We start from the raw sequence: 144,179 nt of genomic DNA on the forward strand, positions 1-144,179 counted from the left end.
TGTAAAAAAAACACAAGCAACTTGAGATTGCAAAAGCAGCTGGTGGAAAACCAGGAATTTGCAGGAGAATGACCCAGCAATTAAGATAACACTGAGAAGAGGTGGGTCTACCCAAGCAAGTTAAGCGCTCTAACGACCCAGTGATTAACACCTGATACAGACCTGATGTGATTCTCCAAAACCATGCATCTCAATGTCGGTTTCCTAAAAAAATTAATCAGACTCCCTCTCCTTCTGAAAAAACTCACCACAATTCTACATCTCAAAGCCTGCTTCCCAAAAAAAACCACTCAAATTTCATCTCCTTCTCAGAAAACTCATCAGCAGTAACTGCATAGCCTCAAGCTGAAGAAACTCTATAAAACTCAGCTCTCCAAAAGACAGTTTGTAAACTTGGGGGAATCAGTGCAACAGAGGCTGATTCAGAGTTCACCCAGCGCCGGCCCCGGGCTCGACGCTGACAGTGATTGTGGTTGCTTCCAAAATTCTGTGAAAAATGAGGTTCGCGTATTTTTCTTAAAGAATTTAAAAGTTTAATAAAAAGACAATTAGGAGATAAAAATAAAGTAAAGTATACAAATACGACCGGGTGTGTCTGCATTCAGCCGAGAGCACACCTTACTAACAAAGGATTGTCCCTTAAAAACAGAACCCTACTACATATCCATAAATTCTCATACATATTCACACATTCTTCTTAGGATCTTTGGTGTTCTTCTGTTTAGTTTTCTCTTGCCCCCTTTCCAATAGATCAATCTTCTTGGCGACATTGAGATTTACATTCCCTGATAACAGAAATGCAATAAATTCCTCCCCCAGAACTCTGGTCAGGCAGTCTATTACAGATTCCAACAGGTTGTGATGTAAGTAAAAAAACTGTAAAAGTAACAGGGGCAAAAGGAGAATGTTTCACAGTTCCAGTCATCAAAGATGTGGTGATTGAGGGAGAAACTAAAATTTGGATGGGGAATGTTTTATTAGTCCCTGGGGCAGGTAGCAACTTACTGGGGAGGGATTTACAAGTGAAGCTAGGAATAAGAGTTATACCTGAAGAAGGGAAAATGACTGCCAAAGTTCTAAAATTTAACCTAGAGGATGAAGATAAAATAAACAAGGAAGTTTGGGCTGGGGAAGGAAATAGGGGAGGACTGGATATTGACCCCATAAGGGTCACGACTGAGAGAGAAGAATGCCCCATACGTGTGCGTCAGTATCCCATATCCTTAGAAGGAAGAGAAGGTTTAAAACCAGTGATAGAAGGACTAATAAAAGATGGGACATTAGAACCTTGTATGTCCCCTCATAATACCCCTATTCTCCCAGTAAAGAAACCTGATGGGAATTACAGATTAGTACAAGATTTACTGGAAGTTAACAAAAGAACTTGGACCCGTTACCCAGTAGTTCCAAATCCTTATACTCTCCTAAGCAAAGTTCCACCCCAGCACCAGTGGTTCAGTGTGGTAGATCTTAAAGATGCTTTTTGGGCTTGTCCATTAGCTGAGGAAAGCCGAAATATCTTTGCTTTTGAATGGGAGGATCCCACTACTGGGAGAAAGCAACAACTGAGATGGACAAAATTACCACAGGGGTTTACTGAATCTCCAAACCTATTTGGGTGAGCTTTAGAAACAGTATTACAAACTTTCCCCACTCCTCCAGGAATACAAATTATCCAATATGTTGGTGATCTTTTGTTATCAGGGGAAGCTGAAGGTGAATTTAAAGAGGCTACTATAAAACTCCTGAATTTCCTTGGGGGAAAAGGACTAAGAGTATCAAAAGGTAAATTGCAATTTGTAGAATCAGAAGTAAAATACCTCAGACATTTAATAAGCAAGGGTAGCCGAAAGCTAAACCCTGAGAGGATTGCAGGAATTCTATCTCTCCCCCTCCCTCTTCAAAAAGGGAGATTAGGAAATTGCTTGGATTATTGGGGTATTGTAGATTATGGATCGAAGGCTATACACAAGCAGTAAAATTTTTATATGGGAAATTGGTAGAAGGTGAAGAAGTAAAGTGGACCCACGAAGATGATAGCAAATTAGAAGAATTAAAGTTAAAACTAGCCTCAGTATCAGCTTTAAGCTTGCCATCATTAGAAAAACCCTTTTATCTGTTCGTGAATGTGGAAAGTGGAGTAGCTCATGGAGTTTTAGCCCAGGAGTGGGGGGAAGTAAAAAAACCAGTAACATATTTGTCAAAAATGCTGGACCCAGTGAGTCATGGCTGGCCAGTATGTATTCAATCTCTAGCAGCTACTGCAATCCTAGTAGAAGAGAGCCGTAAGCTTACTTTTGGAAGCAAACTAATTGTGTACACACCTCATGCAGTCCAAAATGTGCTAAACCAGAAAGCTGAGAAATGGTTATCAGATTCTAGAATGTTAAAATATGAAGCAATCCTAATAGACAGCGATGATTTGACACTAGAAGTAAGTAAAAGTTTAAACCCAGCTCAATTTTTGTATGGAGAACCAAAAAGTGACTTAGCTCATAATTGTTTGGAAATTATCCAATATCACACTAAGGTTCGGGAAGATCTTGAAGAACAAGCTCTCTCAGAAGGGGAAATAATATATGTAGATGGATGTTCCAGGTGTTTACATGGGAAAAGGATGTCAGGTTATGCAGTAGTTGATGGGAGAAACATGCAAACTGTCGAGAAAGGAAAATTACCCTCAAATTGGTCAGCTCAAACTTGTGAATTATATGCTCTAAAAAGAGCATTAGAACATTTAGCATATAAAAAGGGAACCATCTACACTGATTCAAGGTATGCCTTTGGAGTGGTACATACTTTTGGAAAAATCTGGGAGGAAAGAGGATTACTAAATTCAAAGGGAAAAGGATTGATACATGAAGGACTCATTTTAGAAGTTTTAGAAGCATTAAAACTGCCTGAAGAGATAGCAGTAGTACATGTTAGGGGTCACCAAAAGGGAATGACCTCAGAAACAAGAGGAAATTTGGCAGATCAAGAAGCTAAAGATGCAGCAGGACATGGGATCAAAAGAGTTCTGTTAATTCTAAGTCCGGACATGGAAAAATTAAACAAGATGGGGGAAAACAGGATGAGTGTGGAAAATGGAGGTTCCCTGATGGAAGACAGTTACTTAATAAGTCACTTACTAGAAAAATACTAGAAGATATGCATCAAAAAACTCATTGGGGCACTCAAGCTTTGTGTGATCACTTTTGTGATAAATGTGGCATTGGATAAAAATTCGTGAAGGAAAATAATGAAATATATGTTATAATAATGTAAAGATATAAAATGCAGTATGATCTAAAGATTCCTTCCCGAGTCAGGCGGTAACGATCCACAGCGAAGCTTATCAGCCCGAGATAAAGAGCAGGACACAGGCAATCAAGCCAGACAATGAGAGTAGCCCGGCTGAGATATCCATCTGCTTCGCACCTGACCTGGATACTCCACCCCGGGGGTCCAACCAAAAGATGCAATCAGAAGACACCCAGAACCATTCGCATGTGAAAGGACTCTGCCCAGTTGACTATTGACTCAGCTCTATGGATCCGGGAAATCTATTCAACCGCACATTTAGACTCTTTGTTGGACTGTGCCCACTCCGGGTTTTGCCTCAGGATACGAAAATCCTTATAAAAACTCGGGACTGCAATCCCTCCTTCGTGGATTTGGGAAAATCTGTACCTCTGGGTGCAGACCCCTGTCTACCCGGTGCTGCGCTGATTTATTTTATTGTGGTTTTTTCTCTCGTTGCTTATGATTGAAATTGTTTTATAATAAATTGCTTTTTATATTAACCTTATTTTGCTAGTACGTTTATAACACTTTTTAAGGAATTATGGGTGTATTGGGATTTTTGGAGTGGCAAAACAAGTAACTGAGAGATGCATAACTTGCCAGAAAGTGAATAAAAAGGTAATGAGACAGACGACATTTGGAGGCCGTGAGTTAGCCCTCCGACCATTTCAAAGTATCCAAGTTGACTTAACTGAACTTCCCCAGGTACAAAGATGGAAATTTTTATTAGTCATAACAGATCATCTAACCCATTGGGTGGAAGCAATTCCTACTGTCAAGGCCACAGACAGTGTGGTATGTAAAACCCTTTTAGAACAAATCATTCCCAGATACGGGATGGTTAATAGAATAGACTCAGACAGAGGAACACATTTCACATCAGAAGTCTTGCAGCAAATAACTCAAGCCTTAGGAATAAAATGGGAACTACATACCCCATGGCATCCACAGAGTTCAGGTCGGGTAGAAAGGAAGAATCAAACTCTAAAGAGAACTTTAACAAAATTAATAATCGAAACACAAATGTCATGGGTAAAATGCCTACCTCTGGCTTTATTGAGGGTTCGAACACAACCTCGATCAGATTTAGGAGTGTCACCCTATGAGATGATGTTTGGGTTACCCTTTCTGACCACCCAACATGAAACTGCTACCTATGAAGTCGGGGAGACAAGTATCAAAGAATATGTGAAAACAATTGCAAAAACCCTTGAAAATTTGCGGTTAAAAGGGATCATCCCTCAAACCACACCTTTAGACTTTAAAATTCATGATATCCATCCAGGGGAATGGGTATTTGTAAAAACATGGAAAGAAGAATCCTTAACTCCACAATGGGAAGGTCCTTTTCAGGTACTGCTGACAACGGAGGCTGCAATCCGGACCAGGGAACGAGGGTGGATCCACGCCAGCAGAATCAAAGGACCTGTGAAGAGACCTGAGGAGTGGACTGTAACTTCTGAACCGGGTGACACCAAATTGACTCTAAAGCGGGGACTGGGTGGTAATGAACTGGGAAAATCCACATGATCCAAGGAATGTACAGAGAATAGCACCTACCTGAGAAGTAAAGCCAAGCTTATACCAGTGGTTTCAAGTGCTACCTGGACAAGCTTTAAAACATCTCAGATACCCACCTTGGGAAGGAATACTCCCACCTCAAACAGGGGGATCCGGACTGTTTCAAATTAAGAAATTCCCAAGTTCTGGCTCTTGCCTGTGACTTATATAAAGAGGAGGGAGAATTACAACTCCCATCAGTGCCATACCACATACCCTGTCTCAAACATCCTAGTACAAGACATGCTAGCTGAGTTAAATGTAAGTATTTAAATTGTAAGGAAAATTGGTATTGTAGTACACACAATTGTTCTCTTTGCATGAAATGTAGAGTGCTAAATCGATCCTCTCTCCAGACTGAATTAAGAACAACTGAAATAATAACTTTGCTTTGTGGATGGGAATTATTAGTGCCTGTTGAGTGGGAAATACCTGAAGAACAGTGGGAAATTACAATTAAGAAGTGCCAAAAGCTATTTGCCTGGAAACTGACAAAAAGGAGTTGATAAGGAAATAGAGGGCAAGACCGGGTTGACCACTGTAGTCGCCACCAAGAAGATACTATACACCTGCTATGGGTAGCAACCCCATAGGCATGGGAGGTGGGAATACAAGCCATACCGGACCTCTGTTACTCCTTTTTTTGTCACTCATTTTTTGTCTTTTCTCTTTTGGAATACCAGCAAACACATGCCATAAATGCTACCGAAAGCTGTATATGCAAAGACACCGAGGTTCCTTTTTTGTCACTCATACCCGTATCAACAGTCACTGTTATAACCCATCCAAACTAGGTAACTGTATGCATAATGGGAAAAAATATTGGGTTACAGAAAATTTGGGAGCAAGTGGTAATAGGTTAGGAAGTGAATGTCCAAAAGGGGAGAGATGGATTTGTTTTACATATATTATTGGGAGCAAAACCCAAGATTTAGTAAAAGAACAACTGATAAGCAAAAAGGCAAAACCAGCACAGCAATCTAATCCTGTGTCAGTTTCACTTCAAGATTTGTATACAAAACTGGAACAACAATTAAAAAAAGAAATAGATATCTCAAGACTGGGAAAAAAACAGTTTGTGGAGTTGGGAGAGAGAATCAGTAAGGAACTTAACATCACTAACTGTTGGGTATGTGGAGGGGCTTTGACATCAGAAGAATGGCCATGGAAAGGCAGCAGCTTAGGTCCAATTGAACTCCTAAAATGGAACCAGACAATTACAAAGAGAGAAAACCGTCCTGAAGGGTGGATTTTAAGCTCAACAGTGATAGGAGAAGAATGTCTCTGGCGCACAGGGAGGAATTTCCTTAATGAAGTAGGAAATACTCCCTGTAAGAGATATAAAGTTAGTAATGAAACTTCCACATGGTGGATCCCAGATGAACCAATGTCGCTCTAATTAGGAACAGCTGGGAGAGCGACATAGACTCTCATGGAGTCAGAACAGGAGAATTCCTAGTTTATTGCTTTAGACTTGTTTTATAGACTGGTTCGTGGAAAGTACAGAAAGGAAACTCTTACTGGTTAGTAAACTGCTACATCACCATCATTAGTCAGTGGTGTACACCACCTCCTGACTTTCTCCTGCAAAGAAAACAAGAGGCAGACAAACAGCACCTGCAAGGGCTGTTTTCTGTCTTTGAGGATTGTTTTCAAATCCTCCCATGAATTTCTCAGGCTAGCTTCTCAGGCAGGACTGAACCCTGCGGCCTGCAATAACCACAGGCACTCTGGTTCAGATTTAGCATCCATAAACCAACTTGGTACTGGGCTCCCAGAAAAACAAAGGAAGGAGATTGCATATATAATAATGAAACTAAACTGTTTCAATGTAAGGATAAAGGCAAGAGTCCTTACTTTAGTATACCTGAAATCGCCAAACTCTGGGAGAACTTAAATCAACAGAAAATTGATTTTTGGAAAGCACCAGATGGCTTATTTTGGATATGTGGAAAAAGAGCATACCCAAAACTCCCCCCACGATGGAAAGGGAGTTGTACTTTGGGAATTATACAGCCAGGATTTTTTCTTCTACCAGGACCAAATGGAGACAAACTAGGAGTGCCAGTATATGAGGACCTAAAAAGGAGCAAAAGGGAGGAGACTGGAGGATTTCAAAAATGGGGAGATGAAGAATGGCCCCCTGAGCGCATATTGGAAACCTATGGGCCAGCCACCTGGGCACAAGATGGGAGCTGGGGATACCGAACCCAAATTTATATGCTAAATCGCATCATAAGACTCCAGGCAGTTGTAGAAGTAATAACAAATAAAACTGCTCGGGTAATAGAATTAATATCCACTCAGCAACGTCAAGCCAGAGCTGCAATATATCAGAATAGGTTGGCTTTAGACTATTTGTTAGCTGAAGAAGGAGGTGTTTGTGGGAAATTTAATACATCAGATTGTTGTTTAAAAATAGATGACAACGGGGATGCCGTTCTGGATATAGTCAATGATATCAGAAAAATAGCACATGTACCAGTTCAAAAATGGGACCCAATACTAAAAAACAGTTGGTGGGATAATCTATTGGGAATAGAATGGTGGAAAAAGTTAGGCTTCTTCCTTTTGTGTGCTACAAGTGGCTTGATATTTCTTCCTTGTTTAATCCCCTGCTTTATTCAGCTAATCACCAGAGTAGTTCAGAGTATGCAAGTGATAACAATGCCTATAGATCCAAACTTGACTATGTGAAAAACGAAGTTCACTCCTGTAAAATTTTTAAAAAGTTTAATAAAGACAATAAGAGACATAAAGTAAAGCAAAGAGTTACGGCCGGGTGCCTTGGCATGCTGCCAAGAGCACACCTGGTATCTTAGGGATACCCCTTTTATCCCATCCTTGCTGTGAGGGGTTAATGCATATTCAAGCATGTCCCCTCCCTGGTTCCGCCTTCTTGGATCATGCTCTTGCACAGTCTCATTTTCTGCTGGTCAGCATAATTTTTTTGCTGGTCATCATTATTCTAGCTGGTCAGCATTCTTTTGGAGTCTGGTTTCCTTTTTTCTGCAGATGGTCAGTTGTTGATAAGGGTCTGGGCCCCTCATCCTTCTTCTGAGGGCAGCTGAGCTTATCTTTCCCCCCTGCCCACGTCCTGGTACCGGCTTTTTGATAACAGTTTGCTCTCCATTTCCTGCTGCTGATAATAGCCTGTTTTCCACAGCTTGATCCTCCCATTGTCTTGCCTTGTCCGGATGAAACATATCCTTACCATTCAGAATTCCTATCTAAGCCTATAACTTGCTAAGAGAGAAAAGAATATAGTGAAAGCATATAATATATATTTATCAGAATAATTGTGAAAAGCCAATATTTACAACATGAATTCACAACAACTACCTCCTTTTATTTTTTTTATAAATCATTTGGCTTGAGCAATAATTCTTGTTTCCTAGCTTCTAGCACTCGTTCATTTTTCTCACAAATCAATTTAGCTTCTTCTAGCAGATCTTTCGCATTATTTTGTTTTCTTAATATCATGATTTTTTGTGCCGTTCCAGATGTAGCCAATTTTGGGTCTGTAGGCATTGCTACTATTTGCATGCCCTGCACCACTTTGGTGATTAGTTGGATGAAACAGGGGATTAGACAAGGAAGGAATATTAAACTAGCTGTAGCGCATAGGAGGAAGAAACCTAGCTTCTTCCACCATTCTGTCCCCAACAGGTTATTCAACGAATTGGTGGTCATCATTGACTCCTATTTTTGGACTGACACATGGGCTATTTTTCTGATGTTCTTGGCGATATCTAGAACGGCATTTCCATTGTCATCAATTTGCAAACAACAATCTGATGTATTAAATTTCCCGCAAACACCCCCCTCTTCAGCCGATAGATAGTCCAAAGCCAGTCTATTCTGATATATTGCAGCTCTGGCTTGGCGTTGCTGACTATTAATTCCATAGCCCCAGCTGTTTCATTGGTTATGATTTCTACTACAGCTTGAAGTCTTATAATGCAATTTAGCATGTAAATTGGGGTTCGATATCCCCAACTTCCATCTTGTGCCCAAGTAGCTGGCCCATATGTTTCTAGTATGTGTTCAGGGGGCCATTCCTCATCTCCCCATTTTTGAGGTCCTCCAAACAATTCCCTTTTATTTCTTTTTAGGTCCTCATAAACCGGCACTCCCAATTGATCTCCATCTGGTCCTGGCAAAAGGAAGAATCCTGGTTGAATGATTCCCAGAGTACAACTCCCTTTCCATTGTGAAGGGAGCTTTGGGTATGCCCTTTTCCCACATATCCAAAATAAGCCATCTGGTGCCTTCCAATAGTCATTTTTCTGTTGATTTATATTTTCCCAAAATTTAGATATTTCTGGGATTCCAGAGTAAGGATTTTTCCCTTTACCATTACATCTGAAGAGTCTGGTTCGATTATCATACACACAATTCTTTTCTTTTACTTTTCCTTGAGTCCAATACAGAGTTGGTTCCTCTGGGATCCACCATGTAGAAGTTCCATTGCTAACCTTATACCTTTTACAGGGAGTTTTCCCTATTTCTTTAATAAATTCCTTACCAGTTCGCCATAAACATTCTTCCCCTATCACTGTTGAACTTAGAATCCATCCTTCTGGTCGAGTCCCCCCTCTTATATTGGTCCAGTTCCACTTAAGGAGTTCCACCAGGCCTATGCTACTACCTTTCCATGGCCATTCCTCCGTCATCAAGGCTCCTCCACAGACCCAGCAGTTCGTTATGTTAAGTTCTTTACTTATCCTCTCCCCTAAATCCACAAACAGGTTTTTCCCTAGTCTTGAGATATCTATTTCCCCTTTTAATTGCTGTTTGAGCCTTGCATACAGGTCCTGACGTGAGGTTAAGTTAGGTTTAGGTTTCTGTGTTGGTTTTATCTTTTTTCTTATCACTTGCTCTTTTATCAAATCTTGGGTCTTTCCCTTGACCGCCCCCGTGAAGCAAATCCATTTTTCCCCTTTTGGGCAAGTGCTTCCCAATCTAGTACCACTGACTCCTAAGTTTTCTGTGATCCAATATTTTTCCCCTTTATTTATACAGGTACTTAACTTGGATGGGTTATAGCAGTGACTATTGATATTGGTGTGGGTAATAAGAAAGAAACCCCGGTGTCTTTCCATGTAAAGTTTTCGATAGCATTTGTAACATGGCTTTGCTGGTGTCCCAAAAGGGAAAAGGATAAGTGACAGAAGAAGGAATAATAGGGGTCCAGTATGGCTTACACCCCCACCCATCCTGCCTATGAGGTTGCAGCTCACAGCAGGTGTTTTATATTCTTCTTGGTGGGGAGTTATAGAGGCCAATCTGGTCTTGCCCCCTATTTCCTTGTCACTTCCTCTTTTGTAATTTCCAAGCAAATCTCTTCTGACACCTTTTAACAGTAGTATCCCACCGTTCTTCAGGTATTTCCCACTCAACAGGCACCAGTAATTCCCATCCACAGAGCAGAGTTATTATTTCAGTTGCCTGCAATTCTGTTTGGATAGAGGATCTATTATGTGCTCGACACTCCCTACAACAAGAACGCCGATTGTGTGAGCTGCAATACCAATTTTTCCCACAAATTAAACACTTATATTTAACCCAGCTAGCATGTCCCGTATTGGGATGATTTATACAAGGTATATGGTGTGGCACTGATGGAAGTTGTGATTCTCCCCCTTCTTTATACAGATCACAGGCCAAAGCAAAAATATGAGGATTTCCTGACCGAAACAGCCCCGATCCTCCTGTTTGGAGAGGGAGTATTCCTCCCCAAGGTGGATATCGAAGGTGTCTCAGAACTTGTCCAGGCAGGACTTGAAACCACTGATACAGGCTTGGTCTCACTTCCCAATTAGGCGTGATTCTTTGCTCATCCCTTGGATCCTGTGGATTGTCCCAGTTCATTACCACCCAGCCCCCGCTTTAGAGTCAATTTGGTATCACCCGGTTCAGAAGTTATAATCCACTCCTCAGGTCTTTTCACAGGTCCCTTGATTCTACTGGCGTGGATCCAACCTCGCTCCCTGGTCCGGATTGCAGCCTCCGTTGTCAGCAGTACCTGAAAAGGACCTTCCCATTGAGGAGTTAAAGATTGTTCCTTCCATGTCTTTACCAGTACCCATTCTCCTGGATGAATATTATGAATTTTGAACTCCAAAGGAGTGGTTTGAGGGATCATTCCTTTTAGCCTTACGTTTTCAAGTGTTTTAGCAACTGTGGTGACATATTTTCTGACACTTATTTCCCCTACTTCATAAGTGGCAGTTTCATGTCGGGTGGTAAGGAAGGGTAGTCCAAACATCATTTCATAGGGTGACACTCCCAGGTCTGACCTGGGTTGTGTTCGAACCCTTAATAGAGCCAGAGGTAAACATTTTACCCAGGACATCTGGGTTTCAATCATTAATTTTGTTAAGGTCTTCTTTAAAGTTTGATTCATTCTTTCCACCCGGCCTGAACTTTGTGGGTGCCAGGGGGTATGCAATTCCCATTTTATTCCCAAGGTTTGGGTTATTTGCTGTAAGACTTTAGATGTAAAATGTGTTCCTCTATCTGAGTCTATTTTATTAATCATTCCATACCTGGGAATAATCTGTTCCAAAAGAGTTTTACACACCACATTAGCTGTGGCCCTGGCAGCGGGAATAGCTTCCACCCAGTGAGTTAAGTGGTCTACTATTACCAATAGGAACTTCCATTTTTGGACTTGGGGAATTTCAGTGAAATCCACTTGAATACTTTGAAATGGCTGTAAGGCTAATTCACGGCCACCTAATGGTGTTTTTCTCATTATTTTTCTATTTACCTTTTGGCAAGTTATGCAGTTTTCAGTTATTTGTTTTGCTACCCCAAAAATTCCAATGCATCCAAAATCCCTTAGAAAGTGATCACATAAAGCCTGAGTACCCCAATGAGTTTTCTGATGCATATCTTCTAATATTTTTCTGGTGAGTGGCTTATTAAGTAACTGTCTCCCATCAGGGAGTTTCCACTTTCCAGACTGATCCCGTTCTCCCCCTATCTTAAGCAATTCTTTTTCTTCTTTCTCACTAAATTTAGGGATTTCCAATTCTTCCCTGTCTGGGGTTAAAATTAACATTACTCGTTTGTCCCCATTTTCTGCCGCTTCTTTAGCCTCCTGGTCCGCCAAGTTATTCCCTCTTATTTCAGGTGTCATTCCCTTTTGGTGTCCTTTGATATGTACTACAGCTATCTCCTCAGGCAGTTTTAACACTTCTAAAACTTCTAAAATAAGTCCCTCATGTACTAGTCCCTTCCCTTTTGAGTTTAGTAACCCCCTTTCTTCCCAAATTTTCCCAAAGGTATGAATTACTCCAAAGGCATACTTTGAGTCAGTATAGATGGTCCCCTTTTTATGTGCTAAATGCTCCAGTGCTCTTTTTAGAGCATATAATTCACAAGATTGAGCAGACCAGTTTGAAGGTAGACTTCCTTTTTCAATGGTCTGCATATTTTCCCCATCAACTACAGCAGATCCCGACATTCTTTTTCCTTGCAAGCATCTGGATGAACCATCAACATATATTTTTTTTCCCTCCAAAAGGGCTTGTTCTGCTAAATCTTCCCGAACTTTAGTTTGGCATTGTATGATTTCCAGACAACTATGTGCCAAATCATCTTTTGGTTCCCCATACAGAAATTGGGCCGGATTGAGACTCCTGCTTGTTTCTATTGTCAAATCATTATTGTCAATTAAGATTGCTTCATATTTTAACATCCTGGAGTCTGTTAACCATTTTTCAGCTTTTTGATTTAGCACATTTCGGACAGCATGGGGTGTGCATACAATTAATTTACTTCCAAAGGTGAGCTTACGGCTTTCCTCCACCAAAATAGCAGTAGCTGCTATTGCCTGAATACATACTGGCCAGCCATGGCTCACTGGATCCAATAATTTGGATAAAAAGGCTATTGGTTTCTTCACCCCCTCCCCATTCTTGAACTAAAACCCCGTGAGCTACTCCGTTTTCCACATTAACATATAAATGAAAGGGTTTTTCTAAGGAGGGTAGGCTTAGGGCTGGTACTGAGGCTAGTTTCAATTTCAATTGTTCTAATTTATCATCATCATCTTTAGTCCATCTTATATTGTCTCCCCCTGTCAATTTCTCATACAAAAATTTTACTGCTTGTGTGTATCCTTCAATCCACAATCTACAATATCCTAACAGTCCTAGCAGTTTCCTAACCTCTTTCTTTGAAGAGGAAGGAGGAAGGGATAGGATCCCTGCAATTCTTTCAGGATTTAATTTCCTGCTACCTTTGCTTATCAGGTGACCAAGATATTTTACCTCTGATTCCACAAACTGTAACTTTCCTTTTGATACTCTGAGTCCCTTTTCCCCAAGAAAATTCAGAAGTTTTATAGTAGCTTCTCTAACTTCAGCTTCTATTTCTCCTGATATTAGGAGATCATCCACATATTGGATAATTTGTATTCCTACAGGAGTGGGGAAAGTTTGTAGTATCTCTTCTAAGGCTTGCCCGAATAGATTTGGGGACTCTGTGAATCCTTGTGGTAATTTTGTCCATCTTAATTGTTGCTTTCTCCCGGTATTTGGATCTTCCCATTCAAAGGCAAAAATATCTCGACTTTCTTCTGCCAGTGGGCAGGCCCAGAAAGCATCTTTAAGATCCACCACACTGAACCACTGATGTTGAGGTGAGACTTTACTTAAAAGAGTATAAGGATTAGGAACCACAGGGTAACGGGCTCGTGTTCTTTTATTTACCTCCCTTAAATCTTGCACTAATCTGTAATTTCCATCAGGTTTCTTTACTGGGAGTATAGGGGTGTTATGAGGAGATTTACAAGGTTCCAATGTCCCATCCTTTATCAATTCTTCTATTACTGGCTTTAAGCCTTCTCTCCCCTCCAAAGAAATAGGATACTGACGTACACGTATGGGACGTTCTTCCCTTTCAATGTGACCCTTATGGGGTCAATATTCAATCCACCCCTATTTCCTTTTCCAGCCCAAACTTCTTTGTTAATTTTCTCTTCATCTTCTTGGCCAAGTTTTAACACTTTGGCTGTCATTTTCCCTTCTACTGGGATAACCCCAATTCCTAATTGTATCTGTAAATCCCTTCCCAATAAGTTGCTGCCAGCCCCAGGAACTAGTAAAACATCTCCTATTCCTATTTTTGTTTCTCCTTCTATGACCACATTTTTAATGACAGGAACTTTAAACCCTTCCCCTTTTGCCCCTGTTACTTTTACAGTATCATTACTTATATCACATCCCTTTGGAATATTAACAACACAAGTCCTTTCTGCCCCAGTATCAACTATAAATTCTAATGTCTCCTCTTGGGGGCCCACTTTTAAAGTTATCAAAGGCTCCAGATGGTATTTGTCCCCCAAAAAATAGAGCCCGTGACTCCCCTATTCTTCCTCTGGGGGTGTCTCTTGAAATATCTTTAGATCCCTCCTTAAGTGATGGCATTCTCGTTTAAAATGCCCTTCCTTTTTGCAATAAAAACAGGTATTCCTGGGTTGTCCCAGGAATTTTGATTGTGCTGGATTTTTATTTCTTCCCTTTTCCCCACTTCTAGCCCCTGAGTGTTTAGGAGGAATTCCTGAGGGTTTTTGATTCAGAATTTTCTGGAAAGTGTTTTCCCTCATAGTGGCTATCATGATTTTTGCTTCCACTTTAGCTTTTTCTTCATCTCTCCGTACATAAACCCTTTGAGCTTCTCTTAATAAGTCATTTAAGGGTTTGTCGTGCCAGTCTTCCAATTTTTCTAGTTTTTTTCTAATATCTGGCCATGCCCGGGTGACAAAATTGACCCTTAGCAGGGCTTGTCCTGCTAGGGACTCAGGGTCTATTCCAGAGTATTGTTTCATATTTTTTCGGAGCCTTTCCAGCCATTCAGTTGGGGTTTCCTCTTTTCCCTGTTGTCCCTCAAAGGCTTTTCTAACATTTTGCCCTCGGGGCGCTCCCTCCTTTATCCCTTTTATTATCAAATTACGATAATCATTCATACTTCCCCTCCCAACTTCATCATTCTGGTTCCAATCAGGAGGTGCAGTTGGCAATTTCTGTTCTCCCGGTGGGCCTTGTTGGTTTTCTCTTTCCCATATTTTTATCCCAGCAGTTCTAATCATATCTCTTTCCTCTTGGGAAAATATTATTTTCATTATTGATTGCATTTCTTCCCAAGTGAAAATATTGGGCCCTAGGAATTGATCTAATTGTTCAGCCGTACCTATAGGGTCTTCTAATAGCCCTTTAATCTCCTTTTTGAAATTCCTAACTTCTGTAGAAGTTAAAGGAGCATTCACAAATCCCATTCCCCCCTGGACTCCTCCCATAGGTACTTCTCATAATGGGAATAAATTGATTTCTTGGTTCCACTCTCCCTGTCTATCTGTTTTTACACCCCCCTTCCCTTGTTTTGTATTAGTGTTGGTAACAGAGAGGTTATCAGGCTGCTTTTGAGCCTTAATTGCTCCCCTTGTGTTCTGATATGGTGCCCCTTCGTTAAGAAGAGATGTTATCTGGGCGGCAGGCGCTGAACTCTCCAAAGGAAAAGAGGCAGAAACAGAGTCCGGCAGGGAAGCTGGGATCCCTAGTGCAGAAGGAGTGAGGGCGGGGCCTGGCAGTGAAGCCAGGGACGCCTGTGCAGAGCTGCTGGGGTCCGGCATTGAAGCCGGAGCTGCTGCAGCCGGAGTGCTGATGTCCGGCAGTGAAGCCGGGGCCGCCAGGGCGGGTGGAGCAGAAGCCAGAGTCGGGACACGCAGCGCTCTCCCCGGTTCGAAGGGGGGGGCAGGAGTTCCAGGGATGGGTGGAATTCTCAGCATCAGCGGGGGTGGGAGGATTCCCAGCGCCATTGGAGGCGGAGGAATTCCCGGAGGCTGGGGAACCCCTGCGGCTGGCTGCAGCGGGAGGGCTCCCTGTGTTAGTGGTGGAGGTAAGACATCCAGGGGGTCCCATTTTTTTTTATTTTCTGTTTGCTCAAACTCTGGAGTTTTAGATACTTTAAAAACTCTGGCTCCCAGAGGTTCTGTGTTTCTTAACCAGCAAGAGGCATATTCTCTTTCTTCTGGATTGTATGGCTCTTTTGAATTCACAAATATATTTAGAGCCTGGCAGATCCAAGCTTCCGAGGACCAGTATTTTGGCCAGTAAATATGATCAGGTCTAATTTCCTTTTTTACCCACTCCTTCATGCAGAATTGGATCATTTTTACTTTGTCTTTCCCCTTTGTATCGGGATCTGTATCCCAATTTGCTAGTTTGACCCCGAGGGGACTATCTTGAGGTATATCCTCTGGTATTTTATTAATTCTTTTTTCTCTTAAGGCCAGCTTACTGGTTCTCTGTCCCATTTTTCCAAGTGTTCTCTGTTTCACCCTACTCCTTTTAAGTACCACTATTTAGAACACCAATTGTACTATTTTAGAATACCAATTCCACTCCTTTAAAACACCAGTTCACTTCTTTAAAATACTTATGTTAACTCCCTTAAAAAAAAACACGAGTTCACTTCTTTAAAGCACTAATCACCCTTCACAGCACCACCAACAAAACCAACAAACCCCAAATCCCTCTCTCAATGTTCTTGTTACAGTCCACCTTCCCCCCTTCAAGATACAGTTATACACGATCTCTCATTCACACATGCATTCTCATTTCTTTAATAGGCTTTTCACACTCACTTTCACTCACACCAAGACAATACAATAATAAGGTGCCTTCAATGTTGTTGGCCAACCCCCCAGATTTTCTTGGGTACTGTAACCCACACTTCCTGTGGTTTGCACCCTCAACCTGGCAATATTCCCGGGGATTTATTTTTTTTTTATCCCCTTTTTGTCCCGTCTCCTAGTACACTGAACTTAGGAGAACTCCCGACTCCTTCCTTTCCAGGGGCCCAACCCCTCCCTGAGACCCCAGTCACAGTAACCCCGGGGGGATTCTTTCACTCCTTTTTCATTCGCTTCGTCCAATTCCCGGCCTATTTTCTCGCGAAAGATAGGAACCACAGTAGTATGGACTCCGCTCTTGCTCCGCAGGTCTGGGGTAACCAGCTTGCGTCTCATTCACACACATTCATCCCCCCGTTTCCACCCCACTGATCAGTACTTACCAATTCCTGTTCAGGTCCTGAAAGATTATGGGGTTTTGAAGGAGCACTTTATTACTTTGATTTTTTTTTATTTTTCTTTGCTTTACTTGTCTCTCTCTTGTCCTCCGGGTGTTGCCCTGCTACCACCGATGACACCAGAAGAGCCAAAGCGGATTACCAAAGCTGGCAGGGAGGCGCCTTCCCTCGCCTGGAATCTCCTGGTTTCCCTGGGGCGAGGTGCTTCATCCGAGACGAGGCCCCAATTTTTGTGAAAAACGAAGTTCACTCCTGTAAAATTTTTAAAAAGTTTAATAAAGACAATAAGAGACATAAAGTAAAGCAAAGAGTTACGGCCGGGTGCCTTGGCATGCTGCCAAGAGCACACCTGGTATCTTAGGGATACCCCTTTTATCCCATCCTTGCTGTGAGGGGTTAATGCATATTCAAGCATGTCCCCTCCCTGGTTCCGCCTTCTTGGATCATGCTCTTGCACAGTCTCATTTTCTGCTGGTCAGCATAATTTTTTTGCTGGTCATCATTATTCTAGCTGGTCAGCATTCTTTTGGAGTCTGGTTCCTTTTTTCTGCAGATGGTCAGTTGTTGATAAGGGTCTGGGCCCCTCATCCTTCTTCTGAGGGCAGCTGAGCTTATCTTTCCCCCCTGCCCACGTCCTGGTACCGGCTTTTTGATAACAGTTTGCTCTCCATTTCCTGCTGCTGATAATAGCCTGTTTTCCACAGCTTGATCCTCCCATTGTCTTGCCTTGTCCAGATGAAACATATCCTTACCATTCAGAATTCCTATCTAAGCCTATAACTTGCTAAGAGAGAAAAGAATATAGTGAAAGCATATAATATATATTTATCAGAATAATTGTGAAAAGCCAATATTTACAACATGAATTCACAACAACTACATCTAAAGCGGCACAAAAAATTACGGTGTTAAAGAAACAGAACAACATAGAAGATCCTCTTGAAGAAGCAAGATTAATTTGGGAAAAAAATGAGCAAATAATAAAGGTTAGAAGACAAGAAATATTGCTCAAGCCAAATGATTCATGAAAAGAAAAAGGGGGGTTTTGTTATAGATACATTTTATATTATTGGCTTTTCGCAAATATTAAAATGAATGTTATGTGTATAAGAATGAGAAATTTTGTTGTATTAATATAGTTTTCTTTATTTCTGTTATTGATGAAATTTAGAAATAGTAGTATAATACTTATATGTTAGGTTATGGCATAGTATTAAAATAAAAACTGCCTTTGTTTGTATAACCCAAAGACTGAGGAAAAAAATAGCTGGAGACTCCTGCATTTGTAAACTATCTTATCCAGATGAAGACAGCAGTGACCAGAACTCTGGGGGGAGGAATTTATTGCATTCCTGGTATCAGAGAATGTAAATCTCAATGGCGCCAAGAAGATTGATCTATTGGGAAGGGGGCAAGAGAAAACTAAACAGAAGAACACCAAAGATCCTAAGAAGAATGTATGAATATGTATGAGAATTTATGGATATGTAGTAGAGTTCTGTTTTTAAGGGACAATCCTTTGTTAGTAAGGTGTGCTCTCTTAGCTGAATGCAGAGACACCCGGCCGTATCTGTATACTTTATTTTTTTCTCCTAATTGTTTTTTTTATTAAACTTTTAAATTCTATAAAAATTATGTGAACCTCGTTTTTCACAGGGTTATACAAACAAAAGTAGTTTTTGTTTTAATACTATGCCATAGCTTAACATATATGTATTATACCACTATTTCTAAGATTCATCAATAACAGAAATAAAGGAAACTATATTAATACAGCTAAATTTTCTAATCTTATACATATAACATTCATTATAATATTTGCGAAAAGCCAATAATATGATATACATTTATAACAAATCGATTTTGCAAATTTTATTAATAAAATTGTTATTAATAAATTTTTGCTGCATTTCATTTATAACAGCTGGCAACACTGGAGGACAAGACGGGGGAAGGTGTTGAAAAACATCCCAATCCTCACTGTTTTCCTCTTCCTCCCCTTTTTCCCCTTCTCCCTTTTTTCTTAACACATAGACTTCTCCTGTTGCTTGTTTAAACCATATCAATCCACATTCCCTTTCAATCCATCCTTTCCAATTCTCCTCTAAATACCTCCACAAAATTTGACACAAACCAACTTCATCTGTTCTGTAAGGTGGCCATATAAGCCCCGTCCTGGTTTAGGGCAAATTTGGGAGAGAACCTCCAAATGGGAGTCTCCTAGAAAAGCAAATTCAAGCAGCCCCTCCCCCCAACTACTTCGGGAAAAGAGATTTCCTTGGAGAGAAGTGGAAAAAAACTGTTTATTTAACAGAAATTTAATAATATTAACAAGAAAACCTCTTGCTGTTTCATGAGATAGCAAATCCAGAAAAATGTCCTTTTCATGTGGTGTAGCTCGGCTCGCTCAGGTTCTTATCAGTCCCTCTAGTGCTGCAAAGTGCCGAGGCACAGGCCCCGCTGGGCCACAGGAGTGAGCTCCCGGGGTTTGTCTGGGTTTTTTTCAGTCCAGAGCAGGTTTGAACAGATCCAAGAAAAAAGGAAAAAAAGGCCAGGGAACTCCTCTGCCTCAGCTAGCTAAAAACTAACTAACAGCAAAAGAGCAGCTCTGTCCCGCTGTTTGTCCGTGCTACAGACACCACAGTCCAGGAGCAGGATGCGGGGGAGTGCTTTTCCTCAACACAAACTGCATGCTTTTTCTTCCTCCCCCCCACCCCGCCCCTTCACTCTCAGAGCCAGTCTTAAAGGTGCAGAACTTAATAAGTAACATAAACAAGGCGATTTGGGATACAAGCATCATCAAGTCATGTATCGGTTTTGGAAGACAGGTGTCTGCTAGGGAGGGCAGGAGCCTCCCTTGGAATGAAAATGTAGACCCCCCTCCCTCCGAATTATAATTTTGAAATCAAGGGGCTCTCAGGCAGAGATTTGGGGATAGGAATAACAATTCTTTACTAGTATGTATAACAAGGCACACAATCAACAATAACTACAGCATTAACAACAAAACAGAACCAGGGACACCGTGACAGCCTTCTCGGCCAAGACGGGAAAGGATGGAGTAGAGGCTTTGCTTCACAAACCCCCTCGGGCAGTCAGCCCCTGTGCTCCTGCAGGGCTCTGAGGAACACTCAGCTGAAACGGCAGGAATGAGCAGAGATCCCAGTCCGGTGGCTGAGGTGTATCAGCAGCTCTGCGGCGGTGGCTGGAACTGCCCCACGTCCTGGCAGGACAGGGGGTGCAAGCCCCACCAACGAAGAGGGAAGAAGGGGAAGAAGAAGCAGCAGCTCCGTCTGGGTGATGGCAAATTCCCTTCTCTCCGCAGCAACAGCTCTCAGCAAAAGTGTCCTTCTCTGAAGCTGACGAAGCCCGCAAAAACTGTCCCCGCCCTCTCTTTTTCCTGCCCCACTTCCCCCCTGGGCCCAGCCAAACTCTTTATGTTTCTCAAGCACCCACTAAAGTACCAGCAGTCAAGTTTTCCCCGCAACTAATGGGTAAAAATTCCACAGGTGAGCCAGAACTAAAAGAAGGACACCAAACCCCAAACAAGTCACCCCAGGACAGGCGTGCCTTCAGCTCCGCTTGCTGCCCGCCTGCCCGGACAGTGGAAATATCCCAGACAAGAGCCCCCGTTTTGTCAGGAAAATCAATCCACAAACACCAGAGGTTTATGTCCAAAAAGGAGACAGAGGAGTCCTTTTACTTTATTCAAATAAAGGGAGAAGCCATGGGGCATTCTCCTGGGGTCTCTCAAATTTTTGGAGGACGCAGCCTCCTTTTTATTCCAATTTCTCAGCCGTATTTCCCTCTCTCTTTCCCCATTGGCTGAGGTACTTGAGAGGTACAGACTTCCCAGAACACCTGATACCTAAGGTTCCCCTCTAATGTATAACCCTCCCTTTTAATTTTTAATTCTTATGGAATTTATGGTGTTACCCCCATTGCTTATTTCATCTTTCAATATCCAATTTCATTTATTAACAAACCTACAGTTTATTTGTAAAGGCAAATATATTTTTTTCCATTCATCCATCAGTGGAATCTATCCCATTGTTTCTTTTATCTCTCAGTGCTAGTTTTATCTACCAGCAGACCCACAGCTTGGTTGTAAAGACAAATCCATCATTCCTCTCACTACAATTCTGCTAAAGGAAATAATTCCTAGGTTTGGGATCCCTAAAGGTCTATCCTCAGATAATGGACCCCATTTTATTTCAGAGGTAGTTCAACATATATAAAATTTTCACTGAATGTAATGGGATTTGCACACTCTCTAGAGACTGCAATCAAGTAGAAAAATACAATGAATAAGACTCTTTTGAGCTAAGAGGATAGGAATTTAGCATAAAATAAACCCTGTTGTGTTCCAGCTGGTCCTTATAGGTCAGAGGGGCTGGGTGCAGCTGGGTTTAATTTCTGATTAGAACCAATTCAGCAATATAAGTCTGGTCACGTTCAGTAAGATCCCAAACGCAAAAATAGTGTGGGTTACACTCTAAGTCTGGTCTCATTCTCGATCACAGATTCACCAGTAGTGCAGTATAGCAGTTTAACACTACAAATTTGGTTGTGTTCAATAAGAACTTCTACAATCACACATTCACAAGTAGTGTGGTCTATTGAAGCAACAGATTATAGATTCTTCTTAGATTGATGGTGTCAGGAAAATTAATCCACAAACACTAGAGATTTATGTCCAAAAAGGAGACAGAGGAGTCCTTTTACTTTATTCGAATAAAGGGAGAGGCCATGGGGCATTCCCCTGGGGTCTCTCAAATTTTTGGAGGGCGCAGCCTCCTTTTTATCCTAATTCCCGGCCGCTTGTCCCTTCTCGCTTTCCCCATAGGCTGAGGTACTTGAGAGGTACAGGCTTCCCGGAACGCCTGATACCTGCGATACCTTCCCCCCCCACCCCCAATGCATAATCCCTTCTTAACTTTTATGGAATTCATAGTGTTCTTTCAGTGCCTTTTTGATCTTCTACTGGAATCCATTCCATTGTTTCTGTTGTCTCTCACTGATAGCTAAATCTTATCAACTGACCCACAGCTTGTTTGTAAAGACAAACTCATCATTCCTCTCAATGGTGATAAATTCAGTAGATCTACCAAATATAAGTGTATAGCACTATAATCAAGTGTTCCCAGGTATACTATGACATAGTCAGATGCACAAATCTTACCAAAGAGGTGTCCCTGCTTTGAGGAGGAGAGAGGAGAAAGCCCATCAACTTGCCTGCAAGGTGGTCATATTCTCATACTTGGGAGAAGTGGTGATGAGACTGCAGTTAAATATCCTGTTACTGCCATCATAAATGAAGGACGACAGCCACTTTTTATGTAAATTTGGAATATCAAGAGTAACAAAGAGAGTCGTTACAAAAGCTGTGGATCTTGTGCAAGGGTGGAACAGAACTGTGATGCCTTAGTATCACTTTCGCTTTCACCTGGCCAATTGCAGGGATAAGAGTCATCCAGCATCTGCCCAACAACCTATCAGCCCCATCAGTAGTCTATCACATTCACATGAATCCCTTCAGCACATTTTATGGCATATCTCATGGCTGTAGGCCTTATTCCTACAGACTCTCAAGAGGCAAATCACAAAATTATGCCAGGAAACACATACTAAATGGGTAGGGGTTTTACCTATTTTATTGATGAGAATCAAGATAACTCTATGGGTTAGAGAGGGAGGAAGTCCCTTTGAAGTATTACATGGAAACCCATATCCTGTCAGGAAATCAAACTGACCAAATGCACTTAGAAGGGGAGGGAATTGTGAGAGATTATTTGCTGTCTCTTTCTCAGGCATTACCCTCCCTGCATGGGTATCTCAACCAGTGGGCTTCACTTCTGGGCTCTCCAGTGCATTATTTCAAACCTGGAGACTTGGTCTACATTCCAACTTGGAAGGTTGAGCCATAAATGGAAAAGCAGAAAGGACCCTATTGGGTACTTTTAACAATCTACACAGCAGTAAAGGTAGAAGAAATTAACTCTTGGATTCACGATTCGAGACTGAAGATAGCTCTTCTAGATCACCAGTTGATATTGACAACATTGGGGCCATTAAACAAAGAAACTACACAAGAACCTTATCTAATGAATTGTACCTGGGAATCTGAATCCCTTTAAATTAGAAACCTTGAATTAGACCGTCCTCAAGGACTATTGTTATTGTTTTGTGTATTAGTGATATTGATACTTATAGCTATAGTGCTAATCGATAAAAATATTAGTTTTCTTAAGCCTAGAAATGTTATTGATTAATCTTATAAGGAAAGTAAAATTATTACACAAAGTACAAAGTGATGATACATCCTTAGGTTTTGCTGAAGTATAGAAGTGGCTTACATCTTGGTTACCAGACTTGGGAAATTGGTTTAAGAGAATAACAGGATTAATTGTTATAGCGGTACTAACATTTGTCTGTTATAATCCATTGTTGCTCTTTTTGTTTTACTAAAATGACCGTGGAAAACAAAGAACAAAAAAGAATGATTATGACCCCAGATTTAAAAGAGAAAGAATGGGAAGTAAAATATATAAAAGCTAGGCAGGATTTTTGGGAATGACAATTAGCCAAACGTCTCACAAGAACTAAGCAAAACTTTTTAGCAGATGTTGAATGGCAAGAAAGGGAAGCAACAAAATGAAGTATGCTAAAGAAATGGCATGAAAGTGAGACTTGAAGAAAAAGAAGTATTTTTAAATAAGTCTGAAAGGGGGGATGTGTTACATACATAATATACTTTTATCTCTATAGATAACTACCTGAAACTAGGAGCCGTGACCTGAGAAGCAAGAGCAGGATTACACCATAAATGCAATCAACAAGGAAATAACACAGTAATAAGCTGCTGATAAAGCCAAAGAATTTTGTTTGAACTTTGTGATAACTGTGAAAAATGATGTTCAGTGTTCTGGTAAATTTTAAAAGGTTTAATAACAAAGACTACAGGAGACAAAGACAATAAAGCAAAGGGTTAAAATGGTTGGGTGCTTGGCTCTCTGCCAAGACCACACCTGGTGTTTTGGAAACACCCTTTATATTGCACCAACTCGATACATATTCATAAATTTTATGCATATTCAAAATTTTCTATTAACTAGTTTACATTTTCCAGGAACTTTTTAGCATGACCACTCCTTGGGTCCACCTTTTTAGACCATGCGTGTTTCTTGGCTTGTGGTTTTAATCCTCTTCCTATCACCTTTTAATTTGGGCCTTGGCTCCTTCTTTCCACAGACAGTGAGTGTTGATAATCAGCAGGGTCCCTATCATCTGTTCATTGAATGCTATCCTAACTAAGCAGACAGCTCAAACATATATATATCAACTATTACAGCAAAGCCATTTTAACATTATATATGTAGCATTCACCTTAATACTTGTGAAAAGCCAATATTATACTATGTATCTAGAACATTAACCTTTAGTCATTAACATATTAAAATTAACTTATTAAAATACCCACCCATCATCTTTATTTGTCCCTTACTCACATAAGCCCCTTCCCCAGAGCAAGCACTGTAAAATACTTGCATGCTAGATCTTTAAACAGAGATGAAGGAAGGTGTAGTCAATGGCTTTAGGTTGTTTTACATATGGGAAATGTTGATCTTTCAGTGTCAGAAGTGTATAAATACAGAGAGCTGGTGTAGAGAAACATTTTAATAGAGTAAAAGCATGATATTTTAGTAAAAGCCTGTCTGCACAAGCCAGCCTTTATTCAGACGACAATATTAAAGGCAGTGTTCTTGAAACTCTCCTGGAGCAGCAAGAATAAAGAAAAACAATAGCCTTGTATACTGGGGAAAGAATGTAAAACAATATGTATTAACCAATAGTAACTTGCTAAGCCCGCAGACCCTGTCGGACCCTATAAAAGCGTGCTAAAGATAGAAATAAATGACGTTCACCATACTTCTGTGAAGACTCGGTGGATAGTCTGAACGGTTTCTCAATAAGCTGGCATACTGAGGGTGTGCCAGCTTTGTGGATTCACCACCCATCTCTGCACTGACATGTAATAAACAAAAAACTCAACTCTGTGTCTAGATCGGCTTCTTGGACACCAGGTGAATGAACCCTACTTTAAGGACAACAAAACCACTATGAGCTGCAATGGCCACACAGACCTCTTGCTGTACCATCCTAAATGCCTTCTGACCGGCTGCCTATGGGGAAGCTTCCCCCCACAGCTGCTCCACAGCCAGCAAAGTATCCTCAGGACAGATGCTTCCAGCAGGGGGGTCACCCTAGCTGGGAACAAGGCCCAGCACAACCAACAGGGAGGTGGCAGGAAACAAGAATCCAGGTCCATTGAGGGCTTATTATGTTATAAACAAGCATTTGAACCATTCAGCTTTGTAAAAAAAAAACCAAATAAGTAAACCAACCCACAACACAGGTACTAGGCACATCTTTATTAACAAACAGGACTTTACATCTTATAATAGTAATCAACTGGTAAAATATAGTTTGTTTCCAAGTTGGTATTAAACACTCATATCAAAACAATCATGAATTTTTTTAAAAAATATTGCACTATCAGGATGAAATTTTTATCCATTACCTAGTGAGTTATAATGTACATGGTCAGTCATGTTTATCCACATTTTTAAAAAATTTACAATACAAAGACAAGATAATTCAACATACTCCAGTGGGAATATAGACCAATTGGTATATTTGCATAAGTTTCACAACCTATTGGCAGATACTAGTGTGATGCTAAAACATGATCTGCAAGATCAGTAGGAACATCTGAAGAAAGCAGTTTCAACAAGCAAGGTCTACAAAGCATAGGAAAGTTACACAACAGACAACTGTTCTGGATTCAAAGAGCTTGTCAGTCCCCCTTTCTCCCTTCCCCCCCCCCCCCCCCAACTGTATAAGCTAACCCCCACAACAAACAAACAAACCAAAAAAACCCAAACCCTGCCCTAACTCTGTTCCATCAGGAAACTTTTGCCCATCAAAACTGATTTATCATACCAATAAAATTTCCTTTAAATAAATCTATACATACTGTACACTTCTGCCAGAAACTCTCTTCAACTATCAGATACTGAGACAAAATAACCAAGGTTGCCTTAATGCATGACTGCCAAAAAGTATATAAAAATTAAAATGTATTTGTACCTTGACACCTTGCACCTGTGGTCAGCATTACAAATTTGCAAACCAGGACCAGATACCATTTATAAATATTTAGCTAAACATACACAGAGACCCTTTCAGTGATTCCAAACCAATTCCAAATGAGAAATTACTGCAATTAAAAAAAACCCCAAACCTCTGAATTTGTTATATTGTACAATATTTACCAACTTCAAAATAAAAGGGTAACAAAAATGAGTACACTGATTTATTTAGTACATCAGAATAATTTCTTACAAGGCTTAAAAAGACCCCACATAACACAAACCCCCACTTATGTAGGATTGGCAGCTGGTCTCATGTTGACATCTCAGTCTCAGAAGTTTAAACCCAAAGCATTATTTAAGAGAAAGTTTCCACTTTGAGATACAGTAATACAACCTTGCATTATGGGGACAGTCTGTGATACTTGAGGATAAAGAACTGGAGTTGTAACATGTACCTACGTATTAGGCAAATGACACCATTTTCCAGTTCAGAACACAGCTACAGCAGCTCCAGGGCTTAATCAGCTTTAAGTTTGTTCAAATTCTGTGCTATGCATATTCACAACTGGAACCAGTTGGCCTGGATTGGACTGTTCTTATAGGTGTAGCTATCATTTTTCAGCTAGACATTGACAATAACTTGCATTCATTTTCAGGGTCAAGACTTTATTGTTCATAATAATGCCTTGTTTCCAGTCTCTAACCAGGATAGCAATCTTTGAAAGGAAGTAGGTAATGAAGTTGATTTTGAAGAGAATGCTCATTGATGAATGTGGATGTTTTATGACATAGTTTATTGTGCAGTGTTTACATCTATTAGTGCTAGATGAAAATGGAACTGTGGATAATTACATTCAGTTTACAAGAGATTAAATGGTTTTTTGCAAGTATTAGCTAAGATTTTAACATTTAAGGTTCAATTTTGTTCTGAAAACATTGCGAAAACCATAACTGTGGTAGGACTTATGACACTGGTAACAGAAATCTACTGTTAAAATTTTTTTGAATCCCAAGCACAAGTAAAGGCTGGACATAGAATGGATCAAGAATTATCCCTGGGAGAATGGTTGTGGACGATAAGCTTGATATAGAATCACAGAATAGCTGGGGTCAGAAGGGACTTTAAAGATCATCTACTTCCAACCCCTCTGCCATGGGCAGGGACACCTTCCACTAGACCAGATTGCTCCAAGCCCCATCCAACCTCGCCTTGAACACTTCCAGGGATGGGGAATCCACAACCTGTGGGCAACCTGTGCCAGTGCCTCACCACCCTTATAATAAAGAATTTTTTCCTCATATCTAATCTAAACCTGCTCTCCTTCAGCTTAAGGCCATTCCCCCTCATCCTATCACTGCATACCCAGCTGGTTGAGGGAGGTGATTCTGCTCCTCCACTCTCTTCTTGTGAGATCCCACCTGGAGTCCTGCATCCAGCTCTGGGGCCTCCAACACAAGAAAATACATTGACCTTTTAGAACAAGTCCAGAAGAGGCCACAGAGGATCAGAGGGCTGAAACACCTCCCTATGAAGACAGGCTGAAAGACATAGGGCTGTTTAGCCTGGAGAAGAGAAGTCTCTGGGGTGACCTTACTGAAGCCTTCCAGTACCTAAAGGGGGCCTACAAGGTACATAGAGAGGGACTTTTCAGTGACAAGGGGGAATGGCTTTAAGCTGAAGGAGAGCAAGTTTAGATTAGGTATTAGGAAGAAGTTCCTTACTATGAGTGTGGCGAGGCCCTGACACAGGTTGCTCAGGGACGTTGTGGACACCCCATCCTTGGAAGTGTTCAAGCCATGTTGAATGGGGTTACAAGTAACCTGGTCTAGTGCAACGTGTCCCTGGAGTTAAAAGCAGATAATCTTTAAGGTCCCTCCCAACCCAAACCATTCCATGATTATATGATAAGCTGTCATGATCAGTTTTAAATGTTCAACTGAAAAGTTGGACTATTAACACCACAATTTAAATGGCAGAGTTCACTATAAAGGTGGCTTTGAAAAAAGCAAAACCTATATATGTATTTTCAACTGCAATGTGAATTCTATAAAATATATGGCAAGGTAGCATATGATATAAATAGTTGTATCAAAGTATGAACATACTTTTAAAGTGAAAATTTTAGATTCTGGAATAGCATGCAAGAGGCCATAGAGCTGTGTTATTAACTACATGCATGTGTTTATAAGGAACAGGATTCTCAGCCTGCAGCAGCAATGGGAAACTGCTGTGCTGCTACCACACTAAGATATGAGCTACTAAGTCTGCACAGATCAGGAACGTGCTGACAGTTCTCTTTCACAGAACCACATTTTGTTTCAGCCCACAGGGTGCCAAGTGTTCTCAGCATTAAGCCTCTCACCACTGCTGTAGCCTGAATTGTTCTACTTACAGCCCACAGAATTTCACCCTTAGTGCATTACAGAGCCCCTATATATATTTTCACCTGGTTGGATTTGCATGCATTTAATCAAATTTATCTGTTATTAAAAATAGTATATTATAATGCATTAAACTATTCTTTATCATTTACTGTCAAATAAGAGGGAAGAAACAGCAGTTTTAGCATATTACTGTTAGATGCTGACAAGTCTGATCAACTAAGGCACAACTATAGATGATGATCAAGTCATACTTAAGTCATTGAACTACATTTACTTACAGTGCATTAGATGTATGTATTATCAGTGAAAAAAAGCAAGAAGGCCAGCATACCTTAAATATTTGAATTCTAATCTGCAATCAGTGTAAAGTGTTATAAACACTGCCCCAAGGGCACGTGACTTCCTATACCTGTATTATGCTATTGGACAGCAGACAATCAGAATTCACTCCAGCTTCAAAATAATATACATAATGGCCTATAATCATTCCAATCACCCTGAAAATTGCATTCTGTGGCTAGTTTTTTCAGTACCTTAGTTAATTTAACTTGATTATAACTGGAAGCATCTGACTATGATTTAAGCATGCTTATTGCTGTAAAAGCAATAAGCCCACTTTCAAACTTATTGTGCAAGTATTTTAATAAGATTTGCACACATCTCAAAGAATTCGATTGTATGACTCCCTGGTCTTGGAGTTAATTCAGCCTTAGAAGAATCAATCAAAGAGGTCACTGATGGTGTAAGGGATATGTCTGCAGATTTTCCCCGTGCATCACTATCTGAATCTTTTTGACAGGATCTACAGTTGCTCACAGAACCTGATCTCTGTGGAGTTGCAGTCCCAGATTTTGCTTCAGTAATTTCATCTGAGGGACAATTGGAGAGAAGAGGAAAATTAATCATAGGAACAGAAAACTTCCCCTTTTCACACTTTCAATCTTGATTTTCTTAAATGTTGTTTAATACATAAACAGCTTTTGCAACTGTATGTAGTTGATACAAAATAAAAGCTTATGCATATAGCAACAGAATGAAATGTCCTTATGCAAATTATTCTTGTGCTTTGAACTGTGCTCCAGGACTATCTGATCTAGTTTAGACCAGCACACACCACATTTTTCATGAAGTAGCTTCAGCAGCTAATAGTTAAATAGATTTAGCTTAAACTTAAAACAGAAACATGACAGCATCATAAAGTTAAGTCAAATAAAAATTTGAACATTGTGTAGATGCTTTTTTTTATTTGCTTTCTTTCTATTTGGTTATTCAGACTGTTATTTGTATTTCCTTATAATTCATTGATGCATTAAATGCTAGCATCTACATCCTTCATTTTTGGAAACTTTTCCCTTTAATATGCATTTGGGCTGCAACAGTTTACTTCTAAGATGGAAGTATTTGTACCCCATACTGAAGGTAATTTTCTACTGAAGTTTCCCTACTCTTACTTTAAATACTCAACATTAATTTTGACTTGCACCTGTCACCAGAAATAGTTATTTCTAAGAGAACTTAGTGAACACAGAAGTGTTGCTATATTTTATATATTAGTAAAGGCCTGTCTTAAGTCGTGATATTAAAGGCTAAAGTCCTTGAAACTTTCCTGCAGAAGAGAGAGTAAAGCAAAGCAATATCCTTGTGTATAAGAGAAAAAATGTAAACCTGTGTGTGTTAGCCAATAGTAACTTGCTTAGCCCGCAGACCCTGTAAAACCCTATATAAGCGTGCTAAAGATAGAAATAAACGGCGTTCACTGTTCCTTCTGTGAAGAGTGGTGAAAAAGCTGGCGGTCTTCCAATACAGAAGAAATTGGGTTTTCGCATCAAAGCTACTTTAAACTACAGTTTGTAAGAGGGATAGAGAATGGCTAGTTGTGGTGGAAGGAAAGTCAGATCAGCTTCACTGTTGGAAGAGAGATGCCAAATCCATGCCCTTTATTGTTTAATATTATTCAATTTTTGTTAAATAAACAGTTTTTTCCACTTTTCTCCAACAAAATCTTTTTCTTGAACCAGTTGAGGGAGGGGCTGCTTGAATTTGCTTTCTGGAGGGACCCCTTTCAGAGGTTTTCTCCCAAATTTGCCCTAAACCAGGACACCTAGGCTTGTATTTCCTCAAGAGTTGAGGCCAGGACTGCAGCTGCCCCAGCTACATGGCTCTAAGCAGTCATCTCCCCTTCAACAGGAATGGCATTTGTCTTATACTACAGTAGAGGTCAGTGCAGTAAAGTGACTAATGCCCTGTATCAAATACTACTAGATCTAAGCAAGCACTTGTATGGTTAGAAGGGATGAGGTAAGAATTGCATTGCCAAGTTAGATCAGGTTAGCCTTAGTCATCCTATACTGTAATCTAGCCATATTCTAGTAAATCCTTTTTCCATTACATGTTTTCCTAGGCATATCATGTACACTATTGGCTATTAATAATTTGCTTTAGTCTACTATGCTCTTAAATGAGTATTATGGCCAGTCTATATTTGCTGCTCCATTTTCAGGAAGGTATGACTTGCACTTTGTGCTAGTTTTCACTGGAATAGTTAATTTTCTTCCTAGTAGCTAGCACGAGGCTATGGTTTGGATTTGTGCTGAAAGTGTGTGAAAACACAGAGATGTTTTTGTTATTGCTGAGCAGAGCTTGCACAGCATCAAGGCCTTTTCTGCTTCTCATACTGCCCTGCCAGTAAGTAGGCTGGGGGTGCACAAGAAGTTGGGAGGGAACACAGATGGGACAGCTGACCCCAACTGACCAAAGGGATATTCCAGACCATATGACATCATACTCAGCATATAAAGCTGAGGGAAGAAGTAGGAAGTGGGGGATGTTTGGAGTAACAGCATTTGTCTTCCCAAGTAACTGTTATACATGATGAAAATGGCTGAACACCTGCCTGCCCATGAGAAGGAGCGACCAAATTCCTTGTTTTGCTTTGCCTGCACATGTGGCTTTTGCTTTTTGTATTAAACCGTCTCTATCTCAACCCATGAGTTTTCTCAGTTTTACCCTTTTGATTCTCTCCCCCATTCTACCAGGGGAAAGTGAAGGAGCAGCTCTGTGAGGCTTAGTTCCCAGCTGGTCTTAAACCACAACAGAGTTGTATACTGTGTTACTGTCACTCTATAAAAGTTTTTTCTACAGATCTGTCCAACTGCTTTCAAGACTTCACTTACTGCAAGCGTACGCTCATCTTAAATTTTGTCTACTCCTGTCATTGGTGGGGTGGACCTGGATGACAGCTAAATCCCCAGCCAGCCCTTCATTCACTCTACCTTACCCTTAGTGCAATGGAGGAAGAGAATTGGAAAGACAAAAGCAAGAAAACTCATAGATTAAGATAAACAGCTTATTAAGATGAAGGAAGAAAGAAAAAAAAAGTGATGCAAAGGCAGCCACGTGCCACCTCCTATAAGTATACTAACATGTAGCCAGTCTCTGACCAATGACTACCTTCCCCAAACTCCCATCCACTCAGATTTTTTGCTAAGCATGACATATCACTTTGATCAAGCCAGGTCAGCAGCTCAGGTTCTGTCCCCTCAAAACTTCTTATTCACCCCCAGCCTACTCATTGGGTGCACCACAGTGAGAAAACAGACTAGATACTATGCAAGTACTGTTCAGCAATAGCCAGAACACTGTTTTAGTCACAGATCAAAACCACAGCACCATACCAGCTACAATGAAGAAAGTTAACTCCATCTCAGCCAGATACAATACAGCAATGTACAGCTAAAGAGCTAAAGTCAAATTTGCATGCCTAAATGCCAAGCTTTATCTTCACTAGGAAAATATCTTCCCATACTTACTTCAGATATAAATTAATGCTTAAATGGGGGTGAGGCCACAAAACCAGTTTAGGTTGATTCAAAACTCACCTCCAACAATCCTTTCCCTTTTGCACCAGCAATATTAGTGCTGGTGCAGACACAAAATGGAGCAGTTTGAGAGCTGATATAGCCGAAAAGTGATTATTTAAGGAATGAAACAGCTAACCATCTGATCATAGGAACATTAGACAAGGAAGGAATAAAGAAACATTAATGTAGATCTAGCTTGGCTTAAACTAATAAAGGGCAATACATCACTTATAAACAAGTAAGTTATGTTTGCCCTTAAAATTATTCCCCTTACAAGTCCATTGATTTATGTAAGTCTTTACATACCATCAATGCTACGGAAGTCCAGCAAGTATGTCCTGCTATCCACCTGGTACAACTGTAGACTCATTTTGGAATATGCACTTGTCACTGGATTCTTGCTTCGAACACGCAGATAGTATGGATTTACAACCTAGTACACAAGAGATTTGACTTAGTAACTAGAACTGTTTTAGAAGCAGTGCACATTGTTTTACTTATTTCAACTCACTGGTGTTATTAGGTGATTTCAGGTTTATCTGTCAGAGCTTTTTTTTTTTACCAACAGAAACACACCAAAAAACCCCAAACAAAACACCCTGCTCAACATATTCCCAGAGCCCCAGTAGAAAGATTAAACACATCAGCAAGATTATTCCTGTCAGCATAAATAGCTGTAGCAGTTTAGATTCACCAATTTGCGTTTCCCAGACAATGCACCAAATAATGTGGTGGTTTTAAAGCACTAGCTAAAAATCACCAGAAAACTTACTCATCTCTTGCTGGGAGATATGGATTAGGAGAAGGGCAAAACAGGCTCAAAACTTAAAAGGAATAAAGAAAGTTTATTAATAGAACTACAAGAATAGGAAACCAGAATAAAACCTCCAGAAACCCTTCCTCCCCACCACCCAACCATTCCCTTGTCCAACTGACAACATAGAGACAAAGTCCCAGTGGTACACGTCAGAGGTTTGTTAGGAAAGACAGTTTGGATCAATTCTGCTTCGTGTACAGACAAACCCATTAATGGGGTTGTCTTTGCTCAGGGACCAGGTTGCACATTTAACCATGGACAGTATTTCTCAAGTTATTCATGACTGTGAGACGTGTGCTGCAATCAAGCAGGACAAGCGGCTGATGCCCCTATGGTATGGTGGGCGGTGGTCCAAATATAAGTATGAGGAGGCCTGGCAGATTGACTACATCACACTGCCTCAAACCCGCCAAGGCAAGCGCTACCTGCTCACAATGGTAGAAGCCACCACTGGATGGTTGGAAACCTACTCTGTGCCTCACGCCACTGCCCGGAACACCATCCTGGGCCTTGAAAAGCCCAGGATTTTTTTTCCCTTCCTTTCTGTCAATTGAGTAGTTTTATTGTTTTAGGTACATTTGTATGTTGAATATAATTTTGATGAATTTTGATATAGGTATTCACAGAGTTGAAGGGGTGGAATATGATAGCTTGGCATTTGGGGAAAAAAGTAGAAACACCCACGGAAGTGAAGGCTTTGAGAGAGAGGCTGCTGGGAGTTTCTTCTCTGCTTGAGACCTGGCCAATAGCTGGCCATTTCTGTGAATTGACAGTATTGCTCACCACTGAAAAGTGAGATCAACCCTGTGAATACCACCTCTTAAACCTAAGCCTGGGAGTTTCTGGCTCTCTTTGTTTACAGCTTTGAAAGGTAACAGAACTCCGACTGGTCCCCATTCCCCAGCCCCCTACCCCCCGCCCCAGGCTCATGCGACCCCGTGGAGGCTGGGCTTGGCCTCCCCCCCACTCCTGGGTGGGGGATAGAGCCTGCGGGATTTCCCCAGCCCCAGGCTGGGGCCGGACTCTGCTGCAACCCTCCTGGGAAGCCTTCCCGTCCGGAAAACAGTCCGTGGCCTTTCCAGCAATGCTGAGCTGAAATCCAACACCATGAATACCTGTCACACAGCTTGAGCCAGATTTTAACCCTTTCACTACCCACATGCGACCTGCAGATTTAATCCTTTTTCCAGAGAGAGGGAAGCGAGAGTGATCAACATGTAAAGAGACAGTATAAACCATCAAAGTCAGTGAAAGAAGGAATCAAGCCTCAGATGGGAAGAGAATGAGGAGATGCTTTAATAAGCTGAAATACTCTTTTGGTAAGGCCATGGAGATGGACAATAATGTTCTGAAAAACTCCTTTAATTCATGAAAAGAGTATTTCGGAGGGAATGAAGTATTTCAAAGTGTACAACTGAGCAAAAGTATCCATTGATGAAGCTGAGCAGATGGTGGAGTAGTTATGATCCCATGAGATGCTGGAACAGAGAGTGAGAAGTAAGAGTTGATGAAGACCCTTGGCCCCCAGGGAGAAAAAGAGAAAACCTCTGTTCCCAGAGATGATCACAGAGACAGATGAAGATAACCTTGCCTTTGAATAACACATCCTTAAAATAACACCCCTTGAGTTCATGGCCCATGAATACACCTCAGAGTGGTGTGAAAATGGGAAGAGGGCATGATGGCAGAGTTTTCTTTCTGGGCCACTGCTATCATGGGAATGAAAACCCATGAGAAAACTGTTTTCTTGTGGAGAACTCTCCATGGAAAGACAAAAGGGAACTCCTTTCTCTACAAAGACTGATGAAAAGACTATTGTATAGTTGGTACTGTTTCAACCACCAGGTTTTGTCTCTATGTTGTCAGTTGGACAAAGGAATGGTTGGGTGGTGGGAAGGAAAGGTTTCTGGAGGTTTGATTCTGGTTTCTTATTCTTGTAGTTCTATTAATAAACTTTCTTTATTCCTTTTAAGTTTTGAGCCTGTTTTGCCCTTCTCCTAATCCATATCTCCCAGCAAGAGATGAGTAAGTTTTCTGGTGATTTTTAGCTAGTGCTTTAAAACCACCCCAATAGCCTCCCCCACCAAACCTTTCCTGCACAGCAAACACAAGTAGTCAGTACAGGCACACAAGTCAATTTTCCACAGCACAGGACAACACAGTTTCATACATCAAGGCTATGCAATTACACAACTCAAACAAAAATTTACTTTTGTCTGCTGTAAAGACCCTTTACTCTTTACCTTCCATTCATAATCCAGTTGTTTAATTGCTCGACAAACTTCAGCCATGATATCATTTGGTCTACTCTGACTCCGTATTCCCAAATGCCACTTCGCTCTTCTTACACCTTGGTGTTTTGACTTCTGTGGATTCAGCTCATCAAGAGTATGGCGGGGACGTGGTGCTTCAGCTACTAGGAATGGCACTCTTTCAGGATGAGGTCGGGACAGATTGTGATCATCAAGAAAAAAATCTGGTGGGCTTGTAGCTAAGTAGAAGTCTTTAGCCTCATTCATTATTCTTCTATTATCTATAATGAGGTGATAAGCAACCACTAAAGGGTCCTGATGATTTTGGCTGTACAGACAGCTTAACACTTCTTCTTCAGTGCATTCAAACTTCTCACACACTTCTTTTAAGGCTTCATCATCAATCATGGTAGAACTATATGATGGATCTTCAGGAAACAGGTACTTGGGAAGGTCCTGCTTAAACCATTCATGTTCTCTAGATTTAAAAATAAAATCTGAGTATATATATGCAAAGCAAGCCTTTTTATTGTTAAATTATTTTAAAAATAAAATTATTCTTAGTTTATACAAAAAATATCAAGTTATCAGTACACATCCCCTTCTGTGCAGCACAACAGTACATAATGAAAAGTAATCATCTCCTTCACAAGATTTTGCTAGACATTTTCCAAGAGACTGAAAAATGCCTCTTTCCTCTAAGGGTTTCAGCTACCTGATCACGGATAATATCTTTGTATAAGTCAACCAGCTTTTTATATAAATAGCTGTGGTTTTGGCATTGGGTTAATAGTTAGTGGCAGTAAAAAGAAAAACAATTTTAGTTTTGAGATATCTTCAACTGAAATTTGTATGCTACTCAATCAAAGCTGTCCCTCCCCAAGTACATACATAAGAATATCTATCAAATTAAAGAAATCTTGATACTGAATAGTTTTTTTTGGTAGATGTTTGAACACTGGAGTTACATGCACCCCACCCCCAACAAGCTGCCTATGAGTTTTCCATTCAGAAAACCCCCTTGCTGTCTCTTCAAGACTTAAAGAGTTGAGGGAAGGCTACAGAAGAGTTGATCTGTACCTCTTTACCAGTGTATCCATAGGCTAAGAGTGAAAAGGAAATATATAGAAGGAACCAAATACTTAGGTTGCCCAATCATATGAAAAAAATAGTTTTGTGTGCCTAAAGTAAGCTGTTTAACTAGTCAAAGGATATGGTATGATGCTAATTTTATAAGTATCCTACTCTATAGCATAAAGACTTGCTACAGATTTAAGAGCACTTATATTGATCAAGCTCTAGTCAGTATGAGCCTGAGAACATGCCTCAGCACAACTGCATTGAGCAAAATGTACTTTCATCATAAGGAAGTGTCCTGGGGTGACTTTATGATGATTGTATCCCCAATCGCCTTGTTTATGTTACATATTAAGTTCTGCACCTTTAAGACTGGCTCTGAGAGCGAAGCGGGAGGGGGAAGAAGAAGTGCACAGTTTGTGCTGAGGAAAAATACTTACTCCCCCGCATCCTGCTCCTGAACTGTGGTGTCTGCAGCATGGACAGACAGTGAGACAGAGCTTCTCTTTTGCTTTTAGTTAGTTTATAGCTAGCTGAGGCAGGGGAGTTCCCTGGATTATTTTTCCTTTTTTCTTGGATCTGTTCAAATCTGCTCTAGATTGAAAAAAACCCAGCCAAACCCTGGGAGCTCACGCCTGTGGCCCACTGGGGCCTGGGTCTCGGCACTTTCCAGCACCAGGGGGACTGATAAGAACCTGAGTGAGCCGAGCTACACCACATGAAAAGGACTTTTGTTCTGGATTTGCCACTTCATCGAACAGCGAGAGGTTTTATTGTTTAATATTATTCAATTTCTGTTAAATAAACAGTTTTTTTCTACTTTTCTCCAAGGAAATCTTTTTCCCAAACCTGTTGGGGGAGAGGCTGCTTGAATTTGCTTTTATGGGGGGACTCCCATTTGGAGGTTCTCTCCCAAATTTGCCCTAAACCAGGACAGAAAGCAATTCACTTAGAAGTAGAAAAAGTTTTTCCTATATGACTATAAAGCACAACTCTAGCTGAATAACTGAATATTTTGTTATTATTTGTTACAGTGGACCTCTTTCTTTGCATGCACATTCCACTAGAAAAAATAAGGTAGTCAATTAAACTCAAAAGTTTATCCTTTAAAATGAGATGATGTCTCATAGGTAACAGGACAAAATTGTTAGGATTCAAAAATCCATCCATGCTCTGTAGTCACCATTTTTTCAACATCTTTTTTGATATCACTTCTCTTTCAGACTTATTTAACATGACTTAGATGAATGGATAGGAACTTAGCTTAAGTTTTACAATGTTTAGTTGTAAGTGTTGGAGTCTGGGATACAGAGTGTGTGCCCTTGTTTCTGATACTTAACTCTAAGATCCAGAAAAACATTGAATTTCATATAACATGAAATGCATGAGCATGTTTTTATGGTGATACACGAAAACAACTGTTAAAGTTAGATAGAAAAAGCTAAAAGTGTAAGTGTGTAGATTAGAAAGTTTTCTTAAGTCACTGGGTGAAAAAGTTAGTTTAGAGAACAGAAGACAAGATGGAGGATTTAGGGTGTTGTCTCTTGTCCTTCTTTCTTCTTCATGTTCTTCTTCTAGAGGTTTTTGGGTAATAGTAAGTGATTGGACAGAAAACGCCACAGTGCAGCATACAGAAGATGGGTCATTAAGAAAAATAATATACATGTGTATTGTTAATTGGGTAAAAATAAGTATAAAGATAAAAGAGCGGCATTGTTTGGGGCCATTTTGTGCATTCAGACACAAAGTGAGCCACAAGGCCTTGTTGCACCATCAGAAGAAAGAAATGTACCAGATTGCAGTGATTTAAACTTGTGCAGCCAGTCTGGAGAGACCTGCCAAGTTTTGTGATGACCTTCTAATAAACAAAAGAAACAAGATTCTAACGAGCTCAGGAGTTTTCTTCAAACCAGAGAACTAAGATAAGCAGAGCTCCCCATGAGGGAGGATCCCAAAAGAATTCAGTCCAAAGGAGACTGAGAAATCTAGGAAGAGAAAGAAAAATATAGAAGAAAAGCAGCAGAATCAGAGAAAGAGAAAAAGGATTTTTTAGAGAAAAGTTACAGTCAGTGCTTTGATTTCTGCAAGTCTTCTCAGTGACTTCTATGCCTCAGTCTTCAGCAGCAAGTGCTCCAGCCACACCCCCAAGTTAAGAAAGAGACTAGGAGAATGAAGATCTTAAGCCCACTGCAGAAAAACATCAGGTTTGAGACCATGTAAGGAACCTGAATGTACCCAAGTCCATGGGTCCCAATGAGATTCATCCATGGGACCTGAGGGAGCTGGCAAAGAAAGTTGCTAAGCCACTATCCATAATTTTTGAAAAATCGTGGCAGTCAGGTGAACTTCCCAAGGACTGGAAAAAAAAAAATATAACCCCCATTTTTAAAAAGGGGAAAGCAGACGACCCAGGGTACTACAGCCCAGTCAGTCTCACCTCTGTGCCAGGCCAGATCATGGAGCAGATTCTCCTGGAAATTATGCTAAGTCACATGGAAAACAGAGGTGATTGTTAACAGCCAACATGGCTTTATAAAAGGGAAATCATGCCTGACAAATTTGGTGACCTTCTGTGACAGGACTACAGCACTGGTGGATAGGGCAGAGCAACTGACATCATCTTCCTGGACTTGTGCAAAGTGTTTGACACTGTCCCGCATGACATCCTTGTCTTCAAATTGGAGAGACATGAATTTGATGGATGGACCACTCAATGGATAGAGAACTGGCTGGCTGGTCGCATGCAAAGAGTTGATTCTGCCCCTTTATTCTTCTCTTTGAGACCCTACCTGGAGTACTGCATTCAGTTCTGGTGTCCTAAACATAAGAAGGACATGGATTTGTTGGAGCAAGTCCAGAGGAGGGAGACTAACTTGATAAGTGGAATGGAGCACCTTCCCTATGAAGACAGGCTGAGAAAGTTGGGGCTGTTCAGCCTGGAGACCTCACAGCCCTCTCCATAATCCTGTCTTGAAATCTGGAGTCCATGATGGCTATCTCTAGCTGCAAGCTTAAACTTATCAGTATTCTATGTAGCAATTGTCACTCATACACAGGTTCATGTCAGGGTTTTCAAGCTAGAATAGTGAGTGCCATCTTATACATGGAATATTCAACCTCAACAGATCATTTTGCTGGGTCTGCAGAAATATGAATAAAAGCAATAGTTATCAGGTTAAAGTAATAACTTCCCCTCAGAAATTTACAATACAAAACAGCAGTTCACATCAGCAAATATTTTTCTTGCCTAGAGAAGTCAATACAGTACAGTTTTTGCAAACCATTCTGCAGGTAAACAGGCTTGCTTTAGTAGTCTTAAATCTAGAATTTCTCAGAATTTTTATATGTAACATATATATTTGTTTTACTCTGACTACCAGTAGATACTTCATTGGCCACAGGAGATTAGAGCCAGAGTTAAAGCCAAAGAAACAAGCTGGATTTTTCATCTCAGACTATAAAACAAGGACAAGCTTTATAAATTATTTATTTGTTCTGCATATTTTCATTAAAATTACCATTCCAGCCTCCTCTGATCAGATATCAGTTAACATTTTACCTAATGTTTCTGATTGTTGCTCTCTTCATTGGATCTACTTGCAGCATGTGTTTCAGAAGACTAGATACAGATGGATTCAGGTATTGAGGGGTATAAAAGATACCATCACATATCTTCTTAAAAAGGGTTGGCACATGATCATCATCAAATGGAAGTGTTCCACATAACAAAGCATAGAGAATAACTCCACTGCTCCAAATATCTACTTCTGGACCTGCATATAATCTGGGAATAAAGTTAAATATTATCAATTTGTGCTTAATAAATTTAAATATGTTTTTTTCTACATTCTTAAATTTATCATGTTAATCAAGAGTATATGAACGTTGAACAACTAATCTGCAATTACTATACCATTCAGTGCTATGCCTTGAACTCTAGTGTCTTTACTCTTCATATATGTAACAGAAACAAGAAAAGTACTTAGTTTTCCCCTCTATTGTATAAAAATAATACACAGATACAATTTAAGATAATGGAAAACTGAAAGAAATTTGCACCTACTACCAAGAAAACCCATGTTATACATTGCTATCACTGTTTGAGTGCAATCTATGTAGTCATCTAGCCTCCATGTCTTGGAGGCTAAGAAAATTAAGTCCACATAGCAGAACTTGTCACATCTTCTTTGCTACTTCATGAATAAAACATACATTTGGCCTCCAATCAGCAAAAGATATTAGCATGGGTAACTGAGAGCAGCATATTTGACAATCACTGAGTAAATTCAGACTGAATATAAATTCTACAGCAGATATTTCACTGCTACTCAACTTCACAGTAGACTTTGCCTGTATTTCTATCTGTATCTCTACTTCCAAGATCTGAGCTGCAAATGAGATTTTTAAAGCAATTTAGGAGCACTGTACACACTGGATTTGGGACATCAGACATCACCTCCACCTTACAAAAACTATTCAAAGCTAGGTCAAAGTCTTAAATATTTATGAAAAATTATGAAGGCATTTAAGAGTTCAACCCACAATTTCTTAGTATAAAGCTTGTGAATTACACTATTTTGTAGCCTTTAGAATTAAGCAGCAAAATGACTGAAGTACATGCACACATGCATCCAGTAGAAAAGAAACTACCTTCCTGAAATTACTTCTGGTGCAGCATAGTTAGGGGAACCACAGCTTGTTCTTAAAAATTCTCCATCTGACATCATATTTGATAGACCTGTAAGTATACAAGAGTAACTACTAAAGATTCACAGAGCAAAGTGATTTCACACTGCATATACCACCTAGAAAAAAAAATCACTGGTAATTCAAATTAGAAATTTAAATAATTTATCTTAGTAAGGAGGAAAAATTGGAGAGATTGAAATTTTTATATGAGAATGACACATGATCCTGCATTTAGTTTACCAGAAACTTGAGTAATATCAATCCATTATTGCACACAACCTAGGAATGTTCAAAAACATATTAATTCCAAGACAAAAATTAATCAATTCTGGATTATACAAGCATGATAGAGAACAAAGCTGATCTAAAGGAGAGAGCAACACAGTAATATAGGATTTTGGTAACTAACAAGAAAGTGTCTTAAAAATCATATTCACTTCTAAGTGCCAAAGTGGAAGATGCTACCACAGAATTGCCTAAAATTCTTTAGGAGGTTATATAGAATAAGGGAACTGAGGAGTGCACATAGCCTTGCCACAATTTAGACTCCAACACTGCTTCAACTGGTTTCTGAAACACTACAGTTTAAAAATCAAGCTATACTAAATACTGTTAATGATTAAAGTGTACTTTAGAACTAAGCCACCCTCATTCACCAGCCTCTGGCATACCCTATGATCAGTAAAGAATTACCACTTCTTGAATAGCTGTGTAAAATATCTTCTAGTTTCTTCGTTGAGGGCTGCATAATCAAAATCAGTACAGGCCAGAGAACTCAGCCAGGAATTATGCCCTTACTGTGGGGGAAGAATATGAAAGAACACAGCTAGGCTAGTTTTCATACTTGCACCCACATACCTGAACATCATGCTTTTAAGTTATACTTAGAATACTCAGCATTACCTAGCATCTTTCAGACCTCCAAGTGTTTCACAGTGGCAAGTATTTTCTACTACACCTACAAGACTATGAATACCTTATTATGCTTATGTGGTCAGGTTTCCCAATACAGACAGTTCCAAACACTAGCTACCAGTCCTCACAGCATTTGTGTTAAACAGCTAGTATAAACAATTAAGCTTTATGATTAGTTAGGCAGCTATATAGCTAAAAGCACAGGAGTTTGCAAAACTGTTCTTATTTTACCTTTTATGCTTTAATTACATTTTTCAATCACATCTGTAGAGTTTTTAAAGTGAAATTAGAGCAGTTTCTTAGAAGTAGTGTATTTTACTAGAGCAATGTAGTTCTTAAATATGATGAACTTTTCCTGTACTGTACTTACAAGAGAGTTAAGCATCTGCATTTTATAGATAAAGAAACAGACAATAAAGAGAGTCAGTTTTGAAGTGGCAAGGCGGGGAACTAAGTGTATTTAACATTCTCAGAGAAAATATTAAGCAAGACCAAACAAGACAGTTCACAATTGCACCCAGTCACAGAAAACACCTGACTTAAAGAGAAAGCTTTAAAGGAAAATAAATTCTACACATGTGCAAGAACACCAATTTGGATTACATTCATATTTTCTTGTATTGTCTTACCATCAGGATATTCAAGTATACACATTTAACTGTTTCCCATATATCCTGGGGTAATGTTATTTTATTCCATATCTACCTGTGCCCAAAACTTGTTACTGTGTCTTTAAGAACCGACAGTGCAGACAGAATCTTGGGGGAAGGGGGGAGGGGTGTGTTTCTAGGGAGCTTTTAAAGTCTGTTGGAACGAGCGGCCCCCTTTTGCTGCACGGGTTTTGCTTTGCTGGCTGTTTGGGCTTTGCTTAAGTGGAGTATTTTTTCCGTTTTGAGTTCTCTTTTAATTTTGTTTTTCCTTGTCTCAGAGACACTGCAGTTAGCGGTTTTGAGCTGCCTTAGGGTGAATTCCGCAGCTGCCTGTCTGCAGCCAGGGCATCGCACCGACAGTAGCGGAGCGACCCCCCCCCGCTCCGGTCCAAGTCGCCGGTGGCTCGTCAGCAGTGCCCAGCCAAGGAGAAAAAACTATGGAAGTGGAGGCTTTAGCAAAAGCTGTCACGAAAGAGAGAAAGGCGGGAGCTCTGCTTCGAAGGTGATTGTTTTGGGTTTTCAACTATAGCCACTCATAAAGACTGAATTTAGCAATTAGAAACTGTTTCGATGTGAATTTTGAAAACTCTGCCGGCAGTGAGAAAAGCGAGCAAGGTCCTGGGGTCGAGCCAGGATCTAAATTAACAGGATCTAAATAACACCAGAAATATGATCAGATATAAAATAGCAGTGCTTACCAAAATCAGCTATCTTGGCATTCATGTGTGCATCAAGCAGCACATTTTCAGGCTTCAGATCTCTATGTACTACCATATGCCTGTGACAATAATCCACACCAGAAAGGATTTGCTGGAACAGACGTCTACTTTCTTTTTCATCAAGCTAAGACAAACAAAGGTTTTAAACAATTTTGAGAGAGTGTAAGGATAACTTGACTTTCCTCTATATGAATTGAAGGAAACTTTCCAATGACCAAAAGTTATCATTTATAGTTTTGATACTTTATACAGCAGATGTTATATACTCAGTAATTAGAAATATTAGCACCCAAACATTAACTTTGTCTAATTAGAATATCAATGAACTTTGATATTTAAGCATGGTATAAGATTAAATTTGAAAAAAGCTGATGAGTCTATAAGTGATAACTTTTGGATGCTGCTTATGCTCCTATTTGCAGCTAGCCCTAAACAGCAGACTTAACTGGGTATTTCCTATAAACACACCCTAATCCATGTTAAAGTTTGCTCAGTCTAACAACTAACTAAAAGTATCCTGGCTATCTAGATGGTTTGTCAAAAGTGACTTTAAGACTTTCCCAGAAACCAATCTATTAGTAGAAGAGGGTAATAAGGGCACAACAGTAGCTTTTCAATAATAGTTTATACTGAAGAAAGTTTTCTGCTACTCCAACTGGGTAACATATCCATCTAGTTTGTACACAGTAATTGTAAATTAACATATCAGTATCATTTACTCTTCTGTAGAGTGGAAAAATGCTACAAAGTCATACATAAAGATCTGAAACATGTTAATATATAACCATTTTTCTTTTCAAAGAAAGATATATTCATAAGGTATATTTTAATTGCTAACTGCAAAATTAATGCTGAATACACAAGAAACAAACCTTCATTTAACAGGAAGGTTGCAAAAGCAATAACAGAATGCAAGTCATTGATCTGTAGAGTTGGACTACTTCTTACCCTTCCATTTTTACAGATATAATCAAACAGTTCTCCTCCTGAAACATATTCCATCACCATGAAAATGTCAGTTGGTGTACTGATGACCTGGTACCTGATAAGAATAAGTATGTTAGTCTATGCACTCAGTAAAAGCAGCTAGTTACATTTAGTTAAAACCAAAGTTGTGCAAAGAGTCAGATAAAAGTATACTTAAAAAAAATTAGCAGCCCATTTACAGTTACTGGAACGAATATTTTTCAGAAGCTATTTCTTCTCCTTTCACTATGTGATACCATAATTGCCAAGACTACCAGGGAATTTGTATTTTCCATGAGGAAGATCAGTCTTTGTACTTTCAAAGGACTATTCTCAATCCAAATGTTTTCTGTGAAGCCATATACCATGTTGTCTCACAGACATTTTAATGTAATGAGGAAGGGATTCAAAAAGACTTTGCTAGTGTCTCAAAAAGCACACACCCTTCAACTTTAACAGGCAAGAAACCCTTGCCTTGTCATAAAGTATACTTCAAGACATGAAAAAATATTCATGATGACTGAGAGCAATTATCTTTTACAAAGACACTTAAATTTGTCATTAGTATTTAAGAGTATTAACACCTTGGTTATTATATTTTTATCACTATACTTTAAAGTTAGCTTTGAGGTTTTGAAAAAACTGGTTTATGGTAAAATTCTCCACTTATGAGATTGATATGTTTTCTACATATCCTTACCTAAAGGTTGTTTAATTTTTTTTATCCTTACAGCAGTCCTAAGTGACCAATTTTTAAAATAGCAAGAAAATGCACACCGATTAACCTTCAGTCAAAAAATTCAGATACTATATTAAGAAGACAGGAGGTAGCAATCGGATGAAAATTAATGTTTCAAGGTACTACACTTAAGCATACAAATATCCCAATTGTAAAAAAATAATTGAATTCACACATACACTACAGAACTAAAATGTTCTTCCAAATGCTGATTCTAAGACAAGGGGGAAGAACAGACACACTCTAGCTAACAGAGAAATTTTTCTTGACAGCAATAAATTCAGACTATCCAGGTGAATGTGTGTGTGCACATTTATGTGTGCATGTATCTATTTTAACAGTTTAGCATTGTATTGTAACATTCCAATAATCTGAATACTATTCTGAAGGAGTTATCTTCAAAGTTAACTTACCTACCATCTTATAGTCCAAGATGTTTTACCTTTACTAATTTTCTCTCAAATACCTTGGTTGAAAGTGTCATGTACTTGAACATTCTGAAGTCATCACTAAGACACTCTACAGAAATAACATTGTAATCCTTTTAATCCAAAAGCTACAGTGCAACCTCATTTCTAAGACTCCTCCTACTGTTAATGACCTTTTCCATAGTTGTGAAATTACCGAGCTCTATGTTTCAGGCATGATCATTTTCCATCCTCTAGATAGTGAGATAGTGAACAGTGCTGGAAGATAAACCTCTTAGCATCTCTGAAAACAATGAGCCATTCTGCACCTCATATTTTCAACCTCTTGGAAGATTCAATCATACTTCTCTGTAGTCAGTTAATTTTCTAGTTATGGAAAAGGATGTTGTGAAATAGTTACATACCTATAAGTATGGTTATCAAACCACACAGCATAGATGACCAGAATGCACAAAGAGGCAATTCACATAGGAAAACAAGATGCATTCTATTGCTAGAGGTCAAAAACCACAAAAGGAGATGCTCCAAAGGTTTTTATTTAAAGCATGGTATAAAAAGAAAATCTTAGTGAGGCAGCTTTGCAGCTGTATATATTGGTAAAGCATTGTATGAAAAATTTTAATAAAGCATGATGTTCCAAATTAGACATTGTCTAATTTGTAATATTCAGCTGAAATTATTTCATTACCTTTATGCCAAGTATCTTGAGCTGCTACCTAGCGTTGCAGATAGGTAAAACCTTACAAAATAAGGCCTTGTAAAATCATGGCTCACTCCTGTTACTTCAGCTAAGCAGAAAAGGACTATGGGATTGACTCATCTGAATTAGAGGTAGAAAAACAAGTTATATTGCTGTAGTTAAGGTCTGGCGGAGCGGAAGAATCCGGGATGTAACGGAAAGTTAGCAGACCCACCCCTCTCTTTAGGATAGTAAGGTTTTCTGTAATTAGCCAATAGCACCTAGGTATGACGTATGTAAATGGGACTAACACAATGACCCTAGGTTAAAAAATGTCAAATTCCCCTGCAATAAATCGCCATATTCGCCATCCATCACATTGATGCTGCGGATTGTGGTCCGCGCAGCTGAGGATTGCCACCGTGCTGGCTCGAGCCAGGGTGCCTGCCTTGCTTGAAAACCGACAAATGGTGCCAGAAACCCGGGAGGAAAAGTGGGAAGAAACGTGAGAAGAAACCCAGAAAGCAAGGATACCCTGGACCACCGAGCAGCGGCCAAGATAGCTGGACTAATCTTGGCGAGGGAAATCCTGGGCCCAGAAGGAAGATGGAATCATTGATAAAGGTCGTATCTGAATTATATAAGCAGTGGGGGATAGATTGTAAATCTAAGGATTTTATGCTTGCTGTTACACAGGTTTTACAAATTGGTGTTATAGAGCAGCCAGTGGACATTCTTCACCCTGAGGTGTGGGAGAAATGTACCAGAGCTCTGGCTAATGAAACTGTAGATTCTGGTAATATGAAACATTTTAAGTCATGGGGTAAGGTCGTTAAGGCCTTGAAAAAAGCTAGACAAAAGCAAGAGACCTGGATGGCAGCAAAAGACTGTCTCTTGGTCACCCCAAAACTAGGAGTCAGTGCTACAACACAAACTTTAGAGCCTCCAGATGAGAGCAGCTCAGCTGAGCAGAAGGGGGCACAGGAGGACGATATGCCCCCTAAAACCCCAAACCCTGAGCTGCCCTCAGAGAGGCAACAGAAAGCAAGAGATTTTTGGAAAAATCTAACAGAAGAAGCTAGAAATGTAGCAAAGACAGTAAGGGGAGAAACATCCCCCCAAAGACTTAAAGATGGCGCTGAGAAAAGACCTACAGAGCGGGAAAAATATGTCTTTAACAAAGAATAAAAGCTGGCCTTAGAGGATGAGCACGGTTGGGGGGTTGGGAGAGATAAGAAACGTGTAAAAGAAAGCGGGGGATGGGTATAGAATGATTGGAATGCAAAGGCAGAGGAAGGAGGGGGGGGCAGAGGGCAGAACAAAGCCTGGGGTGAGGGGCGGAGGGAAAGGTGGAGTGAGAGGCAGGGTGGAGGCGGAGTGGAACCAGGAGGGAGGGAATGGCCCGCCTACAGGGGTGGTAGGCGGGGCCAGAGCCCAACAAAAAGGCACAGCAAACAGGAAGTAGCCAGCCAGTTGAGCTCTGACTCTGATCGAGATACGAACGACGAAGGGTCAGAGCCAGAGTCCTCAGAAGAGGAAACAATAAAGATAAACAAGAACATCCCCCCCCACATTAAAAAAGAACTGAGAGAGGACACCCCTCTCACAGACTGGGGACAGATAAGAGCAGAATGTTCCACCTGGGTTGTCCCAGATGCATTAGTATTCCCAGTCAGGGTGTCTGAGGGTGGGGCAAAGGGTTTATTCACCAATAAATCCTAAAGAAGTTAAAACGCTTGTTAAAGCAGTTTCAGAAAAAGGGCTTAATTCAGCCATGGTCACCTCCCTTATCGATGGTCTTTTTGGAGGTGACGACCTGCTCCCTTTTGATATAAAACACACTTGCAGAATGTTTTTTGATGGAGCAGGGATGATTGTTTTTAAACAAGAATGGGAAGACAACTGTGCCAGATACCTAGCCCAAATAAATGGAGCAGACCATCCACTACACGGTTCCAGTTTGCCACGGTTAATGGGCACAGACCCAGCCATGGCTACACCTCAGGCACAAGCCCAGGGTATGTGAGCCCATGAAGTTATGACAACCACTCGTGCGGCCAGAGAAGCTATTCACTCGGCCTCTAGAGTTGCTGCTAAGCCATCACCGTGGGCTACAACAAAGCAAAAAGAAAGTGAGAGCTTTACACAATTTGTAGACAGCCTTCAGGTAGCTGTTGACTCCTCTTCTCTGCCCTCAGAGGCAAAAGGCCCAGTCATGGCAGACTGCTTACGACAGCAGTGCAATTCGACAACCAAGGAAATCCTTCGATCACTACCGGCAGGGGCAAATACCGCAGACATGATTAAACATGTCACGAGGGAGGAACAGGCAGTTCCGATTCAAACTGCAATCTGCACAGCAGTTGCTAACGTGATGGCGTGTTTCAAATGTGGTCAGGCAGGTCATGTTGCTGCAAATTGCAAAAAGGGGGGGGCTGTTGAGGGTTAGGTGTCCTTTTTTTTTGTTTTGTTGTTCTGGCCTGCCCAGGGAATTTTTACCCATTATGTGCTGGGACAACCTAACTACCGGTACTTAGGGGTGATTGACAACGGACAAAGAGTAGCCGGGCCCAGGGGAGGGGGAAGGGGGCAGAAAAGGAGGGTGGGGACAGTTTTTAGCTGGCTTTTCTTCGGCTTCGGGGAAGGGCGTTCGCGTGCTGGGTCGCGGAGCTGCTGCGGTGGAGAGAAGGGAATTTCGCCATCACCCAGACGGAGCGGTTGCTTCTTCTCCTTCTCCCCTCTTGGCTGGCGGCCTCTCACCCCCTGTCCTGCCGGGACGTGTGGCAGCCACCGCCGCGGAGCTGCTGATACACCTCAGCCACCGGCCCAGGATCTCAGCTCGTCCCTGCTGTTTCCAGCCGACTGTTCCTCGGAGCCCTGCAGGAGCACCGGGACTGACTGCCCGAGGGGTTTGTGAAAAAACAAAACCTCTCCTCCATCCCATCTCAGCTGAGAAAGCTGTCCCGGGGTCCCTGGTTCTGTGTTCTTGTTATTGCTGTAGTTATTGTTTGTTTGTTTGCCTGGTTATACTAGTAAAGAACTGTTATTCCTATCCCCAGATCTCTGCCTGAAAGCCCCTTGATTTCAAATTTATAATAATTTGGAGGGAGGGGGTCTACATTCTTTCATCCCAAGGGAGGCTCCTGCTCTCCCTAGCAGACACCTGTCTTCTAGAACCAAGACAGATTTTGGCGCCCAACGTGGGGCTCGAGAGGAAAAGGGCAAAAAAGGAATAACAGTTCTTAAATAACCTAACTTTTGTGTGCTGGATTTAGAAACCTTGTTAGGTGGAACCATGTTGTTGAGCTTACCCAGGTTCGCGGGGCGTGTGGTCACAGCTATATTTCTCCCATTTGCTGTACCTTACTTAAATATGGGTCCTATAACTAAGGCTACTGTGGCTATTATCCAGCTTGTTTTGTGGATTGATAAGGTGAGGAATTCATGGATGTTTAACGTCCTCTGGATGGCGGGCTCATGGATTCAGAGCTGTCACACACTAACTGGATGTTTTTTGGGTTACTATAATAATGGTACCTACTGGGAGAAAAAGACAGCTGGGGAAATTTTCTCCCAACCTTTCACCCAGTTCCTTGGGCCTACCCCGCCAGTTTTCGAAGGGTTAAAATCTTCTCTGAATGCTAATGACATCTTACAGTGGCTGGTGGTACTGATAGGCCTGTTCTACTTAGCCTTCAGAGACAAAGGGAAAGAGACAGGGAGTGGTGCCCCAGAGCCTGGCACAGCCCCAGAGACAGGGGGTGCTGCCCCAGAGCCTGGCACAGCCCCAGAGACAGGGGGTGCTGCCCCAGAGCCTGGCACAGCCCCAGAGACAGGGGGTGCTGCCCCAGAGCCTGGCACAGCCCCAGAGACAGGGGGTGCTGCCCCAGAGCCTGGCACAGCCCCAGAGACAGGGGGTGCTGCTCTAGAGCCTGCCCCTGCCACACAGCCCACCTCAGAAATTAACCACCCAGAGTGGGTGGGGGTTCTGGTGAAGGAGATACGTGAGATGAGCCAGAAGATAGAGTGCATTTCCTCAGCTGCTGAGTAACCCTCCCCCTGCCTCGAAGAGGGAGAGTCTGATGGTGCAGCAGTGGAACCCACAGACGTTACAACCGTCCAGGTTCCAGCTGAACCACAAGGGCAGTCACAGCCAGCAGCTGTTGCCCCTGTGGAAACGAGGAAGTCTAAGATGAAATCACAGCACCCTGTTGATAAGGATAAGAAAGGAGGGCCCTCACAACCCACAGGGGAGCCAGAAGTTGAAATCATCACTGAGTCTCTGACATATGACAGTCTCCGTAAGTTACAAAAAGACATTGTGAGGCGGGGGCGTGAGCCTTATACAACCTGGTTACTTCGGGTCTGGGACCTTATGGGTACAGGCGTGCAGCTGGATGGTGGTGAGGCAAGGAATGTGGGACCCTTGACCCAGGACTCAGGTGTGAATCAGGTATTCGTCAGGGAGCCAGGGCCCCTTTCCCTCTGGGAGCGGCTTTTGATGAGTGTAAGAGAGAGGTTTGTCCACAGAGAGAGAATGGAAGAGCACTATCATAGAAGAAAATGGAAAACCATTGAGGAAGGGATCCAACAACTGAGAGAAGTGGCGATATTAGAGGTCCTTTTTGGGAGGGGTGGACAGCATGATAATGACCCCGACAAAGTCAGGTGCACTGGGCAGATGTTGTGGAGTCTGGCAAATCTAGGGCCACGTGACTACACCACCTATATTGCACTGATTAACGCTGATAACAGCCGAGAGACGGTGGGTTCTGTTGCCACCAGGCTTAGAAATTACGACAGTATGGTCCATGGCCCGCAGCAGGCTAAGATTTCCGCTGTGATTAAGGAACTCAAAGAGGAGATGAGGGAAATGAGGGAAGAGATGAGGAAGAGCAGTTCCCATATGGCACCAGTGCGGGTCACAAGCCCAAAACTCCAAGCCCAGCATCCCCCAGTTAGAGAGAGAGGGTACACCTCACGAACTGAGCTGTGGTTCTTTCTACGTGACCATGGGGAAGACATGGGAAAGTGGGATGGGAAACCCACTTCTGCCCTGGCAGCACGAGTGCGTCAACTCAGGCAGGGAACCATTAACCAGAAAGGTTCCACTAAAGTGAAGGTAGCCTCAACCTCCCGTGACCAAACTGCCAGATATTACAGAAAAGAGGATGATCCCCTTGAAGGAACCTCTAGCATGTATGCCCAGGGAGGAGAGGATGACCAGTGCTAGAGGGGCCCTGCCTCTAGCCAGGAAGAGGCACGGGAAAACCGGGTCTTTTGGATGGTGTGGATCTGATGGCCTGGCACATCAGAGCCACAAAAATATGAAGCTTTAGTTGATACTGGCGCACAGTGTACCCTAATGCCATCAGGACATGTGGGGGCAGAACCTGTTTCCATTGCTGGGGTGACGGGGGGATCGCAGCAGTTGACTCTGTTGGAAGCTGAGGTGAGCCTGACTGGGAAGGAGTGGCAGAAACATCCCATTGTGACTGGCCCAGAGGCCCCATGTATTCTGGGCATGGACTTCCTTTGAAATGGCTATTACAAAGACCCAAAGGGACTCACTTGGGCTTTTGAAATAGCTGCTGTGGAGGCAGAGGACATTAAGCAATTGAACACCTTGCCTGGACTATCAGAGAACCAATCTGCAGTAGGACTCCTGAAGGTGGAAGAACAGCGAGTACCAATTGCCACCTCGACAGTGCACCGCCGGCAGTATAGGACAAATCGAGATGCTGTGATCCCCATCCACAAGATGATCAGAGAGCTGGAGAGCCAAGGGGTGGTCAGCAAAACCCACTCACCTTTCAACAGCCCCATCTGGCCTGTGTGCAAGTCTGACAGAGAATGGAGACTGACTGTGGACTATCGTGCATTGAATGAAGTGACTCCACCGCTGAGCGCTGCCGTGCCGGACATGCTGGAGCTCCAGTACAAGCTGGAGTCCAAGGCAGCGAAGTGGTATGCCACTATTGACATTGCTAATGCATTTCTCTCCATTCCCCTGGCAGTAGAATGCAGGCCTCAGTTTGCCTTCACGTGGAGGGGAGTGCAGTACACCTGGAACCGACTGCCCCAGGGGTGGAAGCACAGCCCCACCATCTGCCATGGACTGATCCAGGCTGCCCTGGAAAAGGGTGAGGCTCCAGAACATCTGCAGTACATTGATGACATCATTGTGTGGGGGAACACAGCAGTGGAAGTATTTGAGAAAGGGGAAGAGATCATCCAGATTCTGCTAGAAGCCGGCTTTGCCATCAAGAAGAACGAAGTCAGAGGACCTGCTCGAGAGATCCAGTTCCTGGGAGTAAAGCGGCAAGATGGATGGCGTCAGATTCCCACTGAGGTCGTCAATAAGATCACTGCAATGTCTCCACCCACCAGCAAGAAGGAAACGCAAGCTTTCCTAGGTGCCATAGGTTTTTGGAGGATGCACATTCCTGAGTACAGCCAGATCGTGAGCCCTCTCTACCTGGTTACCCAAAAAAAGAATGATTTCCACTGGGGCCCTGAACAACAACAAGCCTTTGCTCAGATCAAACAGGAGATCGCTCATGCAGTAGCTCTTGGCCCAGTCAGAACAGGACCAGACGTGAAGAATGTGCTCTACTCTGCAGCCGGGAGCCACGGTCTGTCCTGGAGCCTTTGGCAGAAAGTGCCTGGGGAGACTCGAGGCCGACCACTGGGATTCTGGAGCCGAAGCTACAGAGGGTCCGAAGCCAACTACACTCCCACAGAGAAGGAAATCTTAGCTGCCTATGAAGGAGTTCAAGCTGCCTCGGAAGTGATTGGCACAGAAGGACAACTCCTCCTGGCACCCCGAATGCCAGTGCTGGGGTGGATGTTTAAAGGAAAGGTTCCTGCTACCCACCACACCACCGATGCTACATGGAGCAAGTGGATCGCCCTCATCACGCAGCGCGCCTGTATTGGAAACCCAAATCGCCCTGGGATTTTGGAGATAATTACAAACTGGCCAGAAGGTGAAAACTTTGGTCTCACTGATGAAGAGGAGCAGGAACAAGTGACACGGGCTGAAGAAGCTCCACCGTACAACCAACTGCCAGCAGAAGAAACACGCTACGCTCTGTTCACTGATGGTTCCTGTCGCATCGTAGGGATGAACCGGAAGTGGAAAGCAGACGTATGGAGCCCCACATGACAGGTCGCAGAGGCCACTGAAGGAGAAGGTGGATCAAGCCAACTTGCTGAACTCAAAGCTGTTCAACTGGCCCTGGACATTGCTGAAAGAGAGAAGTGGCCAAAGCTCTACCTCTACACTGATTCATGGATGGTAGCCAATGCTCTGTGGGGATGGCTGGAAAGGTGGAAAAGGGCCGACTGGCAACGCAGAGGAAAGCCAATCTGGGCTGCTGATGAGTGGAAAGACATCGCCACCAGGGTAGAGAAACTGTCTGTGAGGGTCCGTCATGTAGATGCCCATGTCCCCAAGAGTAGGGCTAATGAAGAGCACCGAAACAATGAGCAGGTGGATCAAGCTGCAAAGATAGAGGTGTCAAAGATAGACTTAGATTGGCAACACAAGGGAGAGTTGTTCCTAGCTCGATGGGCCCATGATGCCTCAGGTCATCAGGGAAGAGATGCCACCTATAAGTGGGCACGAGACCGAGGGGTGGATCTAACCATGGACAGTATTTCCCAGGTTATCCATGACCGTGAGACGTGTGCCACGATCAAGCAGGCCAAGAGGTTGAAGCCGCTATGGTACGGTGGGCGGTGGTCCAAATATAGGTATGGGGAAGCCTGGCAGATTGACTACATCACACTGCCCCAAACCCGCCAAGGCAAGCGGTACGTGCTCACAATGGTAGAAGCCACCACTGGATGGTTGGAAACCTACCCTGTGCCTCATGCCACTGCCCGGAACACCATCCTGGGACTTGAAAAGCAGGTCCTTTGGAGGCATGGTACCCCTGAGAGGATCGAGTCAGACAATGGGACTCATTTCAAGAATAACCTTATAAACAGCTGGGCTAGGGAACATGGCATTGAGTGGGTGTACCATATCCCCTACCATGCACCTGCTGCCGGGAAAGTTGAACGGTGCAATTGCTTGCTTAAAACCAGCTTGAAGGCACTGGGTGGGGGAACTTTCAAGAACTGGGAGATTAATTTAGCAAAAGCTACATGGTTGGTGAACACCCGAGGTTCCACTAACCGAGCAGGCCCTGCCCAATCTGAACCCTTTAGAACGACAGATGGAGATAAGGTTCCAGTGGTACATATGAGAGGTATGCTGGGAAAAACTGTTTGGGTTAATTCTGCCTCCAGCAAAGACAGTCCAATCCGTGGGGTTGTCTTTGCTCAGGGACCAGGTTGCACTTGGTGGGTGATGCAATAAGATGGAGAGACGCGGTGCATACCCCAAGGAGACCTGGTTTTAGGGTGAGCTACCCATGACACTGTGCTTGTATCTGTATCTGTATGTACATATGTATATAGTTAAAGTAGTATGTGTTCGTGCATAATTTAAAGGTTTAATATTTGATGTAACATTTTGGTATGGGAAAAAATTCGGGGTGGATAGTGTTGAGGGTTAGGTGTCCTTTTTTTTTGTTTTGTCGTTCTGGCCTGCCCAGGGAATTTTTACCCATTATGTGCTGGGACAACCTAACTACCGGTACTTAGGGGTGATTGACAACGGACAAAGAGTAGCCGGGCCCAGGGGAGGGGGAAGGGGACAGAAAAGGAGGGTGGGGACAGTTTTTAGCTGGCTTTTCTTCGGCTTCGGGGAAGGGCGTTCGCGTGCTGGGTCGCGGAGCTGCTGCGGTGGAGAGAAGGGAATTTCGCCATCACCCAGACGGAGCGGTTGCTTCTTCTCCTTCTCCCCTCTTGGTTGGCGGCCTCGCACCCCCTGTCCTGCTGGGACGTGTGGCAGCCACCGCCGCGGAGCTGCTGATACACCTCAGCCACTGGCCCAGGATCTCAGCTCGTCCCTGCTGTTTCCAGCCGACTGTTCCTCGGAGCCCTGCAGGAGCACCGGGACTGACTGCCCGAGGGGTTTGTGAAAAACAAAACCTCTCCTCCATCCCATCTCAGCTGAGAAAGCTGTCCCGGGGTCCCTGGTTCTGTGTTCTTGTTATTGCTGTAGTTATTGTTTGTTTGTTTGCCTGGTTATACTAGTAAAGAACTGTTATTCCTGTGAGAAATGAACTTGTAAAAATTCGTAGAAATCTAAATAAATGTATGTAGCAATAATAATATAAAATATAAAGTACAGTGTGGCCCACAAGCCCTTCCCAGATCTAGTCGCGAATTCCCACTCAAAAGATAACGATCCTAGCCGGCGCCCATCAACGGAAAAGAATAGACAGGACATGGACCATCAGACTGACAGGGACAGGCTCGGCGCCCATCAACGGAAAAGAATGGACAGGACATGAATCATCAGGCTAACAGGGAAAGGCTCCGACGAGATACTCATCACCGGACCTGAACACCCCGCCTTGCAGGCCACCGTTGGGGGAAGCAATCAGGTAGACAAAGGGAAAAAGTCCAGCCGAGATATCCATCAGCTCCAACCCGGATCCAACCATCCCATCCAGATGGCCTGAGCCACAATGAAATCAAGAAACACCCAGAACTTCTTTACATATGAGGAGACTCTGTCCGGACGTCTATTTGACTCTATTCTCCAACGCCAGGAAATCAATTCATACAACAATCAAGGACCCTTGGTGAATGGTGCCTGCCTGGAATTTGGCCTCAAGGCACAAAACCCCTATAAAAACCCCGGACAGTCTACCCTCCTTCGTGGATTTGGGAACACCTATACCTTTGGGTATAGACCCCTGTCCACCCAGCGCTGCGCTGTTTATTTTATTGTGGTTTTTCCTCATTGTTTATTTTTTATAGAAATTGTTTTATAATAAATTGTTTTTTTATTTAACCCAAATCTGCCTTTGCATTTATAACATTCCTATCCCCAGATCTCTGCCTGAAAGCCCCTTGATTTCAAATTTATAATAATTTGGAGGGAGGGGGTCTACATTCTTTCATCCCAAGGGAGGCTCCTGCTCTCCCTAGCAGACACCTGTCTTCTAGAACCAAGACAGGGGCCCTGGCAGCGCCCACCTCACAGCAGAACCAGTTTAAAGGACCATGCTGGGCTTGTGGGAAAAAGGGGCACCTTGCCAGAGAATGCAGATCCAAGGCTCAGGGAAACGGGAGGGGGAGAGGACAGCAGGGCCGCATCCAGTTCTCTCCCACTTGGGATGCAAGGCGGCCCAGCTATGCCAATCCTGCAAGAACCGAGCTGTTTCCAAACCCATTACCCCCCTGAGAGGCAACCACTTTTGTAACCCAGCCAGTTACTCAGCCAACCCTGCCTTATCTGCCTCAGGGACAGCAGGGATCACATTTGGGGGACAGGACCCCAGGGTGGCCCTGGCAGTAAGGTGTGACAACCCGCTGGTTGTATGGGGGATCTGCACTCTTTATGACACCTCAGGTGATCAAAGTATCCCCTCTGGGTCCATCAGTGTTCCCTTTCTAATTGATACTGGGGCAGATGTCACAGTCATTCCGGAGACAAATTGGCCTCCTCTCTGGAAACTAGAGGATGTCCCCATGATGGGCGGGGTTGGAGGGCTGTCACGAGCTCGGAGAAGCGCACAGCTAATAGCCATTACACTCCACACAGAAAAAGGGCCAGAAAAAACTATTGCTCTCTTCCCGTATGTCATGACAGGAATCCCAGCATTGCCGGGGAGAGACGCCCTAGCCTTGGTAAAAGCTAGGGTGACAAATTTACCCTAAGGGCCTCTGCTGTGCACCCACTGCCACCAATTAAGCTTTCTTGGAAATCATCTGACCCAGTGTGGGTCGAGCAGTGGCCCCTGTCCAAGCCTCGATTAGATGCCCTTCTTGAGTTAGTTAACCGTGAATTACAACAAGGTCACATAGAACCATCTACTAGCCCGTGGAATACCCCTGTTTTCGTAATCCCTAAGCGATCCAGAGAAGGGTTTCGCCTCCTCCACGATTTACGTGAAGTGAATAAGAAAATTCAACCCATGGGACCTGTTCAAACATTGTTACCTATGAACTCTATGGTGCCAGAGGGCCAACCCTGTGCTGTTCTTGATATCAAAGACTGTTTCTTTTCTGTACCCCTACATGAAGAAGACAGGGAGCGGTTTGCTTTCTCAGTGGTGTTTCCAAACAGCCAGCGCCCCAACCTACGCTTTCAGTGGAAAGTGCTGCCTCGGGGGATGGTCAACTCACCTACAATATGCCAAATCACAGTCGACCGAGCGCTGGCACCGATCCGTCATAGCAACTCGACTGCGACCATCATGCAGTACATGGATGACATCCTGATTGCTGCACCCTCAGGAGGTCAGGTAGACCAGTTAGTGTCAACAATCACAGAGATTCTAAAAGCAAATGGCTTTGAAATCGCGAGTGCAAAAATAAAAAAGGGGCCATGTGTAACCTTTTTGGGGGTGGGGATCACAGACTCTTACATATCCCCTCCCCAGATAAAGATCTGTCGGGACATCAAAACGCTCCATGATGTGCAGCAGCTGGTGGGATCCCTGCAATGGCTCCGCAACATCGTCCTAATCCCACTTGAGAAGATGACCCCCCTGTATGATCTCCTGAGAGGGAAAAATCCATGGGAACACAAAGCCCTGACAGCAGAAGCAATGAACTCTCTTGACTTTATCGAACAGCAGGTATCTTTAAGTTCTCTCGCCAGGTGGAAGCCCCAGGTACCACTCGATCTGTACGTGCACTTCACAAAGGGAGGGGGGGTAGGAGCACTGGCTCAAGGCCCCCCAGAAAAAGCTCACCCAATACAGTGGATAGTCCTGGGAAAACAGACACGCGCATTTTCCCCAGGAGCTGAATACCTCAGCAGCCTCATTATGAAAGGCAGAAAACTTGCCCTGAAACATCTTGGCATTGAACCAGCCAGAATATTCTTGCTTTTCCGCAAGCAACTCTCTACACAGTCAACAGTGATGTCAGAATACCTGGCAACAGCCCTGGTTGGGTTAGGCGGAGAGATTCAGTATTCTGCAAAGCCCCCTTGGACTCAGATGCTGGCTGTTGTCGACATAGACCTACCACAAAAGGTCATGGACCGGCCCCAGCCAGGACCAACAGTCTTCACAGATGCATCCTCAACAACCTCCACTGCGGCTGCAGTGTGGCAATCAGAAGACGAGTAGCACTGTGTCAAAGCGACTGATCGTACACTTTCAGTCCAGCAACAAGAAGTAGCAGCTGTAGTACTGGCATGCGGACTGTTCCAAACAGAGCATCTTAACATTGTAACTGATTCAATGTTTGTAGCCAAGCTTTGCCTGGCTATGTCAGGACCCGGCATATCAACATCTACAGCAGCTCTAATGCTAGAAGAAGCACTTTCCTCTCGAAAAGGTACCATATCAGTCATCCATGTTAACAGCCACAATCCAATCAAAGGGTTCTTCCAAGTTGGCAACGACAAAGCAGATGCAGCCGCAAAAGGATTGTGGACCCTACAAGAAGCTCGTCAGCTACACGAAACCCTGCACATCGGAGCCAAAGCACTAGCAAAGAGATGTGAAATCTCAGTTGCTGATGCAAAACATGTAGTAGCTTCCTGCCCCCACTGCCAAAAAGCACCATTGTGGTCCTGTGGAATCAACCCCAGAGGCCTAAAAGCCTCAGAGATATGGCAAACAGACTTTACATTGTGCCAGCTGTTAAAACCCCGAGCATGGCTTGCAGTAACAGTAGATATGTACAGCGGAATGATTATAGCCACGCAGCACCTGAAAACCAACTCCAAAGCAACTATCCAGCATTGGCTAACAGCCATGGCTTGGCTCGGCATCCCCAAGCAAATCAAAACGGACAATGGTGCAAATTTTATCCCAAAGCCGAGCCAGGAATTTGCCTCCAAATGGGGTATCACTCTAGTGCAAGGCATCCCGTACAATAGCACAGGACAAGCCATCGTTGAGCGAGCAAACCAAACCTTGAAAGCCAAGCTAGAAGTGTTAGCAAAGTCAGAAAGCTTTAACAATTCCATTCCCCAGGCAGACCAGGCGTGCCTGCTAGCAACTGCACTGTTAGCACTGAACCAATTCCCTAGGGGAGATGAAATAAACAGTCCCTCCCAAAAACACTGGGCCACTCGAGCTCTAGAAGAGGGCCCACAGGTCATAATCAGAAATGAGTTAGGGGAGTGGGAGCAAGGTTGGAGATTAGTACTCTCAGGGCGAGGGTACGCTGCAGTGAAAAGAGATGGTAAAGTGGTGTCCACTTAAGTCAATAAAACCAGACCTTAAAAATGAAACTGACAAGAACTCTGAAGTTTTGTTTGCAGGACCTGATCATTGGGCGCCCGCGTGATGCATATGCTGCACTGCCAGAAGGAGGCGATGAACCACCAGACAACCCGAAGACGCCCAAAACTCCTAAGCCTGTGAAACCCAAGCGACAACAACTTTTGTGTGTAATCTTGTTTTTAGCACTTGTTAACAGCGAGCAGGTTGGTGCAGAATATAACCCCCATCAACCATTCAGGTGGATCTTACGCCGTGCCTCAAACGAAGTGATCAAAGAGGTAGTCACAGCAGGCACCCCAAAGTTCTTTGTGCTCATCCGAGACATTTTCCCTGGTATAGTAACTCATAACATCCACCCTCGCTTTGAGCTGTACCAGTCATACTGGTGCCCAGCCACCAACCCAGGCAAAGATTACTGCCACCAACCAGGGTATTGGTTTTGTGGCTATTGGGGATGTGAAACAATAGTCCTGAGTAACCGGTGGGCACCACCAAAAGCAGACGAGTTTCTGCAGGTAACCTGGGGTCCGGCAGGCTGTATGCGTCCCAGTTTCAACTCCATAGGGCAAGTGTTTTATGGCTTTTATGATGACCAATCTAAAGTCTGTCATCAGATGATCATGCAGGTTCTGCAGCCAGCAGATGTGGGCTGGACCACCGGAAGAATGTGGTCGGTATTCTTGCACAAACCTGGTAAAAATCCCGGTGAAGTAGTACAAATTATCCGGCTCCCAGTTATAACACCTGAAGCAGTTGGCCCCAACCTTGTAGTACAGGCTGAGAACCCACGATCTAATAGTCTATACCCGCTGCATAAGCAAGAAGCTTCTCCCCAAAGATCTGAAGCCGCTGCCTTTGATTCGCTCTATCAAATGTTAGATGCCACCTTTTTACCTCTAAATCAATCCAACCCTAATGCCACAGTATCCTGCTGGCTGTGTTATGACACACAGCCCCCTTACTATGAGGCTGTGGCCCTTAATAACTGGCAGCTGTGGGTTAATGCAGAAGCCCCAGTCCAGTGTCACAGTGAGTCACCTTCTCGCAGAATCACCATCAGCCACATGACAGGGCAAGGGTTTTGCGTGGGCAAAGCCACTGTTGTTGACAAAAAAGTTTGTGCGACCACTGTGCAAGTGGACAAGTCCAAGAGATGGGCAATCGCCCCCCTGTCTGGCATGTGGGTTTGCAACCGCAGTGGGCTAAGACCTTGCATTTATACCCCAAGCTTTAACTCCTCTGTTGACTTTTGTGTATTAGCTGTTATCATCCCCAGGGTCCTATACAACTCCAAAGAATAAGTGAACCAGTACCTTGAGCGAGCAGGCCGCCTTCAGAAAAGAGAGCTGTTGACAGGACTGTCAATAGCAATGCTGCTTGGCTTGGGAGCAACCGGAGCAGCCAGGGGTGTCTCCGCCCTGGTAACCCAGAGTCAGAGTCTCAGCTACAAATAACTGTAGATGAAGATCTACAGAGAATTGAGAAATCCATACCCTTTCTAGAAAAATCAATCTCCTCACTCTCTGAAGTTGTTTTGCAGAACAGGCGAGGTCTTGACCTTCTATTCATGCAGCAAGGAGGCCTCTGCATTGCCCTGAAAGAAGAGTGCTGCTTCTATGCAGACCACACCGGAGTAGTGAGAGACACCATGGCAGAGCTACGAGTCAGGCTGTCTCAACGGAAGGCAGAGAGAGAAGCTCAGCAAAGCTGGTTCCAATCCTGGTTCGATCAATCTCCGTGGCTAACCACCCTGGTGTCTACCCTGATTGGACCAGTTGTGATGATTTTACTTGTGCTGATCTTTGGACCATGTATTTTAAATAAGCGTGTGTCCTTTGTTAAGAGTCGACTAGAAAAATTAACATTTTGTTTATAGAAAGGCAACAGATGCTTTAAAATATACTTAGTCACTGCATGTGCTTTACATTTACCAATGAAAATTGTAGTATCTATTTTATAAGTTTTTAGCTTTTTAGTTAAGTATAATGTATCTTATATTTTACTCAATTTTATATTATCCATTTTTAAAACTTTTAATATAGATAAGTAGGCAAAGTGTTTAGAAATACGTATATAAAAAATAACATTAGAATTTTTAAGACTAATATACCTTATATTTTAGCAAATTAGTTATTCATAGAGAGGGGGGAATATGTTGTAGTTAAGGTCTGGCTGAGCGGAAGAATCTGGGATGTAACGGAAAGTTAGCAGACCCACCCCTCTCTTTAGGATAGTAAGGTTTTCTGTAATTAGCCAATAGCACCTAGGTGTGACGTATGTAAATGGGACTAACACAATGACCCTAGGTTATAAAATGTCACATTCCCCTGCAATAAATCGCCATATTCGCCATCCATCACATAGATGCTGCGGGTTGTGGTCCGCGCGGCTGAGGATTGCCGCCATGCTGGCTCGAGCCAGGGTGCCTGCCTTGCTTGAAAACCGACATTATATAACCATCGTGTGTTCACATTGTGGTGTATGGTGGTTGGTTGGATTATGTTTGTTGTATTTTAAAAGTATGTAACTGATAAAAGCTCAACTGCTTGCAAGGCCTGGGTTTTGCCATAATGGAGTCCTCTTTTGCACCTGCCTGGGGAGTCTGCATCGCTCTGCTTTGTAGCAAACTAACAGTTCCCTAATACAGCTAATAGCACAAACAGCATGATCCAAAGTCACCAGGAAGTTTATCTACACAACAGTATCAATTATAGCTCAAATGCTATTTACATTCAGGCTTGTTGATATATTTTATATATTAGTAAAGGCCTGTATGCACAAACCAGCCTTTGAAATAAATCGTGATATTAAAGGCTAAAGTCCTTGAAACCTTCATGCAGAAGAGAGAGTAAAGCAAAACAATATCCTTGTGTGTAGGAGAAAAAATGTAAACTGTGTGTGTTAACCAGTAGTAGCTTGCTCTGCCTGCGGACGCTGTAGAACCCTATAAAAGGTGTGCTAAAGATAGAAATAAACGGCGTTCACGATTACTTCCGTGAAGACTGGTGAATAGCTGGCGGTCTCTCAATATTTGGCGCTCGAACGGGACACCCTGCGGGCAGGGGGGCTTCAGTGGATCCACACACGGTGGGACGGAGCCTTGGACTGAGGTTGGTGGAGCGGATCTGAGTGCAGATAGAGGCTGCCTTGGATCGGTACCAGATAGGCGGCTCGCGAATCAACGGGGGCGAGTCGCTGGGGGAGTCCGAAGGCAGGGGCGTTGTAGAAGGCTCGCAACCTTCCCCCCTGCCGCGGGCCATTAGCATGGATGTGGAATTTGTGGCGGCGGATAAACTGATAAACTGCTTCTCTGCATCCTCGTTAAATGAGGCGGAGCAGCCTGGGAAAAGGACCTGGATATGCTCATTATATGGGCTAATTGTCATGGGCATTTGCAGTGCTCTCACTGCTTTTTGCGGTGCAAGAACGGACTGATATATCAGTTCTGATATGGGAAACGGCAATTACGGAAAAGAGCAAGGACACTGTGTCTCTCGGTCGAACTTGGCAGATTGTAATACCTTAAAAAACAGAAAAGCGAGATATGCTGAGGCTGTGAGCCCCGTAATTCTACCTGCGTCACAGCAGCAGATGCCTTTACCTCCCACTGCTGGGCGAGCACTCCTATCTATGCTGCCCAGGGAGAGAGGGAGAGAGAGTCAAAGAGAAGAAAATAATGAGATAAAAAAGTTCCACAGCGAACGCTGAAACAACGAACAGAATCTGTTCAGTTATGGCAGGATGTGATACATCCAGAAATATTTGCTTCATTTTTGGAGTCACTTTTAACGCTACAATCTTATTTAAGTTCCATCTTTACCACCCTGGAAGAAAAGAAGCCAAATTTAGATTGGTTTCCACCCGAACCAGGGGGACATGGGGGAGCACTGAGGTGGGCGCAGAGAACAAAGGCACCCTCGGGGTAGAAGCAACGCAAGATAAGTTCCAAGGCCACGCTGATAAGCTGCAATGATCACCGCTGTTAGCATCTGGCTGTGAGAGACTTTTCGTGTAACATCGCCTGCTTTTGTAAAATCGTGCCCTTTTTTCCTCTATCTGTGAACAACAAGAGAGAATGAGAGAAAAAACTGCATTTGTTAAAGTTAGCTTTGTGAGGTTTTTTTTTCCTTTCTCTCCGTTTTTCCTCTCTGCCAGAGTATGCAGAGAATGTGAAGAAAGATAAGAGCAGAGCTGCAGCAGCAGCAGGGTGGGCAGTCCACCCCCCGGCTCCCTCTCTAAGAAGAAGCGTCGGGATTGTACCTAGTTTGTTACAAAGTCATGATTTATTGGGTTTTCAAAATGTTTTTATATACCCTTTTAGAGTTACGTTTGTGTTTTAAGTAATTATGAGTTTATGCAATTGCAGTTTTTAGGATTTTACTGAGAAGTTATTGTGAGTCTTTGAAAGTGAAAAAAAAAAAGGAAAAAAAAAAGAAAAAAAAAGAAAAAAAAAGAAAAAAAAAAGAGAGAGAAAAAGTGTTTAACAGAAGTTGCCTTGCAATAATTGGTTTTAGAACCCAAGGTTAAAATATGGTGTGATTTACAGCTTCTAGGAAAACCTTCCAATTAATGTTATCTACAGAAGAGATTTATGGTTTAAAAAAAAAAAAAAAAAAATTAGTTAAGAGAACTTTACTGTACAAGACAAAGTTAAGTTAAAGTATATATTATCTATTTGCTTGTTTTTTCCACAATTTTAATAAGGTAATTTTAATGTGAGTTATTTTGTTATATAAAACACATATAACTGCATATACACCAATTTGGATTTTGGGTTTCAGTTTCAGAATTGGACTTAATGTTTCTGAAAAAATGTAAATGTAGTACTTTTGAAAAGTGCTACAAAAGCTAAATGGCAACTTGCCAATTCCTGTGTTGTTGTGTTTTTTCTCCAGAAAAACTACACTTTAAAATCCTAACCAATTTAAACATATGCTAGGCAAATTCCTGCTATGAATTAGTATTTTTAGTAACATTTGCAATTATTGTGGGTTATTCTTAAAGCTAGATGACATAGAATTGTGATGGATTTGTTACATTTTTATAATCTCTATAGTGAATCCATGTTATTGTTATATTGTGTTTGAAAGGTATACATCAAAGTTTTAGCTGCTTTTTTGTAGTAACAGAATAAGATTAAGTTATGTTTTTATTTAGGATAGATTAAGTGTTAATAGCATTAAGGATAGTCAAGTTTTATTATGTTTAGGCTTGAATGTTTTTAAGTTAGGTTTTCTAACTTAGATATTCTTTTAAGGTTAAGTTTGTTATTTCCTTTTGTCATAAATAATTATTGTTAGGTTTAAATATTGTTTAATTTAAATTGTTTTATGTTTTATTGGAGACACTTGTCTAAACTGCAAAGTATAGTTATTTTCCTAGAGAGATGAAGACAGCCACAACTGAAACAGCAGTGATGGAACACTGGTGAACACCTGCTTGTGGATGGAGGTGAATGCAGTCTGTGACACCCCTGACTTCACTGGGAGTTCTATTGGTTGTTGCAATATCTGCAGTTTTTGTTTGTTATAGCCTTCTTATTTTTCAGTGTTTCCAGAATTTTAAGAAGTTGTATCATTGTTGAAGATCAGCTGCCATGTGAGAGGCTTCAGATTAAACCAACTGCTGCATGGTTTAATTGGTCTGGTACCTAAGGCTTCTGATCATTTGATTTGTACAAATGCATTTTAACAGTTTGCTGTGCTGTAAGCATCTCATAGCTGCTACTATTGAGAACCTTTTTTTAGAAATGAGTTAAGAGGCATCTTTCCAGTTTAAAGCCAGGCCCGGGCCAAGCCTTGACTTTACCTGGATGGAATGTTTGCCAGCAGATCCAGATGTTTTCTGTACCAAACCAGTATCTGAGTCACTTTTTGACTCAGCAATTTGACCCTATTAATATGACAGCTGGATCAATTTTGAAGTGGGCTTGGAGAATCATTTCCGGAGATGATTACCCAATCCTTCACTGATTTTTTTTTGTTTCTGTTTGTTTGCTAACTATGGGATGCTGGTGCAGTGTTTTAGTAATTAATAGTCGTTTTATATTACATATGTCATTAATAATGTTTATGATTTAATTGATTTTTAACTGGTATAGGTTCTTATTAATTGTGTATATGGTTTTGTGTTGATGTTGTTTATAACAGAAGTACATCTCATTTTATTTTTTTAAGAAAACGGGGGAAATGGATGCCCTAAAAGGATTTGATTAGTGTAATTCATTAACTTCAAGGATAGAAGTGTCTGTGTTTTGTTGGCAGGTTCAAAAAAGGTCACCTGTCCATCTGACCAGACTGTCTGCCTCTGAACACACGCAATCCAGTGAACAGAGAAGTCATCACACAGCCTTGGTACTCCAGACATGGATCAGAAGTGGACCTGTCAGGACACAGTTGTGTCTGAACACTATACAGACAGTTGCCAACAGAAATTTTATGTTGTTATTATGATGTTGTGTCTCTACCAGTTTTTCAGGTATCCTTTGTTTTAAGATTTAGAAGGATCTGAAGAACAACTTGAACATCAAAGCCCTCAGTCACCAATCAACTGCCAGCTGACATCACGGGAGCAGTGAACGTTCCAGGACTGAATCGTGTTAGAGAAATTCTGTAGAAGATCTAAGAAGTGTAGAGACTCCATTTAACTGTATATAAAGCAAATTGTAGTTGTGTTTTTATCCTTTCAGCAAATTGCTTTCACGCTTAGACTACATATATACCAGAGCACGTGTGTTAAAAGTAGTTAGATAATAGTTTAAGATAAAGAGTTTAGCCTGTGTAGTAATTGTTATGTTAGTATAAAGTATAAGTATTCCCCCTTCAAGAGCTAGTGTAAGCATCTTTGAAAGTTCATTTAACGTTAAAGTTTTAGCTGTGAGTTTGCAAATATGATGTCATTTACATGGAACAAACTGCTTATGGTAATTGTGTTGTGTATAGTCCTGACCAACTGTCTGCTAACTAATACCCAAGAGAACATATGGGTCACTCTGGCACATTGAACTGGCCAAAGGTCAATGTGTTTGAGCTTAGCCACACCTGGAGATCCTTTCGCACCTGTCCCATGGGAGTCCCTGAATGGGATCCTCCAGCATTTAAAGGTTTAATTAGTAATGAGACTCAACTGAATCGATTGGCAATGCTGCAAGAGTGCAGTTGCACTGTTGGCTTCACATTAAGACAACTTGAAGCCTGTTGGCAAGCAAAAATTACCAAAGTTCTCAATATTACAACCCTCAGAAGAATTAGACTTGTTAAGTTCCACCAATACCTCAGGTGGATGGATAATGTTTGAACCCCCGACAAAAAGTCATTCTAACAAAGTAATGTAGCACTGAGCTGCAGTCAACCCTATAGCTGATCTCGTTACTACCATTGAAAGTAAAGCCTTTATTTGTGGTGCAATCTCATAGGACAATTGCCAAAGCGATTACCTAGTTCCATCTTCCTCATCTGTGGAGATAGAGCATGGAATTAGATTCCTGCTAATCCACAGAGGACCCTGTTATCTTGGGAAACTCACTTTGTTCCACCCAAGTTTACATCAATTGTTGAATGTAACTAGCAAAATGAAAAACATCAAACAGTCAAAGCGAAGCCTGAATGAATTAAGGCCTAGCAACTCTAAAAAGGCTCGCTTGCTAGACTAAGGAAGGATTGAACTTAACATCCACGATGTTAAGTGAGCTTTCAGCCGATGTGAGTAGTGTGTCATGCAGTATTATGAAATCAAGCTGCAATTGACTTTTTGCTCTTAGCACAAGGACATGGTGGTGAAGAGTTTGAAGGCATGTGCTGCTTGGATCTTACTGATCATTCAGCTTCCATCCATAAGCAACTGCAACAGCTACAGGATGGGTTACATGCCCTGAAGGAAGATAGTGACCCCATTGGAAGTTGGTTTGCCAGCTGGGGCATCACCGGATGGTTAAGGTCTCTTGTGCTAGAAGGGGGACGGACTTTACTTATAATGTTAATTGAGATGACAGTCTAACTTGTGTGTTATCTTATCCAAAGCCTGGTTTGTGCAAAAAGAGAAAGGGGGAATTGTTGCTGTATTTTTATATATTGGTAAAGGTCTGTCTGCACAAACCAGCTTCTGGGATAAGTCGCAATATTAAAGGCTAAAATCCTTGAAACTTGCCTGTAGAAAGTAAAACAATGTTCCTGTGTACAAGGATAAGAATGTAAACTTGTGTGTACTAGCCAGTAGTAGCTTGCTCTGCCCACAGACCCTGTAGAACCCTATAAAAGGTGTGCTAAAGATAGAAATAAACGGCATTCACAATTACTTCTGTGAAGAGTGGTGAACAGCTCGGGGGTCTTTCAACATCATGCCACTACCTTCTATATACCTGCCCAAAGAATTTGTAAGTAAAAACTAATGGAAGCCCTCTGCCCTGCAGAATAATCAGTTTTGTGAAAATGCATAACAAAGTACACCAAGAATGGTCACATAGTTGAAAACTGGTTACATTCCTAAAAGTATACCACTAATAGTATTGCCTTTTAAACATGTTTCAGACCAGTGAGAGCAAGGCACTACTGTTTAGATATGATTATAGCAAGCAAAACTTACAGTTTAATTATATGAGGATGCCTGAAGAGTTTGAGGTTCTGGATCTCCCTGCGGATTTTTCCTACAACATCAAGGCTGCGAATCTTCTGTCGATTTAGGATCTTCACTGCGACTTTATGCCCAGTTAATTCATGTTTACCAACTGCAAGAAACAAGGCCAAGAAATATCACAGTTAAGATGTAAGCATTCCGCATTATCCCCATTGTCTTTGGGGAGTCTGAAAACCACATGGTACATCGCTTGTTCTGCCCTACTCAAATTTCTCCCATAATTCTATCATTAGAAGGTGAACTGGATATGTAGGAAAAAACTTTAAACCTAATGCTCAGAAGTCTTGCAGCATGACTGTTTTTGCACTACTATAAAAAAAGCATTTTGCATCCAAAAACATTGCTATTGATAAACCGCCAGACTATTCACCAAGTCTTCACAGAAGTATGGCGAACGTTGTTTATTTCTATCATTAGCACACTTATATAGGGTCAGATAGGGTCCGCAGGCTTATCAAGCTTCTATTGGTTAATACATATGGTCTACATTCTTCCCCCAATACACAAGGCTATTGTTTATCTTTCATTCTCGCTGCTTCAGGAGAGTTTCAAAGACACTGCTTTTAATATCATCGTTTATACCAAAGGCTGGCATGTGCAGACAGGCTTTTATTAAAATATCATGCTTTTACTATATTGAACTGTTTTACTACAATTCCTAGTTTCTCTTTTTGCACAAGCCAGGCTTTAGACACAATTCGTTTCACACTTCTACAGATACAAGATAACATACAGCTTAAGACAACTATCTCTATTAACACCATAAGTAAAATCCGTCTCCCTTCTAGCACAAGAGACCTCAACCATCTAGTGATGCCCTAGCTGGCGAACCAACGTAAAGTGGGGTCACTATCTTCTTTCAGGACATGTAACCCATTCTGTAGCTATTTTAGTTGCTTGTGGATGGAAACAGAATGATCAGTAAGATTCAAGCAGCACATGCCTTCAAACTCTTCACAACCATGTCCTTGTGTTAAGAGCAAGAAGTCAATTGCAGCTTGATTTTGCAATACTGCATGACGTACGCTACTCACATCAGCTGAAAGTTCACTTAACATTGTTGATGTTAAGTTCAGTTCTTTCCTAGTCCAACAAGTTAGCCTTTTTTAGAGTTGACAAGCCTTTAGCAGCAGCTGCTCTTGGAGTAAAAAGGAGGCTAGCCATATTATACCACGACTCCAAAAGTCTAGGTGTCTAACATCATCACATTGTAATTAATTCAGGCTTTGCTTTGACCGTTTGATGTTTTTTTTTACCAGTTATATTCAGCAATTGGTGTAAGTTTGGATGGAACAAAGTAAGTTTCTCAAGGTAACAGCGTCCTCCTTGTGGCCTAGCAGGAATCTCATTTCATGCTTTATATCAACAGATTAAGAATGTTGCACTAGGTAATAGCCTTGGTAATCGTCCTGTGAGATTGCACCGTGAATAAAAAGCTTTACTTTCAGTGTTAGTAATGAGATCAACTATAGGGTTAACTGTAGCCCAGTGTTGCATCACCTTGTTGGAGTGGCTTTTTGTTGGGGGCTCAAACATTATCCATCCACCTGAGGTATTGGTGGAGCCTAACAAGTCCAATTCTTCTGGGGGCCCTATGGCAACATTGAGAACTTCAATAATTTTTGCTTGCTAGCAGGCTTCAAGTTGTCTTGACCTGAAGCCAACAGTGCAATTGCACTCTCGTAACAATGCCAATTGATTCAGTTGAGTCTCATTACTAATTAACCTTTAAATACTTGAGGATCCCATTCAGGGACTCCTATGAGACAGGTGTGAAAAGGATCTCCAGGTGTGGCTAGGCTTAAACACAGTGATTTTTGTCCTGTTAAGTATGCCAGAGTGACCCATATGTTCTGTTGCTTTTGGATGTTAGTTACCAGACAGTTGGTTGGGGCCATACACAGCATAATTACTATGATCAGTTTGTTCCACACAAATGACACCATACTTTCAGAATCACAGCTAATCAGGCTTTCGTAATTTGATGAATGAATTCCTTTAAGGTTTAAAGTTAAATGAACTTTCAAATATGCTCACCTTAATACTTGAAGGGGGAATACTTATACTTTATATTAATATCTTCTCTAAGATTATCAATAACCTACAAATAACAATAATCACACAAGCTAAACATTTTATCTTAAACTATTATCTAACTACTTTTAACACACGTGCTCTGGTATTTATGCAATCTGAGTGTGAAAGCAATTTGTTTAAAGGGTAAGAACACAGCAACAATTTGCTTTTATATACATTTAGGTGGAGTCTCTATACTCTTAGATCTTCTACAAAATTCTCCTCAAAAACACACTACGATTTAACACGATTCAGTCTTGGAACGTCCGCTGCTCCTGTGATGTCAGCTGGTAGCCGATCAGTGACTGACTGAGGGCATTGATGTTCAGGTTGTTCTTCACATCCTTCCAAATCTTAAAACAAAAAATAACTGAAAAAAATTGGTAGAGACACAACATCATGATAACAACATAAAATTTCTGTTGGCAAACTGTCTGTGTAGTTTTCAGACACAACTGTGTCCTGGCAGCTCCACTTCTGATCTTGTTTGGAGTACTAAGCTTGTATGGTGACTTCTCTGTTTACTTGGTGTCATGTTTTCAGAGGCAGACAGTCAGGTCAGATGAACAGGTGACCTTTTTGAACCTGTCAGCAAAACATAGGCACTTCTCCCCTTGAAGTTAATGAATCATTTTGGCTTAGCTGTGGTACACCCAATTGTAAATTTAAATTATATGATCTTTCTAAACTTTTAATGTAAATATTTCATTATTCAAAATAAATTGTGGTCTAAATTTCTAATACACATATTACACTAATCAAATGGTTTTAGGGCATCAATTCCCCCCATTTTTAAAAATGAGATATACTTCCGTCATGCACATCAATATCAACACAAAACCATGCACACAACAAATAAAAAAAACTTATAAGTTAGAAATTAAGTAGATAATAAACATTATTAATAGCATATATAAAATTACTATTAACTACTAAAACACTGCACTAGCAACTCACAGTCTGCAAACACACAACAAAATCAGTGAAGGATTGGATAACCACCTCCGGAAATGATTCTCCAAGCCCACTTTAAAATTGATCCAGCTGTCATATTAATAGGGTCAAATTGCTAAGTCAAAAGTGACTTAAATACTGATTAGGTACAGAAAACATCTGGATCTGTTGGCAAGCAGTCTTGTTGCCGCTGAAGATGAATAGATCACATGGACACAGGTCGAGGTGTGGTGAAAAGAAGAGTTTATTTTTCCTCCCAGGATTTATAGGCTTCTGACCACGGCCAGGGATTGGATGGTCAGGATAACACTTTCTCACTGCACTGGCCATGAGAGATGCCCATCACAAGACGTGTAACAGAAAGAATGTACAGATATCTATGTTTACAGTTACTGTCCTGGGAAGGTCTTTAGAAAACCATGTCAGCAAGCTCAGAAGTGGAGTTTTCAGGGCGACACAGTCTATCCAGGTCAAGTCAAGGCTTGGCCAGGGCCTTAGGCTTTAAACTGGAAAGATGTCTCTTAATTCATTTTCAAAAAACGGTTTTTAATAATAGCAGCTATGAGATGCTTACAGCACAGCAAACTGCCAAAGTGCATTCTTATAAAGCAAATGATCAGAAGTCCTAGGTAACAGACCAATTAAACCATTTATCAATTGGTTTAATCTGAAGCCTCTCTCGTGGCAGCTAACTTTCAACAATGATAAATTTTCGTGGAATTTTGGAAGCTCTGAAAAATAATAAAGCTACACTGGATTAGGCAAAACAAGCCTTTTTAAACAAGGAAAGGAGTAAAAAAAAAAATAAAAAAACCCCTCTGTATAGGAACAGCTATATAGCTTGTTTACCAAGATGCATCTGTAGTTAGAAAACAAAAAGATTTCAAATGATACGTGTCTAAAAGGTAGTTACACAAAGATATGTTAAAATATATAAGCCGGCTATAAATACAACAATGACATTCAAAAAATAATGCTCATCATAAAAATCCATAAATTCACATTATACAATGAATATGTCAGCCGTGTTTGAAAAAATTAAGATATTTTTAAAACATTCATGTCTTAATGACTAAAAATGAAATAAGGTAGAAAACTTCTTTCTTAGTAAATAACAATCACTATTCTTTTGTGTTACCTATAGAAAACGAAAACTGCAGAGATTGCAACAAACAATAGAACTCCCGATGAAATCAAGGGTATCACAGAGTGCATTCACCTCTATCCACAAGCAGGTGTTCATCAGTGTTCTATCACAGCTGTTTTAGTCGTAGTCATCTTCATTCCTCTAGGAAAATAACTATATTTTGCAGTTTAGATAAGTGTCTTTTAACAAAATGTGAGAAAATTTAAATGAAACAATATTTCAACCTGGTAAAAGTTGATTATAATAAAAAGAAATAACAAAAAACCTTAAAAGAATATCAAAGTTATAAAACTTAACTTAAAAACATTCAAACATAATAAAACTTAATTTTGCTTAATTCTATTAACAATCTATATTAAATAAAAGCATAACTTAATCTTACTCTATTACTACAAAATAGTAACTGAAAGTTTGACATATACTTTTTAAACACAATATAACAATAACATGGATTCACTATAAAGATTATAAAAATGTAACAAATACATCACAATTATATGTCATCTGGCTTTGAGAATAACTCACAATAACTGCACATGTTACTAAAAATACTTATTCATAACAGGAATTTGCCTAGTATATGCTTAAGTTGGTTAGGATTTTTAAAGTGTAGTTTTACTAGAGAAAAACCACAACACAGAATTTCGGAAGTTGCCATTTAGCTTTTGTAGAACTTTTCAAAAACATCAAGTCTAACTTTTAATTAAAATCCAAAGTCCAAATTAGTATATATGCTGTTATACGTGTGTCCTGGGGTGACTTTATGATACTGGTATCCCCAATCGTCTGGTTTATGTTATATATTAAGTTCTGCACCTTTAAGACTGGCTTTGAGAGCAAGAGAGGGGGAAGAAGAAGCGCGCAGTTTGTGTTAAGGAAAAACATCACTCCCACACATCTCGCTCCTGGACTGTGGTGTCTGCAGCACGGACAGACAGCGGGACAGAGCTTCTCTCTGGATTTTAGTTAATTTTAGCTAGCTGAGGCAGAGGAGTTCCCTAGACCTTTGTTTATTTTTTTTTCCCAATTTTCTTGGATCTGTGCAAGCCTGCTCTGGACTGAACACCCAGCTAAACCCCGGGAGCTCACGCCTGTGGCCCACCGGGGCCTGGGCCTCGGCACTTTCCAGCGCCGGAGGGACTGATAAGAACCTGAGCGAGCCGAGCTACACCACATGAAAAGGACTTTTCTTCCTAGACTTGCCATCCCATCGAACAGCAAGAGGTTTTATTATTTAATATTACTCAATTTCTGTTAAATAAACAGCTTTTTCCACTTCTCTCTAAGGAATTTTTTTTCTTTTCCCGGACCAGTTAGTGGGGAGGGGCATTTCCCTGGGGAAATCCCCATTTGGAGTTTTCCTTCCTAATTTGCCCTAAACTAAGACAACGTGTTATTTATAACAAAAGGTCTCAGATTAAAATTACCTTATTAAAATTGTGGAAAAAAACAAACAAATGGGTGATATATGCTTAACTTTGTCTTGTACAGTAAAGTTCTCCTAGCTAATTATTTTTAAACCATAAATATCTTCTGTAGATAACGTTAATTGGAAGTTTGTTTTACTAGCAACGGTAAATCATTCAGTATTTTAACATTAAGTTTTAAAACTAACTACTTCAAGGTAACTTTTACTTCTGTTAATATTCACCTTAACACTTTTTTTAAAAAGGGGCTTTTTGAACTTTCAAAGAATCACAATAATTTCTCTAGTAAAACTCAAAAAAACTGCAACTACATAAATTCATAATTACTTAAAACACAAAATTCTAAAAAGGTATATAAAAACATTTTTAAAAACCAATAAATCATGACCTTTTAACAAACTGGATATTATCCCGATGCTTTTTCTTAGAGAGGGAGCGGGGCGGGGGTGAACTGCCTGCTGCTGCTGCTGCTGCTGCTCTGCTGTTATCTTTCTTTACATCCACCACATACTTTCGCAGAGGGGAAAAACAGAGAGAGAAAAAAACCCTCACAAAGTTAACTTTAACAAATGCAGTTTTTTCTCTCAATATTTCTCTCATTGTTCACAGATAGAGGAAAAAGGGCACGATTTTACGAAAACAGACGATGTTACACGAAAAGCCTCTCAGGGCCAGGTGGTAACAACGACGATCATTGCAACTTATCAACTTTTAATTACAGTGATGAATTTAGAACTAGATACCATATAGTTAGCAATTTTTTGGCTATTTTGTCTCTCTTTGAAGCTGTCTGAGCCACCTGTTTCTGCTCACCTGTTTCTGTAATTGCTGATATTTGTCCAGCGTGGCCTTGGAGCTTTTTCTGCACTGCCTCTGCCCTGGGGGTGCCTTTGTTCTCTGCGCACACTTCAGTGCTCTCCCCATGTCCCCCTGGTTCAGGTAGAAACCAATCTAAATTTGGCTTCTCTTCTTCCAGGGTAGTAAAGTTGGAACTTAGATAAGATTGTACTGTTAAAAGTGTCTCCAAAGGTGGAGCAAATAGCTCAGGATGTATCACATCCTGCCGTTGCTGAACAGATTCTGTTCATTGTTTCATCGTTTGTTGTGGAGCTGCTTTCTTCTTATTTTCTTCTCTCTGATTCTCCCTCCCTCTCTCCAAGGGCGGCATAGACAGGAATGCTCCCCCAGCAGTGGGAGGTAAAGACGGCTGCTGCTGGCTGAGAATTATGGTGCTTGCAGCCTGAGCATATCTTGCTTTCCTGTTTTTTAAGGTATTAATTACAATCTGCCAAGTTGGACCGAGAGACAGAGTGTCCTTTCTTTTCCCTGTAATCGTTGTCTTCCACTACAAAAAACTTGGAGTGACTTATACAGGGAAATAAAATGGTCTCCCTAATTAGAAAGGATGGCAGTGTGTAGTAAAACATTTTAACAGAGTAAAAGCATGATATTTTAGTAAAAGCCTGTCTGCACAAGCCAGCCTATTAATATGACAGCTGGATCAATTTTAAAGTGGGCTTGGAGAATCATTTCCGGAGGTGGTTATCCAATCCTTCACTGATTTTGTTGTGTGTTTGCAGACTGTGAGTTGCTAGTGCAGTGTTTTAGTAGTTAATAGTAATTTTATATATGCTATTAATAATGTTTATTATCTACTTAATTTCTAACTTATAAGTTTTTTTTATTTGTTGTGTGCATGGTTTTGTGTTGATATTGATGTGCATGACGGAAGTATATCTCATTTTTAAAAATGGGGGGAATTGATGCCCTAAAACCATTTGATTAGTGTAATATGTGTATTAGAAATTTAGACCACAATTTATTTTGAATAATGAAATATTTACATTAAAAGTTTAGAAAGATCATATAATTTAAATTTACAATTGGGTGTACCACAGCTAAGCCAAAATGATTCATTAACTTCAAGGGGAGAAGTGCCTATGTTTTGCTGACAGGTTCAAAAAGGTCACCTGTTCATCTGACCTGACTGTCTGCCTCTGAAAACATGACACCAAGTAAACAGAGAAGTCACCATACAAGCTTAGTACTCCAAACAAGATCAGAAGTGGAGCTGCCAGGACACAGTTGTGTCTGAAAACTACACAGACAGTTTGCCAACAGAAATTTTATGTTGTTATCATGATGTTGTGTCTCTACCAATTTTTTTCAGTTATTTTTTGTTTTAAGATTTGGAAGGATGTGAAGAACAACCTGAACATCAATGCCCTCAGTCAGTCACTGATCGGCTACCAGCTGACATCACAGGAGCAGCGGACGTTCCAAGACTGAATCGTGTTAAATCGTAGTGTGTTTTTGAGGAGAATTTTGTAGAAGATCTAAGAGTATAGAGACTCCACCTAAATGTATATAAAAGCAAATTGTTGCTGTGTTCTTACCCTTTAAACAAATTGCTTTCACACTCAGATTGCATAAATACCAGAGCACGTGTGTTAAAAGTAGTTAGATAATAGTTTAAGATAAAATGTTTAGCTTGTGTGATTATTGTTATTTGTAGGTTATTGATAATCTTAGAGAAGATATTAATATAAAGTATAAGTATTCCCCCTTCAAGTATTAAGGTGAGCATATTTGAAAGTTCATTTAACTTTAAACCTTAAAGGAATTCATTCATCAAATTACGAAAGCCTGATTAGCTGTGATTCTGAAAGTATGGTGTCATTTGTGTGGAACAAACTGATCATAGTAATTATGCTGTGTATGGCCCCAACCAACTGTCTGGTAACTAACATCCAAAAGCAACAGAACATATGGGTCACTCTGGCATACTTAACAGGACAAAAATCACTGTGTTTAAGCCTAGCCACACCTGGAGATCCTTTTCACACCTGTCTCATAGGAGTCCCTGAATGGGATCCTCAAGTATTTAAAGGTTAATTAGTAATGAGACTCAACTGAATCAATTGGCATTGTTACGAGAGTGCAATTGCACTGTTGGCTTCAGGTCAAGACAACTTGAAGCCTGCTAGCAAGCAAAAATTATTGAAGTTCTCAATGTTGCCATAGGGCCCCCAGAAGAATTGGACTTGTTAGGCTCCACCAATACCTCAGGTGGATGGATAATGTTTGAGCCCCCAACAAAAAGCCACTCCAACAAGGTGATGCAACACTGGGCTACAGTTAACCCTATAGTTGATCTCATTACTAACACTGAAAGTAAAGCTTTTTATTCACGGTGCAATCTCACAGGACGATTACCAAGGCTATTACCTAGTGCAACATTCTTAATCTGTTGATATAAAGCATGAAATGAGATTCCTGCTAGGCCACAAGGAGGACGCTGTTACCTTGAGAAACTTACTTTGTTCCATCCAAACTTACACCAATTGCTGAATATAACTGGTAAAAAAAAACATCAAACGGTCAAAGCAAAGCCTGAATTAATTACAATGTGATGATGTTAGACACCTAGACTTTTGGAGTCGTGGTATAATATGGCTAGCCTCCTTTTTACTCCAAGAGCAGCTGCTGCTAAAGGCTTGTCAACTCTAAAAAAGGCTAACTTGTTGGACTAGGAAAGAACTGAACTTAACATCAACAATGTTAAGTGAACTTTCAGCTGATGTGAGTAGCGTACGTCATGCAGTATTGCAAAATCAAGCTGCAATTGACTTCTTGCTCTTAACACAAGGACATGGTTGTGAAGAGTTTGAAGGCATGTGCTGCTTGAATCTTACTGATCATTCTGTTTCCATCCACAAGCAACTAAAATAGCTACAGAATGGGTTACATGTCCTGAAAGAAGATAGTGACCCCACTTTACGTTGGTTCGCCAGCTAGGGCATCACTAGATGGTTGAGGTCTCTTGTGCTAGAAGGGAGACGGATTTTACTTATGGTGTTAATAGAGATAGTTGTCTTAAGCTGTATGTTATCTTGTATCTGTAGAAGTGTGAAACGAATTGTGTCTAAAGCCTGGCTTGTGCAAAAAGAGAAACTAGGAATTGTAGTAAAACATTTTAACCGAATAAAAGCTCTTAACACAAGGACATGGTTGTGAGGAGTTTGAAGGTATGTGCTATTTGAACCTTACTGATCATTCAGTTTCAATCCACAAACAACTAAAACAGCTACAGAATGGGTTACATACCCTGAAAGAAGATAGTGACCCCATTGGAAGTTAGTTAGCTAACTGGAGCATTACTGGATGTTTGAAGTCTCTTGTGCTGGAAGGGGTACAAATTTTACTTATAGTATTAATAGGATAGTTGTTTTAAGCTGTATGTTATCTTGCATCTGTAGAAATGTAAAACGTATTGCATCTAAAGCCTGGCTTGTGCAAAAAGAGAAATGGGGAATTGTAGTAAAACAGTTCAATAGAGTAAAAGCATGACATTTTAGTAAAAGCCTGTCTGCACAAGCCAGCCTTTAGTATAAGTGATGATATTAAAGGTAGTGTCCTTGAAACTCTCCTGGAGCAGCGAGAATAAAGAAAAACAATAGTACTGGGGAAAAAATGTAAAACAATATGTATTAGCCAATAGTAGCTTGCTAAGCCCGCGGACCCTGTCGGACCCTATAAAAGTGTGCTAAAAATAGAAATAAACGACATTCGCCATACTTCTGTGAAAACTCAGCTGAATAGTCTGAGCAGTTTTTCAATACCCTGTAGCCACCGCATCTGGGGTCAAGGCTCCAGTTAACAGCCCACAAAATGCCTGCTCGCGGTCACCCCGAAAACACGTCAGCCCTACATCACACTCCCCAACCCCTTTCCCACCACCCCCGTTGGCCCCCGGTGCTAGGGTGGCCACATCCCAGTGACTCACCCGGGCTTGGCAGATACGGCCGGGCACCACCCCGAACAAAACTCAGGCCCACTCCCAACACTGAGCAGGAAACAAAGTGGGACCAAGCCCAAACTAAGGGGGGAGCCCAACCCCAAAACGACCCACAGTCCTGGTCAGGCCTCAAGTCACCTGACTCTGGCCCCAGAGGACCAGCCACCTTGAGGCTACCGTAGGTGGCAGTGTCCCTCAGCTGGCAACGGAGACTCCGTTGCTCAGCCCAACATACCTGCCCAGTGCGCTACCCTCTGCAGCTCAACTGGGCCGTGCCACTCCATGGAGCAAGTGAGAGCCCCACTCCCTGCCACTCACCTTTGACTTTGCCAAAGGTACCGACACCGAGCGTGTCGCCCAAGATATAATGCCCAATCTTCACCCGTCCGTGCTCGTGCTTCTGCTTATCCGCTGCTGCTGCCGCCATCTTGAGCCTAGGGCAGAGCCTGCTCATAGAGCGTGCCCGTGACACAGTACTAGAGGGGGAGGAGCAAACAAATAACACTCATCAACCCAGTCTGGAAGTGGACTCAGCACTCATCACATTCCTGCCCTCCCTGGGGGCAAACCCTTGCTATTGGGTGGGGGAGGGCTGGGTTGGCTCAGTGGCACCCTGAGGGGTGAGGCTGATGTAGGTGGGCCCTGCCGGCAGGGCATAGTGGCGGGATGGGAGGAACAGCCCCCAGAGACTGTGGGGCAGAGTGAGGGGGGCAAGGTGTTTTTATGGCACCTTCCCTGGGAAATACTGGAGATTCGCAGAGATTTCACGACTGGGAGGGAAGGTGGATGCAGAGCGCTTCTCATCGGCGGTGGCAGTTCTCCTCAGTGCTGGCACGGTGTGAGGAGCTGACCTGGGCCCACCTGCATCAGAAGTGGCACTTCCTGGAAGCTTAAGCTCCTTCATGTTGCTGGCTTGCACCGCAATCGCCAGCAAGGCCTGTTCCTGCAGGCAGCGGGAAGGTAGGGCTAAGCGCTCCCCACAATACAGGTTGTCCTTCCTGATGCTAAAGTGAGATGTGTCCAACATAGGCATACTTTTAATTGAGAAATTGTGATAGCACAATGAGATTGCTAGGCTGTCTGCATTGTCACAGCCACAGGGTGCCACGCACTGTGCTGCTGCACACTGCAAGATCTGCCTGTGGAGAGCATACAGCAGCTCTTGCTGAGGTGGCAGCTTGTATTGGTTTGCATGGCCTGGGTTTTGGTAGCAGGGTGCCACAAAGATGGCTCCTGTGAGAAGCTGCTGGAAGCTACCTACCATGTCCAGCAGAGCCAATGGCTGATGGCTCTGAAGATGCACATAATGCTGGCCAAACCTGGGCCAATGAGAGAGGTTGATAACACCTCTGTGATGACATATTTAAGAAGAAAATCAAAACAAAGTCACAGGTTTTTGCTTCTAGTCAGAGGAGGTGAGAACATGTGAGGGAAAACAACGTGGAGACACCAAGGTCAGTGGAGAAGGAGGGCGAAGAGGTGCTTCAGGCACTGGAGCCAAGATTCCTCTGCAAGCCATGGTGATGATCATGGTGAAGCAGCTGTGCCCCTGCAGCCCATGGGTCCACAGGGGATGCAGAGATCCACCCACAGTCCGTGGGGGAAGGTGCCCATGCTGGAGCAGGTGGATGCCTGGAGAAGGCTGTGATCCAGTGGAAGACCCGGTGGAGAGAGGGGGCCCCTGCTTCCAGGCTGGAGCAGGCTGTCCTTGGAGCACTGCACCCTGTGGAAGGAGAAACCCACATCGCAGCAGTTTTGGGAGGACTGTCTGCCCGTGGGGGGAATTCACATTGCAGCAAGTGCAGTATTGCTGCTGCCCGTGAGAGTGAACCCACGCCAGAGAAGTTCACGGAGAACTGTCTCCCGTAGGAGGGACCCCACAGTCTCACAGGGGAAGGACTCCTCTCCCACAGCAGAAGAAAATCTCTGATGAAGTGACCCAAAAAAAACCCATTCCCTATCTCCCTGAGCTGTCGGTGGGAAGGAGGGAGGGGCTGGGGGGAAAAAGGTGTTTTAAGGGCTTATTTTACTTCTAATTATCCTCCTCTGATTCTGTTAGTAATACATTTACTTTGCAACCTTCAGTTGAGCCTGTTTTGCCCTTGTGTTTTTTTCCAGTCCTTAGCTCAGGATCCCTTCGTTAACTTTTTTCCTTTTCCTTCCTCTGCCTCACTGTGGCAGGGTGGGTGAGCAAGTGACTCTTGTGGGTGCCTGGCATTGGACTAGTGTCAAAACATGACATGGCTGAACACCCACATGCTGATAGGGTTTCAGGCACTAATAATGCAGTGTGTTGCATATGGTTAAAAAACCATTTTTTCTATAGTCTTGAATATGATTCAGAGAACATTCAGCATTACTTGTTACAGTCATGAATTTAACAGAAAGTTGGCAAACAAATTCTGATCCCTGGAAACTCTTTATATGTTAAAGCATCCCCCTAACCTAATGGGACAAAACATCAAAACCCATCTGTTCATTACTATGGAAGAAAAAATATGCAAGATTTAATAAGAAATATGGTATGAAAAAACATTTCATAAAACATATTACAGACTGTATGGTAATAGTTCTGTACATAGAATCATAGAATTTTAAGGGGTTGGAATAGACCTTAAAGATCATCTACTTCCATCCCCCTGCCATGGGCAGGGACACCTTCCACTAGACCAGGTTGCTCCAAGCCCCATTTAACCTGGTCTTGAACACTTCCAGGGATGGGGCACCCACAGCTTCTCTGGCAACCTGTTCCAGTGCCTCACCAGCCACACATGAAAGAATTTTTTCCTAATATCTAACTCAAATTTCCCTTCTTTCAATTTGTACCCATTACTTCTTGTCCTGTCACTGCAGTTCCTGATGAAGAATCCCTCTCCAGTTCCCTGTAGCCCCTTCAGTTACTGGAAGGTGCTGTGAGGTCTCCACAGAACCTTCTCCAGACTGAACAGCCCTAACTTTCTCAGCCTGTCTTTGTAAGGGAGGTGCTCCAGTCCTCTCATCAACATCGTTGGCCCATCTCTGGACTTGCTCCAACAGTTTCATGTCCTTCTTACGTTAGGGGCACCAGAACTGTACTCAGTACTCCAGGTAGGGTCTTCACAAGAGCAGACTAGAGGGGCAGAATCACCTCCTTCATTCTGCTGGCCATGCTCCTTTGGCTGCAGCCCAGGATTCTGTTGGTTTCTGGGCTGCGAGAGCTCACTGCCAGCTCATGGTTTTTCATCACCCCCAAGTCCTTCTCCGCAGGGCTGCTCTCAATCACTTCTCTGCCCAACCTGTAGGTGTGCCTGGGATTGCTGTGACCCAGGTGTAGGATCTTGGACATAAAGGGGACTGATCTAAAGTACCAGTGAACACTATGCAGAGGTTCAATTCTAACTGATAACCCTCAAGTTAAGATTATTATAACAAGATCTCAACAAAAGATCATTTATATACTGAAAAATCATCTAGGCAGTTAAGCTTTCAACATTTAACAAAACACTACAAAGAACTGAAGCAAATCAGAATCTATATCTAGTAAAGCTTTTAGTCCACCAATGACTGACATGTAATAGTGAGCTACCTAAGCTCTTTTGAACAGGTTTAACGTAACCCAAATTAACTGATCTCTCGTCCCTCACCAAGAATTTTAAAGGAGATGAAAATGCAGCAGCTGTCAAATTCTGTTCATAAAATTCATTCTTGGCATAGGTAAAATTCCCTCTGAAAGGAAGTCTGTAAGTTTTCAAAGTGACTGCAAACCATTGCAAGTTTCAATCGCTGTTACCTTGATATGTTGCATACTATATAAATGCTCATTTTTCAGCAGTGTGGTACAGCATAATGTAATTCAGGCTGAAGAGCTAACAGATAGCAGCAGCAAATAGCTAATCACTTGCTTTTGCAGTATTATGTTTGTGGGTCAGCATAACAGGCTGTGGGATGATGACCAAGAATCCAGGCAAGGGCTAAGACTTACTGTTATGAACGCACTCAAGAGAGTGATATGGTAAAAATTTTATTAATTACAGCAAGCAAGCAATAAGCAAAAAAATCAGCGCTGGGCGGCAGGGGAGTCTCTACTCCTTTGGCTGCCGCACGTCCGATTTCCGTGTCTTCCCTTTTAAGTGGTCTGACTTTCGGGTTACGTGTCTTTTCTCGGGTGTCTCTGCGCATGTGCCTCCAGTCACTGGTGGTCGCTTTTTGCTTTCTGGTGGTCGTAGGATGAAGATCAGGAGTCTTCCTCTTTTGACTTTTCTTCACTGTTCTCCTTTTAAGGCTTATCTGAGTGGCTTAACTTTCTGGAATTCAAGAGAGCTTGCAAGGCTGTTCTCATAATTATACAGACGTCAGCAGCAGCCTTCAACCTCATCTCTATTACACAAAGCATAGTTTTGTAAAGCATCGTATTTTACATGTTTAGGCGAACAAAAGGGTCTCTATTCATTACACTTACTATCTACAGCCCACACTGCATTCCCTCTATGTTATGTTTGTGGATGGAAATCTGTATAGCTGACATCAAGAAAGGATGAGTTGGCTGAAGAAGGTCCTGTAGAAATAGGATGGTCCTGTTTTGGCTCCAATGAACAGCCCAGGACAGAACAAAGTCATATGACTAGAACTTGACACCATGGCAAAGAAAGTAACTTTTGCCTGATTAAGGGTCATTAAAATATTAAAATGTACATCCCTGCATATGTTAATAAGCTTAATGAAGTACATGGTACCACATATATGGCAATACTACTCAACTCTCAACTTAGATCATGCTATATGTTACATGGGAGGAGGAAGATAAGATAGGGCTGTATATAAGGAGGGTAGAAATTATACTTAGTGAGGAAGACCCAAAAAGACTTTGGAGACAGTCATTGGGCTCCTCTTCTCTCCCCTCCTCTCCCCAGCAGGGACACCTTCTTGATAAAATTTTGTGTATTATTATTATTACTCAAGTTAACACAATATTATTATTCCAAATCTGTATTTATGTTGCTTCAATAAACCCCACTATTCGTGAATCTGTGATCGATCACAAGATTCCTACTGAATGCAACCAGACCTATAGCATCAGACTGGTAATCTGCACTATTTATAAATCTGTGCTCATGGAAGCTCCTATTGAACAGGACCAGACCTATAGAACCAAATTGGTTCTAATCAGAAATTAAGCCCAGCTGCACCCAGCCTCTCTGATCTCTGACCAGCTAGAATGCAAGGGGAGTTATTTTCTGTCAAATTTCTTACTCTTAATGCAACACAGGCTGCTCAAAACAAAAATCCCATGTTACACAAAGAACATACAAGACTTTGCAAAGCAGACTTTCATTCCCACCCGTAGTCAGAACACCTACCATCCGACAGTACTATTGTTCAAAAAGCCTTTAGTGCCTTGATGAACTGTTTTAAGATGCTCTGAGGGGTTATTCTCACTCTGAGAATAACAAAAAGACATTTATGATTACTTCCCTTTACATTTATTTCCCAGTATATAATAAAAAAAAATTTAGATGCACTCCTGAGCCCTGTGAATACATGTATGCACAATATGTACAAAATGTATTTTTAAGTTAACAGCTTTGACACCACTTACTTTCAAATTCTCAGAAGGACCAATTAAAAGCAGAGTGAGCACAATATATTTGTTAAATGCTAGAACAGCAGGGCAAGATTTCTCTTTTGTTTAGAAACAGCCCAAGTAGATACACTCCAAAAGTATTAACTATACTTCATTTAAAATATAAGAAAGTGCAGTCAAGGGCACTCCAATCTCAAACCTGGCTGAAAATTTCAGTGATCTGCACAAGCAGATACATTTGTTGACTGCTAATCCTTCAGTACTGATAAAGCAGTATGCTACTTCTAGAAATTCATGATGAAACCAAATAATAGAACAGCCTCAGAAGCTTAAAATATTAGAAGTTTTTGGTGGTTTGTTGGTTGTTTTGGGTTTGTTTTTTTGGGTTTTTTTTTAGGGGGGGGGGGGAGAAGAGAGATGTGTGTCTGTTAAGTATTTTCTCTCCAAAGCATCTGAAATCCTCTAAAGCCTTGCAGGGATTACTATCTTGTAAATTTCCAAAACTTTCCCCTTACAATCACTTTTTCTTAAAGCTGAGTTTGAAAGCTAGCTGAGTGACCCAGTAACACACCATGTAGGCTGCAAATTTATCAGATATCAATCCATAATTCAAATGTACCCCCAAGCCACTGACTTCTGTATCATACTACCTACCATTTAATATTTACACCCAGCATAAAATCCTAGAATCATTTAGGTTGGAAAAGACCTTTAAGATCAAGTCACACTTAACCCAGCACTACTAAGTCCACCACTAAACCATGTCCCCAAGTGCCACATTAACATGTTTTTTGAACACTTCCAGCGATGGTGACTCCACCACTGCCCTGAGCAGCTTGTTTCAATGCCTGACCACCCTTCCAGTGAAGAAATTTTTCCTAACATCCAACCTAAACTTACTCTGATGGATCTTGAGGCCATTTTCTCTCATCCTGTCACTTGATACCTGGGAGAAAAGCCTGATCCCCCCACCCAGCTATAACTTCCTTTCAGGTAGTTGTAGAGAGCTATAAGGTCCCTCTGAGCCTCCTTTTCTCCAGGTTAAATAACCCCAGTTCCCTCAGCTGCTCCTCATAAGACTTGTGCTCTAGTCCTTTCACTAATTAACTCTGATCTATTTGTGTGCCAACTTTCCACACTGACCTTCCCAGACCATTTGAGTAACTTGTCTCAACAATAACAAATCTCCAGTCCCTTCATGTCTGGTGGTATGTGTGCTCCAGACTTGGAAGTTTCTTTTTACCCAGGCAATAATGCACTGAATAGGCAATACTTTTGCATGCCTTTCGGAGCCACAGAACAGTGAACAATGTCTAAGACTCCCTCTTAAACTATTCCCTCCCAGAACAGCACTTAGAGCCATTATTCAAGTTACCATCTTTGCGATAAATTCTGACTCTACATGCTAGGACACAATGAAACTCAGTCCATAGTGCCAATATTCCATTTCTCTTGCAGGCAAGTAGAGTACCATACAACCCTCTCTTGAAATTCAGCAGAGATGATGGCCCTTTTCAAGGTGGAGGTGCTATCAAATGAAAAGTCAATTAAGGGATTATTTTTAATTAATTGCTTCAGTGCATACCATCAAGAATTTCTATGTGTAAATATATCCATTTTCAGGAATCCCATGTGTAATGGGTTTGCATGGCTAGGTTTTGGTAGCAGGGAGCTACGGGGATGGTTTCTGTGAGAAGCTCCTGGAAGCTTCCTCCATGTCCAGCAGAGACAATGCCAGCTGGCTCCAGGATGGATGGGCAACTGGCCAAGCCTGGGCCAATTAGAAATAGTGGTAACACCTCTGTGATAACATATTTAAGAAGGAAAAGAAAGACAGTTCTTGCGCAATGTAACTGCAGCCAGAGAAGAGTGGAGTGAGAATATGTGAGAGTAACAACCCTGCAGACACCAAGATAAGTGGATAAAGAGGGAGAGAAGGTGCTCCAGGTGTTGGAGCTGAGATTTCCTTGCAACCCATGGTGAAGACCATGGACAAAAATTCCCCCTACAAAAACCAAAATAACATCATCATAACAGAGAATGAAAATGGACAACTTACACAAAATCCACCCCTTGTTCCTTTGCCACAATTACAACAATTGCCCATGATCATTCTACTCTCTAACACTGTTCAGTACTTGTTTTGCCAATTACCTCTCCCAATTACTATCCTTATCTCAAAATCCTCATGATCCAAGTGATGGCACCAAAAAGACTGTAGTGGGTTGACCATGGCTGGATGCCAGACACCAAACCCTCTCAATCATTCCCATCCACAGCTGGACAGGGGAGAGAAAATATAACAAAGGATTCATAGGTTGAGATAAGGACTGAGAGATCACCCACCAAATATCATTATGGGCAAAACAGACTCAAATTAGAGAAATTAATTGAATTTATTATTAACAAAATCAGAGCAGGATAATGAGAAGTAAAATAAGACTTTAAAAACACCTGGATATGGGTAATGGGGGTTATGACTAGTTCATCACACGTGGTTCCTGCTGCTGATCAAGGAGAGGAGTCCTTCCCCCTTTTCACTGTGGGGTCTCTCCCACAGAAGAGAGTTCTCCACTAACTTCCACAGTGTGAGTCCTTTCCACAGGCGACAATCCTCCCCAAATTGCTCCCACATGGATCCCTTTCTGATTTACCAAAATAGCGATATTGATCTAGAATCAATATCAATCCATTAACAGACAAGAAAAACTCTCAAACAGTTTAAAGTTAGAAAGGGTATGTTTTAATCACAGCACTGGACAAGTGTGGGGATAGTCCCTTTAATACACACTGCAAGTTGACAAAAGATTCCAGTGTCTATTTATTTACAAAAGTCTTGAATATCCAAAATACTAATACATATTCATAACACTAACCCCTCTCATTCCACGCTTCATATTAAAATGCATGGTAATGGGTTTAAAAAGTCATTACACCTGCGTGGTTGGTTCCCTAATTTGAGGAGGGATTTGGTTTTTTGTGAGGAGGGGTCGTCAGAACATGGAGGAAAACTGCTCTTTCTTGCTCTGACCTTTCTACAAATGACATTTGGTAGAACTCCAGTTTTCCTCCCTTGTGATTTTAATTGAGTTTTCAGATGTAAGGTCTGTTATCTTCTTAAGCCTATTTATCATTTTCTCTTTTCTCATTATAAGCACAGCTAAGCAAATATTCAAGGACAAGTAATTCTTTACCTAAGTCCAGGATTCATTATTTCAGATCCTACTTCTAACTTAATCATCAACTCTAACTAATTCTAGCAAGGCCTTTCTCTAGCTAAAATATGTAATTTTTCTAAAATCCTTAATTCTTTTTAAATCAATGACTCATTTCCACAGGGTGCAGTCCTTCAGGCACAGCCTGCTCCAGCATGGGTCCTCCATGGCGTCACAAGTCCTACCAGGAAACCTGATCCAGCATGAGCTACTCTCTCCACGGGTCTGCAGGTCTCTGCTCCAGCACGGGTCTCCCACGGGTTCACAGCCTCTTCTCAGGCATTCACCTGCTCCAGCGTGGGTCTCCTCCACAGGCTGCAGGTGGATCTCTGCATCCCCGTGGACCTCCATGGGCTGTATGGGAATCTCAGCTCCAGCGGCTGGAGCACATCCTGCCCCTTGTCCTGGTTTTAAAAACTCATCGGGGAAATTAAGGCCACTCAAGCCGCTCCCTTTTCTATAACGTTGAAGTAAATACTAAGGAAGACTGAAGTCGGAGTCACAATTTACTAAAGAGGGTCGCAATAAACACAGTAATAATAATAAACGATTGTTCAAAAAGAGAATGGTTTAACCAACAAAGGACATATAAAGCCTGACCCTGTGGGAAAAAAACAATATAGCTGCTGTTCCCGCACTAGACCACCACGTAGGCCCCCCGAGAACAAAGGCAATATGGCCAAGGGTTCTGCGGTTTAATGCCCTACCCCTACCGGCACCAGAAAAAAACAAAACAAAACCAAAATAAAAAACAAACACAACCCTGCCCCCAAAAAAAATTTAAATAAACACCAACATAAAACCCGAGAAGACAATGACTAAACAAACCCCCCAGAAGCTCGGTCGTCCAAGCCGGGTCGACTCTCCCTCCGCTGAGTTCAGTTCGGCACCAGGTTCCTGCACCACCGCTACCACCAGTCCAATGTGCTGGGAGTTGCGTGTGGGTCGGTTCTGCCGCTTCGCTGCCTCTTCCTAACACCCCGCTGGAGTCCTTTTTCGGCTCGGCTAGACTTAACTGATATCGGTGCCGCCGTCTCTCCTCAGTCCCTTGTCCTGCAAAAACGTCCTGGAAGGACGGGAAGCGAGGGGAGAAACGGCAGGGCGTAGGGTGCCAGGATCCGCAGGCCCCTTAACTGAAGCGAGGCAGTCAAAAATTGCCACATTTCTGTTTCCGGCCGTGGCATTTTACCTGCCGGAACTACTCCCCCCAAGCAGTGACGCGACTGGTATTGAATACACAGCGCTGGAAGCTCCACCCCTCCTTCTCCACTGACCCTCCTCTTCTTCCTCCCTTTCTAATCGATGATATGGACCTGTAGCTCGCCTTGTACGTTTTTCTTTTTCACTGCAGGGGCAATTACTGTAGTTGTCCTTTGGGTCCCTATCTCAGCCATTATTATCCTCAAACGCAGTTTGGGTTCCTGCCTCAACTACAGTCCTCTGAGAGTACTGAACTGTGGCTCAATAGGCACAGGCCAGGACCCAGTACAGGGTGAGGAGCTGCTAGTTTTCAGTGGGGTAAGCAAGACACCCTTCAGTTGACAGGTCAGTTTATCAGGGTTGATTACCTGTTCAGGTGTAAAGTGACAGGTAATGGGAGGTGATAACTGCCCTAGCAACTTGCCCCAAATCCTTCCACCCACCCTCACACTCAGGAACTGGATGGCTCAGGGCATATTTCAATACCGCCTCACCTAGTTTTCCTCTTACACCAGGATGACACCAGATCCCATGAACTCCATAGTGTACCAACAGTATTAGCTAATATCATTAACAATATTAAGCAGCTTACATAAGGATGAGCAATGACCACGGGAGGCTGCATTATAAAAGCCTTCACATCCATCTCAGGCAGATAGAGGGAAGCATATTCCCTCATTGTCCGCAAGACAGTTCCCTCAGCATAACAAGGCCGTCAGTGTAAGGGCAAAGCATAGAGCCATTGTTTGTGTTAACATGTTCCCAAACTCAGCAAAATAGAGGAGTGCAGCTGACAAACTCCATCTCCCCCACAGGAGCTTGCTACTTGATAACTACTATTTACTATAGCATGATTTATATATTTGTATAAATTTAACTGCACTTGTATCACCCCATACATTGTGTGCCAAAAAAGGACTGTAGTGGGTTGACCTTGGCTGGACACCAGGTGCCCACAAAGCTGCTCTATTGCTCCCCTTCCCAGCTGGACAGGGGAGGGAAAATAAGATGGAAAACAACTTGTAGGTTGAGATAAGGCAGTTTACTAAAGCAAAAGCAAAAGTTTGTGCACACATGAGCAAAGAGGAAAAAAAGGTTTATTCTCTACTTTCCATTGGCAAGTGATGTTCAGACACTTCCTGGAAAGCAGGGCTTCAGCACGCAGACTGGTTGCTCTGGAAGGCAAACACTGTAAAGTAACAAATATCCCTGTTCCTCCTCCCTCCCTTAGCTTTTATATCTGAGCTGTCGTCACATGGTATGGAATATTCCTTTGGGTAATTTGGGTCAGCTGGCCTGGTTGTGTCCCCTCCCAGCCCCTTGATGGGGGGAGGGATATTGGAGAGACAGCCCTGATGCTGTGCCAGTGCTACTCAGCAGAACCCAAAACACTGATGTGTTATCAGCACCTTTCCAGGTCCCAATGCAAAGCACAGCACTGGGAGGGCTGCTGTGGGGAAACAAACTCCAGCTCAACCAGACACAATATACCTTATTTCACTGAAGTAAAACATGTACAAAAGATAATATTTTCTGGATAAGACAATTTATTTTAACAAATACATGTATCTTTATGATGAACTGGAGGCTGCAACAGTTGCTCTCTTGGGCTTTGGCATGGTTCCCTCACGGAATCCATTCCTACAAGTAGAAATATGGTTATTATTTTTTGAAAGGTTGACTTTTGCTCCAAGTTATTTTCCAAGAAGTAATGTTTCAGATCAGATTCACCAGCTTTTTTCAGCTTCTCTGAGTAATGCACTGAAATCACTATGGAGTTCCTATGTTCAGAGATTTTTCTTAAGAAACATAATTCACAAACTGGAATAAGCAATATGGTTTTCTCTCTCTTCTGCTGAAGTAAATGACTTTTTCAAACAGGAAGATTTCATTAAGTGAGTAAACACTGCAAGACTGAATCCAATACAGCACACCCACTGAAGGCATGCCTTACTTTGTGTTCCTACTAAGCAGCTCCGTAAAAGACTTCACATTCGTTAGCACTGAAGTGAAAGTCAATTTCTTATAGAAATCAACCCCAAGCTTGCTTTTGGAGATGACATTTCTACTTTAGCAACACTTGGTGGAAATCAGGCTGCAGTTGCACATTGTAAGGTATTTTCCAGATGCTTCTGGGAAAGACTGTGCTTACCAAAAAATCCCAGATGAATAGATCACTCAAATACACCTACTTACTTTTCACTATTAAATCCAATCTACATTTTTAAGAAAAGACTCTTGAATTGCTTGGGTTTTTTTCATCCATCTTTCTGGTGTATCAGGCCAAAAGTTACAGAGCTGTGCTTTAGAACATGGAGGTCATACAAAAAGAAATTCTTAGCAAGTTTAACAGTACAGTAGCTTTTAAGTACAACTCAAAGCTTTATAACACGTTTTAGAAACCTGTAAATCAGAATCAGATGTTACTTACTAATTTAACTCCAAATTAAAGAGCAACCACTGAAGTATTTAAATCCTTTTTTTGTGGGCAAGAATGGATTGGAATGTATTTCAAGAATTGTTTCTTAAAAAAATCCAACTTCAGTGCAACCATCAATTTCAGACTCCCAAAAAGAGGTAATGCTACACAAAGTATACCTTTTCAAATGTGAGTGCTTTATTACAATACCCTCTGTGTTCTGTACTATCTACAATTAACAGAAGCATCAGTTTGCTATACATCCTATGTATTAACAATGAATGAGCCTTTTATAATTGGCAGTATATTCTTTTGAAGATATGACATCATTTAATTCTACAATATATTTTAAAAGAAACACCACACCTCATCAAGCATACTAAGTAAGTGTTAACTTTGAATGATGAATTTTATAATTCAGTGAAATCCATTGAAGATGTGAGATTACACTAGTTTGTAATAAAATGTACCTGAATCGACGGTAGACCCTTTTCAGGTGCCTCATGCGACCAGTACCAGTGGTGTTGCGTCTTTTAGCCTTTGCACTCCAGTTATCTAGAACACAGAAATTACTGTTACTTATCTACACCAAATTAGTTGCATGGTATGTTTGAATAGCACAACTATTCAATTTGACAGAAGAAAAAAACAATTATAAATTAAATAAAGTATTATGTAGTAATACTGCACGTTATCTGAAATATAGTTAAATCAGTATTAATTTCAAAAAAGCTCCTAACAGTGCAAGATGATACCATATTCTTTCTTGGTTGAAAAAACAGCCAGATTATTGAAGATGACAAAGAAACACAAGTTTTTAAACTCAACTCTGTTACTTACAAGTTCTCTTACGCTTAGCAGGGTAACCACATTTCCCACAGGTAGATTTCTGCAGATGGTACGCCTTGGACCCACACCGACGACACAAGGTGTGTGTCTTATTTCGTCGCTTACCAAATGATGATGTACCCTTCGTCTGAGAAATATTTCAAGACATTGCACATTGTAAATATCACTGTCACTCAAACGTCATGTAGCTCAAAACACAGGCTTCTCTAAAAAACACTCTCAAATTCACAAAGTCCAATAAACATGGCAGAAGCACACTGAACTCTGAAACACCGACTCAAGTTTCTTTTATAGGTATCCTCCATTTTAAGAAATCAGTTTCTTACACTTCTCTTTGCCATTCCTATCCCCCTGCCCAGTGCTGAAATAAAATGAAGCCACTGAGTGGCTATCTCCAACTCCTTTCTCATCTCCATCAAATTTATCGGTGATAAACAGTAAACTGCTTTTTCCTGAGGAAAGGTATTTATTTTAATAGATTAACCGTACACTCACAAGATGCTTTGGCAATCAAACTCACTCTTGCTACGTTATCTGAAAGGCTTCCTCATCCCTGGGAAGAGCACTGTCCCGGCCAGGCCCGCAGCAAGCACGGAGACTCCGAAGGAGATCCTGCGGTAGCACAGCCCCATACCCCATCGCTGCCTTTTCGCCCCCACACAGGCCAGGAACGGGGCTCACTGTCAGGCCTTCAGGCTCAGGTCCCAGCCTCGCCTCCCCGCAGCGCAGCCCCACTGCCGAGGCCGGCTACAGCACAGCGCAGGGCCGCCCCGCACCCCAGACGAAACCCACAGCCTCGCTGAGCCCGGCACGGCAGCGGATGATGACAGATATCGCCGCACCCAGGCCCCAGCACTCACCATCTTCTCCGGGGGTTAGCACCAAAGAGGCTATGCCCCGCCCCGCTTCCGCTATAGTCCGGCAAGCGCTTCCGGAGATATGCTGGGACTGTTCGGTTGGGCGTGGCGAAGGCATCCGGTCCGGTGGCCCGGCTGGATAGGCTGGTCCGGCTCGGCGCATCAGAAAGTGACTGCTCTCCTTTTCTTGGCCTCACCTCAAGTTGTACTCAGGAGTCCCCTCCGTGTGATGTCCCCTTCCCGCCGGGCCCGGCCTACTGGGATAGGCAGGGTCCCTGAAAGCCGTGGTGTCGTGGGTGAGACCCTCGGGGGCCAGACCCCAAAAGTTCCTCGGTGACGTCACACAAAACCTGGTGCTTATTATGGCGACACAAAGTGTCCTAGGCCATGGTGTAACTGGTCCTGGAAATAATGGTTAAGGGGTATCTATGTGTAAATTTAACACACCTAAGTTGCCTTACTGGTACACCATTTTTAACTCTAATGCATCTTCCCTGCAATAGTAACCATGCTGCTATTCACAGGTGCCTACAGCTCCACTTCAGGCTGCAGAATCAAGTCCTGGCCTTATTTCTACATCAAGTGAAATCTATTTTCATGACTGAAATGAAAATTTCCCCTTCAGGGACAGGATATTTGTGGCTATAATACATATTTTCAAAGTGAACTGCCTTAAAAAATAGGCATGCTCTGCTTGTCAGTGTCCCTCCCAAGCCCCACATACTCAATGCGACAGTCTGTTTAAAGCATTGCAATGGACATAATTAATGTAAAATTGTTTCTTATTCAGATGCACCACTTAAATTCTTACATGCCAGCTGTTGTGGTTTAACCCCAGCCAGCAACCAAGCCTCACGCAGCCGCTTGCTCACTCTCCCATCAGTGGGATGGGGGTGAAAATCAGAAGGGTAAAAGCTAGAAAACTCGTGGGTTGAGATAAAGACAGTTTATTAGGGAAAGGAAAAGCCACACACACAAGCAAAGCAAAACAAGGAATTAATTCACTCCTTTCCATGGACAGGCATGTGTTCAGCCATCTCCCGGAAAGCAGGGCCCCTTCACAGGTAGCGGTTACTTGGGAAGACAAATATCATTACTCCAAATGTCCCCCCCTTCCTCCTTCTTCTCCTCACTTTATATATTGAGGATGATGTCATATGGTCTGGAATATCCCTTGGCTCTGTGCAAGCCCTGCTCAGCAATAACAAAAACATCTCTGTATTATCTACTCTGTGTTCAGCACAAATCCAAAACACAGCCTCATACCAGCCCCTAGGAAGAAAAATAACTCTACACCAGCTGAAACCAGCACACCAGCCTACCATGCAACTTCAGTAGACTCACAGTCTATAGACAATTTTATCTAAGAAGAGTTAATTTATCTTCACTTGTTTTCTGAGCATGGCCTCTCACTGAATTCCTTTGGCACTGATTTATATGCTGGGAGGCTTTTGCTTTCTGCTAAGGTTGAGGAATGGAGCAAAAAGTTATTTTTATTTTAGCTGCATTGTTTCCAGATGCACAAAGGTGTGGCCTAGGCTGTTCACTCAGCTCGTTCATTTTGGTTGGGAATTTCTGTCCCTGGAATAGCACCTAACAGAGGTTTTTGGTCATATTCATTTTACCTCATCTGAAAATCCAGACATTTAGTCCATCCACAGTCCCACTGTAGTTAAAGGAGGGAGATAAATACTGCCAAAGGGTAAAAATCCAATCTTAAATTAGGTGTCTAAAATAGGCTGGATAAATCATCTTTGGGAGGAACCCTTCTCCTTCCATTAATTCTAACAGGAGCCTAGACAGCCCCCTTAGGCTAGGCTTAGATGGCCGAAGTTAGGTAAAATTAACTTTGTCCTGACTGACTTATTGAAAATATTTTTATAGCAATTCTGTCTTTATTACCAAAAATCAAATGAGAAAACTCAGTGTTCTATGGATGAAATCTCATGCAGAAAAAACCTCCAATTAATTCAAAGAATAAATACAGGCTGGACTGGGTCATATTTGTCCCAGCAACCTTGCTGTGTGACTTTTAACTGGTGCCTTCTTTTCTCTTTCTTTCTCATTAGATCTCAAAAATCTGGAAGATGCTGTGAAGACATTGGACAGATGATATGGCAACAGCCTCCAAAGGAAGTATGTTGGTTTGTCTACCTACAAGGACATGCTGACAGAGGAATTATTCTTCTCCTTTGTGGGATTAAAATAGTCTTGCTCATTTACATGTCTTCAAAACTGTTAGGAAAGATTTTTTTTTATATCATCGTGCCATTGTCTTTAGTCAGGAACACTAGATACTTCTAAAGTAGGTAATAAGCAGGGATGGGGCTGATCCAGTACAATCCCAGAGGCTCTTAGCTGTAGTGCAGGTCATGGGTCACTGCCAATACTGTTCTCCAGCTTACTCAAACCTCACACTCATACTAGGAACTGCGGAATGGCACCAGCTTAAATTCAGCACTGGCTAATTCACCCTTCTGCTTCAATGTGTCAGGAAAATTAATCCACAAACACCAAAGGTTTATGTCCAAAAAGGAGATAGAAGAGTCCTTTTACTTTATTTGAATAAAGGGAGAGGCCATGGGGCATTCCCTTGGGGTGTCTCAAATTTTTGGAGGACGCAGCCTCCTTTTTATCCTAATTTCCTGGCCGCATTTCCCTCTCTCTTTCCACATTGGCTGAGGTACTTGAGAGGTACAGACTTCCCAGAACACCTGATACCTAAGATTCCCCTCTAATGTATAACCCTCCCTTTTAATTTTTAATTCTTATGGAATTTATGGTGTTTCCCCATTGTCTCTTTCATCTTTCAATATCCAGTTTCATTTATCAGCAAACCTACAGTTTGTTTGTAAAGGCAAATATCTTTTTTCCATTCATCAAACAGTGCAATCCTTCCCATTGTTTCTTTTATCTCTCAGTGGTAGTTGTATTTACCAGCAGACCCACAGCTTATTTGTACAGACAAATCTGTTATTCCTCTCAAATGTATAGAAAGTTGTCCTGGTTTAGGGCAAATTTGGGAGAAAACCTCCAAATGGGGTCCCTCGAGAAAGCAAATTCAAGCAGCCTCTCCCCCAACTGGTTCAGGAAAATATTTCCTTAGAGAAAAGTGGAAAAAAATTGTTTATTTGACAGAAATTGAATAATATTAAACAATAAAGCCTCTTGCTGTTCAAAGAGATCACACATCCTTAAGAGTCCTTGTCGTGGGGTGTAGCTCAGCTCACTCATTTTCTTATCAGTCCCTCTGGCGCTGGGAAATGCCGAGGCCCAGGCCTCAATGGACCACAGGTGTGAGTTCCTGGGGTTTGTCTGGGTTTTCAGTCCAGAGCAGGTTTGAACAGATCCAAGGAAAAAGGAAAAATAACAATCCGGGGAACTTCCCTGCCTCAGCTAGCTAAAAAACTAACAGCCAAGGAGAGCTCTGTCCCACTGTCCGTGCCACAGACAACACAGTCCAGAAGCAGGATGCGGGGAGGGGTGAGTGCTGTTTCTGCAAACAAACTGTTCGCTTCTTCTTCTCCCCCTTCGCTGTCAGAGCCAGTCTTAAAGGTGCAGGACTTAATATGTAACATAAACAAGGTGATTGGGAATACAAGCATCACAAAGTCACCCCATGACAGAAGTAGTCCAAATTATTTAGAAAGTGACACATTTGGGTTTCAGGACTGTCTTTTCAATGCAGGAAACAGCAGTCTGTTACTGCAGCTTGTGTCCCTGTTGTGGGTTGACCCTGGCTGGATACCAGGTACCCACCAAAGCCACTCTATCACTCCCCTCCTCAGCTGGAAAGAGGAGAAAGAATATTAAAAAAGGTTCATGAGTTGACATAAGGACAGTGAGAGATCACTCACCACATACCATCATGGGCAAAACAGACTTGACTTGTTAATATTAATTGAATTTATTACGAACCAGAATCAGAATAGGATAATGAGAAGTTAAACAAATCTTAAAAACACCTTCCCCTGTCACTCTATTAGGAACGGCGAGAAGAACAACACAGACTCTCTTGGGAGTCGATCAGGAGAATTTCTCTCAGTTTATTGCTTCCAATCTTTTTTATAGACCGATACATGAAAGTACAGAAAGGTAAAACTCTTATTGGTTAGTAAACTAACACATCAACTTCATTGGTCAGTGGGGTTCATCACCCCTCGACCTTCTCTTGCAAGAAAACAAGGAACAGACGAACAGCACCTGCAAGGCTGTTCTCTATCTCTGAGGATTGTTTTAATTCTTCCTTATGAATTCCCAGGCCACTTTCTCAGGCAAGACTGAGAAAGTTATGTGGCCTGCAATTTCCACAGGCACCTTGCTCCCTGTTTCACAGTTAGCATCCATAATTCCCCCTTTTTGTTTTAAAATAAAAAAAGCAGTGTTTGTAATCTCCTGCTGGGTTTTTGCAGGAAAGAGAACAAACACAGCACAAGCGGTTTCTTTCAACAGAAATTGGAATGGACAGTGATTTAGAATGATTTTTTGGTTTATGTTCTTGATGTTTAAGGATTGTTTAGGATTGTTTTCTTTGCAAGGACTTGATGGTTGACTCTAATACAATTAGTTCAGTGAACTAACACACATAGCAGATAAAACATCGTTAGTCTGCTCAAAACTGACAGTTTAACTTGTCGACAGGGAAGTTTAAAAGAATACCAAAGTGACAAATTTACCTTAAGAACACTCATATCTAGACCTAGTGAAACTTTACTCAATTCTACTATGCAAAATCTATAAATTTTTTACAGATCAGTTAACAATGTAATTCACAATGCTTTGATCCCCTTTTTTTTTTTTTTTTTTGTCAACCATTGTATTTTCTCCTCAAATATGATTGAGGGACTTGTAGAGTTCACATGGCTGTGGTCAAAAGCTTCCCGACTCTCTGCAATCAGTGAAGTAACCAGGGAAGTTATTTGCGGTGTAGAGATAGTTGCTTCATCAGGATCAGGCTGCTGTTGTTGTTCGTCGGGTTTTGCAGCTGTGTTGCTGAGTGGTTTGAAGTTTGCATGTTCTGTAGTTCTGTAGACTCCATTGTAAAGTTGTTGGTGTTGCTGCTCGCTGAAGCTCCTGCTCAGCTGCTGTTTTCAGCGGTGGTTACCCTGGCAACAAAGTTGCAGTAGCCGGTCCAGGCAGCAGCTTCGCTTGTGGACCCGTTTGCCCCCCCGCACTGGGCTGGGCATGGAGGGAAGGAACCACGCCTGCCTCTGCCGTGGTGGGCGGTGTCGCTGCCGTCACGGGGCTGTGCAGAGGCGGTGCGGAGGCCGGAGGGGACACCCCTGATAAGGGCTGCCGCGATGGGTGTCCCGGCAAGGTTCGCACATGCGCGGGCTCCGCGGCTGGATGTGGGGGGGCTGAAAGCTGATCTCCCCCCGCCGTGCCAGCGGGTCCCGCAGATGGACACGGGGGGGGCGCTCCTCCCGCCGCGCCAGCAGGCTGCAGCAGGGGCGTCTGTGCTGTCCCCTGTGGCACAGGAGAAAGAAACGCAGAGGGCGCGGGGGGGCTGAAGAACACCATCGACAGCAAAGGGCCCCCTGCGGCCACTCACGGTGGTGCTCGCGGCGCTGGTGAAGGCGCCGCAGATGGAGGCGCAGGCGGGGACAGGTGGTCTCTGTAATGAATGCACTCAAGAGAGTGATACGATTCAATCAAAGAGAATTTTATTAATTGTAGCAAGCAAGCAATAAGCAAAAAATCAGCGCTGGGTGACAGGGGAGTCTCTGCTCCATCGGCTGCCGCGCTTCCGATTTCCGTGTTCTCCCTTTTAAGTGGTCCGACTTCCGGGTTTACGTGTCCTTTCTCGGGTGGCTCTGCACATGTGCTTCCAGTCACTGGGGGTCTTTTTCTGCCTTCTGGTGGTCGCAGGATGAAGATCAGGAGTCTTCCTCTTTTGACCTTTCCTCTCTGTTTTCCTTTTAAGGCTTATCTGGGTGGCTTAGCTCTCTGAAATTCAAGAGAACTTGCAAGGCTGTTTTAATGATTATGCGAGCGTCAGCAGCAGCCTTCAACCTCATCCCTATTACACAAAGCATAGTTTTGCAAAGCATCGTATCTATATGTTTTGTCGAACAAAAGGGTCTCTATTTACCACAATTCCCCCCTTTTTCTATTGCTTACTTTTGTTCGTTAAATCTTTGTAGTTCTCTTTTACTTAACTTTAAATAATCTTCTGTCTCTTCCCCATTTAAAGCTTCATATTTAGCTCGTATTAACATAAGGTGAGCTGCTTCTAACCTGCCTTTCACAATGCTAATTGTGATAAATATAACATTGGATAAAAATTCATGAAAGAGAATAAAGAATTATATGTTATATTTGTAATACTGTAAAGATGCAAAATGTAAAATAATCCAGAGATACCTTCCCGAGTCAGGCAGTAACGACCGGCAGCAACGCTTATCAACACAAAATAAAAAGCAGGACACAAGCAATCAAACCAGACAATGAGAGTGGCTCCGTCGAGATATCCATCTCCTCCGCACCCAAACTGGCCACTCCATTCCGGGAAATGCAATTGGAGGACACTCAGAGCCTCTCACATGTGAAAGGACTCTGCTCCACCAACCATTGACTCAGCTCAACGGATCCGGGAAGTCTATTCAAACTCTTTTGTTGGACGGTGCTTACTCCGGATTTTGCCCCAGGATACGAAAACCCCTATAAGAACCCCGGACTGCAGTACCTACCTCGTGGATTTGGGTAAATCTGTATCTCTGGGTATAGACCCCTGTCCACCCAGCGCTGCGCTGATTTATTTTATTGTGGTTTTTTTTTTTTCTCTCGTTGTTTGCGATTGAAATTGTTTTATAATAAATTGCTTTTTATATTAACCCTATTTTGCCATTGCATTTATAACACTAATGATTTTGTTAAAAATGCAAGGTCCAAACATAAGTCCTAGGATTTGTAAAATCAGCGGTCCTGCTATGGTGGATAGTAGAGTTGTTAACCAGGGAGAATAGTTAAACCAGGATTCGTACCAACTTTGTTGCATTTCTTGTTCCCTCTTTCTCTTTTTCAGTCCTTCTCGTAATTTAGCCATGGTCTCTCTTACTATCTCACTTTTATTTACATATACACAGCATTCTTCTCTAAGTGCAGCACACAGGCCTCCTTGCTGTAAAAATAATAGATTTAATCCCCTTCTGTTTTGTAAGGCTACTTCAGCCAGCGAGTCTAGGGAGTCTGTGAGGTCTTCTATAGATTTATCAATTCTTTTCAAATCTTCATCTACTGAAATTCTAAGCTCTCTGAGCCCCTGGTGTTGATTCGCTAAGGACGCTACACCCGTTCCTAATCCAGCTCCTCCTATACCTAACAATACGGCTACTGTTAGTGCCGTGAGGGGTTCTCGCTTCAGCACATGATGCTCTGGGTTTTGATATTGTGAATACACATATTCTTCAGGATGATAGATAATTCGAGGAACTATTATAACCTGTATGCAAAATTCGTGGGTTTCATTAAAGATTTTTATGGAAACACATGGGGTTACTCCTAAAGTGTTACAAACCCATTTTGTATTAGTTGCTGGAATCAGCCACTGAGCTGGATTATGAGGGTTGTTAATCTGCATTTTTGTTTGACATAAATGATCTTTGTTTGAGGGCACATTTCCCACACATATTCTTTTCCCGGTAATTCGAGATAACGTTATTCCTGGGGTGTTTTCCCTTTTTCCATAGGCAGGCAGAGGGATTAGTGCCGTTTACTCTTTTTGGTTCGGTTATGGAACCTATGGCCTCATAAAAGGGTGGGTTAATGTTATAGCATAACCAACATTCTTTAGTTAAATTTGGGTATGTGTTGTTTAGTACTTTAAAGGTAGCTTGTAAAATATTCCAAAGAGCCCTGTTTCTATATTCCTGAGGTGTCCCCACGGTGGTTGATGCTTGGGACTTGTTGTTATTTTCTGTTTCCTTTGAACAATTATTCTGATCTCTTATTTTGGGGTCTATTGCTCTCCATACCACTGGATTTGGTCTAACAGATCCAGAATCATGGGGGACCCCTTCCTTTCTTATGAGAACATGCCCTCCCCTATCCTTTCCGGGTTCCCATATTCTGAAACCCCAGGTCCGTCCTAATAACCACCCAGGATCTTGGGGTTGTGTAATATTGATGTAGTAAAACTTACAAGTCTCAACATATGTCACTACCCCTGAGGGATCTGTCCAGGGTTTTATGCATCCGTGTGGGCCCCTTTCTACTTTTAGATATTTATCTGGGTTCTGTACTTTCCATCCCACGGAAATTGTCTCACAGCCTCAATATCTACAGTAAAATTCACCAGGGTAATTACAATATCCTTTGCCTGGATTAGAAGCTGGGCACATATATAACACATTATGTCCGGGCCGGCTATAACTAGTAGTCCTCCACTTAATGAGAGAGTCCAAGGTAACTTGAAAGCTGGGGGCTTCAGAGGTGAGCTGTGATTGGATAACGACCTGGTCTTCCCATCGGATTAAAGACCAATTGAAAGGTTCATGAGTCTTACTTGCGCAAATATTAAATGTGCTACTTAAGATTATAAATGTTATTAACTTCTTTAACGAATACTGGTTTCCCCTGCTATAATAGAGGCTTTTCCTTTGTGAATTGCTAATTTGGATTCCCCAGAAATTATTTTGCTGGGTTGTCTCATCTCCACTCTTGTGGCATTTCCAGAACCATGACCCTTTGGTCCCATGTATATTGGTGTGCTTCCCTCCACGGTTTATTACTCCTCTGCCTCTCCCGTCGACCCGGTTGCTTCGGGACACGGGGTGTACCATCTTCTCGACAGCAAGAGTACTCTTCAGGAGGGGGATTATTTCCTCTTTATTGATTCTTCGTATATATTTTCCTCAACTTTTATGCTTTATTAAAGGGGTATGACACCCTAATTTCCGGAGCCACCGTCTGCACAACCCAGCTACTATATTGGCTACAAAAGGCGTAGGTTCGTTTGGATGATAGCAATAATACAAGGGATTTACCCCTTTTGAGTAGATGGCCCACCACTCCTCTGATCCTTTCTCAAATTCTCCTGCTCGTATTCTGGTTATTAGGGCCCAATCAGTGAGTTCTCTCTGGGCAGTGTAGCAAGAGCTACACACCCCTCGTGGTGGGTAGCCTCTATGACACTGGGTCCACCAGAGTTCTTCACATATTATGCATTTAAAACAAACAAAAGGATAACACTCTTGACACAAAGTACAGCCCATTCTAACACCTCTATTATATATTTCCTCACCACTAGGTGGAGGTCTTCTATATTCTATATAAAAGCCTTTATGGAGTTCGTTATTCATGAGTTTCTAAGCAGGTTAATAGTTTTTTTGGGTGTCATTTTGTTCGGGATATTTTAAGTCTCAAGTCCCCAGCCGGGCTAACCACTTCCCAGTTACTAGCCTTCGGTGCTTCCACAGGTCCTTTTATTCGACTAGCATGTGTCCAGCCTTTCTCCGCCGTTCGAACTGCAGAATCAATTGTTAGGAGGACTTGATACGGTCCTTCCCACTTCGGTGTTAGGGGATTCTCTTTCCAACTTCTTATTATCACCCACTCTCCGGGTTGTACCTGGTGTAATATAAAATCCAATGGTGGTCTTTGAGCTAGCATCCCTTTTTCCCACAATGCCTTTTTGAAATTCATTAATTTTATCAAATACTCATTGATGTATTGATCACTTACATTTGGATGTGTTTGAACTTCCTCTATATTATAGGGCATACCGTATAACATTTCAAAAGGGGAAATTCCCAAATCTGCCCTTGGCTGGGTTCGAATATTCAGAAGGGCTAGTGGAACACACTTGACCCATGATAGTTTTGTTTCCATCACTAGCTTGGTAAGTTGCTTCTTTATTTCTCCATTCATCCTTTCTACTCTCCTAGAACTTTGAGGGTGCCAAGGGGTGTGTTGTTCCCACTTTATTCCTAATGCTTTTGCCACATCTTGAGTTATTTTTGATGTAAAGTGGGGACCTTTGTCAGTCTATTGTCTCTGGTACTCTGTATCTAGGGATTATTTCTTCTAATAACACCTTTGCAACTGTTCGTGAAGTTTCCCTAGATGTTGGGAAAGCTTCTACATAATGGGTGAGATGATCTACTAGGACTAAGAGATATTTAAGCCTCCCTACCTTTGGTAGTTCTGTGAAGTCAATTTGAATATTTGCAAAGGGTCTTTTTGCCAGGGGTCTCCCTCCATACGGTAATCTTCTGAGATTTTTCCTATTTGTTTGTAAGCATGGGAGGCAGCTTCTAGTAATTTGCTTAGCTAAATCTCGAATACCCGTGCTCATATATTTTGCAGCGAAATAGTCTGTTAACCCCTGTGCTCTCCAATGTGTCCTTTGATGTATTTTTTCTAATATTCTTTGAGCTATAGCTTTTGGTAGTACTTCCCGGCCATCAGGGAGAAACCATCTTCCCTCTGGATTCTCGGTTGCTCCTATTTCTGGGAGTTTTAACCTCTCTTCTTCAGTAAATCTACTTCTCAAGTCATTATCCCTGTGTTTCCAGATTTCTTCATGCCCCCTTTTTTCTTTTAGGACCATTATTCGTAATGCCGCTCATTTTGCTTCCTGATCGGCGGCATTATTTCCTCTACTCTTCAAATCTATTCCCTTCTGGTGTCCTTTCAAATGAACTACTGCCAATCTTTTGGGCTTTCTCAGGGCGTTTAATACTTCAATTATGAGTTTTTGATGAACCAAATCCTTCCCTTGGGAGTTTACTAAACCTCTTTCTTCCCACAGTTTACCGAACGTATGCACCACCCCATAACTATATCTGGAATCTGTATATGTTGTCCCCTCTTTTCCTTCTAGTAGTTTTAATGCCCTTAATACTGCATACAATTCGCAGGCTTGGGCAGACCAGGACTTGTCTAATGGTCCTGATTCCAGGACTTGCAAATCCGGTCCTCGTATGATGGCATAACCCGTTTTCCTCCTTCCTTCTATTATTCTAGAGGACCCATCTACAAACAACTTTTCTCCGCTTTCTAATTCCTCTTCTTCCAAATCAGGTCTAATTTTGGTTTGTTCCTCAATTGTAGTTATACAGTCATGTGTCAAAGGTTCACCTTCAGGTTCTCCATATAAAAATGCAGCTGGATTTTGTAAAGCTGTCGTTTCCAGTGTTAAGTTTGGGGCTTCAACTAAAATTCCTTCATATTTTAGAAGTCTAGCATCTGAAATCCACTTGTCTGCCTTTTGTTGTAACACACTACGAATGTTATGGGGGGACATTACCTTCAAATTGCTATTAAAGGTAATTTTCCTAGCTTCCTCCACCAGTAGGGCACATCCTGACACTACTTGCAGACAAGTTGGCCAGCCCTTACTCACGGGGTCCAAGATCTGTGATAGATACCCTATCGGTTTCTTTTTCCCTGCCCACTCCTGAGTCAGGACTCCGAAGGCAATTCCATTTTCCACATTTACAAACAAATAAAAGGATCTTTTTAAATCCGGGAGACTCAAAACAGGAGCATGAATTAAACTTCCTTGTAGTTCCCGGAGTTTTTCTGTGTCTTCTGAATTCCATTTTATTAATCCCTCCTGTGTCAATTTATGATATAAAAATTTAACTTTGCTACTGTAATTTTCAATCCACTGTCTACAGTACCCTGTTAACCCCAAGATTTGACGTATCTGTTTTTTATTTTTAGGAATCGGCAATGACAGAATTCCTTGTATCCTTTCAGGGTCTATCTTTTTCTCCCCCTTTTTAAGGTAATGGCCTAAATATTTCACTTCTTCTTCTACAAATTGGAATTTTGCCCTGGATACTTTCAATCCCTTTAACCCCAGGAAATTTAACAGCTTAATACTCTCTCTCCTTACATCTTCTTCCTCTTTCCCAGCTAAAAGCAAGTCATCCACATATTGTATCAAGGTCACTCTTGGGTCTGTCTGATAATCCTGTAAAATCTGCTCCAATGCTTGTCCAAACAAATTGGGGGATTCTGTGAATCCCTGGGGCAATACTGTCCATCTCAGTTGTTGTCTCCTTTCCGTGTCTGGATCTTCCCATTCGAATGCAAAGTAATCTCGGCTATTTTCATCAAGAGGGCAGGCCCAGAATGCATCTTTTAAATCTATAACACTGTACCACAAACTGTCGGGTCCCAGCTTGCTTAGTAGTGTGTACGGATTTGCAACTACTGGGAATCGTGCCACTGTGCGTTTGTTAATTTCTCTTAAATCGTGTACCAAACGATAAGTCCCATTTGGTTTCTTTACTGGCAGTATGGGTGTGTTAAAAGGTGACATACATGGTTCTAATAGTCCCTTACTTAGCAATCTATCAATTTCTGGCTTCAACCCTTTTCATCCCTCAAGTGATAAGGGATATTGTTTTATTCTAACTGGGATTTCTGGGTTTTTTATAGTGACCGAGAATGGGGTTATCCTCAACTGTCCCACACTCTCAGGTGTATACCACACCTCTGGGTTTATTTTATCTTCATCTTCCACCCTTAAAGGGCATAGCCTTATCCTCAACTCTTTATCAACTATATCTAAGTGTATTCCCAATTCAATAATTAAATCTCTTCCCAACAAATTATAATCTGCTTCTGGTACTAATAAAAAATTTCCCAACCCAATTTTTGATTCTGATTCTATCATCACATCTTTAATAACCCCCACTTCAAAAGGTTCCCCTTTTGCCCCTACTACCGTAGCGGTTTCTTTGGATATACTACATCCTTTAGGTAAAAACTGAATGGTTGATCTCTCAGCTCCAGTATCTACCAAGAAAGTTATTTCTTGGTACTGGGGACCCACTTTTAACTTTATCAAGGGCTCTTTCTGGTGTTTTCAGGTCCCGAGAATGCAGAGCCCCTGACCCCCCTAGTCTTCTTTGAACATTTTTTCATCTTGGATCCTCACCCTACATTCTCTCTTAAAATGTCCTTTCTTTCCACAGTAAAAACAAACCTTAACATTCTGTCTTTCCTTTGAGTTCCTGATTGGTCTCTGTTGCTTCCCTTCCCAGGTTTGGTCTCTACTCTCTCTCACAGCAGCCACCATCATCTTAACTTGTCGCTTCTGAGCCTCCTCTTCCCTCCGAACATACACTTTTTGTGCCTCCCGAAAAAGCTCATCCAAACCTCTGTCTTGCCACCCATCCAATTTTTCTATCTTCCTCCGAATATCCTCCCAGGATTTTGCCACAAATTGTGCTTTAAGCAGTGCTTGCCCCAATTGGGTGTCTGGATTCATCCCGGAATATAGTTGGAAGTTCTTTCTTAGCCGTTCCAACCATTCCGTAGGGGTCTCATCTTTCTTTTGCCTCTCGTTAAATGCTTTATTGATATTCTGACCCCTTGGGACTGCCTCTCTAATCCCTTGAATTATAATAGTTCTCAAATCCTGCATATGTGCTCTGTGTGCTGGATCTTGGTGATCCCAGTGGGGATTTTGGAGGGGCCATTTTACATCTGCCAGTGGTCCCTGAACATGCTGAGCATCCCAAATGCACATTCTTTCCCTTCTAATCATGTTTTTCTCTTCTGCCGTAAATAAAATATTCAGGATTGTAATTCTTCCCATGTGTACATATTGGGTCCTAAAAACTGATCAACTCTTTCTGCAACCCCCAATGGGTCTTCCAACAAATGCCCCATTTCCTTTTTGAAATCTCTGACATCCCCCGAACTGAGAGGGACAGATATAAACCCTATTCCAGCTTGGGGTCCACCCATTGGCATTTCTCTTAATGGGAATAGGTTCTCTTGTTTCTTTCTGGATCTACTCCTGGTAACAGGCCCCACATCTGGCATGTCTAAATCCTCCTCCTCAGGGTTTGGAGGGGGGGGGGCTTGTGGTGGGGGTACATAAGGAGGGAGCATTATCAAAGTATCTTCTTTTCGGGGTTCCTTTTTCTTCCCCTTCCTCTCCCCCGGATTCTCTGTTAGTTTAAATATAAAAACTTCGGGACTTGCTATCCAGATTTCTGCATAAGCACTTTCCTCTGAGCTGAAGGGGATTTTTGTGTTTACCCAGGAATTTAACTTTTGTCTAACCCAATCTTCGGTTGATCCAAATATAGGCCAAAATACAGTCTTTGAGATTTCCTTTCCTCCCCATATTTCTACACAATAGTGAATCATTTTTGCCCTATCTTTATTTTCTGTTCCCGGGAAATGCTTCCAATTTTCTAATATAAAACCCAACGGACTATCTCTAGGTACTGGAGGGAGTTTAATAGATACAGGGGGCTTGCTTTTCCCCTGCCCCATTCTTCCGGAGTGCCTTCAAATCACACAGTCTCTTTCGCTTCCCCTTTTTCGTGGCCCACGCCCTCGCGGGCTAATGGGAGACGCACTAATGAGGGTTCGCACTCACTTGGGGAATCTGGCTACCAGTCCCTCTCACACACACACCACTTCGCCACACTCCGGGATCCCGACCCCGACTGAAGGGCTCCCCGTTATACTCACGCATCCCGCGTCCCGTGTCTTCATCCGGACTCTGTGCACAGATCTTAAGGGGTCGACCGGTCTCCTTTTTGCTTATTGCTTTAAATTTAGGTTCGTCGGTGCAATAGAGGCAGAAACCGGCCCTCCGGGCCGCTAAATAATAGCGGGGCTCCCCCCCGTAATGCCGAGAATCTGTCCTACAGATTGCATCCGAGTCACGGGACCAATTTGTAATGAATGCACTCAAGAGAGTGATACGATTCAATCAAAGAGAATTTTATTAATTGTAGCAAGCAAGCAATAAGCAAAAAATCAGCGCTGGGCGACAGGGGAGTCTCTGCTCCTTCAACTGCCGCGCTTCCGATTTCCGTGTTCTCCCTTTTAAGTGGTCCGACTTCCGGGTTTACGTGTCCTTTCTCGGGTGGCTCTGCGCATGTGCCTCCAGTCGCTGGGGGTCTTTTTCTGCCTTCTGGTGGTCGCAGGATGAAGATCAGGAGTCTTCCTCTTTTGACCTTTCCTCTCTGTTTTCCTTTTAAGGCTTATCTGGGTGGCTTAGCTCTCTGAAATTCAAGAGAACTTGCAAGGCTGTTTTAATGATTATGCGAGCGTCAGCAGCAGCCTTCAACCTCATCCCTATTACACAAAGCATAGTTTTGCAAAGCACTGTATCTATATGTTTTGTTGAACAAAAGGGTCTCTATTTACCACAGTCTCCGTTCCCCTGCTGCCTCTCTGTTGGCGAAGTTTGTGCACCCAGCTCTGCGGGTGACGGGTTTTCGGTCTCACCCCCCAGTCTCTCATGGTGTACAAAAGAGGTACCCCTGGCATCAGAATCTTCCATCCCGGCATCACTGTCTCCAGACTGGCACCACTCCAGCGCTTTAAAGAGCACGCCCCAGGTGGGTGCCAAGCTGCACACGCTGGTATCTCCTGCAGCTAACTTAGACCACAGGCGGTCTCCCACTGACAGCCAAATCTCGAGGTTAAAGGCATTATCAAGGGTCACAGTAAAACCTTGCGCTTTTACTCACTGGAACAAAGCGCACATAGCATCTTCAGAAATACTGAGTCCCATGCGCGGCAAGGCGTCCTACCACGCAGAGAAGACAAGGTGATCATTAGTTAAAATGCAGTTCTTCATTTTGAGAACCGTCTATCTTGACGGCTGGCAAATGCAATGATGCAGACGCAGTGGCTTAACCCGGGACTTTAAGCTTTAGCTTCGTCAAGATAAGCCGTTCCAAGCCCGCTCACTGGCAGGGCTCTACTATCCCATTGGTCTAAAAACCAGCTCCCTCCAGGGGAGCCCGGGAGATTCTCACTTACCCCTCTGTGGGGGAAGCGGCTGGCTCGTCGACCGCTGGCTGCACTGACCCTCGGGGGTCACCAGATGCACATCACGTCAGAGGTCACCAGATGTCGCTCTATTAGGAACAGCGAGAAGAACAACACAGACTCTCTTGGGAGTTGATCAGGAGAATTTCTCTCAGTTTATTGCTTCCAATCTTTTTTATAGACCGATACGTGAAAAGTACAGAAAATAAACTCTTATTGGTTAGTAAACTAACACATCAACATCATTGGTCAGTGGGGTTCACCACCCCTTGACCTTCTCTTGCAAGAAAACAAAGAACAGACAAACAGCACCTGCAAGGTTGTTTTCTATCTCTGAGGATTGTTTCAATTCCTCCTTATGAATTCCCAGGCCACTTTCTCAGGCAAGACTGAGAAAGTTATGTGGCCTGCAATTTCCACAGGCACCTTGCTCCCTGTTTCACAGTTAGCATCCATATCACCCCACCCCTCCCTCCTTTCTGGGCTTAACTTTACTCCTGATTCTCTACCTCCTTCCTCCTAGCAGTGCAGGGAGACAGGGAATGGGGGTTTTGGTCAGTTCATCAGATGTTGTTTCTGCTGCTGCTTCCTCCTCAGGGAAATGAGTCCTTCCCCTACTCCAGCATGGGGTCCCTCCCACAGGAGACAGTCCTCCATGGACTTCTCCAATGCAAGTCCTTCCCAAGGGCTTTGTTTTTTCACATGCAAACCAAATACAGTCCCATTGCAGCTTCCACCCAGCACTTTTGGTCCAGCCAGGTCCAGTGAGGGGGAAACACTGTTGTGTCAGCAAATACTGTGATTCTATGAAGCATTTAGATCAGAGTTTATTGAATACTGTGGAAGTAGGTGCCTTTCTGTATCCCCTAGCACCATGTTCTGCCTCCTGTCCTATCTAGTTTGGGTTAAAAAATGGAAGCAAAATGCTACACTGGGCATGCCCATCATTTTTTTTTTCCATGCCTCTGGGGTAGAAGTTCCTCTGCATCAAGTTGATCCTCTCCAAGGCCCATGGACCTTCCTGACCTCCTTGCTCTACCATGGCAATTTGATGGGTGTAATGGTTTTAAGTTCAGCTGAAGATGAAACACCTCGCAGCCACTCACTCAAACCGCCCCCACCTAACCCTCCACCACAGTTAAATGGGGAGGAGAATTGAAGCAAAACTTGTACATTTGTTAGCGTTCAGGAACACGCATAATCACGAATGATTATATGAAGGCGCTTTATTAAAGAGCTCTGGGTGTCAGGGGTACACATACCCAAATCTGACCCATCTTGGTTTTGAACTGAACATGTTTTATACTCTATCGTTATACAACTTACATATTAATTATTAAACTTATATTGTTCTATTGTATGCATTGTTTTTACCCAAGCATGAATTTCTCGTGATCCCCCCTTAGCCCCCTAACATGGTTCCCCATGTTCTCTAAACAATAATTATATCTAATCACATCTAACAATTGTATCATTTATCATATACTGACTACACAGGTGCAGCTTGACCTGGTCTTTAGCAAGCACAAGGCCTAACATTTCCAGGGCCTGCTTTTCCCAGGGCTTTCCAAACCTAACTTTCTTTCTAAGTCCCCGAATTTTCTAAGATTTTAAGGCCTTTTATTACCACAACTACTATTAACATTCTTAAAGCAATTAAATACATCTCATCTGCAGCTTTGTTGGTTCTACAGTTTACACAGTCTGTAAACTGGAATGGATTTTCTCCACTCGGGTATAGTGAATCCAAGGGTCCACACCGGCTACTTTGACTGCTGTGAAGGTGGTCAACAGTACCTGATGGGGTCCAGTCCACTTTTCTTTCACTGGTTCTTCATTCCAATTTTTAATGTACACCTCGTCTCCTGGATGTATATCATGAACTGGATTCTCGAGAGTCAGCGGTCTGTTCCACACAAGGGTGCTCCGGAGCCAGGCTATTGTTGTTACCGCATATCCAGCGTATCTGGTCCCGTTCTCCACAAAACTGCTTCCATCTGTAAACAGCTCCCAATCTGCCTGTTCCAGTGGGACATCTTTCAGATCTGGTCTAGCTGAACAGGTGTGTTCTATCACTTCCACACAATCGTGTTCTAATGGGCCTTCTTCAGTTGTTGTATCTAAAAACAAGGCTAGATTCAAAAGGTTAGTTGTCTTTAGTGTGACATCATCCTGCTCAGTCAGGATTACCTGGAATTTCATCATTCTGCTTGGAGATAGCCAATGGCCCCCCTTTTGTTCTAAAACAGTGGTTACCATACGTGGCACGTAGACATCTATGTGTCTACCCAGAGTGAGTTTCCTGGCTTCTTGTATCAGCATCACAGTGGCTGCAACTGCCCGCAGGCATGAAGGCTATCCGGCACTCACGTTGTCAGGTTGTTTGGAGAAGTAGCCTACCGGCCTTTTCCAGCTTCCCAAACACTGGGCTAGTACTCCCAGAGCTAGGTGTGATCTTTCATGAACAAACAGCTGAAAATCTTTAGATAGATCAGGCAATCCTAACGCCGGAGCAGTTGTCAATGCTTTCTTCAGTTTGAGGAAGGCCTCCTTCTGTGGTTTGCCCCAGGTAAACAGCTTCATCTTCTGGGCTTCATACAGGGGTTTTGCAATTAGTCCATAGTCCATGATCCATAGGTGGTACCACCCTGTCATCCCAAGGAAAACTCGCAGCTCATGTAAGTTCTGGGGCTCTGGAATAGCACAAATAGCTTGAATACGATTAGTACCCAGCTTACACTGCCCTTGTGAGATTTCACACTCCAAGTAAATCACAGTCTGTTGGGCAATTTGCGCCTTTCCTTTAGACACCTTATATCCTCCCATTCCCAGCTGATTTAAAATTTCAATCGTTACCTTTATGCAGGTTTTCTTCTGTAGCTATCAGTATATCATCAACATACTGTAACAGCAGGTATTGTTCTCTTGGTACTTGCCCGTTCTCAGTCCAAATCTCCAGCTCTTTAGCCAGCTGGCTTCCAAATAGGGTTCTTGTATCCTTGTGGGAGTTGTGTCCAGGTGAGCTGAGTTTTCCTTCCATTTTCTGGATTTTCCCATTCAAAGACAAACAGTTTCCTACTTTCTTTGTCAAGAGGTATGCAGAAAAAGGCATCTTTTAAATCAATTACAGTAAACCATTTATATTTCTCTTTTACGGATGTCAGCAATGTGTAAGGATTAGCTACTACTGGGTAAATATCTTTAGTTATTCCATTTATTGCTCTCAAATCCTGTACTATTCTGTACTCACCATTTGGTTTCTTCACTAGGAATACTGGTATATTAAATTCTGATTCACAGTCTTCTAAAGTTTGGTATTTCAAAAGTTTATCAATAGTCTTTACTATTCCTTGCCATGCTTCTGGTTTTATAGGATACTGTTTGAACTGTACAGGTTTTACCCCTTCTTTTAATTCCACATGTACCGGTTGTGCCAGTTAAGATTTTCCCGGTATATCTGTTTCCCATACAGAGGGAATTAGTGCATCCTCTACTTCCTTAGGGATAGTAGGGACAGGTTTTTCTTTTATTATTAAAATTTGTCCTGTCTTTGATTCAGGTATTTTCATTAATAGTTCCCCGTTCTCAAAAGTTATTACTGCATCAAGTTTTGCCAATAAATCTCGTCCTAAAAGTGGAATTGGACACTCAGGCACATATAAGAATTTATGTGTTAAAACTTTGTTTCCAAAACACAAATCCAGGGGTTGCAGGAATGGCCGATTCTCTTCCTTCCCTGTGGCCCCAACTATTGTTGTTGTTTTGTCCCCAATTTGCCCTTTCAGGTAATTTAGTACAGAATATGTAGCTCCCGTATCCACCAGGAATTTTACTTCTTTATCTCCCAATTGTATAGTTACTAAAGGTTCCTGTACTGACTTCTGTTCCTATTCTAGTCAGCTGCTGTACTCTCCTAGTACCATAGCCTTGGCAACATCTTCCTGCTGGAACTGATTGCCCTGGTTAAACCGGTTATTCGGGTTGTTTGGGCATTCTTATTTCAATGCCCCTCCTGCTTGCAATATGCACATTTGTTTAACCCTAATCCTGACAAAACCAATACCCCTCGTCCTCTGCCAAGTCCGCCCCTCCCCAATCCACGACCACCCTTGCCGCGTCTTGAATTCTCTCTCCCTTGTAATACTACCAAGAGATTTTGCTGCTGCTTCTTACTAGCTTCCCTTTCCCTGCTATTGTACACCTTCCAAGCCACTTCAAGAAATTTATCCAAATTCCTTAATTCCTCTCCTTCTAACTTCTGTAATTTTCTCCTGATATCGTCTTGCGACTGCCCAAGGAAAATAAGAGCAAGCTGAACTTTTGCTGGTTCTGTTTCTATTTGCAGATCTGTATATTTTCTCGCGGCTTCTTTAAGCCTTTCCAAAAACGCAGTGGGGGATTCTTTCTTTTCCTGCCTTATCTCATACAGTTTAGACCAATTCATAGTTTTAGGCACAGCATTCTGAACCCCTATCTGAACCCATTCTTGATATCTTTTCAGCCTCCGCATATCCCTAAATACATTAGGGTCCCTCTTTGGATCCTCGGTCAGAAAGTTCTCATCTAAAGTCCCTGTTACCAATCCAGTTCTGAGATCTTCTCTCGCTCTCTCCTTGGCTGCTCTAAGCACCATCTCTTTTTCAGTAGAATCCATTAAAGTATTGTGATAAATGTAACCTTGGATAAAAATTCGTGAAAGAATAAATAAGTATATAACTAGATTTGTAACAATGTAAAAAATTATATAAAATATAGTGTGGCCGAAGAATTTCCCCAAACCCAGCAGTAACTACCCATTCAGGCGGTAACGACCCTAGGCGACGTTCATCAGCCTGAAAGAAAGAGCAGGACACGAACAATTAAGCTAAACAAAGAAAGGAGCCAGGCCGAGATGGCCATCGACTCCACACCGCACCTGGGCACCCCTTCCTGGGCACCCCTTCCTGCAAGCCCCGACTGAAGATGCAATCAGGCCGGACAATAAGTGGAAGCCCAGCCGAGATATCCGTCGACTCCACACTGGACTTGGATACTTCACCCTGAGAGCCCAACCGAAGATACAATCAAGAAGCACTCAGAACCTTTTACATACGAGAGGACTCTGCCCAGTCGTCTATTGATTCAGTTCCACGGTTCCAGGAAATTCATTCAACCAGCCATCTAAACTCTTTGTTGAATAGTAACTGCTCAGAGTTTTGGCCTCAGGACACAAAATCCCTATAAAAACCCCGGACAGTCTACCCTCCTTCGTGGATTTGGGTAAATCTGTACCTCCGGGTATAGACGTCTCCCTGTCCACCCAGCGCTGCGCTGATTTATTGTGGTTTTTTTCTCTCGTTGTTTGTGATTAAAATTGTTTTATAATAAATCGCTTTTTATATTAACCCTAATTTGCCATTGCATTTATAACAGTATCTAATATTACTTGTATATCATCCCAATCTGGATTCTGAGTTTTCATAACCATTTTTACCACCCTTGCCACTTTGTCAGGATTCTCTCTCTAAGTTCCAGCTGATTGTTTCCAAATTACCAAATCCGCAGGAGAGAAAGGTACCTTTACAAACACCAGCCCCTCTACTCCTACTCCTTGTCTCAAGGGGGCAATCACAGTCTGATTTTGTCTGCCCAAGTCTTTTTCCTTTTTATACAGGACCGGGGCAAGCTTGGACCGTGTCCGGTGAGATACCGGTGTTACTGATTTATTATCATTACATCCATTACTACTATTTTCCCCCCCAGCATTTTTCACATTTCCTTGTATTACGGTTAAATTTTGATCATCTCCTGGGGAAGAAGGATCTGGCGTAGGCGGGAGAGGAGGGTAAAGAGGGAAGGGTGAAGTAGGATTAAGTGGACTAGAATTAGGTGTAATAGGGTTAGGTGGAATAAGATTGGGTGAAGTGGGGGCAGACCAGAGACAGGTTCTTTCGGTTCTGTTAAAGCCACCTGTAAATCAACATCCATATCGTTCCCCCAACACAAACTTTCTTTTAATGCCAGGTGTTTTAAACATTTCCCTTTTACACAAACCTCACACTTATCATTCGCAAATGCTTTAACCACCATCAATCCACACTCAATCTGCCATTCTGGCTTGTCTGGCAAATAGAAAAAAAAGTCAACATACGGAACTTCATCCCATTTTCCCTCTCGCTTACAAAACAACATAAATTGTAAAATAGTATTATATTGCAAAGATCCATTCTTAGGCCACTTTTCTCCACTATCCAGGACATATCCTGGCCACCATGTATTACAATAATCAATCAACTTAGCCTTATGTAATTCTTCCCCAAAATTACCCTGTTTCCAATGTGCTAATAAGCACCCCAAAGGAGAAGTACTCGGTATGGGAGCACTGCTGCCCAAAATCCCTTTAAGTTTCTCCATATTCGAACTATAATATACCACAAATGCCGAACCTGCGACGCTTTTGCAGTCGTCTGACGGACGGCGCCTAGGCAATACCAACGGGAATTCCCTTAGCCCAACCATGCGCAGCTTTCACTGTGTCTTACTGGCAGGCACCCAAACCAAAGTAAAGCACCTTACCTTCCTCTCCTAAGGATGTTGTGAGCAGCAGAGATGGTCGCAGCCGGATGGGCTCCCCGAGATATCCCTCGGTACCGGCTGGAGCAGGATCGGGTCACGAGTTTGCTCAGCAGCACTCACAAGGTCCCATCTGGGTCGCCAAAATGTTAGCGTTCAGGAACACACATAATCACGAATGATTATATGAAGGTGCTTTATTGAAGAGCTCTGGGTGTCAGGGGTACACATACCCAAATCTGACCCGTCTTGGTTTTGGACTGAACATGTTTTATACTCTATCATTATACAACTTACATATTAATTATTAAACTTACATTGTTTTATTGTGTGCATTGTTTTTACCCAAGTGTCTCGGTTCTAGAAGACAGGTGTCTGCTAGGGAGAGCAGGAGCCTCCCTTGGGATGAAAGAATGTAGACCCCCTCCCTCCAAATTATTATAATTTTGAAATCAAAGGGCCTTTAGGCAGAGATCTGGGGATAGGAATAACAGTTCTTTACTAGTATAACCAGGCAAACAAACAACAATAACTACAGCATTAGCAAGAAAACAGAACCAGGGACCCCGTGACAGCTTTCTCGGCTGAGAGGGATGGAGGAGAGGCTTTGTTTTCACAAACCCCCTCGGGCAGTCAGTCCCGGAGCTCCTGCAGGGCTCCAAGGAACAGTCGGCTGGAAACAGCAGGGATGAGCTGAGATCCTGGGCCGGTGGCTGAGGTGTATCAGCAGCTCCGCAGCGGTGCCTGGCACTGCCACACGTCCCGGCAGGACAGGGGGTGCGAGGCCACCAACAAAGACGGGAGAAGGAGAAGAAGCAACCGCTCCGTCTGGGTGATGGCGAAATTCCCTTCTCTCCACCGCAGCAGCTCCGCGACCCAGCAAACGAATGTCTTTTCCCGAAGCCGAAGAAAGCCAGCCAAAAACTGTCCCCACCCTCCTTTCCTGCCCCCTTCCCCCCCTGGGCCCGGCCACTCTTTGTCCTTTATCGAGCACTCACTAAATACCCACAGTTAGGTTGTCTCTGCAGCTAATGGGTAAAAATTCCACGGGCAGGCCAGAACAACAACAAAAAAAAGGACACCTAACCCTCAACACCAAGCATGAATTTCTCGTGATCCCCCCCCAGCCCCCTAACATTGCTCCTCATGTTCTTTAAACAATAATTATATCTAATCACATCTAACAATTATATCATTTATCATATACTGACTACACAGGTGCAGCTTGACATGATCTTTAACAAGTACAAGGCCTAACATTTCCCAGGGCTTGGCAAACCTAACTTTCTTTTCTAAGTCTCTGAATTTTCTAAAATTTTAAGACCTTTTACTATCACACTGGGATAAGAACAGTTTAATAATGGAAAATAAAATACAATAATAATGGTAAATAATAATAATGTTGATAAAAAGAAAAGAAACATGATGCACAATGCAATTGCTCACCATCCACTGACCGATGCTAGGCCCCCTATCCCAAACCCAGATCAGACACCCTTCTGGGTAACTCCCCCCTGTTTATATACTGAGCATGATGTTCTATGGTGTGGAATATCCCTTTGTTGAGTTTGGGTCACCTGTCCTGGCTGTGCCCCTTCCCAGTTTCTTTTGCAAACCTCCTCACTGGCAGAGCATGTGACAAAAACGTCCTTGACTTAGAATAAACACAGTTTAGGAAAAAAAAAAAAGCATTGGTGTGTTATGAACACAATTCCCATTCTGAATACAAAACACAGCACTGTAACAACTACTGAGAAGAAATTAACTCTATCCCAGCTGAAACCAGGACAATATCTAGCCCTTATTCCATACCATTTATGTCGTGCCAAGTTTCACAATTCCAAGTATCCCATAACCTTTCCTATTTATCTATTTTGATAGATATACATACAGACATCATTACCTTAGTCTATGGAAGACTTCTGTGAAAGGTTCATAAAATGTCCACACACAAATTTTTGGTTGAATTCATTCAGTCCATGACCTGCCTTCATCCTTGGTAACAGTTTTCCAAGCAAGAAAGATGGTGTGAGGTGTGAGATTGTTGCATGTTGCACATTTGAGTCAGCTCTGATTCCAGTACTGCTGTACTTGTTTTATCAAATTTCATTCTTCATTGGTGAATATGACAGAGGGAAGTCAGGCTCTGATCCCCAGAACGCTTGTGATTAAGACTGATGCCGTGAGGTGCTCAGTGAGGTAATGCACACATAGCCACCATACAAGTGGTAATACATGTCACAGTGCAGTTAGTCTGTAGCTGCCAGATAAATTTGGCAATATCAGACACTCAAACTCGACCAGCCTAGAAGTAAAACAAGTCCCTGGACAAGGCAAGGATGAGTTAGATTCAAACCTACACAGGGGACCCTCAACCAATTATTGAGAAACTGCTCAGACTATTCACTGAGTCTTCACAGAAGTATAGTGAACATTGTTTATTTCTATCTTTAGCACACTTTTATAAGGTCCGACAGGGTCCACGGGCTTAGCAAGCTTTTATTGGTTAATATATATGGTTTACATTCTTTCCCCAATATACAAGGCTATTGTTTTTCTTTCATTCTTCCTGTTTCAGGAGAGTTTCAAGGACACTACCTTTACTATCATCTCTTATACTAAAGGCTGGCTTGTACAGACAGGCTTTTACTAAAATATCATGCTTTTATTCTGTTAAAATGTTTTACTACAATTCCCCATTTCTCTTTTTGCACAAGCCAGGCTTTAGACACGATTTGTTTTACACTTTTACGGAGACAAGATAATATACAACTTAAAACTACTATCCCTATTAATACTATAAGTAAAATTTGTCCTCCCTTCAGTACAAGAGACTTAAATCATCCAGCAATGCTCTAGCTGGCCAACCAACTTCTAATGGGATCACTATGTTATTTCACAGCATGTAACCCATTCTGTAGATGTTTTAGTTATTTGTGGATTGAAACTGAATGGTCAGTAAGATTCAAACAGCACATACTTCCAAACTCTTCACAATTATGTCTTTGTGCTAAGAGCAAGAGATCAATTGCAATTTGATTTTGCAATACAGTGTGGCGTACAACACTCACATCAGCTGAAAGTTCACTTAGCATTGTTGATGTTAAGTTCAGTTCTTTTTTGGTCTAACAAGCTAGCCTTTTTAGAGTTGACAAGCCTTTAGCAGCAGCTGCTCTTGGAGTAAAAGGGAGGCTAGCTATATTATACCATGACCCCAAAAATCTGGGTCTCTAACCTCATCACATTGTAATTCATTTGGGTTTCACTTTGACCATTTGATGTTTTTTATTTTACCAGCTATATTCAGCAATGGGTGTAAGTTTGGATGGAACAAAGTAAGTTTCCCAAGGTAACAGGGTCCTCTATGTGGGCTAGCAGGAATTCCATTCCATGCTCTATCTCCAGAAATTAAGAATATTGAACTAGGTAATCGCTTTGGTGATCGTCCTGTGAGACTGCATTGAATAAAAAGCTTTACTTTTGGTTTTAGTAATGAGATTAACTATAGGGTTAACTGTAGCCCAGTGTTGCACCACTTTGTTGGAATGGCTTTTTGTTGGGGGCTCAAACATTATCGATCCACCTGAGGTATTGGTGGAGCCTAACAAGTTCAATTCTTCTTCTGTTACCCTATGGTAACATTGAGAACTTTGTTAATTTTTGCTTGCCATCAGGCTTCAAGTTGTCTTGACCTGAAGCCAACAGTGCAATTGCACTCTCATAACATTGATTCAGTTGAATTTCATTGCTAACTAAACCTTTAAATGCTTGAGGATCCTGTTCAGGGACTCCTATGAGACAGGTGTGAGAAGGATCTCTAGGTGTGGTTAGGCTTAGACACATTGATTTTTGGCCTGTTAAGTGTGTCAGAGTGACCCATATGTACTGTTGCTTTTGGATGTTAGCAGACAGTTGGTCAGGACTATACACAGCACAATTACTATAAGCAGTTTGTTCCATGCAAATGACACCATGCTTGCAGAATCACAGCTAAGGCTTTAAAGTTAAATGAACATTCAACTATGCTCACATTAACTCTTGAAGGGGGAATACTTACACTTTATACTAATGTCTTTACTAAACTTATTAATAACCTACAAATAACAATAATCACGCAAGCTAAACATTTTATCTTAAACTATTATCTAACTACATTTAACACACGTGCTCTGGTATTTATGTAATCTAAGCGTGAAAGCAATTTGCTTAAACGGTAAAATACAATAACAATTTGCTTTTATATAAGTTAAATGGAGTCTCTATACTCTTTTAGATCTTCTACAAAATTCTTCTTACAAACAGACTATGATTTAATGCGACTCAGTTTTGGAACATCCACTGCTCTTGTGACGTCAGCTGGCAGCTGATCAGTGACTGACTGAGGGCATCAATGTTCAGGTTGTTCTTCACATCCTTCTAAAACCAGAAAATAACTGAAAAAATTGGCAGAGACACAACATCATGATAAAAACATAAAATTTCTGTTGGCAAACTGTCTGTGTAGTTTTCAGACACAACTGTGTCCTGACAGGTCTACTTCTGATCTTGTCTGGAGTACTAAGATTGTGTGGTGACTTCTCTGTTCACTGGGTCTCATGTTTTCAGAGGCACAGAGTCAGGTCAGATGAATAGGTGACCTTTTTGAACCTGCCAACAAAACACAGACACTTCTCCCCTTGAAGTTAATGAATCATTTTGACTTAGCTGTGGCACACCCAATTGTAAATTTAGATTATATGATCTTTCTAAATTTTGATTTAAATATTTCATTCTTGTGGTCCAAATTTCTAATGCACATATTATACTAATCAAATGCTTCTAGGGCATCAATTCCCCCCATTTTTTATTTTTTTTTTAAAAAAATGAGATGTACTTCCGTCATGTACATCAATATTAATACAAAACCATATACACAATGAATAAGAACCTATAGCAGTTCAAAATCAATGAAATCATAAACATTACTAATGACATATATAAATATAAAACTACTATTAACTACTAAAACACTGCACTAGCAACTCACAGTCTGCAAACACACAACAAAATCAGTGAAGGATTGGATAACCACCTCCGGAAATGATTCTCCAAGCCCACTTTAAAACTGATCCAGCTGTCATATTAATAGGGTCAAATTGCTAAGTCAAAAGTGACTCAAATACTGATTTGGTACAGAAAACATCTGGATCTGTTGGCAAACATTCCATCCAGGTAAAGTCAAGTCTTGGCCAGTGCCATGAGGCCAGGGCCTAGGCTTTAAACTGGAAAGATGCCTCTTAACTAATTTCTAAAACAAGGTTCTCAATAGTAGCAGCTATGAGATGCTTACAGCACAGCAAACTGTTGAACTGGATTTGTACAAAGCAAATGATCAGAACCCTTAGGTAACAGACCAATTAAAGCATTCAGCAATTGGTTTAATCTGAAGCCTCTCTCGTGGCAGCTAACTTTCAGCAATGGTACATTTTCTTGGAATTCTGGAAACACTGAAAAATAATAAAACTATTAAAAAAAACAACTGCATAGATTGCAACAAACAATAGAACTCCTGATGATATCAATGGTGTCGCAGACTGCATTCACTCCTATCCACAAGCAGGTGTTCACCAGTGTTCTATCACAGCTGTTTCAGTTGTAGTCATCTTTATCTCTCTAGAAAAATGATTATACAGTTTAAACAAGTGTCTCCAATAAAGCATAAAACAATCTAAATTAAACAATATTTAAACCTGGTAGAAATTAGTTATGACAAAAAGAAATAACAAAGCCTTAAAAGAAAATCAAAGTTATAAAACTTAAAAACATTCAAACTTAAACATAATAAAACTTGACTATTCTTAATTCTATTAACACTAATCTATGTTAAATAAAAACGTAACTTAATCTTATTCTGTTACTACAAAAAGGCAACTAAAAGTTTGCTATATACCTTTTAAACACAGATTAACAATAACATGGATTCACTATAAAATTATAAAAATGTAACAAATACATAACAATTTTATGTCATCTGGCTTTGAGAATAACCCACAATAACTGCACATGTTACTAAAAATACTTATTCATAACAGGAATTTGCCTAGTATATGCTTAAGTTGGTTAGGATTTTAAAGTGCAGTTTTACTAGAGAAAAACCACAACAACACAGGATTTGGCAAGTTGCCATTCAGCTTTTATAACACTTTTTTAAAACATCGAGTCTAACTTCTAATTAAAATCCAAAGTCCAAATTGATATATATGCTGTTATACGTGTTTTTTATAACAAAAGGACTCATGCCGCGGCGACGGAAAGCCAGGAGCACCGCAACTTCTCTAGAGAAGCAGCCCTGAAAAGGGCTGGGCCGAAGCGCGTGTGAGCGGCTTCGGGCAGGCGAGTGATTTCATCTCGGCTCAGCAGCGGCGGCCAGGCGACAGGGGAAGCAGGGACGAGAAAGCTGGTCCAGCATTCCGCTAAGCACAAACCTTTATTCAGGCAGGGCTCTGGCGAAGGGAGCCAGCAACAGCTAATCTCCCGAACAGGGGAAAACTCGGGATATTTATAGGGGAGGAGAGGGGCAGGGGGAAGCCCGAGATACATGTATCAGGGTGGGACAGCAGGGGGGAACACCAATGGGGCACAACAGTTTAACATATCTAACTCAAAGATCCTTGGGAGCGATACATTGTCTCTCTCTTACAGAGAAGTATCTTGTCTCCAGGGCAGAGCCAGGATCTCGGGCTCTGCGGGCTCCTCCGCACCCACAGACTCACATTGTAATTACCTTATTAAAATTGTGGAAAAACAAAAAAATGGGTAATATATGCTTAACTTGACTTCGTTTTGTACAGTAAAGTTCTCCTAGCTAATTATTTTTTAAACCATAAATATCTTTTGTAGATAACATTAATTGGAAGGTTGTTTCATTAGTAGCTGTACATCATTCAATATTTTAACATGAGGTTTTAAAACTAATTATTGCTGTTGTAGTTGATAGCCTGAAATGTATCTTTTCCCATCTTTTAGTTGTGATTCCCCCCCAGCTTCTCTTTCTCCTGTTTACCTGGCGTCAAGTTACCATGGTTACTGAAGTTTCTCTCCTCAGCCCCACGGCGAGAGGCCGGATAGAGTAAAGAGAGGACCCCGCTGGCATTTCCAGCTGCTTGAAGTTTCTTTAGCCCAGGAAAGCACGGGGTTGGGAGAAGAGAACCCTTCTTTCCTACACGGAAGTTTGTAACTTTTTCCTGTCCCAGAATGCCTCTAAACTATGGAAGCTGAGAGGGCATGCTTACCTTGCCTTCCCTTTCTTTCCCCCCTGTGTTGCCAGGAAACCAAGCCCCCCCTCTCTCCCCCTCTGCCCCTCTGTATAGAATACTCCCACACCTTTGTGGGCATTTGAAGAAGTTAGTGTCTGTTATTTTTTATCTTGGCGTGTGTAACCTTGATTTGTAGAAAGTTTGTAAGATGTACTAACTGAGAAAAATAATTGGTTCCCTCTCTGATGTTCCCTCCCTCCGAGAAACCCTGTTAAAAGAGACCCCCCCAAACCCCAAATCCTTTGTCTCTCGTCCTTTGGATTCCCCTTCACAGAAATAAACTGTGGAATGCAAACCAGAGAGAGAGAGTCCCCCCCTGATTTCTTTACTCGCTCTATAGACTTGGATTCTTGAAGAAAATCAGTGAACCCCACAAACATATGCTGGCTCGAAACTCGAGTGAAGAGAAACCTCATCACTGAGCTAGCCGGGCCACACAGATGACGCCCAGAACGTGAGGCTGGCCTGTCCCTCAATAAAGGGGACAGAAGAACCACGGAAGGTGAGATTCTGACCACCGCTGGGACGACATCTACCCCAGAAGCGTCTCTTCGCTGTTCTAAGTGGAAGACGTGTTGGGGAGAAAAGCAAGAACCCCTGTGCACCGAGGGGCTGCTTTTGAGAGCAAGACAACGGCAGGAGCATTCAGAAGACTGAATTCCCCAAAGGGGGGAAGTGGTGAAGAGGGAGTGGGTGAGAGAAGACTCCCATCCCAGGTGAAACTTCTGGATGCAGAGCAGTTTGGAGCTGTTGGTGAAATAGCTGCGACGGACAGGTGAGATCACAGAGATGGGTGCAAGACTGTCTGTAGCACAAAGGGGGATTTTTAATCAAGTGATTGGCATTTTGCAAATTGGAGAGAAACCGTTTTCTAAGAAAAAAGTGAAAAAATTAGTGAATTGGGTTTTTTTAAATTTTCCTCAAGTGTCTCCTGCAGATGTAACTTCTGTTTCCTTTTGGAACAGAGTGGGGACAAAATTGACTGAATCTGTGAATGCTGGAGATAGTTCAGCAGAGAAAGTAATCCATTTGTTTATTTTGATTAGACTAACCCTTATTGAAAAAGAAGAAAAAAAGTTATCCAATCCTAACCCTGATAACCCTGTTTCTTTACCTCAACCCTGTTACCCTAAGCTGGGGGAGTCCTCTCAGCACCCCTGTTCCAGTAGCTCTGGCCAAGCTGTTGGAAACCTTTCCCTAAAACCCATCCCAGCTCCCTCTCCTACCCCTCTTTACCCTCAATATCCCTCTCCTCTTGTTCCTGGTGGTCTTTTGGGTACACAAAATGGAGGAGACCACATGGTGAGCCTCCCCCCAAGTGTTACACAAAGGGCCCAGGAACTTCAAAATGGTGGCGAGCACATGGTCAACCCCCAGGTTGCTTCTTCTTCCCACAATCCCTTTGTTGCCCCTACCCCCCTCAACCCTTTCCTCCCTCAAGACCTCCCCCCTCCTGGTCCTCCAGACCCTCCCTCCTCTGCCTCCGCCCCACCCCTCAGGGGTGTCTCCCTCCCAAGGCACCCCGCCCCTGACCCCTCCTACCCCCCCTGCAACCCCGCCTGCCCTCTCTCTGCTGCTGGCTCCCAGGTCACTCCCTCCAGCTCACACAGTGTGGAGAAGGGAGGGGGTGAAGGGACAAACCAGGAACAGAGGCCTGCCTTCTTTGCAGCACCTGTAACTTATGGGAGGGGAGGAACATTACCAGAATGGAATGCAATGTCATTTCGCTTGAAAATGGAATTATGCAAAGCAGCAAAAGAGTTTGGAAAGGAAAGCCAATTTTTTAAAAGTCTTTTAAAGGCAACCCTCTCCTCCAACCAATTGGTCCCCCATGATTTGAAGGATTTGTTTTCCTGCCTTCTATCCCCAGGAGAATATTTGCTCTGGGAAGGGGCTTGGAAAAGATCGTTGAAAACCCTTTTGGGAGAATTACTGAGCAGTGATTTTGAAGCTTTAGATGAAAGGGGTAAAATAATTACCATGAATCATTTATGTGGTGAAGGTGATTGGAGCGAACCTATTGACCAAGCCCAAAATTTGCCAAAAGGAGTTATAGAGAAAATAAAGAAGGCTGCAGAGAAAGCATTTTTCAATATTCCTCTTTCTGAATCTGTTGTTCCCTATGCTCAAGTTAAACAATGTTCTGATGAAAGATTTGTAGATTTTGTGAATAGATTAAAGGTACAGATTGAAAGACAAGTGCAGAATACCACCCTGCACTCTGACTTGCTGTTGGAAATGGCTCGAGTGAATGCGAATGAAGCCTGCAAAGCACTGATTCGAGTGCTGCCAAAGGATCCACCACCGACCTTGACAACTTTGATCGAGATGTGTACGGATGTAATCAGCACTTCAGTGCCAAGGACTGAGGATTCCCAGAGAACCCCAGGAAGGATTGCAGCCACAACTGTACCTACTCTGCCATCACCAGCCAAGTCGAAGGGACCGTTCACCTGTCATCGGTGTGGACAGCCAGGACATTTTGCAAAGTTCTGCCAAGTGCCATATCCTAACAAGCAAGGGCAAAGAAACTTGGAAAAGGGAGGGGGTCCTCAGAACCAAAAAAACTAGATATGCAGCGTGAGTCTATTCCGCGCAGAGACACAAGTAGAATAGAAGTCGCAGGGGGAGGGAAAATTGAATGTGATAACACTCTTAAATGTGACGTTTCTCACAGGTCTGACTTCTGCCACCGAAATAACACCAATGGTTGTGAGGTTTGGAAGCCAAAATTACCTCTCAAATTGTTTACTGTGAAAGATCAATTTTTTAGGTCTCGCCACTGGACGGTTGTTTCCGTTGACCCGCTGAGGGAAAAACTGACCCCCGACTTGAATTGTAAGTTTCTTGTTATTGGGGACACAAAAAACACACCCCCAGAGATTGAAATTTCTCCTGTCACTCTTTCAGCTGACTTGGATGCACTCATCCTTTTGGCACGGTGCATCAACCCACCATTCTACCTAGCACAAGGGCAGGTAATTGCTCAAGCTATTCCCATTCCATCAGGGATCCCAGTAGATGACGTAGCACCTCAGATCTACTGGGCTCAAGCAGTGGGAGAAAACAAACCCATCATCTCATGCCATTTAAAAAAAGGTAGTGAAGGCATGGGAATGACAGGCATGATAGACACAGGAGCAGATGTGACTGTCATCCCTGAAAGGAGATGGCCACCACAATGGGAACTGCAACCGATGGTTAGCCACATCCAAGGTATAGGGGGAGCCCAATTGGCCAAGATATCAAAGGAACCCATTCAGATTAGAGGACCTGATGGGCAAATAGCATCTATTCGCCCCATTGTCACTGATTTCCAGGTTCCCCTGTGGGGAAGAGATGTCATGTCCCAATGGGGAGTCCGCATTGAAATTCCGAAAACACCTCGGGATTTTTGATTGCGGCCACTGAGAAGCGCCAGACCCAGAAACTAGAATGGACCACAGATTCCCCAATTTGGATACCCCAGTGGCCGCTGAGTAAAGAGAAATTAAAGGCGCTAAACGAGTTAGTAGATGAGCAATTGGCCCAAGGCAATATTGAACCTACTTTTAGCCCTTGGAACTCCCCTGTGTTTGTCATTAAAAAGCCAGGGAAAGACAAGTGGAGATTAGTTCATGATCTGCGAGAAATTAACAAAGTCATTGTAGACATGGGACCTCTTCAACCAGGGATGCCGTCTCCTGCCATGCTTCCTCAAAATTGGGAATTGGCTGTGATTGACATCAAAGATTGCTTTTTCAAAATTCCTCTAGACCCTATCTATGCCCCCAGGTTTGCTTTTTCTGTGCCTTCCCTCAACAGAGAAGCCCCAATGAGAAGGTGTCTTAGTTTAGGGCAAATTAGGAAGGAAAACTCCAAATGGGAATTTCCCCAGGGAAATGCCCCTCCCCACTAACTGGTCCGGGAAAAGAAAAAATTCCTTAGAGAGAAGTGGAAAAAGCTGTTTATTTAACAGAAATTGAGTAATATTAAATAATAAAACCTCTTGCTGTTCGATGGGATGGCAAGTCTAGGAAGAAAAGTCCTTTTCATGTGGTGTAGCTCGGCTCGCTCAGGTTCTTATCAGTCCCTCCGGCGCTGGAAAGTGCCGAGGCCCAGGCCCCGGTGGGCCACAGGCGTGAGCTCCTGGGGTTTGGCTGGGTGTTCAGTCCAGAGCAGGCTTGCACAGATCCAAGAAAATTGGGAAAAAAACAAACAAAGGTCCAGGGAACTCCTCTGCCTCAGCTAGCTAAAACTAACTAAAAGCCAGAGAGAAGCTCTGTCCCGCTGTCTGTCCGTGCTGCAGACACCACAGTCCAGGAGCGAGATGTGTGGGAGTGATGTTTTACCTTAACACAAACTGCGCGCTTCTTCTTCCCCCTCTCTTGCTCTCAAAGCCAGTCTTAAAGGTGCAGAACTTAATATATAACATAAACCAGACGATTGGGATACCAGTATCATAAAGTCACCCCAGGACATTCCACCCCTTATCCCCATATCGTCAACTTATTATCAAAATTAATATATATATATTTTAACCCTACAACACATACATTATATACAGACAAGGGCATTTATTCATGATTTTCACCTAACCATCAGATCTCCCTGAGGTACACATTGTGTTGTTCCATCTTTCCGCATTATCCACCATGTGCAACCCGGTCCTTGAGCAAAAACAACTCCACGAATGGGTTTGTCTGTACTTGAAGTAGAATTGATCCAAACTGTCTTTCCTAACAAACCTCTGAGATGTACTGCTGGGACTTTGTCTCCGTCTACTTTATGCAGGGGCTCGGATTGGGCTGGGCCTGCTCGATTGGTGGAACCTCGGGTATTAACTATCCAGGTGGCCTTTGCTAGATGCTGCTCCCAATTTTTGAAAGATCCCCCACCCAACGCTTTCAAGGTAGTCTTTAACAGTCCATTGTACCTCTCCACTTTTCCCGCAGCAGGTGCATGGTAGGGGATATGGTACACCCACTCAATGCCATGTTCCCTAGCCCAGCTGTTTATAAGGTTATTCTTGAAATGAGTCCCATTGTCTGACTCAATCCTCTCAGGGGTGCCATGCCTCCAAAGGACCTGCTTTTCAAGTCCCAGGATGGTGTTCCGGGCAGTGGCATGAGGCACAGGGTAGGTTTCCAACCATCCAGTGGTGGCTTCTACCATTGTGAGCACGTAGTGCTTGCCTTGGCGGGTTTGGGGCAGTGTGATGTAGTCAATCTGCCAGGCTTCCCCATATCTATATTTGGACCACCGCCCACTGTACCATAGCGGCTTCAACCTCTTGGCCTGCTTGATCGTGGCACACGTCTCACAGTCATGGATAACCTGGGAAATACTGTCCATGGTTAGATCCACCCCTCGGTCTCGTGCCCACTTATAGGTGGCATCTCTACCCTGATGGCCTGAGGCATTATGGGCCCATCGAGCTAGGAACAACTCTCCCTTGTGTTGCCAATCTAAGTCTATCTTTGACACCTCTATCTTTGCAGCCTCATCCACCTGCTCATTGTTTCGGTGCTCTTCATTAGCCCTACTCTTGGGGACATGGGCATCTACATGACGGACCCTCACAGACAGTTTCTCTACCCTGGTGGCGATGTCCTTCCACTCATCAGCAGCCCAGATTGGCTTTCCTCTGCGTTGCCAGTTGGCCCTTTTCCACCTTTCCAGCCATCCCCACAGAGCATTGGCTACCATCCATGAATCAGTGTAGAGGTAGAGTTTTGGCCACTTCTCTCTTTCAGCAATGTCCAGGGCCAGTTGAACAGCTTTGAGTTCAGCAAGTTGGCTTGATCCACCTTCTCCTTCAGTGGCCTCTGCAACCTGTCGTGTGGGGCTCCATACGGCTGCTTTCCACTTCCGGTTCATCCCTACGACGCGACAGGAACCATCAGTGAACAGAGCATAGCGTGTTTCTTCTGCTGGCAGTTGGTTGTACGGTGGAGCTTCTTCAGCTCGTGTCACTTGTTCCTGCTCCTCTTCATCAATGAGACCAAAGTTTTCACCTTCCGGCCAGTTTGTAATTATCTCCAAAATCCCAGGGCGATTTGGGTTTCCTATACGGGCGCGCTGCGTGATGAGGGCGATCCACTTGCTCCATGTAGCGTCGGTGGCGTGGTGAGTAGAGGGAACCTTTGCTTTGAACATCCACCCCAGCACTGGCAGTCGGGGTGCCAGGAGGAGTTGTGCTTCTGTGCCAATCACTTCTGAGGCGGCTTGAACTCCTTCATAGGCAGCTAAGATTTCCTTCTCTGTGGGAGTGTAGTTGTCTTCGGACCCTCTGTAGCTTCGGCTCCAGAATCCCAGTGGTCGGCCTCGAGTCTCCCCAGGCACTTTCTGCCAAAGGCTCCAGGACAGACCGTGGCTCCCGGCTGCAGAGTAGAGCACGTTCTTCACGTCTGGTCCTGTTCTGACTGGGCCAAGGGCTACTGCATGGGCGATCTCCTGTTTGATCTGAGCAAAGGCTTGTTGTTGTTCAGGGCCCCACTGGAAAGTGTTCTTTTTGCGGGTGACCAGGTAAAGAGGGCTCACAATCTGGCTGTACTCAGGAATGTGCATTCTCCAAAAGCCTATGGCACCTAGGAAAGCTTGTGTTTCCTTCTTATTAGTTGGTGGAGACATTGCTGTGATCTTGTTGATGACATCAGTAGGAATCTGACGTCGTCCATCTTGCCACTTTACCCCCAGGAACTGAATTTCACGAGCTGGTCCCTTAACTTTGCTCTTCTTGATGGCAAAACCGGCTTTCAGGAGAACCTGGATGATTTTCTCTCCTTTCTCAAAGACCTCTTCAGCCGTCTTTCCCCAAACAATGATGTCATCAATGTACTGCAGATGTTCTGGAGCCTCACCCTTTTCCAGGGCAGCCTGGATCAGTCCATGGCAGATGGTGGGGCTGTGCTTCCACCCCTGGGGCAGTTGGTTCCAGGTGTACTGCACTCCCCTCCACGTGAAGGCAAACTGAGGCCTGCATTCTGCTGCCAGAGGAATGGAGAAAAATGCATTGGCAATGTCAATAGTGGCGTACCACTTCGCTGCCTTGGACTCCAGCTCGTACTGGAGCTCCAGCATGTCCGGCACGGCAGCGCTCAGAGGTGGAGTCACTTCATTCAATGCACGATAGTCCACAGTCAATCTCCATTCTCCTTCAGATTTACGCACAGGCCAGATGGGGCTGTTGAAGGGTGAGTGGGTTTTGCTGACCACCCCTTGGCTCTCCAGCTCTCGGATCATCTTGTGGACGGGAATCACAGCATCTCGAGTTGTTCTATATTGTCGGCGGTGCACCGTTGAGGTGGCAATTGGTACTCGCTGTTCTTCCACTTTTAGGAGTCCTACTGCAGATGGGTTCTCTGACAGTCCAGGCAAAGTGTTCAGTTGCTGGACACCCTCTGTCTCTACAGCTGCTATCCCAAATGCCCACCTAAGCCCCTTTGGGTCCTTAAAATACCCACTTCGGAGGTAGTCTATGCCCAAAATGCATGGAGCCTCTGGGCCAGTCACAATGGGGTGTTTCTTCCACTCATTCCCAGTCAGGCTCACATCAGCTTCCACTAAAGTAAAGTCCTGTGATCCCCCTGTCACACCAGCAATAGAAACAGATTCTGCCCCTACATATCTTGATGGGATTAGGGTGCACTGTGCACCAGTGTCAACCAAGGCCTCATATTTTCATGGTTCTGATGTGCCAGGCCAACGAATCCACACAGTCCAAAAGACACGGTTTTCCCTAGCCTCTACCTGGCTAGAGGCAGGGCCCCTCTAAGCCTGGTTATCCTTCTTTTCTTGGGTATATGTCTTGGAGGTTCCTTCAAGGGAGTCAGACATGTCATCATCATACTTGTCAGTTTGACTACAGGCTACTGGAGCGGCTTTCTTTTTGGTAGAGTATCCCCCCTGAGTCTTGCTGTCTTCCAATTCAAGCATCCATTTTGCCAGAGCAGCAGTAGATTTTCCATCCCATCTTTTCATGTTTTCTCCACAGTCACGTAGGAAAAACCACAGCTCAGCTCGTAGCTTTTTCTCTCTATCTGGGGAACTTCTGCGTTGAGTACCAGGGCTCCTGGTCTGTACTGCCGAGACTGGAAGAAGGTCCTCCCTGAGTTTCTTGAGATTCTCCTCTATTTTGTTTTGGAAGTTTTGCATATCTGTTCTCACAGTTGCAATTGTTGCCTGCATGGGGCCATGCACGGTATCTGCATATGCTCGAAGCTTCTTCGCCATATCCAGCACAGTCTCCTCCCGGTCATCCCGCTTCATTGTTGCTAAAGCAGAAGCGTATTCTTGTGGCCCAAGTCGAACAAGTTTTCGCCACATCACAGATGTACATGGCACCATGTCTGGATTTCTAGTACCTAAGTCACCCACAAAGACAATCTCTACTATTGCCATTTCTCTCAAACGCTGAATGCCTTGTTCTATGGTTTTCCAACGAGTTTGCTGTATATAGAGATCGTCTGCACACAGATATCTTTGTGCCACACTTCTTAGGACCCGTTCCCAGAGACTATAAGGGTCAGCCCCCCTCATCATCTCCTGGTCAATAACCGGATCGTGTGACAGGGACCCCAGATGCCTCGCTTCAGTGCCATCCAGAACTGTAGCCTCACCTGCAGCATCCCACAGACGGACTAACCAACTAATTATAGATTCATCAGCTCGTCGAGTGTAATCTTTTCTCAGGCCACGAAGGTCCTTCAGGGAGAAAGGTTCACCAGTGCCTTCTGATTTTTGATCAGTTGCTGGTCTTGAGGGTCCTTCCCCCGCATCACCATTATCATCATCTACTGGCCGATCGGTTTTGGTTTTGAATTTCATGCCTCTCGTGGCAGGAGCAACAGACACTGGCTTAGGTTCACTGTCTGGTTTGGCTGCTGGCTTGGCTGCAGCCTGAGTGACTGGGGTAGCTGCTGATTTATCTGCCTGCCCTACAGTATCTAGCAGCGTGCGATAAGCATACGCTAGGGCCCAGCTTATTGCAATGATATTTTTCTTCTTAGAATCATCACAGCAATTCTCTTCCAGATATTTCCCTACTTCATCTGGGTTCTGAATTTGTTCACGTGAAAATTCCCAGGCTGGGGGATCAGAAAATTCCTTCAGAGTTCGGCCAATTCTCTCCCATTCTCTACACCAATCAGGATTTCCCACACCTGAGTCTACTTCTGGGGCAGGGGTCTCGTTGGCTCCTCTGGATATCTCAGCCCTCACTCTAGAGAAGTTGCAGACCATATAGAGGAAGCTCAACAGCTGAACTACCAGGAAAGTGACCAGGAATGTGGTATCCTTAACACTCAGGGGAAACTGGATATTCTCAAAGAGGGACATAACAGATTCAAAGGAGAAGAAGGAAAGAAAAGGCTGAAAAGCCTCATCCCCTGGTCTTCCTCTAACAAACTGTGTGCAATTACCAATAAACTCCCAAAATGTGCTACTGGGACTGGGAGGCAGGGTCGGGCGAAGAAACCATAAACCAAACATACCTGACAGAAACTTCAGTAGTTCTATAAACTTCCTATAAATCATTATCACCGAGCCCAGCACAATAACCATTCTAATCCGTGCCCCTCTACTGTGAAAGAGGGCAAAGACAGGTATTAAAACCTCAAAAACTTTTAGGGACCAGGTCCACATGAAGGCCTCCACCCCAAGAGACATTATGTATCCAAACAACATGGCTACTGACTGCTTTATCCCAATACAGAATAAATACAACCAACACTCAGTACAGGTTTTTCCACTTTCTCGAGCCCCACGTTGGGCGCCAAAAAAACTGTATTTGTCTTAGTTTAGGGCAAATTAGGAAGGAAAACTCCAAATGGGAATTTCCCCAGGGAAATGCCCCTCCCCACTAACTGGTCCGGGAAAAGAAAAAATTCCTTAGAGAGAAGTGGAAAAAGCTGTTTATTTAACAGAAATTGAGTAATATTAAATAATAAAACCTCTTGCTGTTCGATGGGATGGCAAGTCTAGGAAGAAAAGTCCTTTTCATGTGGTGTAGCTCGGCTCGCTCAGGTTCTTATCAGTCCCTCCGGCGCTGGAAAGTGCCGAGGCCCAGGCCCCGGTGGGCCACAGGCGTGAGCTCCTGGGGTTTGGCTGGGTGTTCAGTCCAGAGCAGGCTTGCACAGATCCAAGAAAATTGGGAAAAAAACAAACAAAGGTCCAGGGAACTCCTCTGCCTCAGCTAGCTAAAACTAACTAAAAGCCAGAGAGAAGCTCTGTCCCGCTGTCTGTCCGTGCTGCAGACACCACAGTCCAGGCGCGGGATGTGTGGGAGTGATGTTTTTCCTTAACACAAACTGCGCGCTTCTTCTTCCCCCTCTCTTGCTCTCAAAGCCAGTCTTAAAGGTGCAGAACTTAATATATAACATAAACCAGACGATTGGAGATACCAGTATCATAAAGTCACCCCAGGACAGAAGGTTTCATTGGAAATCCCTCCCCCAAGGGATGAAAAATTCACCTGTGATTTGCCAATGGTATGTTGCTGCCTTGTTATCCCCTGTGCGAGCTGAGGTGGGGGAAGCCATTATCCTGCATTATATAGATGATGTGCTAGTGTGTGCCCCCCAAGAAAAATTGCTCCAGTCCACACTGGACCGGGTGACCGAAGTTTTAACAACTGCAGGACTCACCCTTCAGGAAGAAAAAGTACAAAAGATGCCTCCTTGGAAATACCTAGGTCTGGAAATCACTGCAAAAACAATTGTTCCTCAAAAATTAGCTTTTAACAGCAATCCCAAAACCTTAGCCGACTTGCACTCTCTGTGTGGAACATTGAATTGGGTTAGGCCTTGGCTAGGCATTGCCACTGATGACCTAGCCCCTCTTTTCAATTTATTGAAAGGGGGAGATGAGCTGAGTGCTCCAAGGACTCTGACTCCAGAAGCCAGGGATGCTTTAGAGAAGGTAAGCAGCATGATGGAGAAGAGACAGGCACATAGATGCCATCCAGAGCTGCCTTTCAAATTTATTGTAATGGGGAAATTGCCACACCTTCAGGGGTTGATTTTTCAGTGGGACAAAGACCAGAAAGACCATTTGATAATCATTGAGTGGGTCTTTCTCAGTCACCATCGGTCCAAAAATATTACAAGGCCACAGGAATTGATGGCCCAGCTGGTTGGAAAGGCCAGGCTGAGAATGAGAGAACTTGCTGGCTGTGATTTTTCATGTATACATTTGCCCCTAAGCCTCTCTGAGGAAGAAACCTCCTCAGTGAAGATGACCAGGGAAATGTTTGAGCACCTCTTGAGGAATCAAGAGACCCTGCAAATTGCTCTGGAGAATTTTACTGGGCAGATTTCAGTTCATGCCCCTGCACACAAATTGTTTAATTCAAAATTTAATTTGGTACCAAAAGATAAGAGGAGTCAGAAGCCCCTTGAAGCTTTGACTGTTTTTACTGATGCTTCTGGAGCATCCCGAAGGTCAGTAATGACCTGGAAGGATCCTCAGACGCAGCAGTGGGAAACAGATGTTGATTATGTAGAAGGATCCCCTCAAATTGCTGAGTTAGCAGCAGTGGTTAGAGCATTTGAGAGGTTTTCAGAACCATTCAATTTGGTCACTGATTCAGCTTATGTAGCAGGAGTAGTTTCCAGAGCAGAAAATGCAGTCCTCAAGGAGATCTCAAACAGAACTTTGTTTGAATTGCTCTCAAAATTAATTTATGCAGTTTCCCATCGAGAACATCCCTATTTTGTTATGCATACCCGGTCGCACATGGAATTACCTGGTTTCATAGCAGAAGGGAATGACAGAGCTGATTCCCTGGCTGCTGCCCCTGTTGGACTGGCCAGACTCCCTGACCTGTTTCAACAGGCAAAATTAAGCCATGAAATGTTTCATCAGAATGTACCAGGTTTGATTCGACAGTTTAATCTGAAACGAGATCAAGCCAAAGCCATTGTGGCCACATGTCCCCACTGTCAGCGCACAGCTCTGCCATCCCTGGGTGCTGGAGTCAATCCAAGGGGACTGAAAAGCTGTGAAGTATGGCAAACTGATGTAACACACATCCCTGAATTTGGACAGGTAAAATACGTACATGTATCTACTGATACCTTCTCGGGAGCAATTTTTGCCTCAGCCGATGCAGGAGAAAAAGGTGTGCATGCCACAAAGCACCTGTTGCAAGCTTTTTCTGTACTAGGAATCCCTAAAGAAATTAAAACAGATAATGGACCAGCATATATTTCCAAAGTGTTTAAGGAATTTTTGCAGGAATGGGGAGTGAGACACAAGACAGGAATCCCCCACTCTCCAACAGGTCAAGCAATAGTAGAGAGAGCACACCAGTCACTCAAAAGAGTTTTGAAAAATCAATGGAAAAACAAAGTAAAGTTAACACCACAGGAAAGATTATGCAAAGCCCTGTTCACTCTCAATTTTTTAAACTGTTCTATGGAAGATCAAAACCCCCCAGTGGTTAAGCATTTCTCCCCTCATGGCAAACACAAGCTCAAAGAACATCCACCAGTGCTGATGAGAGACCCTGAAAGTGGAAAAATTGAAGGTCCTTACAAATTAGTGACATGGGGAAGAGGATACGCTTGTGTATCAACACCCCTGGGTTTGCGGTGGGTCCCACAGAGGTGGGTAAAACCGTACATTGAAAAACATCCCACAAGACCCCCCGATATTTCAGTAGCAGAAGTTCAAAGAACAAACAGGTATTTGGGTGGAGAAGGAAATCCAGATTCTCCATTCTACCCTGACTTTCCACTGTTGAATTTGTTTATTAATGAATTTAGCTGATGGTTTTTGTTCCTTGTTTACCTGTATTTTAAGAAGAAACCATCCTCAGTATGACAGTTTTGTAGACATTTTCTCAGGATGGGGATTTTCGGGATGGCTGTCTTCTGTTTTCTGGACTGTTTTAGGGTTTTTTGCAATTGTTGTTGTTGTTTTGATTATGTTTTCTGTTTTGCAACGTTGGTGTGTTACCACCACCACCAAGTTAATTTCTCCTGCACCTCAGATAAATGCTGTGGAATTCCCAAATCCCAATACACCCCAAACCCCTTCCCCTTGGTTTGAAGAAGTAAAACCAAGTTCCCTTCCTTCTTTTGGAAAAAATTAGGGGGAGATGTTGTAGTTGATAGCCTGAAATGTATCTTTTCCCATCTTTTAGTTGTGATTCCCCCCCAGCTTCTCTTTCTCCTGTTTACCTGGCGTCAAGTTACCATGGTTACTGAAGTTTCTCTCCTCAGCCCCACGGCGAGAGGCCGGATAGAGTAAAGAGAGGACCCCGCTGGCATTTCCAGCTGCTTGAAGTTTCTTTAGCCCAGGAAAGCACGGGGTTGGGAGAAGAGAACTCTTCTTTCCTACATGGAAGTTTGTAACTTTTTCCTGTCCCAGAATGCCTCTAAACTATGGAAGCTGAGAGGGCATGCTTACCTTGCCTTCCCTTTCTTTCCCCCCTGTGTTGCCAGGAAACCAAGCCCCCCCTCTCTCCCCCTCTGCCCCTCTGTATAGAATACTCCCACACCTTTGTGGGCATTTGAAGAAGTTAGTGTCTGTTATTTTTTATCTTGGCGTGTGTAACCTTGATTTGTAGAAAGTTTGTAAGATGTACTAACTGAGAAAAATAATTGGTTCCCTCTCTGATGTTCCCTCCCTCCGAGAAACCCTGTTAAAAGAGACCCCCCCAAACCCCAAATCCTTTGTCTCTCGTCCTTTTGTTATAAATGCAAAGGCAGATTTGGGTTAAATAAAAACAATTTATTATAAAACAATTTCTATAAAAAATAAACAATGAGGAAAAACCACAATAAAACAAACAGCGCAGCGCTGGGTGGACAGGGGTCTATACCCAAAGGTATAGGTGTTCCCAAATCCACGAAGGAGGGTAGACTGTCCGGGGTTTTTATAGGGATTTTTAGCCTTGAGGCCAAATTCCAGGCAGGCACCATTCACCAACGGTCCTTGATTGTTGTATGAATTGATTTCCTGGCGTTGGAGAATAGAGTCAAATGGACGTCCAGACAGAGTCTCCTCATATGTAAAGAAGTTCTGGGTGTTTCTTGATTTCATTGTGGTTCAGGCCATCTGGATGGGATGGTTGGATCCGGGTTGGAGCTGATGGATATCTCGGCTGGATTTTTTTTTTTTTTTGTCTACCTGATGGCTTCCCCCAACGGTAGCCTGCAAGGCGGGGTGTTCAGGTCCGGTGATGAGTATCTCGTCGGAGCCTCTCCTTGTTAGCTTGATGATTCGTGTCCTGTCTATTCTTTTCCGTTGATGGGCACCGAGCCTGTCCCTGTCAGCTTGATGAGCCTTGTCCTGTCTATTCTTTTTCGTTGATGGGCGCCGGCTAGGATCGTTATCCTTTGAGTGGGAATTCGCGACTAGATCTGGGAAGGGCTTGTGTGCCATACTGTACTTTATATTTTATATCATTATTGTTATATACATTTATTTAGATTTCTACGAATTTTTACAAGTTCATTTCTCACACTTTGGATTCCCCCGCCTAATAATCCATTACATTAAAAATTCGTGTTATTTCATCCAATTCTGCAGGGGAAGGACTATAATTTTTTACTCACATTAATTTTCTTCCCAGTCCGTTAACGAATTCTCACTATATGTTTGTACCAGGTTATGTCTATTTTCAAAATTCTTTAAGGCTTTCATCGCGTTTTTGTTTTCCTTTTCCTCCTCTAATTTCATTAGTTTAGAGAGAGGAGTAGGTCTCCCTTGTGCTTTCTCAGGATCGATTGGAAGTGTGGCAATCTGCATTCTTTGCACAACAGAGTGAATTAGTCTGATGAAGCAAGGAATTAAGCAGGGAAGGAAAATGATTCCGGCAACTGAACAAGTGATGAAAAATACTAGCTTCTTCCACCAAGCCCCTTGCCCGAATATCTGGTCCCACCAGGAGGCTTGTAGGATTGAATTCCATTTTTGGACTGGCACATGAGCTACTTTTTTAATTTCAGCAGCCAATCCTTTTATTGTTTCTCTAATTGCTCATAATGCTCACTAAGAGAGTTAAGCCTCTCTTGTTCTAGCCTCTTTTTCCGAGCTTCCGCTTCTCGCCTCTTTAACTCTAGGGTTAGTTGTTTTGTTTTGTTTTCAGGGTCCACCCCTTCCTCATCCCTGTAGAAGCAGAACACTTGGTCGAATTGCAAACATACTCGGTCATCACCACTTTTTAACAAATTAAGAATTATCGGTTCATTATTAAAAGAGGCGTTTTCTTCATGTTTTAAATTTTTACCTTCTCAATACACTTTCCCCCCCATGGTACACATTTTTTAAGTTTGCTGTATTGTAACATAAATGGTTAACCTTATAATATGCTAAAAAGGTGGATTGTCTTTTTCTTCTTATCTAGACAGTTTTGTTACATTGGCTGCAGATTGGAATTGGAGGGAGCATTCCCACTTCTCTCTTATACTTGAAGTGGGTAGCTTTAGTAGTTTTTTTTTCTTATAGGAGTTTTAGACTGCCCGTCCTTAAACCTTGCCCCTGAGTGGTAACACTAGACCTTCCCCTTTAATTCACAAAGATTATACTGAGTGCTGTTAGACAAACAACGTTCCGGAGGACAGTTAATTATTCGTCTGGTATCTGTGGCAGTCTGACACTGCTCACACTTCCCCAGGAGACTCTCCCCCGGAGGTACCTCGGGAATCATTCCCTCGGCCAAGCACACGGCTAGACTCAGGACTATCAGGATTCCCCACCGGTGTATCCCTCTGCCTTGCCCTTCGCCCGTATAGAAATATACGGCGGGGATTACTATCTTCTCGGCAGCAAGGATATTCTTCAGGGGCCCTTGTAGTCTTTATGGCGTACTTTCTCTTGAAAGCAGCCCACCGAGACGACTTAATTGTGTCTGTCCTGCTCGGTACCTTGACTGTCTTTTGGCACTCAATTTTTAAAGTTTTTGCCTTGGAGTCTAGTTTACCTCTAATCCCCTTTTGAAAAAGCAGGTACCACTCAGGAGAGTTAAGTTCTAAAAACCCCGCCCGGGTGACAAGTATTAAGAAACGGCTAGTCAGCTCCTGTTCTTTAGTCAGACAATTGGTACACAATCCCTTAGGTTTGTACTCTCCCCAACAGTGGGTTACTCAAATTTGTTTACAATAAGCACATTTAAAATGTATAAATGGAAAACAATCACAGTTTGCGTTGATGTAACTTATCTGGTCTGCAGCTCTACGATTTTAGAACAATCATGTACTAATTTTTCTGAATAGAAACTGAGCAGGATTTTTGTGCAGTGGTTTTCAATTCTAAACCGGGTGAGCTGATTAAGATGGCTTCATATTTTAGAAGCCTGGAATCAGTCAGCCACTTCTCTGCTTTTTGCTGCAATATGTTTTTCACATCGTGGGGAGTGTAAACTACCAGGGGAGGAAAAGTTATTTTCCTTGCTTCTCCCACTAACAGAGCCACTGTTACAATTGCTGGTAAACACGTAGGCCAACCCCGACTGATTGGATCTAAGATCTTTGAAGCCTATAGGCTTCCTTTTGTCTGCCCATTCCTGAGTCAGGACTCCCTGTGTTGTTTGTTTACTCACATTCACGAACAACTGGAATTCTTTATTCGTATCTGGTAGAGTTAGTACCGGGGCAGTCATAAGAACAGTTTTTAATTTCTGGAAATTAGACTCATCCTGTTCAGTCTACTTCAGCCTGTCAGTGTTTAATCTTTCATACAAAAACTTCACTTTTTTTACTGAAACCCTCAATCCACTGCCTGCAATATCCCAAGAGCCCTAGAATTTGTCTAATTTGCCTTTTTGTTTTTGGTCCAGGCAATGCAAGGATGCCTGCTACCCTCTCCGGGTCTAATTTTTTCCTTGAGATATACAATGTCTGAGGTATTTTATTTTTTATTTCAGGCTCTGTGAATTGCAGCTTGGATTTTGATACTTTCAAACTTTTCTTTCTTAGAAAGTTTAACAAGGCAATCGTGCTTTTCTTCACACTCTCTTCAGTCGGTCTAGCTATTAGCAAGTCATCTACATACTGCGAAAGCTTTGTCCTGTCCTCAAGAGCAAATTGGGTTAACATTTGTTCTAAAGCTTGTCTGAAAAGGTTCGGAGACTCCACAAACTCCTGGGGGAGGACCGTCCACCTTAGCTGTTGCTTACGGTTTGTATCTGGGTCCTCCCTCTGAAATGCAAAATAATCTCTACTCCTTTCATCCAGAGGGCAAGTCTAAAAAGCATCTTTCAAATTAATCACACTATACCACACATCTTCTGGTGTGAGTCTATTTAGTAAAGTATAGGGATTGGCCACCACCGGGAATCTAGTCCGGGTCCTAGCGTTTACCGCTCGTAGGTCCTGGACTAATCGGAAGCTACCATCCGTCTTCCTTACAGCCAGGATGGGGGTGTTGTGTTGGGACATGCAAGGCTCTAAAGTACCCCCGTTTAGGAGGTCATCAATTATTTGTTTCAACTCCCTTCTCCCTTTGAATGCTATACTTCAGGGTTTATTTTCTCCTCATTTTTAGGAGTCAACTTAAATATTTTCACCACCAATTCAGAATTTTTAATCATGATATTAATTCTTAAAGCGACAATCATGTCCCTCCCCAACAAATTGTAATCTGCTTCTTCTACTAATAGTAAATTCTCTAAGCAAATTTTATTTTCAGATTCTATTTCCACATTTTTTATTACAGGCACTTCAAAGGGGTCTCCCTTTGCACCGATTACAAAAACTTTTTCTCTGCTAGCCACACATCCGTATGGCAATTTCTGCAGGGTACTTCTCTCTGCCCCAGTATCTACAAGAAAACTTACTTCCTGTCGTTGGGGGCCCACTTTTAATTTTATCAAGGGCTTCTTGGATGTTCTGGTCCCCAAATTAAAGAGCCCCTGACACTCCTAATCCTCTTGAAAAATTTTCTTATCTTTTATTCTTTGTTTACAATTCCGCTGAACGTGTCCTACCTTTTTACAGTAGTAGCATTCCGGGGGTTCTCTCCGTGGGGCCGGGGCTGCCCAGTGAGAACCTCGACTTTTTCCGGGTAGTGTTTTAAACTTACCCTGCATCTGTTCTTGTTTCTGGATCTCTTTTACCGCAGTTACTAAAACCTTAGCCTGCAATTTCTGCTTCTCATCTTCTCTCCTCATGTATACTTTTTGAGCTTCCCTTAGGAGCTCCTGGAGGCTTTTATCTTGCCACTCCTCGATCTTTTCTAATTTTCTCCTAATGTCCTCCCAAGATTTAGCAACGAATTGTGTTTTTTTAACAGAACCTTCCCCACAGGAGAGTTCGGGTCAGTCTCAGAGTAAATCTGTAAACTTCGCCGTAATCTCTCGATCTATTCAGTGGGTGGTTCCTCTTTTCCTTGACATTCTCTAAAAATTTTGCTAACATTCTGGCCCCTAGGGACCGCTTCTCTTATACTTTGTACAATTATGCTCCTTAAATCCATCATGTTCCGTCTGCCTTCCTCCGTCTGTGCATTCCAGCTCGGGCTTACACTAGGCTATTTCTGGTTACCTGGCGTCCCCTGTGGATTGCGTCTGTCTCAGTCTCTGATCCCGGCTTGTTCAATCATCTCTCTTTCTTCTTGATTAAACAATGATCTCAGGATTGCCATAAGATCGTCAAAGGTATAAATACTACTCTCTAAAAATTCATCTAACCTCTCAGCCACCCCAAAAGGGTCATCTAACAACCGCCCCATCTCTTTTTAAAAGCCCTTACATTTCCAGAGTTAAGGGTGTGAGAAATGAACTTGTAAAAATTCGTAGAAATCTAAATAAATGAATATAACAATAATGATATAAAATATAAAGTACAGTATGGCACACAAGCCCTTCCCAGATCTAGCCACGAATTCCCACTCAAAGGATAACGATCCTAGCCGGCGCCCATCAACGAAAAAGAATAGACAGGACAAGGCTCATCAAGCTGACAGGACAAGGCTCATCAAGCTGACAGGGACAGGCTCGGTGCCCATCAACGGGAAAGAATAGACAGGACACGAAACATCAAGCCAACAAGGAGAGGCTCCGACGAGATACTCATCACCGGACCTGAACACCCCGCCTTGCAGGCTACCGTTGGGGGAAGCCATCAGGTAGACAAAAGGAAAAATCCAGCCGAGATATCCATCAGCTCCAACCCGGATCCAACCATCCCATCCAGATGGCCTGAACCACAATGAAATCAAGAACCACCCAGAACTTCTTTACATATGAGGAGACTCGGTCCGGACGTCCATTTGACTCTATTCTCCAACGCCAGGAAATCAATTCATATGACAATCAAGGACCGTTGATGAATGGTGCCTGCCTGGAATTTGGCCTCAAGGCTAAAAATCCCTATAAAAACCCCGGACAGTCTACCCTCCTTCGTGGATTTGGGAACACCTATACCTTTGGGTATAGACCCCTATCCACCCAGCGCTGCGCTGTTTGTTTTATTGTGGTTTTTCCTCATTGTTTATTTTTTTATAGAAATTGTTTTATAATAAATTGTTTTTATTTAACCCAAATCTGCCTTTGCATTTATAACAGATTGGTGCCGTGACTCGGATCGGAGAAACTGCGGGGAATCTCGCTGCCCAGGACGGGTACCCCCGCTGATTTTGGCGGCCTGGTGAGTTGAGAACCCCCGTAGTTCATTCCGATATCCGAACCAAATTTAGGCGGAGGTAAAAACCACAATAAAAAGGAAAAATCCAGATCGAAGAGCTCGGAAGGCACGGAGCCTTCGGGAAGCCGCGGCTTGCTTTGCTCGTAAAACGTCTAGTGCGCACAAGGACACCCACGCAGGAAAATAGCTGTAAGTACTGCTGGTTGAGCGGGCGATCGGGCGAGTGTGTGAGACGTGATCTGATCACGAAGCGAGTGCGGACTTCAAGGTCGCGTTTCCATCCTCCCGCGAGGGAATTGGCCGGCCGCGAAGGAAGCGATACAGAGTGAAAGTTTTTTTTCCCTCGACACACACTCGTAAAACCTGAGGCCAAAGGGTGTCTCGGGAACTGATCGCAAGGTACTAAGAGGGGAAGGGACGTCTTGTCGAGCTCGAGACTGGTAAACCCTCTTAGTAAACGGACCCAGGGAGAGGTCCAGGAAAGAATCAAAAGTACCGATTACAAGAGACCTCAGCTCAGCTCGCTGAAAGGTGAGTATCGGCAAATTTTGATTCCTAAGTACACAACGCAGAAACTGATATCGACTCCCGGAGAAGTCGAAGAAAGGTAAGAATATATTTGCGAAGTATGGGGCAGAAAAAGAGTAAGCTTCAAGGAAGAAGCACAGGAAAAGATTCCTCCGATCAGGGGGAGGAATCACCAGACATCCCACTGGAAAGTCCCTTGGGGTGGATGCTAAAACACTGGGAAGATTGTCCCCAGAGGAAGGGGAAATCAAAGGAGAAATTAATACATTATTGTATGGAGGTTTGGGGAGGACAGGAGTTGAGAAGTCACCTCACTTGGCCAGTGTTAGGCACATTTGAAAAATGGACGTGTAACAAGTTGTTCTCCTATGTGGAGAACAAAGTCCCCTCAGATCTTGAGGAGAGGGAATACGCTAAGCTCTGGGTAAATGTCAGAGTAGGGCTATTTCCAATAAAGCAAAAAGAAAAACGTGAGTCGAGAGCTGAGTCCTGGGAACCCCTCGATCACTTACCACCCCCGTATCGAGGACCAGCGGGACCTTCCTCTGCAGATCAAGTGGTGCCCTCAGCACCCTTGGGCCCCCGAGACCAACCCACTGAGATACGTGTGTCTCAAGCGGGAGAGTCGGGGCCAGCAGCAATGCCGGCAGCCCTTCCCCTTTCCCCGCCTGTAAACACCGTAACCACAGCAACCTCCTCGGAGGTTTTTCCTGCACAAGGCTGGGGATCACCCTATCCGTCCCTGCCGGTCCAGCCGCCACTACCGGGACCCTCCCATACAATGGAGGGGACTCCTCCCTTCAGCCGGGTGGCGGCAGAATTCCCACAATTAATAACAGGGAGGCAACACACAATCACCAATTCCCCTCCCGCAAGTAGAACCCGTTTAAGAGCAAGAATGACGGATAATGAATGGGGAGAGAGTGAAGAGGGGCACCGGTTGTTCCCTCTTAGGGAAGTACCGACGGCCCCGGGAGTGATCGGTTTTGTGAATGTCCCCCTTAACTCTGGAGATGTAAGAGCATTTAAAAAAGAGATGGGGCGGTTGTTAGATGACCCTCTCGGAGTGGCTGAGAGGTTAGATGAATTTTTAGGGAGTAGTATTTATACCTTTGACGATCTTATGGCAATCCTGAGATCACTGTTTAATCCGGAGGAAAGGGAAATGATTAAACAAGCCGGGATCAGAGACTGGGACAGACGCAATCCACAGGGGATGCCAGGTAACCAGAAATGGCCTAGCGCAAGCCGGAGCTGGAATGCACAGACGGAGGAAGACAGACGGAACATGATGGATTTAAGGAGCATGATTATACAAGGTATAAGAGAAGCGGTCCCTAGGGGCCAGAACATTAGCAAAGTTTTTAGAGAGTGTCAAGGAAAAGAGGAACCACCCACTGAATGGATCGAGAGATTACGGCGAAGTTTACAGATTTATTCTGGGACTGACCCAAACTCTCCTGTGGGGGAGGTTCTGTTAAAAACACAATTCGTTGCTAAATCTTGGGAAGATATTAGGAGGAAATTAGAAAAGATCGAGGGGTGGCAAGATAAAAGTCTTCAGGAGCTCCTAAGGGAAGCTCAAAAAGTGTACATGAGGAGAGAAGATGAGAAGCAGAAATCGCAAGCTAGAATTTTAGTAACTGCGGTAAAAGAGGTCCAGAAACAAGAACAGATGCGGGGTAAGTTTAAATCACTACCCGGGAAAGGTCGAGGTTCTCACCGGGCAGCCCCGGCCCCATGGAGAGAA

General features: G+C 42.7%; 2 protein-coding genes and 1 non-coding gene across 4 annotated transcripts; all 3 read right to left on the bottom strand.

The window, feature by feature from the left end:
* Positions 1-28,642: 28,642 nt before the first annotated feature.
* On the bottom strand, positions 28,643-88,579 carry LOC148183355 (5'-AMP-activated protein kinase catalytic subunit alpha-1-like). 2 transcript variants are annotated; one of them, XM_088061434.1, is made up of 10 exons: positions 88,228-88,579; positions 78,943-79,100; positions 68,172-68,313; positions 44,415-44,508; positions 43,446-43,590; positions 41,144-41,231; positions 40,053-40,277; positions 35,408-35,894; positions 32,654-32,780; positions 28,643-29,356 (listed from the first exon to the last, which is right to left on the bottom strand). In XM_088061434.1, exons 2-10 carry the CDS (start codon positions 79,076-79,078, stop codon positions 29,112-29,114), a joined length of 1,689 nt encoding a protein of 562 aa, XP_087917560.1. In that variant the 5' UTR covers positions 79,079-79,100; positions 88,228-88,579; the 3' UTR covers positions 28,643-29,111. The 2 variants fall into 2 exon arrangements, with proteins under 2 accessions (XP_087917560.1, XP_087917561.1); XM_088061435.1 differs by lacking the exon at positions 88,228-88,579 and adding an exon at positions 84,945-84,964 and having other exon boundaries at positions 78,943-79,058.
* Positions 88,580-90,126: 1,547 nt separating this feature from the next.
* On the bottom strand, positions 90,127-92,780 carry LOC148183356 (large ribosomal subunit protein eL37). Its single transcript, XM_088061532.1, has 4 exons — positions 92,728-92,780; positions 91,859-91,994; positions 91,489-91,573; positions 90,127-90,240 (listed from the first exon to the last, which is right to left on the bottom strand). Exons 1-4 carry the CDS (start codon positions 92,728-92,730, stop codon positions 90,171-90,173), a joined length of 294 nt encoding a protein of 97 aa, XP_087917658.1. The 5' UTR covers positions 92,731-92,780; the 3' UTR covers positions 90,127-90,170.
* On the bottom strand, positions 90,342-90,422 carry LOC148183357 (small nucleolar RNA SNORD72). Its single transcript, XR_015773625.1, has one exon. It is a non-coding gene; the product is annotated as a small nucleolar RNA SNORD72 (small nucleolar RNA).
* Positions 92,781-144,179: the final 51,399 nt, after the last annotated feature.

Source organism: Pseudopodoces humilis, chromosome 12 (genome assembly GCF_049639895.1).
Source record: "Pseudopodoces humilis isolate 2021_Gansu_Grassland_sample_001 chromosome 12, ASM4963989v1, whole genome shotgun sequence".
NCBI classification, from domain to species: Eukaryota; Metazoa; Chordata; class Aves; order Passeriformes; family Paridae; genus Pseudopodoces; species Pseudopodoces humilis.

What these genes read in the sequence shown, in the direction of transcription:
- LOC148183355 (XM_088061434.1), bottom strand. Translation starts at nt 79,078, where the DNA reads ATGAGCAGGCTCTGCCCTAGGCTCAAGATGGCGGCAGCAGCAGCGGAT. An exon ending in AACTGGATTATGAATGGAAG is followed by an intron (nt 32,781 to 35,407) that starts GTAAAGAGTAAA and finishes CTTGTGTACTAG; the next exon opens with GTTGTAAATCCATACTATCT. An exon ending in GGACTTCCGTAGCATTGATG is followed by an intron (nt 29,357 to 32,653) that starts GTATGTAAAGAC and finishes ATTGTCCCTCAG; the next exon opens with ATGAAATTACTGAAGCAAAA.
- LOC148183356 (XM_088061532.1), bottom strand. An exon ending in TGCTAAGCGTAAGAGAACTT is followed by an intron (nt 91,574 to 91,858) that starts GTAAGTAACAGA and finishes TCTGTGTTCTAG; the next exon opens with ATAACTGGAGTGCAAAGGCT. An exon ending in AGGGTCTACCGTCGATTCAG is followed by an intron (nt 90,241 to 91,488) that starts GTACATTTTATT and finishes TTCTACTTGTAG; the next exon opens with GAATGGATTCCGTGAGGGAA.